Source organism: Pteronotus mesoamericanus, unplaced genomic scaffold, assembly GCF_021234165.1.
Source record: "Pteronotus mesoamericanus isolate MK-2021 breed Mesoamerican mustached bat unplaced genomic scaffold, CSHL_Meso_final scaffold_232, whole genome shotgun sequence".
Classification (NCBI taxonomy): Eukaryota; Metazoa; Chordata; class Mammalia; order Chiroptera; family Mormoopidae; genus Pteronotus; species Pteronotus mesoamericanus.
Window position 1 is genome coordinate 9,350,019 of NW_026555311.1, and position 144,179 is coordinate 9,494,197.

Below are 144,179 nucleotides of genomic sequence, written 5' to 3' on the forward strand. Positions count from 1 at the left end.
AGTACTGTCGTGTATAGCTATCAGTTTTGTTTTTTTTTTCCCTTCACCTTTTTTCACCCAGTCCTGCAACCCCCTCCCCTCTAAAGAGTCTGTATCTTTATTGTGCACGATGGTATTGCAGTGCCAAAGGAATGTTTGAAAACAGAAATGAGGCAAGGGTAACAACTGGACAGAGGCAAATGACTGAATGACTGAAGAGAGTAAAGTGCATAGGGACAAGGAGTTATTGATAATAAGATCGTTATGGTATAACTGAAAGCAACAGGATGTTCAAAAAAATTAAAATGAGATAATGATCAAAGCAAAGAGGTTCCTTTATAAAGAAGGCACCATATACAAGCCTAAATTCTGCAAGTGAAAGATTTTGCCCTCCAGTCACAGTGTTCCCTTCTTGCTCTAGGCTAGACTGCAGCCAGAAAGATAATGATGAACAATTGTGCTCATGATCTTTTCTTGTTAATACCTTGGAATACATTGTGTTTTAGTTCCCAGTGCAGTACTCAGGTTCTGTTTTAACACAGATGGTAGCTGAATGAATCTGGGAAGAGGAAGTAGGGTTGGTGGAGATGGTAGGAGGGGCAGGACCGGTGGGGGAGTGGAGAGGGAAGGAGACAGAATGGAGGAGGAAGCTGTGGACAAAGGGGAAGAGGAGGGAAGTGAGGACAGTCTCACAGGCAGTGAAGGAAGACAGATCAACTCAAAAGAAAAATAATAAATTGAGCCTAATTCCAGTTACTAGATGATTTAAATGGGAATTGTGGGTCAGTCAAAAATCTAAACACTCATTACAGCAATTATTCTCATCATTCTTAAATGTTTGTTGAATTAAAACAATTTAAATAAACTTTTGGATTATAAAGAGGGGAGAGGAAGGCAGGGCTGCTGGAAATAAAATAGCTACTGCAGGAAGAAGTGATAGAAACGATAAAATGTTATTGGTCTAAAATAGGGAAGCACATCGTTAGCAGGAGATGAGGTCAAAACAGGAACTATGGACGAATGTTAAGGCGCAGGAAGCTGCACCGCCTGTGTTGCCTGTTGCACTCACGATGCCACAGGGAAGTGCGCCAGCGGAAAGCCAATGCTTCTCTGTAGGAGGCCCCGCCCCACAACACCGCTGCCTCTGCTGTGATTTGAGTTCTTTTGAATGATATAGACTTGAGATGAGTAATTATTTGGGTGCTGTTTATTTTGGTATCTTTCTATGAGATTTAAAACTAATATCTAACTCTATCTCGGTTGAGTAAGATCAAGGTTGGCCATGATCTCAAAATATACACAAGTACATTTCTGACAGGATATGCACAAAATTGTTAATGACGGCAACTTGTGGGAGTGGGGTTGGTGATGAGCAATTCTTTCACCTTTCACATCACAAAGTTTTGTAATTTATGGTAAAGTTAATTTGCAAATATAACATTTTAAACATTTTTTCTCTTCCCTCTCCTACCCTTCCATACTTGAAGTTTTTCTTGAAATTACAAAATGAATACATACTTATTGTAATAAATTATGGTCATTTATTTAATCAATTTCTGTTGAGAAATTTTTAAGTTGTTTCTAACTTTTTGCAATGGCAAATACTGTTAAGATGATTATATTTGAATGGTCACATTTCTGTTTTAATATAGGATAAAATCTTAGAAGTAGCAGTACTGGGTCAAAGGAATTATGCACTTTTATTTTGAGAAATACTACTAAATAGCTTGCTGAAATGTTGGGATAATTTATAGTTCCACAAAAGTGCACGATTATGCTAATTTTTCCTTATATTCATCAACACTGGATATTATTATTCTTTTAAATCTTCGCTGTCTTATAAGTTAAATTAATTTTTCTTGTTTAAATTGGAATTGAACATTAGTAATGGGGACAGTTTCATATGCTTAGTGGTTGTTATTATTTGAAGAACAATTTGTAAGAGTGTTTTATATAAAGTGATATTTGCCCTCTATCATACATGTTAAAATATTTTCCTTCAGCTTGTAGTGTCTTTTACTTTTGTTTATAATATCTTTTCTCATAAAAGTATTGTGGTTTTATGTAGTCAAATGTGTCCATCTTTTTCTTTAGGGTTTCTGTGTTTTATATTATGATTAGAAAGAATTACAGAAATATTCTTATCTATAAAACTGCCATCATCCTGGTGAAGAAATGGACTCAAAATCTGGTTCTAAAATTTATAGGGCTATTTTACAGAGCTTTAGGTAATCAAATTGACAGAGTATGAGCCACCTTAAAGTTATTTTATAAATTATAGAACTGTTTTAATAAAAACCTAACTTTTGTGCATTATTTCCTATTTATCATTCATACCCTCTTTATCTTTCTTACAGCCTCTGGCAACAATCACATGCTACTCAGAAGCCTAAGAGAAAGTTAAAAGACATTTATTTCTATGACAAAACAAGGATAAATTTTCAGGTTGCAATTCCTGTTGTGAATAGAATACAAGGTACATTGTTTCTTTAGAGAAGAGGTCATGTTGTGCAGGCCGTTTACTGGCACATCAATTTGACCTCATGGAATTGGTCAGAGAAGATGGAGATGTGCATCTATGTCAGAGCTGCTGTGAATAGCAGCTCTTCATAGTATGTTCCTATATCTACCATCACCATAAAGGCATTGCTGGATATCACACTAATAATGAATAAGCCATGTTGTGCTTTTCTAAATAAGTATGAGATTGCCAAAACTTGAGGAGAGAAAAAAATACATAAATTGCTGTAAGTTACTAAATTTGGTCATTTATTCAGTTATGTCTGGCCATTTTCCTATCCCAACATGTATAAACCCTGCCTATCCTTTAAGGTTCAGCTCTTTCTCTATGTTTCTATATGTCTATTTTAATCTCCCTATCTAGGATTCATATATCAATTTTCTGAATTTTGATGCCCCTTTATGTGCCCAAGTCTTCCCCAAATATCGATTTCTATCTTGCTTTCTAGTTATTTAAACAGCCATGACTTATTCCTATTAGAATGTAAACTCAGTGTGGAAAAGACATTTGTCTACATGAACTTGACATTTCCTCACAGTGCTTACTATGATGGTATTATTCTTCAGAATAGGTAAAAACAATTAAACTGCATGAGAAAGAAGTACAAGGTCTGCCCAGAAGGTAAAAATGGTCATGTACTATGAAAAATAGAGACATTTACTGAAGAAGATAAAAGATACAAGAAACATTGTACACAGGATAATGACACCTCAGTCCCCTTCAAAGTGGGCACCTTGGGACTTCACACAGTTCTCCCAGTCACCATCAACTGCCCCATTGTATTTTCCTGAATCTCATCGATGGTCTGAAATCTCTTCCCTTTCAAAGGTGATTTTAGTTTTGGGAAAAGACAGAAGTCACAGGGCACCAAGTCTGGGCTGTAGGGGGCTGAGTCACCTGGGTGATTTGATGTTTCACCAAAAAAACTCTGCGTGAGATATGATGTATGAGCAGGCATGTTGTCGTGATGAAGCTGCCAATCACCAGTTGTCCATAGCTGTAGCTTTCTGAATCATCTGAATAGTTCCAAGAGTTTCTGAGGAGGAATGTTCAAGCTTAATGCAAAATTTGTTGCAGATTTGTTGCTCTACTCAGTCATTTTGAATGCAACAGCCACACAGTACCCATGTTCATTCAACAACACCTACTGCCCCACTTACTAGTACAGTGAAGTCATCATTGTTCATGCATGTGCATTCCAGTCCACTCTCTTTGGCTGCCAGGTTACATGGATGTTGTGGAAACCATTCCCATTATAGTATCAATGGCTGGATTTTTTCTATACATACATCATACAAAATTCAAAATTAGAACTTGGAAAAACAAGGGCCAGTAAAATTATTGAAAAGCTGATAGCTAACCTAGGCAATTCAGTTGGAATGGCTAGCAAACAGGAAAAGAAAAGCCTATACTTAGCTGTTGTTTTTTTTTTTACTTTTGTTCTGTGGATATCTGAAAAAAATAAGTATCTCATATTGTTATAACTCGTAGTGATCTGTTTTGGTCTCTAAGGCATTATTCAATAACCAAAATAATATAATTTTATTTTATAAATTAAATTTTAAGTCACAGTAAATACAGACACAAAAACAGTTCATTGAATTAGGAAGAAGAGAAAAGTAACATGTATAACGACTGATTTGTGTTTTAAAATTTATGATTAGTCTTTCCATCTGGATGATATTTGGTCATTTATGTTGCTGATTCAACAAGCCCACACTTCATATAAATACAACTAACCCTTTGGTTAAATTGGTTTTTTATTGTACTTTTCCCACTACAATTTACCCATCCTGTACCCTCTTCTATCTCCACTCAGTCTTCCCCTCGCCATCGCCACACTGTTGTCCTTGCCCATGAGTTCTTTACTCTTTTTTTGTCCTTTTTACTTGATCCCGCCACGTCCCACCCACCCTCTGCCAGAGCTCTCAGCTTGCCTTCTCTGACTCTGTCTCTATTTTGCGTGTTAGTTCTAACTTTCTTTGACGTAAGTTTTCAGTCTAATATAGTAACTATAGAGTAAAAAATATATTTTGTATTAAAACTGGATTTAATCTTCTCAAATAGGAGCAAAATGGTATGCTATGTTGTCATTTTATTTGAACCACAGGGGTTGGTTTGGGATTCTTTAAAACCTACAGTGCAGCCACACACACCTCCTAGTTGTGTTTGAGTCAAAGCAATGTGATTATCTTCAATGAAAAAAATAGCTAATTGAGTTGCTATCATTTCTCAGTCATCATCAACAGAGAATAACTGATAATTGATTTGAGATGGGAGGGAGAATCTTACATAAGCTGGCACTGATATTTAAAAAAATTTATTTTATTAAATCTGTCTCCTGATGATTAAAATAGAAATTCCTGTAGCAATTATGGACTCTCTTATAAATGACTGTTTCATAATTTACAGCTTGTCAGGACCATCTTCAACTGAAACATGTGTGTAACTCACTCTTCTGGCTCATCTCCATCCCATCCTCTCCCACTCTGTCACACATGCGAAGTGCTCTATGCTGAGAATATGTGTTCCCCTTTGACAGAGAAACTGACTTACCATACAGAGAATACTACAAAGGAATTTCATAGGTCAGGTGTCATATTTCATTTCTAATCACTGATTTCAGCATCCTGCCTCATCTGATGTTTTTTTATCCCTATCTTAATTTTTCTAAACTATCAAAGTTATAAAGACAAACAACTCAATGGATAAATTTGAATTTGAATTCCTTTTCTGTTTATTTTTTTTCTTCTTTACTAGGGATACCAATGATGTCTAAAATACTCAAAATGTGGGTATTAATAGATTAAAAAAAAAGAAGACAAAATGATTTGGACACATATCAGCCCCAAATCCCTCCCTGAAAAATAAACACTTAAACATAGGACAAAATTAAAAATTTTCCATCTGGTAAAAAATATGTAATTTGGCTGCAGTGTAGCTCTTATCTTTATTCGTAGTAACATTTACATTATTATTAAATAGGCACATATCTTTTCTATTGTACGTGGTAATGTGGGGCTGAAGAAGAGTATATAGCCATATTAATAGGTCTGGGCCTGTCTGGGGGTGGGTTACATTTCCAGGAGGATAATGTGTTTGCTAAAAATGTATTGCCAGGCTGTGACGCCCCCCCCCCCCCCCCCCCCCCCCCAATTTCAATGCACTGTGTTTCGCCAGGACTCCCAACATGCACTTGGGGTCAGGGCAAGGAATGAAGGTGGGGAAAGAGTACAATCAATTGACAAAACTGCAGGAGATATTGTATCACAAAGGCAAGCCAGAGAGCCATAAACATGGAACGACGGCAGAGACACGATGTTAAGGCAGCATTCAGGGCACATTTGATGGTTAGTCATCATGAATTGAAAGTGAAACTAGTCAAGGTCCGCTGCATTGTGGGTCTGGAGTAGGCATTGACTTGGATTTACTTACATTGTGATTGGCCAAGTCAGGCCTTCAAAGGGAACTAGATATGGGGGTATAGGAGGTTATAAAAGGGAATAGTTACAGTAATTGACTATGGAACTTAACCTTATTGGGGAAATATGAGGTAGTAGTGGGGGGTGAGAGAAAATGAAAATCTGATGATTTTCCGTTTTGTGAGTGACTGGTTAAAGTAAGACAGGGGACAAGGTCCCTGGAAGCGAGAAAGTCCATGAACAGTTTTTACATTGTATTAAAATTTTGTGTTTATGTGTCTGTTTCTACTGCTAGATTACAGTGTCTCAGCCTTGGCACTATTGCTGTTTTGGACTGCACAATTCTCTATCGTGTGTAGGGGGGCAAGGGGCTGTTCTGTTTAAACTGTAGGATGTTCAGCAACGTTTTTGACTTCTATCCACTTGATGTCAGTAGCACTTTCCCAGTGGTGACAAATCAAAATTATCCCCAGACACTGGCAAACGTCCCCTGGAAGATAAAATCAGTCTTGAGAAAGAAACATACCAATGAACCATGGGTTTCTTAACAGGGACGTACCCTTTTTGTTATTATAATACCAATGTTTAAAAAATACTTGTGCACATAGTGAAAACTCAATAGATGTGTGCTAAAGATTTTTAATAAAAGTCAATGGGTGCTGCGTTGAGGAACTCCAAGATCACTTCTGGGTTTGGTGATTTACGGAGGGCTCACAAGACCCAGCACAGACTCACATTCACAGCTGCAACTTATTATAGCAAAAGGCACAAAGTGAATCAGCCAAAGGAAAAGGCACATGAGGTTAAGTCTGGGGAAAATCAGGTGCAAGCTTCAGAGAACTCTCCTAGTGTCTAGCATGGTGCCCTTAATTAACAAATTGTGACAATGCATTGCTGGCTATTCCCAACCAAGGAAGCTTGTTTAAAAACTCAAATTATAGGATTTTTGGAGGCTGATCATGAAGGCCCTCTTTTCCTGACCCCCAAATTCCAGACCCCCAGAAGAAAAGCAGGTATTCAGGATAAACCATGTTTTATTTCCTACAGTTGAAGAAGAATGAACCATTTTTAACCATTATAGAAAAAATGGGAACCCTCCATCTCAAAACCCAAGTTCCCAGACACTAACTAGGCGTCAACTTTTGTTATCCAGGCCTTCAAAGGCTGGAAGTAAGGTCTTCTGTGTTAACTCTTTTTTGTACAGGGGACTCACATGCCATACCGCATAGTAAAAGAATACAGTTTCTACTTCATTCTTTTTCAAAACTCTTCATTCCTGCCTAAGTGCCTCATTTCCCATCTTTTTTTTTTCTATAATAATTTGAGAGAGAGAGAGAGAGAGAGAGAGACTAGCCAACATAACACGACTATGCTTAAAGCAGTTTAGGGATCATTTATTATATATAAGGAATAATGACAGGAATCTAAGACTCTCTACCTGTCACTCAAATGTGCCATAGAAACCAAAAAATTCTTCATGATAGTTCATACAGGAAGATAATAGGAAATTGGGGATTTTACTTGCCTACATTGTCATAGCTGCCTTAGGTCTAGAGCTCAATATACTTAATAGAATAAACTTATTCTCAAAAGTGGGGTTTTTTGCAGTGAATATATCAGCATTAATTACTTGATCTGTTGGCCAGACAAAAATTGTCTAGTTACTTAAAGCCCTGTCTCAAAAAACATATTCATAGATAAATAATGATTCTGATAATGATGAAGAGTTTATAGTAAAGACTACTCTCCACAGGCCACAGCAGAGAGCAGAGAAGCTGCAGGAAGGAGAAGTGCTGAGCTGTTTTCTGTAAGTCTACCTCTTGCTCAATAAGAAAATGCCCTCTAAGAAGCTCTAATAGTAATAAAAATGTGGGACTTCACACTAAAAGGCTGCTTTATAGCAAAGGAAATCCTCAACAAAATGAAAAGGCAACTTATCAAATGGTAGAAAATATTTGCAAATCACATATCTGATAAGGGGTTAATCTCCAAAATATATAAAGAATGCATACAATTCAATAACAAAAAACTGATTAAAAATGGGCAGAGGATCTGAATAGACATTTTTTTTTTTCCCACAGAAGATGTACAGAAGGTGAACAGGTAAATGAAAAATGTGCTCCAAATCACTAGTCATCAGGGAAATGCAAATCAAAACCACAATGAGATATCATCTCACAGAGTGACTATTATCAAAAAGACAGAAAATAACAAGTGTTGATGAGGATGTGGAAAAAAGGGAACCTTTGTGCACTGTTGGTAGGTCTGTAAACTCATGTAGCCACTGTGAAAACAGTAGAGAGGTTTCTCAAAAAATTAAAAGTAGAACTGCCATATGTTTCGGCAATTCCTCTTCTGAGTATTTATCTCAAGAAAATGAAAAGACTAATTCAAAAAGATATCTGCACCTCCATATTCATTGTAACATTACTTACAATACCCAAGACACGAAAACAACCTAAGTTCCTTTGATTAATGAATGAAGTGTGATGTGCATGCGTATTGACAACAAAATGTTATTCATCCATAAAAAGTTGAAAATCCTGCTATTTGCAATAATATGGAGGGACCTTGAGGGAATTATGACAAGTCAAGACAGACAAATAATGCATGATCCCACTTCTATGTGAAATCTAAAAAAAAAAAAAAGCAAAATTTCCCTACCCCCACAAAACCCAAGGCTCACAGATTGATATCAGGGGTTGCTGAAGGCAGGCAATGGGGGCTGGGTGAAACCGAAGAATGGGATCAAAAAGTACAAACTTTCAGTTATAAAATAAGTCATGGACATGTAATGTACAGCATGGTGACTATAGTTAATAATACTGTATTGAATATTTAAAAGTCGAGAGTAAATCTTAAAAGTTCTCAACACCAGGAAAAGAGCTGTAACTAGTCATGTTGATGACTGTTAACAAGACTCGTGATCATTTCACGGCATATACAAATAGTAAATCATTATGTTGTAAACTAATGCTATATGCCAATTATACCTCAGTAAAAATAAAAAGTGAAGACTAGAAAAAATATGCTGACATAGAATGCAAGTTAGTAACAAAGTACACTTGTTATTTTGAAAAAAAAATTGGGAAAATTTTGAAATATGTTCAAACTTTTATAAAGGTAATTCACTTGTTAGTTCCATGGTCATTAAGAGAATGGAATTAGATAGACCTTGGATCTAGATCCTTCATCTAGTAGGTCACAACTTCTGAGCAAGTAACAATGTCTCAAAGCTTCAATTCTCTCATCTATAAAATGGAGTTGTAATAAGACTACCTTCTTCCTAGGGATTAAGTAGCAAAAGAGACAATACACATAGGCATGTGGTCTGTCCTCATAACACTGGCCCATTGTATATTCTCAAATTTTAGCTCTCATTTTAGTGGCATGTTATTTGCTATTGCTATTAACTATCCATGTACTCATTCAAAAAACTTCTATTTGACACTAGACCCTGCTCTAGGTAGTAGAAACATAACAGTGAACAAGATTGCACTGTGAGGATAGTGGCCATGACTAAGAATCTAATGGGCAAGTAAGTATGTGATTAAACGAGTGATTACTATGGTAAACAAAAGTAACAAGATAATGAAAATATAACCCATAAGTTACTAGGACATATCAGTGTGTTAGATGTTAGCTTTAGGATCTTGTAAATTAGCATATAGGGCATATGGATCTATCCCATTTTATGAAAAGAAGTATCAGTAAAAATAATCCTATAAATGGCTAATTATGTATGTTGTCAACATGTGAAGGATGGATAACAATTTATTCACATTGCATTGATGGGAGGAAGAGCTGGTACTTTCTACATCTTTCCCTAGATTCACAGATTGGGGTACACATGTTACTTTTGACATTTTAAAGAAACTTCTAATTAAAAAAAAGTTTGAAATTTTTATTTCCATATAAGGAGGTTATTTCAAAAGTCCTCATAAGAAATGATGTATGTTTAACCAGGACATAAGGAGGAAGAGAAGAAACAATAAGAATTCTAAGTTAGCAATTATTGCTTGTGGCTGGAAATATGTAGACAGCAAGAAAGAGAAGGCGTCAAGGACCACCACGTTTCTGGCTGACATAACCAGGTACACTTAGCTAACCAGAGAGCACACGAGAGCAGAAGGGAGCTCAAAATAGAGGGATTATGATTTGGAGTTTGAGCATGGTAACATTAGGCACCTACAAGACATCAGAGAGGAGAAAGCTTTTTGAAAAGAGGATCTCCATCTCAGGAAAGACATCAAGATTGCAGATAGTATTGACTGTCAAGTCAGTCAGTTTATAATTTATTTATTCGGTGTCTGATCTGTGGCAGGCACTTGATAGGCTACCCCCTTCTCCTCTACTGATCTTGCTCTCTAGTCATTCTTCCACTTAGCCCCTGACTCCTATGCCCCTACCTTATGCCTTGTGATTACAAAGAACTTCAAGTGCTTCCACAATCTCCATTTTCAAGCTATCTGCTGAGCTCACCACTTGCTATCATCCTCATTTCCTCCATCTGGTACTCTGACTCCAAACATTCCTTTGTGTCACTGGAACCTACAATTCTTCAACCTTTCCATTGGCGATTCTTAACCCTCTCATGTTCTCACTTTGCTTCTTATCTAGTTTAAATTCCAACCGTTCTCCCTTGATGACTCCTGTGGAGCCTTATTTTCAGTCAGCTCCCCTGCAGTTAGGGGCTTTCATGTGATTCATTTCTGGCCCATAAACTGTTAGTAGAAACTTGGTGGGTTTATGAGCATGTGTGTGTCTGTATGTATGTCGAGGGGGGTGGTTTGGGGGAAGTTTTGATGTGTCTTCTTCCTCCTCACTTTGTCCTGTTTTAAATGAGGTCATGATGGCTAAATCCTTGGAAAACTTGTAGCCATGAGAACTGCCAGGATGTTGGCTGTGGTCTTGACACATTCGAGCAGCTGAACCAAAGGCAGCAGCTGCATTCCTCCGGGTATCTTTTCATGTAAATGCAACCCTTATTTGAGTCAGAAGGCATTCCTAAATAATATGTCCCACCAAAAATATTTTGCTGAATCTGTGTCCTTTAGAGTGTTTTGTGTTAGGATGAATGTTTTTTTCACCAACATTCTGCTATAAGCAATGGGAAAAGCTTATGTTTAACAAAAAAAAACAAAAAAAAACAAAACAGATTTAGATCTAGGTTTTAGAAAGAGCTCTCAGTTGGATGCATGGAAGATTGCAAAAACATCTTCTTTCTTCCTTTACATATCTCTTTCTCCCTCGTTCCACGTGGTCTTGGTGGGGGTTAGACATAGCCCCTGACTCCGTGGTTCTAATAACTACTCCAGGGAATGATATGTGTACCAAGTAGGGCCAATCAGAAGCTATCCTTAGGATTGTTCTAATCAGAGCCAGAGGGGAAGGTTCTGGCATCATGGAGCTACGGTGCTCTGAAGTCCTAGCATTTAGGCCATGCCACCCACAGTTTATGCTGGGTTCTCTGGAAGCAGAGATTGAGCTTGGGGCGCAGGTTTTTATTGGGGATCAACCCCTGTAAAAGAAAGGGAAAATATACATAGTGGATTGCACTGCAAGTTTGTCAAAGCCTCAACAACTTGTCAGGGAGCTCTGGAGTGAATAAAGCCCATTGGTGTTCTGCATGGATCTCAAGTGGCTGGTTAGCTTCAATCAGTCACCAGGTACATGCTACCATGAGACCTCAAGTGAGGTGGTACTCTGCAGATAAGGCATTGGACAGCTGGGGGCTATGGTCTCGCTGTATTATCTGGTGCTGGCTGCAGGTCCTTTCCAGAAGAGGGGTTTGGCCAGTGTGTCTCTGTATTTGCCATACCCACCGTGTGGAGAAAGTCTGCCTGCAGTAGGTGAGAATGGGTTCAATATATTGACAAAACCAGAGCAGAGGGAGGGAGAAACCTAAGAATAACCTTGAGTCTATAGACTCAGTTGCAATGGAGATCAGAACTACTCCTACCATCCTTTGTTACTTTAGCCATTACATTCCCTTATTGGGTTTAGCTATTTTGGTCATGTGAGTCAGAAATTTAAAAGTTCTGTTGAAGGCAATAATTGATTCAAAAGAGTAATAAGTGGTAGAGAGGGCTTTATAGTGTTTGGGGAGAACTGATGAAGAACTAAGATAGTAGCAATGGTGTTGAAAAATGTTACATGGGAGAATTGACAGGCCACAATGACCAGCTTAATGCAAAGGTCAAAGAGAGCAAGAATTCTCAGATAAGTTCCCAGCATTTGGTTGAGGTGATATGAGAGGATAGAGAAGCTATTTAAGTTGATAGGAAACAAATGAGCAGGTGGGAAAGTGGGAGGAATTTATGGGTTTAGATTTCTAACATACTATATTTCAAGTGCATGCTATGGACTTATTCAAAATCTAGAATGCTAGATGATAAATTTTCAATGAAAAATATCACTATTGAGTGATGGGAAAACCTGAAACAGTGGTTCAGTTGAGGAATCCTTTTGGTTAGAAGGGCCTTATTTGTGAAGGGCCTAAAATCAGAAATTTGCTTGCATCAGGATAAATTAAGTTAAATAATGCTGTTTAATCGTTGTGAAGCTATGCTAGCCATCTTTACTACAAGGATAGATCTACTGAGAACACTCGAATATTTTGTCATTTGTTTGGGATACTTGTGCCCTTGAATTTATAACAAAACTTGGGAGATATTTGAATCTTATTTACATAAATCTCCACTTATAGAAAATAGCACCAATAACCTTTTCCCTCATTTTAGTATACATCTTTCTCTAGTGTCAATTCCTGAATTTTACCACCCTTACAGGTACATGAGTAGGAGAGATGAGAGGAAGGCAAACATCAGGGAGGAGCCCTTAGTGGTCTAGTATTTGCTTTATTAGATTTTAAAACCTAGAAATGACGCTATCACATGCTATAGATAATTTTTAACACCCTCATTTTATCTCACATACAGAATTGGCAACTATCTATTTTGGAGGAATTAGTGACATATGCAACCCTAATATTGAAAATATTCAGTCACTTTATAATTGACATTATCATGAGCTAGCATGCTGCCCAAATTTTATACCTGTCCAGAAAAATATATAATCCAAATGTATAGGCAAAGAAAAAGTGTGTTGGATAATTGTGGGCACTTACCATAATTCTTCATACCTTGTATCAGATCTTCATTATAATAAATCTACCTCCTATTTTTCAACTTAATCCTCTCCCACTTAACTCTTAGCCCCTTATTTGTCATTGCCTCAGACTGTCTGAATGTACATTCTACCTCTCTAGGACCTCTAGTCACTTCTCACTTCCCACTACACCTAAAACATGAATTCTCAGTGGGAGAAGCATCACCCCCAGTGAGGCAAGCTATTAAATGCAGGCTGGCCCAGGGCATATTAGATTATTAGCATGTTTTATGATGCTCCAATGGGCAGACATCACAAATTGAAGATGGCGTCCTTTCCCATTGAGCTCAAGTGCAGCCTCAGAATACTTTTACATGTTATTTCAACTAATATAACTTCTCTTAAGACAGTGTTTTAGTTAACCACAATAAATTAATTAGAATTACCATAAGGGTTGAAAGCATTCAGCCATCCTTGTCTTTGTTCATCCCACCCTATCCCTTTTGGGAACATATTTTAAGGGAACATTATGGGTTTTAGACTAGGATATAAAATGATTCATGAGCATTAGAAGGCAAGCACCAAGAGCATACAGGTAAAGAGCAAATCCCCTGTGGTAAACAGACTTGGGGTGTAATCCACTTTTACTACTTGCCATCTGTACAATTTTGGACAACTCACCTACCTCCCTTGAGTCTTATTATACCCCCTTTCTTTTGTTAATTGAAATGATAATACCAGCTTTGCAGGGTAATTATAATAATTAAAAAAATATATGACATGTCATGCATTTGGCTCAGAGCCTGGCACACAGTAAGCATTCCAATTAAATCGTATCTATCATCTTGAGATAATTATATTATTAGGTAAGTGTTCAGTGTTTATATTCCTTGGCTTCCCGGCCGGCCTAACTTCTTAGATGAAAGAATTATGTGCTGTTTGCCATTTTTGTCCTTTCCAGAGGTTAGCAAAATTTTAAGCACAGGGCTGACCTTCAGTGACAACTGAATGAATGAATCAATGTACCTGTAAACTTATAATTGCTCTCATGATATTTAAAAGATAAATTTGCCTATTCAGGTCAAAATAGCTATTAAATGCAGGTTTAGCAAATTTCTATCACATCAGACCTCAGTCTGTGGCCTGCAGGTCAGGACAGGTTCAAAATTCTAAGATCTGTGTCAGTGCATCTTAGAGTTCATGCTACCACCAGTGTTTTAATTGGAGTTTAGGTCACAGGGAGAATAAAGCAACATGGTAAGGAGTTGGAGACAAAAGAGTTTTACAGAGGAATGACAGCAAATTAAAAGGTCTCAGTATCATAAAAAATAGGAGTTATTTAGGGAAAGGTCTGCAGTAGGTAAGAAATCTAGGTTCCAGTGGTGAGCATAGCATGGCATGATTGGAAGCACATGGTTAAAGCAATCAGTGGAGGGACAGCCAGACAACGAATTACTTTCAAGTATATTTGGTATCAGACAGTAGAAATCCAGCTATTGAGACTAATTTGGAGTAGGACCTGAACATTTAGAAAGGACTATGAGGGACCCAATTCTAAATGAAACTCAATAAGAGTCAGAAAATCCAGAGAAAGACTCACTGCTATATATTAAACTAGCATAATTTCTTAGTTGAATTATGGCAATAATCATCTACATGGCTCCTCCTCCTCCTGTTTTCCTCCTTTTCTTTTCCATTTTCCACATGACAGCCAAAGTAAAATTTCCAAAATGTAAAAATATTCCTACTATTTTCCTAATTTATACCCCTTAAAGGCTCCAAATTGCTCTTAAAGTACAAACTCTCTAACATGGCCTACTAGGTCCTGCAAAATCTACTCTTTAATTTTCTGACCTCAAATATTATATCATTTAAAATTTAGCCACACTGAACTCCTCCAGTTTCTCCAATAGGACAACTACCATGGTTTTTCTTACTTCCACATTTCTCATGGCTGTTTCTTCTGTCAGATACTTTTACCTCTTTTCTGTACCAGGATAACTCTTTTAGCATCCATTAGGTCTTGATTAAAAGGCATTTTTTTTTCTGGGAAACTCAAATTTGTCAAATTTGGATTAGTCGTCCCTTACTCCCTTCTACCCCCCTACACTCCCAATCTCTACCAGGGTAGGGATCATACATGTCCCCTTCAGTTATATCTGCAGGGTACAACACATGCATGGTGTTCAATAAATATTTGTTGAATAGGTAAGTATATTCTGGAAACTTGTTTATAAAGAAAAGGGCTGGTCCCTCGTTCTATGAAATAACACTAAAGGGCAAGTAGCTAGACTGGCCAGATGACAGAGAGTACAAGAAATCTCCTTGATTATATTCAGAAGTTGGGAAAAGGTAAATTAAGAGACCTATCGCTGAAGGTTGAAGACATATAGAGTGAAGAGCCAAGCAGAATTCTATAAACATTTTATATGTTCCAGTTGTAGTTAATATGGAATCCAGTGGTAGCCCATTCACGATTTTTTCCCCAAGCTACTAGTAGAATATTAATTATTTATTGTGAATTATGTTAACATTCAGCAATAATACTGAAAAATGGGGCTCATGATAATTTTATCTTAAAATTTTCATACAATCAATACATACCCCATTAATGAATGGTGATGGTCTTTCCTAATCTAGATTAGTTTGTAAAACATTAAATGAGTAAGTATTTTAGTCATTGATTGACAAATGCAATTAATGTGTGGGAACTATATAAGCACCATCTTTTCTTTCTTTTTTTTTAATCCTCAAAGCATATGTTTATTGGTTTTAGAGAGACAGGAAGGAAGGGAGAGGGAGAAAGAAGGGGGAGAGAGAAAGAGAGAGAGAGAGAGAGAGAGAGAGAGAGACACACATTGATTTAGGACAGAAACATCAATTGGTTGACTCTAATACATGCCCTCATGCCCTGACTGGAGACTGAACCCTCAACCTGGATATGTGCCCTGAGTGGGGATTGAACTTGCAAACTTTTGGTGTACAGGGATGATGCTCCAACCAACTGAGCCGCCCAGCCCAGGCAGTCCCATCTTTTCTTTACTAGAACTACCCAGAGCAATTATCTACTCAGCTTTACTTGATCTGTACCTAAAATTCCAATATTTACTTACATTACAAATTATATTTATAGCTAAATGTTTTTTTCATTTTACTGATGTTCCAAATCCTTGAATGATATAGCTAATATGAAGTATTTTGTCCTATTATATGAAAATAAAGTAGGGTTCACTGTCTCTGGAAGATATTTATTGTGACCTTGATAAACTGTGACCCCTCTTGTGATGTTATTGCATCATTAACATTCAGAGGCATTAACATTTAGTCATACACTTCCAAGGATTCTGCCAAATTCTTTCTACCAGTAATGTAGCATTGAGTTAATCTTGATTTTCTTTTTCCCTTTCTAACCCGATGGTGATGGTAGTCTACTCATCCCAACTCTTATTTTACCCCTCTTGAAAAAAGTCCTCTTGTTGGATAATCTCATAGCACCCTACAGATTTTCTTTAAAGTGCTTGTCAGAATATATGAACTTATTGGTTTATTATGTTTTATAATATGTTTTCACTGAGTTTATTACAAACAAGCACAATAAAGGCAGAAGTTTAAAGGCAACTGTATTCTTTATTATTTATTATAAGACCTGGTATATATCAGATTTTATCAGAAAACAGGAATCACTGTAGTATTTTGAGCAGGAAGAAAATTAATACAGAACATTGAAATTGCTGAAAGAGAGAAGGTCTGGAAGATTATTTTCCATCAAACTTAAAAGTGCAGGATTGCAGAAGAGCCACTATCAATGACCCTAGTTACGAGGAGTCCTGAAGTGGGTTCTTCTCAGGAGGATGGCTGGAGTCACTGGAAGCTTCAGCTGATGATCTCAGCTGCCCGCTTACAGCAGGTGATCCCTGGGAGAAGCACTGAAAGCCAAGGAGTGCTGCCAACAATGACCTCATCTGCCTGAAAGCAGCTGCTGCTGAGAAAAATGGCTTCTCTTCAGATCTTTGTGAATGCCTCATTGGCAGAAACTACCCCTGGGAGTGGAAAGGGATTGTGGGACATGTAGTTCTACAATATAAACAGAGATGAAAGTAAAGTTGATAAAAGGCAATTCAGCCCACTGACTCAGTAGAAGACAGCTCTTTTTTAGAGTAAAAATGAATTAGACTACAAGCTCCATGATGAGAGGGATACCCATTTTTAAAAAAAATTCAATCTACCCTTAGCACCTGGGTTCTTATGGCAGGGATGGTTAGCTGAGCAACACAGAATCACACCAGTCCTTGCTTCCATAGTGCATGCTTGTTTCTGGGAAATGGCTACCTAGCCACTTTTCCCAGCTTCTGTTACATCTAAGTGGGACCATTTACTCTAGGACAGAAGTGATGTATATCTATTGTAAGCTGAGGTGGCTCCGTATCAGGCACTCAGTTTTCTGAGGTTTCTTTCTGTTTGCCTCTTGCCTGGCTACAGATAGAATATACAGTGGAGGATTCTGAAGAGATCCTAGAACACAGCAGAGTCACTAATGAAACTAGCTGGGATTTTGTCATCACTTGAATGAAAGCTGCTGGTCAGATTTGAATATCTGATGGGATTTTATGTATGAGAACCAAATCATATAGTGTCAAACCAATAAAATTTCAGGGTTGCTTGTTACAGCAGCTGGTGACTCCTAAGTGCTTGAGAAATATCCAATGAATAAATTAATGCAATAGGAAGGCCTGCCATGCCCTTTGCAAAGTCTACTGGGATCATTGGTTAAAGATGAATGCCCCAACAGGCAAACTCCATTCTACTATGCTCTTCTGTGTGCTAGTCCCCTTAACACCTCACGCACTCCCCAAATGCTGCTCAGAGATATGACAAGGCTAGTTTGAAACTAATCAGAAAGGATGCCCCATTGTTAGACATTAAAAACTCTTAGTAATACAGCTTTCTGATCAAAATGTTTTAGAAAAACAATCATGAAGGTTAACCAGACGTGTCATTCCTTAATATAACCAAATTGCTTGACTAAAACCCAGGACTCCTCTTAAGTACCTCCCTAAGTCTAGCAATTCCTACTTAGAAACTGAGAATAAGTGAGGAGAGCAGAGACTCTGACATAACTCAAATGTCACTCAAATCTTCTGACTGCATCAGGTATTAGAAATTAGGCAGATTATTATTTTCTGATATGTCTTCAAATCCTTCTTCTAAATCACTTCAATCCTAGTAGCAGAGTTAAAAATGATAGATGGCAACAAAAAGTGATAGGCACTATATTAAGTGCTTTTTGTGTAGCACCAGCTAATAATCCTACGCATATAACAATAATATCATTATTATTATCTCAACTTTACTGATGAGGAAAATGCTGCTCAGAGAGATGAAGAAAAATTCCTAAGGTCATACAGCTATTTAATACTTTTCTTTGATTTAGAAAAATAATTTATGCATCTGTTAGCAATTTGCCTGAAACACTCACAACTGGTATGAAGTTTTCATACATCTTTTTGCCAGGTTGTGGTGGGTCATTATTTCAAGAATAGATTATTTCTTCACATATATGGAAAGAAGCTTCTCTGGACTGAGAATTTTTACCTTTTATAATAATTTCTTTACTTCTGCACACGGTATTGATTATAGAATTGATCTCTTTTTTTCTCACTGCTTTAAAAGTTAGAGACCATTTGATTAACCTTTAAGGACTAAAAAAAATTTGCTTAGGCCTTCTCATATTATCCTAGTATCTTAAAACCAGAAATTAAAGGGACTTTCTTAGATGAATTTTGTTTATAACTGTAAGTTTCAATTCCATACATATAGATATCATTTATGTCAAACTTTCACAAAATAAAACATTAATTGAATAAAATAAATTGAGAGCTTTTGATTTGGGATATAAGACAACTATTTCTCTGTTGTTACAGCCCAACAACAACAACAACTACTGCTGTTATGAATATGATGGCAATGATTATTCCTATTATTGCCAAGATTATTTGAGTGCCCATTATTTCCACCCACCATACTAGATACTGACATATAAGAACAGTAATCTTTAAAACAACACTGTGAGGTGGGTATTATTATCCCTATTTTACAGGTAAGTGCAGGTTCATGAAGTTTAGAAACTTATTTTCCATGGACATAGATGGGGCTAGACAGTAGAAGAGATGAAAGTTGAACCTCATTTCAAGCCCTGACATCTTTCATTATACTGTGTTGCCTCTCTTAATTCATTTATAAAGAGACATTTGAAACTGTCCCATTTGTTTACCTGGAATCAAAGAGAAATGCTGAGGTGCATATTCAAGTTCCAGTATAATAAATAGCATGAGCTTCCAAACATATGTTACCGTTTCCTACCTCCGTATTTTTTCCTCCCTATGAGCTTCCTTCTTAACGTTTTTCTTCTATCCAGATCCTTGTCAGCGGATAACACCCACACTACATTTTTACTGATCTGGTGATAGATAAATGTCAGCCAGGCAAATGCTTCTCTCATGAAGCCTTCCAAGATTACATCCTTGAACATGATCACTTAGTGAGTCTCAACAGGAGGTCTGGAAGAATGGAAAGAAGAACTAATGGATCAGGCAACCAGCTTAGTTAGCAGACAGATGAACAGAGCAAACATGTTATTGCAGCTCCATGGATTTACTGGAGACTGTTACAAGAAGGCATGACATCTCCCTCTAATGATGGCCAGCATTGATTCCAAAAGCGTTATTGCTTCAGCTCTACAATTTTATGAAACAGAAGCAGAGAGACAAAATCTGGAAGAGAAGGAAAAGCTGACTTGATAAAATTGAAGGCTTTATTTTAAATCTAAACTGTGTCTTTATTCCTTATTGGGTGGCTGTGTAATTTCACCCTTTAGTGCCCAAGAACTGCCCTCTCTCACACACACACAGCTGTTTCCCACACAGGAAGCTTGTATACCAGCTGATCACCCTTAGAGTCTGGGAGAGGGAAGAACATATGGCTTGTTAGAGCAGTGATTCTACACGTTGGAATCACCTGGGAAACCTTAACGATCCTCCCATCTGAGTTTCCTATTCAGAAATTCTGATTTAATTGGTCTGGGCATGGGGAATTTTAAAACCTCCCCAAGCATTTCTAATGTGGAGCCAAGACTGAGAGCTGGTGAGCAGCAAGGCTGGCTCTGGGAGCCAGAAGTAAATACAGTGTGCAGAAGTAAAGATGAAAATCCTTGGAATTTGTGAGGTAGTATAACATTGAGTAGCCATTCCTACTATTTTCTACTATCCCAGATAACAGCTTGGGAGCTTTCCCACAGGCCGTCATCTCCCTGACTCTGACTTCGTCTTGACTCACATAGATTTTCTGCTCTGTGAGTATGATTCCTTTACCTCAGAGATAACTTACCTCCTCCCATGACCTCCACCCCTGTGTTTCTTTGGCATTTCTCTATTTTCTTTTCTACTTTGGGACACCTACATTCCCCATCGAAGGTGCTCAGCTAGGTCTAGTTTACTCTGACAGTCTGCTTCACCCTAGGTCTAGGGAATGGGGAGTTCTACTGCCTTATCAGAGGTGAAGGAGGTGCACTGGGGTGGAGAGGTTTCTAGCAGTTCTGAAACCTGTATAGAAACATCTGGGAGTCTTCAAAACTACACAGTTTCATGGACTGTTATTTACATTAAATGAGAGTGTATAATGAAGAGAAGACTGAAGGAAGCAGATCAGGAAAGCAGATCTCATCTGAAGAGACTACCAACAATGATACTACTAAATGACTCTGATTACACTCATCTTTATTGGGGCACTGTGTAGAGCACTTCGCACACAGAAATTAGTAACTTGCTGAGGCCACAGTTTGTAAATGGCAGAAGTAAAACTAGGATCCAGCTCTGTCTTTGGACCCTGTGCATTCTTAACCACTCCACAAAATGGCCACGAAGGGGGTGAGCAACTGCTTTATTACTTTCTGAAAGTCTAGAATAAGAGGATGGGCACAGAGAGGAGTCAAAGTGTCTAACATCACTTCCTGCCACTGATTGGTGCTTAGAATCTGGAAGGAGGAAGATGGGAAAACAAAAACAAAAACAATTCAGGGTAGGGCTTGTACGAGTGTCCCCTCTATACCAGCACATCACACCACTTGGGAGCTTGTTAGAAATGCAAATTCTTAGCCCTCACCCCAGACCTGTCCATTAGAAACTCTGGGGGTGGACTTTGCAATCAATCCGAATGAGTCCTTCAGGACACTGGCCACCAATGTCTGAGAAGACTGTCGTAGACGTGTCTTAGAAGAAGGTTTAATTTTATAACCACTCTGAGTCCCTGATGCCATTTGTTACCCTTCTCCAAGTTTCACCTGGGACATTGTTCATTCTCTTGCTGTTCACCATCCTGCCTCCTGGAACTCAGGGTGGTGGGAGAGACAGACATAAAGAGACTGATAGAGCAGGCGTGTGCCTTCTCTGTGTTATCTGTGTTGGATATCTGTGTTACACAGATATGCATCTGTCAGACCTGAGATTTTAGGAGCAGTAGGAAGGGAGGTTTCCAGCAGGTAAATATTTAAACTGATTTGAAGAAGCTCTAGGCCTTAGGTGGGTGTAAAAAACAGGGATAAGGGTGAGTGTCCTTAGTAGACGGAGCAATGTTTGACAAACGCAAAGACTCAGGTGTGAGGAAAAAAATAAAGATGTTCTCCGTGAACTGCAGGCAACTCATTGAGCCAGAGTGAGTGTGGTAGGCTAAGGGGAATCCACAGTGGCCAAATTAAAAAATAAAAATAAAAGGGTGGAGAGCGTGCATTTTACGCATGTACTCTGAATAGAACTCAGGGTCCCACAAAGCCCAGTTTATTTTTTATGAGCTGAATCCTGTCACAAAAAGCCACTAAACAGTTCTGACCTTTATTTGTATTTTTCAAAAGACATAAAAATCCTCATTTCTGCCTCCAAATCCTATTTTCTATTTTTACTGTTTTCTGACACCCCAAGACTGTCCTATGCATCTGTCATTTTCCACTGCTTTCTTGGCACCCTGTGCTCATCTATCGCTTCTCTCCGCCCACTTCATCTTCTCTTTATAAGTTTACTTATTTTCTTTAACTCTTTCTCCTTCTCTGGTCCTTTCTTTGTCTAATTAACCTGATTCTAAATCTCAAAAGATCCAGAGCAGCCTGCCAGAACTTTCTTTAGAGGGCAGGAAAGAGAAACAAAATATGTCGAGTTTTAGGAATCCAGTGGCCAATTATACATAAAAACTTAGACTTCATCCTCAAGTTTTAGTCAGGGAGTGATATAGGTTTGCATTTTACATTGTTTACTTTCATAGAATTGTTGGGACTAAACAATTACCACAGTTATATAAACATAGTAAGTGCTTAGCACTTATTTATTAAATTTATGTATATCCTGATTCTATTCTAATACAGAATATAAGGAAACTTGCAGTTATGGATAACTTTAATCAACTTTGCTAAATATAAATAGAAAATTAGGACCAAGGGAAAAATATCTGTGCATAAATTAGTGCTATTAGGGTTTCTTAGATTCAACTTCAGACTTGTCTTAGAATTGCCATGCTTTCAAAGTATAAAGAGAAATCCAAGGGGAGAAGAAATCAGTTTCTCAGGAGAAGAAATATCTCTCAGACTTAAATCACATGGGAACTTTCTATGGCTAGAGCACTGGGAGATAGCGCTGTCAACATTAGCATGTTATATCAATTGTGGTAAAAGATTTCAAAGAAGATTTCTTAGGGGTGTTTTTGAGAAGTTGAGGACCAAACATTAAAATGCAATTTAATGTGAGGTTAGAAGCTCTAAGGACTAAATATAGTAATCTCCCTGTATCTGGAGGAGGGGCGGGGGATAGTTTCCAAAACCCCAGTAGATGCCTAAAACCATGGATAATGTCAAACTCAAAATGTACTGTTTTTACTCTATATATACATATCTATGATTAAGTTTAATTTATAAATTAGGCACAGTAAGAGATGAACAAATAATAATAAAATAGGACAATTATAACAATATACTGTAATAAAAGTTCTGTGAATGTTGTCTTTTTCTCTTAAAATATTTCCTCATACTGTGCTCACTCTTCTTGTGATGCTGTGAGGTGATACAATGCCTATGTGCTGAGATGAAGTGAGGCGAATGACGTAGGTAGCCATTGTGATGCAGTGGTAAGCTTCTACTGATCTTGTGACAATATATCAGAAGGATGATCATCTGCTTTGGGTGATTCTAAATAGTGGAACCATGATGATATCAGAGATTGGATATCAGGAGCAGACAATGTCAACAGTTGGGGATCCTTGGTAGCTGGAGGGTTTTTGAGTAGCTGGCAGGTAGCGTATACAGAGTGGGTACCCTGGACAAAGGGAAGATTCAGGTCCAGAGTGGAACAGAGCAGGATGGTGTGAGATTTCATCATGTAACTCAGAAGGGGTGCAATTTAAAACTTATGAATTGTTTATTTCTGATATTTTCTATGTAATATCTTCAGATTGTGGTTTTCCACAGGTACCTGAAACTGCAGGTAAGGGGAAACTACTGTGTACTGGTTTCTAGGGTATAAGATTCAGGCACATGAATTAGATTCCTACAGCATAAATAGTTTGCATAGTCATTAGTTTTCTTGTATCTTTTAATTCTCTCAGATTTTTGATAGGAGCCACTATCAAGAAGGCAGAAATTATTTTGGTCTGGAGGACTTTAAAGCCAATTTTTTAAATTCACTTTGACATAGGAAACTGAATCTCTACAGGACAGCTGGGAAATCCTGATTCTAAGTATCATGCTGTCAAGGCATGCTGATGCCATAATTTGTTTTTCTAGGTAATTGCTTTGCTCTTTGTTATGATCTTATCGTGACCCATCAAATTTTGAGAAATTTGGCTCATGGTGATGATTTCCAGTATATTGACCACTTCTTTCCTGCCGCAGATCAAGGCATCCTCCTGGTTTATAAAGGGGAGACTTGTTAGTAAGACATAACATTAAGACAATCGTTAAGGAGTGGCATCAAGTAGACAGGTGTGTGGATTAAATGAGATGTGTAGGAGGTACCTGCAAATTATCAACATGTAATATATGTGAACTCCTTTTCCTTCTCAAGAAGATACCAGCTACCATGCAATATTTGTGTTGTCATTAGGTCTGATTGCCATGATGAACTAAGAATATATCTAACATACTAGTGTAGCCTCTTTTCTACTTCCCTTTCTCATTGGCCATGGTTTTGTCATTCTAGCAAGATAGAGAGGGAAGAAAAGTAAGCTTGATGGTTGGAAAGTCTCATGGAAGATAAAATATTTGAAGGAAGGACAGTTAGGTTTAGAGAAGTAGGGAATAAATAATCAGGCCAAATAGAGGAAACATGAACAAAAGCTGAGATGTCATAATTGAGTTCCTGTAAGAAGAGGGAGCTCATCCTTTGTGGGTAAAAGAAGATCCTGAACTGAACTAAATTAATCAAACCTGCTTTTTTTGAAAGGTCTGTGGGGATACACAAGCTGCCAATCTCTGTAGTAAAGTAAAGGGCGGACAACTCTGACAGCAAAACTTAGTGATTCAGAAAACAATGATATGTTTCACACTTATTCATTAGGCTGAAAAAGTTTTGCTGTTTTTACATCACAATAACAGTTCCCCTTTTTACTGTGGTACAATGATAAAACATTTTTTAAAAACATATAGGTTAATATTTAGCATCAGCTAATTAGAAATTCCTTCAGTTTTGCACATGGAGGGAATGTTTCACAAGTATAAAAAGGAGAAATTAAAAAATATAGTTTTGATATAAGAAAATAAAATGCCTGGTTGTTTTTGTCCCCTTTAAAAGTGGGAATATTCTAAATTAAAATTTCTTTATCTTAGAATTTCAAATAGAAAACATTTATTTAAATTTAAATGGTTTAGAAAACTTAAAAACTTAATATAAATTCTACACCATCAGCTGTGTGGCAACAAAGGTATAATTTTCCTGAAAAATTATATTTTTAGCAGGAATATTTTTTATGTAAAGTATCTTATTTTTCTCTGAAAGTCATGTTTTTTTCCAGAAACCAGCGATTTCATTTCAGTATTTTAATCAGTAGTTTCCTTTCTTCCACAATCTGTTGATAGTAGTGGGAAACTTGAGCTTGAGACTCTGTTTAGCCATGCAGATCTTAAAATTAGTGTCTTTCTCAATGGGGACATCATTTGAATAGGGAATCAAAGTGTTGATTAGTTTAGAAACACTGAAGAAGCATTTCCCCATGACATCATAAAAATTCAAAATGAAAATTATAAGGAAGTCGCAAGGGAAGGAAGATGTCTTAAAGCTCAAACACTGCAGAAAGGTTTCAATAAAACTAGGCAGGTAATTTTTCACAGGTCTAGTAATGATTCCCTTTTGAGTTAAGCTTTAAACAAACAAAAAAAATTAAAAATAAGTAAAAAGCATTGCTATAACATCTTTAAATTTTCACTTACAAAGTTAAATAAATCAACTATAAGAGAAGTCAATAGAAAAATTTAAACATTTTTTAAAATTTCTCCAGATGATTCTTACATACTACCAAGGTTGAGAAATGGTGCTTTCTTCTTGATAGATGACCTCTTTGGCTTACTTAGCCAGGATTCCTGAAAGTAAAACATTTCTTAATTTTATATTAAACAGATATGAAACATGAGAAAAATTCTCCTAGGCAACAGAAGTTCTTACTTTCCATACCTTTGATTGTTCTATTCTACTCTAGCAATTTTCTGTGAATTGTTCCACTTCTTTTGTAAATCATCCTCTATTCTTCCTACTACCAATCCTTTCCTAACTCTTGACTTTGTAGCTTTATCATTTTGACAACTATTATTTTTTTTCTCACCTCAATTTGCTACTTGTCCTTCTTCTTCATCTTTACTTTTGGCCTCTTTTTCTACTTCAGTCATCCTCACTCTCTCCATTATGCGGCCCTGCTCCATCATAATCTCATAGGCTTTGTTCTGCACACTCATTCAGTTTGCACTGCCATTTGAGACCATAAAGCCTTGGTCCTTGCTTGGAGAAATGTCCACACTTTTCTATTTGTCCTGCCAAATCCCTGTCTCCCTGTAAAATGCAGTGTGAATTCTGCTTCTTGATGAACGAGATAAAAAAATGCCAGTCAGCCCTCCTCCCTGCTCATCAAAGGACACGTTTCTAGATAATACAGCCTGGTTTCATACATTTTGCAAGGGTACCCTATGATGACTTCAGAGATTCTCTATGGAGAGAGAAGAATCTTTTCAAAGTATTAAAATAATCATAGAAACTTTCCCATATATTTCTATAGGATGACACTGAGGCTTCAGTGTTGGTCAACGGCATTATATTTTCTTCAGTGAATTTTGTATAGAGCGTAGTTCCATGTGTTTTTTTTTTTCTTGCCATGTCTAGACAACTCTGACAATGAGTTAGAAAAGACTTTAATATTCATTAACGACTGTAAAAAGAAACAAGCAATTTATAAGCATCAGAGTGGGCCATGTGGTTTGGCCTCATCACCTGTGAGAAAGGCCTGAGGTTATTCACAGAGAGCGTTGGCAATGACTTTGGAGTGGGATTTAGATATGAAAAATCCCAATAGGAAAAGAGCATTAGTACAGATTGTATTAAACAAAAATGAAGCAGGAACTATTTTTCTCTCCCTAGTTTTGATTGAACTTAATGTGAAGTATTACATTTACTTATGCAGAGCACAGAGTTCAGAAAAAGATACAGAAATCCTTAGCATTTCAGGGGAGAGTCACCAGAGGAGCAGGTCTCCGTGAAGAACAGGTCAATGAGTGGGGCTGTTAAGCCTGCAAAAAAGAGAGTTTACCAGTGGGCCTGATCACTGTTCTCAGATATCTGAAGGCCTGGAGGAAGATTCACACAATTTGTTCTGTAGATACTAATAGGTGAGAGGTTATGAGGTTATGAACATAGAGTGTATTTGAAAGGGTGGGGAAAAAGAAGAAAACACATTTATGATATAAAAACCTTGATCTCCAAGGAAAAAAGTTTCTGATCTAGGATTTTCAACACTTTTCTACATGATGATTTCTTAGTGAATTTTCTCCCATTTCATTTAGAACTTAATAGTGAGCTATTTATTCCTTTTTTAGAACGAGGTATATAATCTTAGTTTATTTAACTTTTCTTAAATTCAGTTTTCTCATCTTACCACATAGTAAACTTTATGTCAATGTACTGTTGCCTAGCAAAAACATAAAGAAAGTGTTGAATCTTTAAAGTTGATTTACCGAGATTTAGAAAAGAATGCTTTTATCTACCTGAAATAAGTTATTCTAAAGGGCTATGAGTAAATGATGGGATTAATTTTGCAATATCACAGCTTTACCTGTACATATAGTATTTAGGATGAATTGCCTCTAACTATTCAAATTCACATGAGCCACAATATTTCAGATGAATATCAGGTGTCTTTACTCAGGACCATTGGGGGAACAAAGGCAATTATTCCCTTTGGGGGTCAGAGCTGGTTTTAGGATGGGCTTCTTCTCTTAGAAGTTTATTTTTTTTTATTTTTAATCTTCTAAAAGAAATTTAATTTTTTCCATCACCATTTATTCCCTCATACCCTCTTCCACCTCCTCTCACCCCGCCCCCTTGCAATCAGCACACCGCTCTGTCGGCGAGTGCTTTCTCTCTTTTTATTTTTTTGCTCAGTTCCTCCACCCCCACAGCTGTCACCCTGCTTTCTACCTATGATTGTCTCTATTTTTCTTGTTACAATAGCTTATTTTGTTTGATTCCACGTATGAGTGAAATTAGAGGGTACTTGTCTTTCTCTGACTGGCTTATTTCACTTAGCATAATGTTCTTCAGGTTCATCCATGCTGTCACAAAGGGTAAAATTTTCTTTTTTATGGCCAGGTGGTATTCCATTGTGTAAATATATCATAGCTGTTTTATCTACTCATCTACTGATGGGCACTTGGGCTGCTTCCAAATCTTGACTACTGTAAATAACTCCGCAATGAACATAGCGAAACTAACATAATTCTTTCAAATTAATGTTGCCAGTTTCTTTGGATAAATTCCCAGAAGTGGGATCTATGGGTCATAAGGTAGTTCCACCTAGAATTTTTTGAGGTTTCTCCATACTGCTTTCCACAGTGGCTGCACCAGTTTGCATTCCCACTGACAGTGCATGAGGGTTCCCCTTTCTCCACTTTCTTGCCAGCACTTGTTTGTTGATTTATGGAATTTTATTTCTTTCTTCTCCAATATGAAATAATCAAAAAAACTTTGAAAAATCTGAAATTCTTTAAATGTTTTTATTGTTTTTAAGTTTGATTTTAAAGCTTTGCAAATAATGACTAAAAGCAGGGTGGAACAAAAGTAAGTTTACAGTTATGAGTATGCAAAACGCAGTTAACTCTTATATTGTCATTAAGTGTTGTGTTATTTTCTATACAAATATATGTAAACCTACTTTCGCCCCATCCTATACTAAGATTCCCTAAGAGCATTTCTGAAAGCATTAAATATGGACAACATCCAAATAAGTATAAAGAAAACATTTTTTAAAATTAATTAATTTATTTTTCCGAATACATTTGACTCCGCCTTCCCTCCACTACTTTCCTCTGCCCCCTGCCTCCCTCTCCCTCCCTCAATCCTTCCCCACTTCGGTTTTGTCCATGAGTCCTTGCTATCTGTTCCTTGACTTGCCCCTTCCCTTCCTTTTGCCCCCGCCCACCCCTCCCTCCTTCCCTCTTGTCTCTGTTGGTTTCTTTTCCTTTCAGTGTTGCTGGTCTTATTTTTCTAGCATCTTTGTTTTGTTAGTTAGGTTCTGCTTATAGGTGAGATCATATGGTATTTGTCTTTCGCCCCCTGTCTTATTTCGTTTAGCATAATGCTCTCTAGTTCCATCCATGCTGTCATGAAGTATAGTAGTTCTTTTTTCTTTCTGCTGCGTAGTATTCCATTGTGTAAATGTACCATATTTTTTTTGATCCAATCATCTGCTGATGGGCACTTAGGTTGCTTCCAACACGTGGCTATTGTAAATTGTGCTGCTATGAACATTGGGGTGCATAGGTTCTTTTGAATTCACATTTTGGGATTCTTAGGGTATAGTCCCAGCAGGGGAATCACTGGATCAAAAGGCAGTTCCATTTTCAGCTTTTTGAGGAAATTCCACACTGCTTTCCACAGTGGCTGCACCAGTCTGCATTCCCACCAACACTGGACTAGTGTCCCCTTTTCTCCACAGCCTCGCCAGCACCTGCTGTTTGTTGATCTGTTTATGATGGCCATTCTGACCGGTGTGAGGTGGTACCTCATGGTGGTTTTGATCTGCATTTCTCTGTTGGCTAGTGATGCCAAGCATCCTTTCAAATGCCTCTGGGCCCTCTGTATCTCCTCCTTAGAAAAGCATCTGCCCAGGTCCTTCGCCCATTTTTTGATTGGATCATTTGTCTTCTTGGAGTAAAGTCGAGCGAGTTCTTTATATATCTTGGAGATCAAACCTCTATTTGATGTATCATTAGTGAATATAATTTCCCATACGGTTGGCTCCTTTTTTATTGTGCTGATGTTTTCTTTAGCCGTGCAGAAGCTTCTTATTTTGATGAGGTCCCACTTGTTTATTTTTTCCTTTATGGTTGTTGCTTTAGGAGACATATCGATGAAAAAACTGCTGCGTGGGATATCTGAGTTTCCTGCCAATGTTCTTCTCTAGGACTTTTATGGTGTTGTGACTTTTATTTAAATCTTTTATCCATCTTGAGTTTATTTTTGTGTATGGTGTCAGCTGATGGTCAAATTTCAATTTTTTGCAAGGAGCCATCCAGCTCTCCCAACACCATTTGTTGAAGAGGCTATTTTTAATCCACTTTATGCTTCTGCCCCCTTTGTCAAATATTAGTTGCCCATATAGACTTATTTCTGGACTTTCTGTTCTGTTCCACTGGTCTGGGTCTGTTCTTGTGCCAGCACCAGATAGTTTTGAGTATAGTGGCTTTGTAATATAGTTTGATGTCCGATATTGTGATCCCTCCTATTTTGTTTTTCTTTCTCAAAATTGCTGCTGCTATTCGGGGTCATTTATGGTTCCATATAAATTTTTGAAATGTCTGCTCTATTTCTGTGAAATATGTCATTGGTATTTTAATAGGGATTGTGTTGAATCTATAAATTGCTTTGGGTAGTATGGATATTTTGATGATGTTAATTATTCCGATGCATGGGCACAGCATATGCTTCCATTTATTTGTGTCTTCCTTAATTTCTTTCTTCAATGTTGTATAGTTTTCTGCGTACAGGTCTTTTACCTCCTTGGTTAAATTTATTCCTAGGTACTTTATTTTTCTTCTTGCTATATCGAATGGTATTTTTTTCTGATTTCTTCTTCTATTTCACTGCTGGTGTACAAAAATGCCTTTGACGATTTCTGAGTATTGACTTTGTGTCCTGCTGTTTTGCCAAATTCACTTATTGGATTCAGTAGTTTTTTGGTGGAGTCTACAGGGTTTTCTATGTACACTAACATGTCATCTGCAAACAATGATAGTTTTGCTTCCTCCTTTCCTATTTGGATGCCTTTTATTTCTTTTTCTTGTCTGACCACTGTGGCTAGGACTTTCAATACTATGTTAAATACAGGTGGTGAAAGTGGACATCCTTGTCGTGTTCCTGATCTTAGTGGGAAAGCTTTTAGTTTTTGCCCATTGAGTATGATATTAGCTGTAAGTTTTTCATATATGGATTTTATTACATGAGGAATGCCCCCTTTATTCCCATTTTGCTGAGTGTTTTGATCATAAATGGGTGCTGTACCTTATCAAATGCTTTTTCTGCATTTGTTGAGATGATCATGTGGTTTTTGTCTTTCCTTTTGTTTATGTGATGTATTACATTTATTGACTTGCGTATCTTGAACCATCCCTGCATCCCTGGTATGAATCCCACTTGATCATGGAGGATAATCTTTTTAAGGTAATGCTGTATGTGGTTTGCCAATATTTTGTTGAGGATTTTATCATCTATGTTTATCAGCGAAATTGGCTTGTAGTTTTCTTCCTTTGTAGGGTCTTTATCTGGTTTTGGGATCAGGGTGATGCTGGCCTCATTAAGAGTCTGGGAGTCTTCCCTCCTCTTGGATATTTTGGAATAGTCTGAGAAGGACAGGGGTTAGCTCTTCCTTAAATATTTTGTAAAATTCTCCTGGGAAACCGTCTGGTTCAGGGCTTTTGTGTGCTGGGAGTTTCTTGATGACTGCTTCAATTTCCCCAGCTGTTATCGGTCTGTTCAAGCTTTCTGTTTCTTCCTCCTTCAGTGTTGGAAGATTATACTTTTCTAGAAATTTGTCCATTTCATCTAGGTTTTCAAATTTCTTGGCATATAATTGTTCATAGTAGTTTCTGACTATCCTTTGTATTTCTGTGGTATCAGTTGTTATTTCTCCTCTTTCATTTCTGATATTATTAATTTGGGTCCTCTCCCTTTTTGTCTTGATGAGTCTGCTTAAAGGCTTGTCAATTTTATTTATCTTTTCAAAGAATCAGCTCTTGGATTGGTTGATCTTTTGAATTGTTCTTTTCATCTCTATGTAATTCAGTTCTGCTCTGATCTTGACTATTTCCTTCCTTCTACTTGCTCTGGGATTTATCTGTTGTTGTTTCTCCAGTTCTTGAAGTTGTAGTGTTAGGTCTTTTATTTGAAATGTTTCTGCCTTTTTTAGGTAAGCCTGTATTGCTATGAACTTCCCTCTGAGGACCGCCTTTGCTGTGTCCCATAGGTTTTGGACTGTTGTCTGTTCATTTTCATTTGTTTCCAGAAATTTTTTGATTTCTTCTCTTAGCTCATTATTGACCCATTCATTGTTTAATAGTGTACTGTTCAGTCTCCATGAGTTTGCAAGTTTTTGAAGTTTCTCTTTGAGGTTGATTTCCAGTTTCAGGCCCTTGTGGTCCAAGAAAAGACTTGGTATTATTTCAATTTTCCTGAATTTGCTGAGGCTTGCTTTGTGTCCTATCATGTGGTCTATCTTTGAAAAACTTCCATGTGCATTTGAAAAGAATGTGTATTTTGCTTCTTTGGGATGTAAGGTTCTATATATGTCAGTTAAGTCCATTTGATTCAGTGCATCGTTCAGCTCCACAATATTGTTGATGTTCCTTGTTGATGTTTTGTTTGGAAGGTCTGTCCATTTTTGACAGTGGGTGTTGAAATCCCCTGCTATCAGTGTATTGCTGTCTGTATCTTTTTTGAAGTCATCCAAGATTTTCCTTATATACTTATATGCACCCAACATAGGAGCACCCAAGTTTACAATGTTTATGTCTTCTTGAAGTGCCCCTCTGGGTCTCTTTTTATGGCCTTTGTTTTGAAATCTATTTTGTCTGATATAAGTATTGCACGCCCGCTTTCTTCTCTTCTTTTGCTTGCAATATTTTTTTCCATCCCTTTACTTTCAATCTGTGTAGGTCTTTTGTTCTGAGGTGGGTCTCTTGTAGGCAGCATATGTGTGGGTCATGTTTTCTTATCCATTCAGCTATTCTGTGTCTTTTGATTGGGGCATTTAGTCCATTTACATTGAGAGTTATTACTGATAGAAACTTATTCATTTCTTCTCTTTGTACCTGTGTTTTTCGCTTTCTCACTCTTTTCCTTCATCTTCTTAAACCAGTCCCTTTGGCATATCTTGTAGTGCTGGTTTGGTAGTGATATATTCTTTTAGCCTTCTTTTGTCTGGGAAACTCCTTATTTACCCTTCTATTTTAATTGAGAGCCTTGTTGGGTAGAGCAGCCTTGGTTTTAGGCCTATGCTTTTCATTACTTGGAATATTTCTTGCCATTTCCTTCTGGCTTGTAGTGTTTCTGTTGAGAAGGCAGATGCTAGCCATACTGGGGCTTGCTTGTATGTTACTACCTGTTTCTCCCTTACTGCCTTTAAGATTCTGTTTGTCTTTGATATTTGCCATTTTAATGATGATGTGTCTTGGAGTGGGCCTCATTGGGTTCCTCTTGAATGGGGTCTTCTGTGCTTCCTGGACTCATGAAACCTTTTCTCTCCTCAAATTGGGGAAGTTTTCCATCATTACTTTTTCGAGGAGGTTCTCTATCCCTTGCTTGTCTTCTCCTTCTGGTATCCCTATTATGCGGATATTATTGCGTTTCAGGTTGTCCTGCATTTCCTGAAATGCCTCTTCATTCTTTTTGAGTCTTTTTTCTATTTCTTGTTCTTTCTGGGAGCTTTTCTCTACCTTATCATCCAGCTCACTGATTCGATCCTCTGCTTCATCTAGCCTGCTTTTGATTCCTTCTACTGTGTTCTTCAATTCAGAAATGATATTCTTCACATCCTCTTGTGTCTTCTTGATAGTTTCTATGTCCTTTTCCAGGTTGATATAGTTTGCTGTAAGTTTCTGATAGTTTCTCTGCAGTTTCTCATAGTTATCTTTGAGCTCACTGAGCTCATTGAGCTGTCTTAGAACCATTGTTTTGAATTCAATATCTGATAGTTCCCTTGCCTCTATTTCTTTTAGCTCTCTCTGTGGGGGATTCCTTCTATCCCCTCAGTTGGGGGGACTTTCTTTTTCTTCCTATTTTTGTGAGAGTCTCCATATATAATTTTTTTGCTTCTGCTTCAGTTGATCCATCTAGATTTCCTGACTTTGTGGATTAAACTTCTATGGTTGTAGGCGGGTATATTTATTTATTTATTTATTTATTTATTTATTTATTCTTTCCTTTTCTTTCTGGGTCTGCCTCTGATGGTGTCAGTTGTTGACCCTATCTGACTTTGGGCCATTTATTTGAGCCTTCCAGGTATCTACTGTCTGTGTCTGTCTCCTGTGATTGTCAATCTGGTCACTCTGTCCTCATCTGTCAGGCTTAGGCACCACAGGGCGGAGCAGTGCCTCCCGATGGCGGAACTATGGTGCCCTTATCGGCTGCTGTCACTCAGGGGAGTAGTCCGCCAGAGCAAGATGTAGATCGTGGACTGGGGAAGAGTCAGCACTGGGACTCTCCAACACCTCTGTCTCCAGTCTCTCCTCAAGGGTCTCTGGGCAGCTCTGTGACCCCTTTGGCCATGGATCCACTATTTCTGCCCACCATGTTGTAATCACGCACATTCTGGCTTGCGCACCTGCTTCTGCCTCCTTGAGGGGCGTGGCCTGCATGTGCAAAATGGGGACTACGGAATGGGGAGGGAGTCTGCTCTGGGAATCTTGGATAATCCTCCAGTTTTTCCCCAACCCGCTTCTGTCTCCAGTTTCTCCTCAAGGGTCTCTCTGCACCTGTGTGTCCCCTTAGGCCAGGGATCCTCTATTTCTTCCAGCCAGTCTGCATTCGGCCCCTAGCCCACACACGCACAGGCTGTGTGCAGAGCGAGCAAAAGACAAGTTAATTGATTCTCTTATGCCTGAGTGAGATGGTAGCTGCAGAGTGGGAGGTGAGTTATGACCGGGGCTCTGCTGGGCACCGTCTCTGTTCTCTTCACAAAGTCTTCCTCACCAATCTTTTCCCAGGCACCAGCCCACTCTGCTGCCGTCTCTACCCAGAGATCAAGGCTGGCAGCTGCCACTGCACATTTTTGCGTTGGCCCTTTAAATGTCTCTTTGCATCTCCAACCGCCTGTCTCTGGCAGAGAGCGCCCCTAAGCTTTTTGGGGTTGTGTTTTGTCTGTGTGTTTTCCTATTTTCAGCTGCCCTAGTCTAGGCATCCCTGTTTATGATTCAGACCCTGTTCTTCTCAGGGGATCCAACTGGCCGTTTCAATGTCCCTCTGGTGCCAGTGCCCATGGGCACCCAGCCCACCCTCTCGAGCCTCCACCGCACTTCTCACCCGTTGGGATGTGTGAGAGTTGATTCCACTGCCTGTCTGTAGCTCCAAGGTTTCTCTCCCTCTATCATTCCATTGTTTTCCAGGTGATTTCTCCACTATTTAGTCGCAATTCCAGTTTGGTCTTGGGAGGAGGTCTGTATGACTCCCATTCACTCCTCTGCCATCTTTGGAAAAACCAAGAAAACGTTTTTTTAAATATACATGATAAAAGAAGAAATCTCATACTAGGCCCTACAATTTTAGAAGCATTGAAAATTGAGAAAAAGAAAACTTGCCAATGTGCACATAGATAAATATATTTTCTTATTAGATTGTCCAGACTAAATACCCTGAGAGATCCTCACAAATGAAACAACTAAAATTCTGAATAAAATGGAAAAAAACAAAAGGATGTAAAAAAATGGAGATTTCAGGGGAAAAAACCCAAATCCTACACAGATAAAATTATTATAATATATTAATGTACTTAATTTCATCTATTATCTCTAAGACAATGCTCTAGAAAATTGGGTTTCTTCTTGAAGTGCAGGATTAAGAGGCCTGGTTTAAAGTTTATTATATGTCTCAAATTTTCTATACTTTTCAGAATTTTAATTTGGTGGTAATATTAATGTTTCGGTCTCAGAGAGGCATAATTAATTGTGCTGGGGGTGGGATCCAGATCATGGTAATTTCTTTCTTTCTTTCTTTTTTTTTTTTTGGTCTATTCACTTTCTATTAATCTTCATTGCATTTTTTCCCCATTACCATTTAGTCATACCCTCCTCTCCCCAGCACAACGTTGTCCATGTCTACTCTGCCCAGGCTGAGAAACCTGCTCTAGAGCAGAGTTTTTGCTATTGATTAAGGGATTCTCCTACACTCTTTCGGCCTGGATATCTGAACAGAACTGTGTTTTGCTCTCCTTACTTTGTATCTTGGGTTAAATATGCGTTTGTTAACTATATCTGCCAAATCTCTGCTGCTGACTCTCAAATCACTATAATCTTGTCCTCTCATTCAGCCCTTGAACCATATTACTAAATGCTTATTGGATATTTCATTTGGATGTCTAATCCCCTTCCCATGTCACCTGTCAATGGCATTAGCAGTCACTCCTGTGAAAATGGAGATTATTATGCTAAGAGAATTAAGCCAGTCAGAGAAAGACAAACACTGTATGATCTCACATGTACATGGAATCTAATGAACAAAATAAACTGGTGAACAAAATAGAACCACAGGCATGGACACATGGAACACACCGTCAGTTGTGATAGGAGGGTGGAGGGGTGACCAGATGAAAGAAGGTGAGGGGACTGGCCAGAGAACATTCACACATGACCCACAGACACAGACAACAGTGTGGTGGTGGCCAGAAGGTGGAGGGGGGCAGGGCTGGGTGGAGGTGGGCCAAGGGCTGTGGGAAATGGGGACATCTGTCATAATGCCACCAATGAAAATAAAGTTTAAAAAAAACGCAGTCATTTTTAATGTCTCCTTCAGTTTTCTTCTCCTCTGTCTGCAGGTTCTTGTCTGTTTTTCCACCCTAACTGAGCCCCCCCCCCGCCCTCTTGAGTCTCTGAGTGTAGTCCTGACTCTCCCTGCCTTGCATGGCTATGGTTTCTAACAGACTTCTGGCCTTCTCACATCTAGGCTTCCTCACGTCCAGTGTATCCTGTTTGTGTTGAGTGGGTGAATTTTTTTAAGCATTGCTTCAACTGCATTCCCCAACGTTTATCACTCCATGCTTCCCCCCTCCCATATCAAAGTTCTGAATACTTTGCCCCGAGCCTTTCCACCTAACATTATTTAATGTTTTTTTTCTGGCAAGTCTGGCAGTCATGTTTCACAGCATTCTTTAATTTGATTATTCAGTGTTTCCCAAATCTATACTTCCCACTGATAATTTTTGGTGCTATAGGGGTAAATATCAAAAATGTTCAGTTATATATTTAAATTTAACATAAACTAGAAAGATATGCATGTTCTTCAAATTCATGATTTGACAGATTTTTATTTCTTAGACTGAGGCTAAAGTAAATATTAAAGTTTTAAAAAGTCAATATAAATGAAATACTACATATGTAACATGGAAGAATTGTGAAGGTGATATATGAACAGTTGACATCCATAAAAAGTCATTTACGTTATTTACTTCCTGGAAAAATGTGGGGCAGATTCTACTCATCCTTTCAGTCCTAATTTAACTTCAACATTCTGCATAATATCAACCTTGCCACAGTGACTGGTGAAAGGCAGGAAAACGAAGAAAGGAAAGAAGCAGCCACTGGTTTGACTGAGAACGCCGGGATGTGTGGATGCAAAGTTTTACTGAATGGTGAGAGTGGATGCTGATGTGGCAGCTCCTGAAATGGGCTGCACTTTTCAATGGTAAAGGGGAAAAAAAAAGCCGGGACCAGTACCAATGTGGATGTCTCAAGGGAACACCCAGGTGACTCTCAACCGCCATCCAGGCAGGCAGCTCCCTCTGAAATGTGGACAAGTGCAGACTGAGACACGCCAGAGCTCTAGTCCTGCCACCCTTCTGTCTTCTAATGCTGCCACCATTTCTACCTCTTCTGCTAACACGCTGCCCTGGTCTGTGTTCTCTTGACAGAAGCCAGGAGACAAGGAGCCAGGAGCTCATCTGGGATGAGAAGGCTCCAGGCACAGATATGGAGTGTGAGGCAATGTACCATGAGCTGTTGCAGCTTGTTGGGGCTCTTCTCTACACTTGAAAAACCAGTCCTAAGTACTCTGGGGAAGAAACCCAAAGTGGCAATTAATGATATTCACTCTCCTCTCACTCCAGAAATAGAGGCATTTCCCCATAGTTAAATCATGGCTAAATCATAGAATTTTTTTTCCCCTTTATTTTCTCCCTCAGAAATCTCCTGCACTCCTACAGCCCCATGAACATGCCTGACTGGGCGTTATTCTGGTAAGCAAGGGGACTTTGAGGCATCCTTGCCTCTCTCTCCCCGTGGAATTAAATCAGTCAACTATGAAACCAGTTTTTCACAACAATTTTTTAGTGGTTTCACTCTTTATCAAACAAGAAGAAGAATTTCAAGTGAAATCGAGGTGTGTGCATGTATGAGTGAAAACAGAACTAGGGGTTGGGTAGCAGGTTTACTTCAGGCTCTGCCTTTAACAAGCCGGGCAGTGCGGTGCGACTTGGTTTCCTTGTCGGGGTGGGACTAGAACACCTCTCCCAGTTCAATGAGAGTGAAGCAAGCCTTTCTCTTAAGTTTATTCTAGTGTTTCCCAGCATTTTCTTTTGCCTTCCATGGATCCACTGGCAGCAAGTGCATCAGCCAATTTAAAAGTTTCACTTAAAAGAGGCAGGTGGGTTAGGATTAATTTAACTGCTTACAGTATTCTGAGCATCAAGGGGAACCACATGACTGGTTTTGTCAGCTCCCCGTTTGAGTAAAAAATGGTGAATGTTTTGAACAGTTGGGACTTAGAAGGGGGTAAAAAAGATGTTTTGGAAAGTGAAGGTAGTCTGCTTGTTTACCGAAGTTACTGAAGAACAGTCATTCATAAATTGACTTTTGAGAAAATCTAAAAACAACCTATTGAACATGTCAAGCTGAGATCTGAAGCAATAGAGCAGTCTAGTCTTTCGCTTCAGGAAAACTTATTTCAGCATCTGAAGCTCCGCTTTCTGCTGAGGACTTCTGTTGTCAGAGAGCTCACAATGTTGTATGTCCAACTGTCCATTTCCAGACAGTGCTGATGTGCTTAACATGTGTCTGTTCTTTTCCAGGGAGTTGCAAAGCACATTGGTTATATACTATTAGTGTGTGCATGTACGTGTGTGTGATGGGGAAAGTTTGCAACTCTTTGTTTTCACTCCCACAGAAAGCTCAGCATTTAACAAAAGTATATTCTGGATGGTCGTTCCACCTGTGCTTCTCACAGGTTAGAATTATGCTATGAGAGTGTTAATATGTTATTAATTTCACCCTAAATTTTCAGTCTTGAGTTGAGATCCTTTATGACAAATCCTTATTTTCAGGAGCATAAAAGTTCTAAGAGCTCTAAGAAAGATCATGCCTAACAGACCTCTTTACTACAGGCTATGCCTGTGCTGATGCTCAGACCACACATCATTTTCCCAGGAACATGGCTCAAAAGGGTTTATTTGAAAACACAAATCATTGTTTAGCATTCTGGCTGAAAAAGTGGTTTGATCCTTCTGCATCATGTCCTCCATTTTTAAGGAAAACTTCTAAATTAATAATGCTTCTGAAGAAAAATAATCTTATAAACATACAAGATTATAATTATTCTTTTCAAGGGTTTTAGTGCTTCCTTAATGTAAAAACAAGTGTACATCACAAGATCTTTGTTTTATTCTTTATTTATACAAACAGCAGCAATAACAATAGATATTGTTTGTTGGGCAGCCACCGAACCCTAGGACTTTGGCTTACTACTCCATGGGGACCTCCACAAAAATTGACAGGATTGTATTCCTTGTGTTAGCTGCTAATGAAACAGAGACTCAGAGAGGTTAAGCATCCTGCCCAAGTAATACAGCTGATATGTGCTGACCTCCCTCAGTACAAAGCTTACATACCGTTCTTTATACTACATAATTAAAAAAATACTCTAATTTTTTCCATTAATAAAGAATGCTGCAGTTGTTTAAATAACCAAAAATACCTGCTTTCCAGTTCTCACTAAAAATGACTGGTATTAATTTAGGACATAGTCAGAACAAGCTACTTACATGCATCCATGGTTTGAAAAAAAACCAGAGATAGGTCTGGAATAATAATTTAGGTCCCAGTATGATCACCTCTTTGGTGTTGGAAGGGCCTTTAGAAGTTTCCTCAAAACCTGTGTGGCGGGGATCCCCTCTAATACTGCCCTTGGGGGAACTACTTGAGCTCATTTAGTGATGGGACATGCAGAACTTTTCAGGCAGAACTGTCTATATTTGGGCAGCTTGAATGATTAGTACAGTACTCCACATTGATGTACTCTTTGCAGTTGACATGTTACTCAACTCTTTCACACATCATGTTTCATTTATGAAAGCTTGTTCTTATTTTGAGCCCAAGTCTGTTCTTCCATTTACTTCAATTCATAAGAGCAAGGGAGACTTTTTCTGCATAGAATGTAAATGAGGTGGTGGGGGGGGAGTGTTGGAATGAATAACTTTTAATTTGGTATCCACAATGTGTTATCTTTTTGCTAAGGTTGTTTTGGTGAACACGCAGATTTGACAATGAGTATTTGCTTCCTCTTCCAAAGTTACAGGACCAAGCAAGAGCTTTGCTAATGGAGCTCTGTGCTTTCCTCTCCCTTTTTCTCAGGTGCAAAAAGCTGCAAAGCTGAAGGCCAGAGTGTTTCTGACCAGCAACAATAATTTGCCACCTTAGCAACAATGGGTCTGTGTGCTGAGAAAGAATTACAAAGTAAATCTTTGCTGGCTAAAACTTAGTTTTACTTTTAGAGATTGATATTTTGACTTTGGGTTTACTTGTCACTGACAATGTTGGTAAAACACACAAAATAACTCTGTATTACTACCCTTAAGTGCACCCTTTTGTATCTTTAAAAAGTGCATACTGAGGGCTTGAGGATTGGAACAAAACATAAGCTTTGTATTTCCCTTTTAATTTGGAAGATGCCATGTATTTTTAACTTGGGTTCTCTGTGTATAAATAAGATATATCCTTGTTTTTTCCCCCACTTTTCTCATTCTTGTATGAAAATTTAAGTGTGAACAAAGGAGTATGCCATCAGATACAGTTCAAGAAATGCATATGCAAGACACACACAGATAAAATCATGTAATTTCACTAGGCCAGTTCTAATCCCTGCATGACTTGAGTGTGTGGGACATGGTTATATATGTCCCTCAGGGAAGAAGGAATCAGCCACACTGTTGGTGCAGCTTTCCAATCAGGCTTATAGCCCTACAATTTTTATTTGATAGGTAAATTTTGCCTTTTGATTTGTGGGTTAGTGTGCTCCATGGTCATAATTTAAAGGCGTGCTCATCACTAATTTGACTTGACCCTTCACTTTTAGAAGATTAAAATAGGACTTTATTCAACTATGCTGGTTTCTTCTAAGAATCTTCTGAAAGGGATTTTCCTAATTATGTTTTCATTTAATACATCAGTGATTTAATATCCATGGATATTTCATTTTTCCCTAAGGTAGAGTAACATTGAATTAAACTCTTTTTCAGTTTTCTAGCCTTCCTCTAAAAGTTATGTTCTTTCTAAAATGGAGGCTAATGGCTGGTCTATGGTAGGTATTTTAAAAAGACTATACTAGGAATGAAAACACTTTGCTTGCATATATTTATGTACTGAATGTATGTGATAACCATAATTTATTGAGTGTTAAATATTAGTTACTGGGTTTTAATCCCCAAATCTGAGTTAAGTGGCAATAACCCCATTTTATACCTGAGAAGACTGAGAACTGGAGTGGTTAAGTAAGCTTCCTGGCATTATGAGTAAGAAAGCTGTGTTCAAGCAGTGAAAGTATATATTAAAGGAAAAGGGAAGGCTGGAGGGTATCCATTAGCATGAAGGGCAATGAGAAAGAAGAACTGGCCATATTTAATGTGAACCATATTGAGCTGGGGACATGTTCCATATCTCCAGTTCACTGAATACTGAGGATAAGACCTATGGTTATCTTTGTATAGTCCCAAAGTGAAGAAAAATGGTGAGGCATATTTTTGCTCAAATATAATGATATGGAGAAAATATCCTTCTAGGAAGCAGAATTCTACCTTCATCCCCACCCCACTCATAAAATGTACATCTGAGTTTCCTAAGGAGGGATGTGTCAGTTAGAAGTGTTATTAAGATGGATGGAATAGGGACATCTCAAATATGTCCTCTCAGAAAGTAATCAAATAGACACAGAACCAATTGTTGATGATGCTATAGTCTCTCTTCAGGTTGAACGAGTTGAACAATGTGGATACCACTGAGAAAAGACAAACACAGCCCTTTCCCTTTTAGTGCTTATACTGAGAGCAATGTTGGAAAAGCTAGAGGGTAGAAGGGGCAGAAAAGGAGAGAGTTATCAGGGAAGCTGCTCAGAAAAAGGACAGGGTAAGAGGACAGGAGCTAGGATGCTTCAGAAGTATGGCTGGCAAGTGACAGTTTTATCCAGGTTGTGCTGGGGCACAGTGGTGAATGACATGCCTTCCCCACCCACAAGTACCCTCCCTTCCATATGGGTGGCTCACACTTGAGAGGAGAAGAAGGAGCCCTGACTGGTCCTAGCGGGGACTCATCCCTTAAGATCTGATTCGTGTTTCCTGTGATCCCTGCAGTGCCTGCTGTTAGTGCTTTTGGTCTGTTCTTGTAAAAGTTGGGCGCTTGGGCTTGGGATGTGCGCTCGCTGTGGCACTTCTTAGGTAGGTCAGCCCTTCATTTTCTGTGAAAATAGTAAACCCCAGTCTTGGAGTAAATACTTCCCATAGAGAAACAACTGTGTCAGAGTCTCAGTAGCCACATTATTATTCAGTAGAAACAACAAACACATGTATGATAAATGTGACAGTCAGTTCATATATTTGCATTAGGAATGAACCTATTTTTAAAAAATAATTATAATGTCCAAAATGTAATTTGACCTCTTTTAAACATTTTCTACCTTTTTACTTATACACTAACTTAATTAAATATTTCCAGTCCTCCAAGATATGTGACAAATATCCAATGAAGCACAAAAGCAGTAAATTTCCCTTTATTACTGTTGTTATTTATTGTTGAGACATGGTTTATTAATCAATCCCTGTCTCATTACTGAAACGACTTAATAGGGTTTTGCACAACTAATGGTTTTCATCAGCATTCATCAGTGAATTGTCTTCCACCTAAGAAATGGTATTAGTGTTCCAAATACTGTCTGTGCTAGTGCAGGGCACCTTATTACTGAAAAGATACACAGTAGGATGTAGGAGGAAACTAATTTAAATCAATCTATAGAGTGATCTCGGTAGAGAGTTATGTGACAATTCTAATAACATACTATCTGTCATTTTATTTAAGAGGTTAAATACCTACTATTTTCTCTGCTACTGGCCAAGGCAGAAGGAAATACCGGCCAAGAAGAAGGAAATAACACTTAAGTTTTGGCACACCATGGTTAGAACAGGCGTTTCAGTGTAGGCAAGGAGACTGAGCTGACCTGGGAACAGTGAAGTCCAGCTGAGCTGTGCCACCTCCCTGGCCCTCAGTTGCCTCATCAGTGAAATAAAAGAAAGGCTGGCATTTGTTTTCTCTAAGTTTGCTTCAAATTCTAATGTTTTATGGCTATCACACTACCAACTTGCCATCACAAAACAGATGTTAAGGTAGAAATGAAGACGCGTTGAGAATGAACTCACCAAAAGAGCTCTAGAGGAAAATCTAGTAAAACAGAAAGAGAGCCCAGCTCAGAATGAGTATGCTCTTCCAGGTTTAGCTCTGTCAACAACCAGCTTTGTGACCTTGGGCAACATGTTTACTCCGTAGTTCCTGTAATTATTTTTTCTTCTGAGATTCTGTGAATTTGACGATGATGTAAAGGTCAGGATGAAGACATACAACTGTACCTGATATTACCAGGAAGTGAATTTTGGGCTTAGGGAGACAGGGAAACTGGGATTTGTGAAGCTTTTTGTTTTACTTTTTCTTTGGTAGATGTTAAATGGAACATTTTACAGCTTTTTAGGTTACCTTTGACAGGACTTTGCTGAAGGTTAAACAGGTGGAGAGTCATTACTTCTATCTCACAAACCCACTGGATATGGAACTAATTGAGAAATAGGCAGAACCAGAGAAATCAGGAACAAATGTTCAACTATTAAGACTGGGATTCTTCGATGTTTCCTTAGTTGTAGAAAATCTGGTTGTCTCTGACTGTTTTCCCCTAAGCATATACTTTGGGATGATCTACTAGAATTATGGAAAGAAACACTCTCAGAATTACTGCCTCACCTCTGCAGAACTCCAGCCGTTGACTCAGAGGGAGAAGGCGCATCAAAAAGAAATGCTGCGCCCTGCTCCATGCATATTCCCCACAGGAAGATTAGCATCTGGAGGAGGCCAGTGGCCAGGAGAGGAGTGGGGGGATGGTGGGCGGAGCCAGCACAAATACCTGGGGCTGCTAGTGGAAGAGGAGTGGGGGTCTGAATACGAAACCCCATAAAGATTTTTGTTAGTCTATGCTTTTTTGAGGACCCTCAAAATATTTTTCACCTGGGCCTGAACTGTTCTGTTGCCCTAATGAGAGCCCTCTGTCCTCTGTGGATCTGAAAGTGAGTGTGGAGGGGCTGAGCCACACTTACACAGTTCCTCGCTCTAATCTCCCCATCGCCTGTATCTTTCCTCCTTGTTTGGAAGACCCAGAGGGGCATGTGGGGAAGCTGGAGGAAGTGTAACTCTAGAAGCCCTTTCTTGGAAATACGCGCTTAGGACACTGACGGGTTTCCCTAACAGGCTTGCTATCTTTCTAATCGTGGTGGCAATTATTTATTGGAGCTGTACCCCCCTTATATAGTTTAATTAACACTAAGGCTGAATCTACACAGGCAAAAATCATTAGGCATTAGTTAGCCTGAAACCATCTCCTCCCCGGACTCTTTGTCTTGATCTAGGGCAAATACATGAATTCTTGTCCAGGAATTTCATATAAGTATTCTTCTGGTCTTCTTCTGAAGGATGCTTTGGAGGATGAGTTAATAGAAGATCTACTCATGGAGGTCAACCGGTTACACTTAAAGGTCTGAGATCTGTTCTCCAGGGGAAACTAACCTGAGAATCAGTTTTGCCCTGTGTTCTTCTCTACCAAGGCTTGGGACTGTAATGTCTGGTTTTATATTAGATCATGCTACATTAGTTTTTTTGGATATAGTGGAAATCCTTTGATGATGGTGGTGACGGAAATAGTAATTCCTTGATGTAAAGGGACTGAAATATGGTATAGCCTAGAAAACAGAGCAACTTGCATCCTCCCAAATGCCTCTCTTTGTGAATATACCTCATAGACAATCCCCTATGACTGAGTCTTCCCCCTTCTATATGTATTAGAAAAATGGGACTAGATTTGTGTCCAAGCTGGGCAACAATATGGATGCATATTTGTGGCCAAAAGGCAATGGAATAGAAGGATATCTAGAGATCGAAAGGCTTAAAATGAGAGCACTGAGTAAATTTTAAGTAAAACTAGGATTTGTGATAGCAGAGCAGACCACAAACTCAAGCACCAAATCTATGCCCACTGCATTTTGAGAACACTGTCAAGCTACACCGGTGGCCTTGTACCACGTTAAGTGGAGGCAAAGGAAAACCCTCAGGGCAGGTACTATTCCAGAAGCAGCGGAGGGGAGGTGGCTCCAAGAAGAAGACAGAGCCCGGGCTTACTGCTGCCTGGAGCCTGCATGCCCACTTAGAATCTCGGCTCATCATGTTATCTTGAGAAAATTGTTTCAGCACTCCATGCCTCAGGTTCATCATCTCTACAATGAGGTTTAAAATGGTCCTTCTGTTCCAAGAATGCACATGTTGGATGTGATCTGATAAAGCTGGTACAACCAAAGGAGGGAGGTTTGGAGAAAAAAATTATTTGCACACTGGTCCCAGAGAGGGGGTGCAAATACCACACAGAGCCATCACAGAAGCACCAGGTCTTGGTCAGGTGTCAGAGGACAGAAGTGAGGGGCAAGTCTAAGCCAGAGCCTTACTGGAGATTCTGAGGGAAAGGTCGGTCAGGGCAGGGTAAAAAGTTCAAGACTGGTCAGTTTAAATAATACCCATAGGCTTCAGGCTATAGAGGTGGTTTTTTGTTGCCTGGTGTCTGGCCTCGGGGTGATTTAGGGCAGGGGAAATATTGGTTTGGTGTGTGAGCATTAGATAAGGAGGTGGTTGGGGCTACAGACTCAGGATTGGTTGGTGGGTGTATTAGAGATGTGCTCCTGGCTAAGCCTTTTGCTAGAATTGGTTCCCCTGGGTGGGGCTTCTCTTCCTAAGCATATGAGGCCCCAAATGCCAAAGCATCAAACATACAAAAAAAATAGTTAATGTAATTGGTCCTATGATTCCTGGATGACAAACAGACACACACAGAGTCTGAGAAAACACAGAACACCAACTTACTGTGAGGTTTAATGATTTCCTATGTATATGATCTACCAGCCCAAACTGGTCTCAAGTACCTGTCTAACTGCATGGAGACTAAGGCACAGAGGTGAGTTCAGTTGCTTCTCTCTCAGCAGGACAGGGCCCACGACGAGTAAATCCTTGGAGAGTATATAGGGAGAGAGTTCGGCAAGCAACCGGAGCATTTAAACAATGCTCCACAGTGGGTAGCATGATGGGATTGTACAGAATATTTCAGATGACAATTTATATATGTACATGTTTTTCAAGCAGCTAATTAAATGTATAAAATGCAGGTCAAACTGTATGGAACGTCAGATGAACTAAAAGTTATTTACAGAAACTTAAACAGTTTAATTGTTCAGTTGGCATTTAGTTGATATTGAAGAAGAAGAAATACAATATAAAAGAAATACACTAAGAAGATAATGTTTTTTTCAACATAAAGATAGAGATTAGTAGTTGCTTTGGCTGATACATGTCTGAGGCAGCCGCAGTGTCTGCCCTGAGGGCGATGTGACCGTTTAGGATGCTGCGGGTGCCACACTGGGAGGGACAGGTTTGCTGTCTCCGCCACTGTGAATGAGAACCTGAGTTAAAGAATGGAAATGTTGGACTTGGACTTATAAAACCTAGTTGTGTCTCTCTCTTTGCCACTTCCTAGCTCTGTGACTTTGAGTCATTCCCACCTGCAAATGGGAGCAATGGCGATTTAATAGGATGGTGGTGGAGTTTCAGTGAGGTAGTGTTTTTTAAAGTATTTCAAGTGAGAGCTCATTTTTGCTATCCTCGTTTCTGTAACAAGTCAGATCGCTGTCCCATGGACATCCCCTGAGTTCTTGTAGAGTTCACTAAGAAGGGAGATCGTTCACCCCTGCCATTAATGGGAACTCCTTTTCATTGCATATGTAAACGATGAGAGTTCAGGCTTTGTACTCTCTCATACTCTATTTCTCTAATCCAATGATTTTCAACCTTTTTTTCATTTCATGGCAGATGTAAACTAACTACTAAATTCTGTGGCACATCAAAAAATATACTACATTTTTTCTGATTTGACCAAAAAAAGGTATAATTTTGATTCATTCAACCCAGATGGATATTGTTGTGTTGGCTGTTATCATTTTTTATTTGGCCATCTAAGGGAAAAGAGGTCAGTGCCCCAGACTAAATAGTCAATTATTTCATGTTTTCAAAATTCTTGTAGCACACCAGCTGAGAAATCACTGCCCTAAGCCTCAGATTTCTCATCATTAAAATAAGAATAATAATACCATCAACCTCATGGGTTGTCATGATAATTAAAGGAAATTACACCTGTAGACTACTTAGTTCAGTACCTGAAACATAATAATCACTCAGTAAATAGTTGCTGATATTAGTTTCATTTCAAGTGCAGATGAAGGAGTCAGATCTATACTTTTAGGATTGAGATACAAACTAATCTATGTCTCAGCACAATTAGCAAGAAAGTAGAGGGAGCTCACAAAAGGTATTGAATGATTATTGGTCAAAAGAGCTGCAATAAAAAGATAAATGAATCTTCTTTAACTTTCAACAAAACTTTTCTATAGCTCAAGGTGTTTCTTGGAGAAAATATAACACTAATAAAAACCTATTGATTCTTTGTAATTAAAAAAATCCCAAATTTCTTACATTTCTTGATTAATGATGAACTTTTATTGTTAATACTGGTGGTAACTTAAAGTAATGTTAATGATAATAAGAAAATATGTTTCACTTAAATGAAAATTATTTAAGAAACACTATGACTGTTCAGTCATGTAAGTAACAAGCACCTATTACTGAGCATTGGAGTAGGAAGTGTCTTAGGAGATATGAGTCAATAAGCAAAAAATCAAACAAGTGCTGGCAAGTATGTGGGGAAGAGGGGATCCTCGAGCACTGTTGGTGGGAATGCAGACTGGTGCAGCCACTGCAGAAAGCAGCATGAATTGTCCTCAAAAAATTAAAAATGGATCTATCTTTTGACCCAGCAGTTCTACTTCTGGGAATATATCCAAAGACACCCAAAACACTAATTTGAAAGAATATATGCAGTGCTGTTCATTGCAGTGCTGCTTACAGTAGTCAAGATTTAGAAGCAGCCCAAATGATAGATACAAAAGCTGTGGTACACTTTCGCAATGGAATGAAAAAAAAGTGCAAAATAGACAGAAATCTTACTTTTTGAGACAGTATGGATGGACCTGGAGAGTATCATGCTAAGTGAAATGAAACACTAAGAGAAAGACAAAAGCCATATGATTTCATTTATGTGTGGACTCTAATGAACCAAATAAACAAAATAGAAACAGAGTCATAGTTACAGAGAACAGACTGACAACTATCAGAGAGGAAGGGGGTTAGGGACCTGGGTGAAAACGGTAAAGGGATTAAGCAAAGGAAAAAAACCCTCAGAGACACAGAAGCCTGGGGACAACCACCACGAGGACAGGGGGTGGGGAGCGGCAGAGGAGGGTAATGAGGGGATAAATGGTGACTGAAGGAGACTTGACTTGGGGTGATAAACACACAGTACACTATATAGATAACATATTATATAATTAAACACCTTTAACCTATATAATTGTATTAACTAATGTCACCTCAATAAATTCAATGAATTTTTTTTTTAAACAGAAAATGCTGGAGTTTAGTTGACAGATCAGAAACTATGAGAAGATGCTTTAATGTATTTCAATCATTATCTAAACACAAAATCAGAGCCAAATTTATGTGCATTGTTAATCATATGTTGTGAAAATGGTAAAAGAAAATGTAACAGAAGCATCAGATGAGATATTTTTCCTTTTGTGATTTTTACATTGCAGTATTTGACTTTTGAGAATCACTGGAAAGAGTGGTTTCCTGGAACAATCCCTGTAAGGAATAGGCATGTGCCTGTTCATACTGCAGGAACAAAATGGGCTGTGGAGGAAGAGCTCTGAAAATGGCACTACTTTACAAAGCTCCTGACTTACTGCTCGTGCTAATACTTAAATTCTCAAAGAGGCATTCCCAGGCCAGATAATTTATTTATAAATATGTGTGTAAAGGTGTGTGTCTATAAATATTTTAAAACTGCAGTCACTTTTTTTTTATTTTAAATTACACAAATCACCTACTTGTTTCCTAAAGTGCTTGAAATCAATAGGTCTTCTTGGAAAATATATTGAAAAAGATGTATCTTACAGACTTATGAAAGCCTTTTCTTATTTTTAAGAAAATAAGGATATTCATTATGGTGAGCGGTTACAAAATAAAGAAATAAAATCAGTAGCTTTCTGATATACCACATTCTTAAAAAGAAAATATAAAGGATAAATATTCCATTTATCTTTACAACTAAATAGCATTAATATCTAGAATAGTCTTAAGGAATGTGCAGGAACTGGATGAATAAACTTAGAACATTCTACATAACAGTGTGACAAAAAGATCTGAGAACATGACAGCAGGTTAGAATCAATGGAGAGCTATACCTTGGAAAAATTAGACCTTTTTTTTAAAAGGTCAATTTGGTATAAATTTACTGTATGCTCAGTGTATTATGCATAAAAATCTGATTTGTTGTGGGGAAGGTGGTGAGGAACTTGACAACATGGTTCTAAATTTCACTTTGGAGGATAATATGCAAAGATAGTTCGTAGAATTCTGAAAAAGAAAAATACTAAGAAGGAGCTTTGACTAACCAGACATTAAAATGAATGATAAAATTGCTGAAACTAAAACGGTGTAGTACTAGCCGAGAAACAGACGGTTAAGAAACAAAATGTCCATTCTTAGACCAAAATATGTATAAAAATTTAGGATTTGAGAAAGTTAGGATCTTGAACCAGTGAGAAAAATATGCATTAGTGAATAAATGTTTCTCTGACAGGTAAGCATTGAAGAAAAATATTATTCCTACAGTGCTGTTTACATTATTTATACTTGTTAAGAAAGAAACTACAAATGTAACAAGAAAATATGAGCACATTTTAAGAATAATATTGCATTTGGAGAAATTCTTTTTAGAGTATTAACACAAAAACCAGAAATAATAAAAATAATTAAAAAATAAGATTGGTAAATTTAAGTATAAAACATTTAATACTTCTGTGTGAAATAAACATCCCAGGTAAAACTGAAAGACCAGTGGCCAGTAGGAAAAGATATTTTCCACATAGGAGAGGCCTGCTATCTTTAACATATAAAAATCTCTTACAAATTAATAAGAATGTACACCCCAGTGGAAAAATGGGCAAAGTATATAAATAACAGCATACAACAGAAACACTTTGGTTGTTCACAAAAACTAGTGGGACAGCAAAACCTGAAGGGGAGAACTGACGTTAAACTTAAGAGATAAAATATAAAACAGTATTCTTACTAGTGGAATGGTGTCTGTTATGATGCAAAGTATTTCATACTTTACTACACTGCTTACAGGAATATGATACTTTTATACTGGATGCGATTCTAATCTTCATTAAAGGTCTTTTTAAATTAAGCTTTAAAAACTCAAGCAAAAGGATATTTATTGGCTCACATAACTGGGAGGTCCCACGGGTACACTAGCTTCAGGCATGTCTGGAATTCAGGGCATAGACTTTGTTATCAGGACTCAAGTCCCCATCTTTTGGCTCTGCTCCCCTCTGCACTGGCTGCATTCTCTGCTGGCTCAGTGTAAAGGGCCCTGTTGTTCAAACTTTTTATCCTACAAAAGTGAGCATCCTCAATAAAAAAGAGCTTCTTTTCCTCCACAATTCAGTTGAGTATCACTGTGCCAACATGAATAACGTGACTATTCCTGAACGAGGGTTAAAGAGACTGGCTGTGCTGAATGATCAGGTCTGAATTATCCATAGACCCATGAAGCCCAAGGTTTAATTAGATCATCTGAACCACATGGACTGAAAATAAGAAGAGGTAGTTCTAAGAAATGTAGAAGTTTTTATAAGGAAATAGGAAGGATGCTGGGCAAAAATTAAACTTTTTAATTTTGAGATAACTGTAGATTCATATGCAGTTGAAAGATATAATACATAAAGATTCCTTGTTCAATTATCCACTGTTAGAAATCTTGCAAAACTATAGTACCATATCACAAGAAGTTGTCATATGGAATGGATAGAAGGATTCTGATTAAATGAAAGCTCAACATTTAAATTAACTGTAGTACCATGCCTTACACATCATAGTCAGTGAATAATTTTTGATTGGTTGATCTAGTCAGGGACCATTAATTTAAACTGCAAAGTTCACCAAGCAGTTCACATCATTCATTTTATGAAATTTATTAAGCACTTGCCATATGCAAAGCTAAGTGGAGAAAAGATATGAAGATAGGAAAGTATGAGATGATTGGGGCAGTGATAAATTGTCTGATGGGACTGCATCGCTGGCGTGAAGCAGAAGTTATCAGATAGCCTGCTTTTAGCCACAAGTAACAGAACATGTGACTAACAGTGCCTTTGTGCCAATTTTTTCTCAGGGAGCAAGAAGATAGGCAATTGCTGGCATTATTTGCTTTGCTCACACTTCTGTGAAGCGTATTGGCTCTTTTTAGCTTTCTATTCTGTCCTCATTTGCTGCTTGCTTTTCCTTGGCTGCCTAAGATCTATGTGTGTGTGTGTGTTTTGACCTGAGTATATATTTTTATTGATTTTAGAGAGAGGGAAATAGGGTGGGGAGAGGAGAGAGAGATGGATCGGTTGCCCCCAGTATGCACATTAACTGGGGATGAAACACACAGCCTAGGTTTATGTCCTGATGGGGAATTGAAACTTGAACCTGCAACCTCGTTGATGTATGGGACAGCACTCCAACCAATTGAGCCACCTGGCCAGGGCAAGTCCCATGGTTTTTAATATGGCTGTCACAACACCACATATCATGTCCATGTAAGAAAAAGAGGGAAGAGGAGGTTTCAACCACATTCGTTTCTTTTATCAGGAAATACAGTCACTTCTAGCTGCATAGGAGGATGGAAAAAGGCTATCTGGCAAAGGGTAATGACATGATTCTTGTGTTAGATCATAATTCACCCTCTGGGGATGAGCACCTACAGACTGAAGTTCTGATAGCAAAAATAGGGCCAATTGGCTGCTGGTGGGACACTTGGAGTATTCTACAGAGGAGGAGGAAAAGAAAGTTGATGGGAAAATCTTGGAGCCCATTTCGGAAAGCTTGGGGATTTAGGTTTTATCAACAAAGATGCAGTATTTAATGTCTCTAATGAGTAGATTGGGTGCTTGATTGTCATAAACCACGGCACACTTCTAGAGGTTTAGGTTGCACTGTGATCATGAAAATTTTCTTGGTATTTCAATTTTATGTCCTAGAAAAAAATACTTGCCAAGTAGGCCTTAGAGAGGGAAACATTTACAATCTATTTAGCAAAATAACCAGGAAAATATAAGAAAAGATAGACTTACTATTTATTCACCAGATGCCTGATTTATCCCAGAGCAGCCTCTCTGGCTTCAGAATTCCATGAAGATTTGAGGGAGAGAGATACAAGTGTCCCCCACACCTGGCAGAGCCAAGCGATGGTCAGGCTATGTGCTCTCCAACCCACGGACTACCTCCCCTGAAGAAGATTTGTAAATAGTGCAATACTCAGGGCCTCATGTCTAAATATGACACAAATAACAATGGTATTTTTCCGAATGCCAACTGTATACAAGAACTTGCCTATGTGTCACCATGTTATGCTTAAAGTGTTCATTGAAATAACTCTCCTAAAATTTATTTAACTGTTACCATTAAAATACTGATAACTTTTGACCTAATATGGCAGATACTGGGAAATCTAAAATACCATGATTTATAATATTTTTGGGAAAAATTCCTTTTAAGAAAAATGTTATAAAAACACTTAATTGTTTTACTTTGTCACCTAGTACCTAGAAGAATGTAGTATTGGAAAATTTACTGAGTCAAAAGTGGGAAGTCTTGATTGTGATTTCTAACTGTAAGTTAGAAAAGTGTTTTAAGAAAACACTTTCTTAAAGTGTTTCCCTATTTTGTGAATACACATGTGCATGGTGTGCATATGCTATTGGAATTACAGATTTTGTAGTGAGGTTTCATCTATCATTTTCAGTTATTGCTTGGTGTTAATTTTTAGTAGCTAAAGCTTTGACCTTTTAGAAGCAGGTTTCCTTGTTGTTGTTGTTGTTTATTTTAATAAGTTTGCAGTAAGTTCTAGAAACTTTGTAAGTTCTTTTTAAGAAATGTGACCAATATTGGCATTGTTTAAAAAAAAATTAAGTGAAGGTATATAAGGCTATACAAAGAGAAGATTCAGAGACTTGTTCAGGATAGAGGTGGGAGGAGATCATTATGTCTTAACTCTTTCTAATATACCATGTTCCTTTCTTGTTGGAAAATAAGAAAATGCTAAGACAGATTTAATCAGCAGAAACCAGGGCTTGAGGCAATGACAGATAAATAGATACAAGTATGGGTAACATTGTAATTTAAAACACCTGGTGATTTTTAACTGACTTTAGAGGCAAACCAAAAGCATTTTATCATGATTCCTATATTGCCATTCTCACACAGTCTATGCTACCATTTCATAAAGTGTTGTTCTGTTACATCCATTGGAAATTAGGAACTGCCATAGTTGGAGGCTAGCTTAGCAGCACAGGCCCAGAATGTACATTTTAGAGCAATCCAATACAAGGATCTGCCTATAAGGATTACAGTTCTAGATGAACTCTGTCAGTCACCTCAAAACCTCAGCATACATAAGTTGCATGTATGTTCACTTATTTCTTACTTTGAGATTTTTCTTTACTATTATACTTATGTATTTTTTAACCTATTGCTTGTGTGGTAAAGCAATCTCCAGGTTGCCTACTTCAATGTTCAGGGGATTGTTTAAATACAAATGTGTTTTGGCAAATAACGATGGCAGTAGTTGGGTTGTCAGAGAGCCACATGAGGATAAAATTGCAGGGTCTTCCTTTGGCCTTGCAGAGCAGGGCTCAAGTGAATTACCCCTTCTTTCCCCTTTCTTCCCTCCCTCCCTCCCTCCCTCCCTCCCTCCCTCCCCCCCTCCCTCCCTTCCTTCCTTCCTTCCTAGATAGTATGCATTCAGTCCTCATTGGGTGGACATTTTTAGTAATTGCTTAAGCCCCTAAAATTATACAGTATTTGCCAAAAGAGAAAACCAAACACTAAGAAACTCATACCAGTACAGTTAGAAATCACAATCAAGACTTCCCACTTTTGACTCAGTAAATTTTCCAATACTATATTCTTCTAGGTACTAGGTGACAAAGTAAAACAATACAACATTGTTTTACTGAGATATATAGTTTCAGAAAGTATTCAACTGACTTACAGAATATAATCAAAGAAATTAAGAATATTTCCTTTACAAAAGAACATTTACGTGTTTTTTTTTTGTTGTTGTTGTTGTCTTGTAACTGGTTTTAATGGGTCTATGCAGAGAATAGCTTCATTCAATGGTAATGTCTATTAAAAAGATAGGATTGTATTTTTGGCTAGGTTAAATAAGCTGCTTATGTTTTAAAGAGTACTGGAGTGCTTATGAAAGATGTTGGCCCATTAGGAGTAAAGAGCAAACATAAGAATTTTCAAATCACCTTTGTATTCAAGCAGGTAAATGTGTTAGAGGAACTTTGCTTTCTGGAGTCCATGTACTGTGCAAAGCAAAGAAAAGAAATACCTTCTTACTGACAGAAGAGTCTTGTATTAGGATTTCAGAACTTGAGAGAGGGGCACTAATGAACCCTCCACCTAGAAAAATGAATAGGAAGCGTACATACACAGAAAATAAATGACGCCAGTTAGGATTTTCTAGGTTGCTTGGCATGACATGTTCAACTCATACTTTAAGCTTGTCTGCGTCATGTATCTCTCAAATAGCAAATAGCAAATATACATATACACATACCTGTTTATTTTAGATGATTGGTTACAGGAATAGTGAATGCCACTTCCATCATTTTGTAAGTCTAATTTAGCAGGACTGAAACAATGTTTTTGTGTGTGTGTGTGAGATGGGATTAATACTTGGAGGCTCTGGGAGTTTTCTGAGAACAGCATTCTGTAGTTTATAGGACCTGTAGAACTTTCTCCTATCTGAGGGAGTCAGTCTTGATTTACGGTGGTAGGCGGGTCCAAAAAGGAAAATAAACATCAGATCAGATTCACTCTAGAACACAGCCTGCTAGCTAATATTGCGTTGGAGAATCTAGTTGTAAAGGACTGTGTGTGTATTTAAGGGTAGTTTTGGCTGTCATAGGGGTTATTTTGCTGGGCTTGTCCTGTTTATCAGGTTTCTTGAAAATCCTTTTTCTCAGTGCTATCCAAAATGCATTAGCCATTCTTCCCCTGTGTGTCAACACACCTTCTTTCTTGAGTAGAGCAAACAAGGCAGCCTCTCTTCAAATGTAATTCAACAGCTTAAAGGCAAATTTTTTTGCCATCATTTATGTGGGTAATTACAGGTACTCCTGCTATAATTTATAAAAGTATAGGAGATTTAGTTTTTCTTAGTTGTGGAATTCCATCACAAAGTTGTCTGACTAGTTCCAATGCTTTACTCTCAAATCTGTTGTAAAACATTAATTTTTGACTTTAAATTGCAGTTTTATTATTTTTCACCACCATGGAAGGGGTGGGTGGTTAGATGGGGCAGAAAAGTTTAAACTCAACAACAGAATGAGGGTCCTTCAGGTAATTCTGATTTTAATCTAGCTGAAGTGTTTTTTGATTGACTTATTTATTTTGCTACCTGACTATCAATTCACCAAAGGCCTTAAAAATATGCATTGTGAGAAATAAAGGTTAGGCTATTTATCTCTATTTGTTTCCAGTGTATTAGTTTATAAACAGAAGGTTTTATCCAAACACAATTAAAATATAAGTAATTAATAAGTGGAAAATTTTAATGACATGCTTTATTCCAGAAGTAAGATTTTCTGTAATCATAGTCACATTCATTTTCTTTCTCTGGAGTAATTACTATATTTTGTTACCAGAATGTCTTTTGCATAAAAGAAGTTAAAATAAATTATTGGATGGCTTTAAGGAAGTCTAAGTAAAATTGGGTGTACTAGTTGGAACATAGTCTAAATGCAAACTCTGCATGTATGCATGTGTTTAAATTTCCAATTGACTATTTCACATAAGAGTAATAAGAGTCTTTGGCAGTAAATATTTTGAGCAAAATAAAATATAGCCTCTCTTCAGGGAGAAAAAGTAAAGAGAAACTTGCACAGGTTTCACTTGGATTCTGGCAGGACCAACTAGTGAAGAGGATACAGAATAAAGTTGGCAAGAACATAATTTTCTTAAATAAATAAAAAAGAACCTTTCTTTGGCACAAATATAAATGAGAAATATTTCCAAAATGACCCACGGAAAGAGGAGAGAGGCTTTTGTTGTTATTATTTTTAATGTTCTCAGGAAGAAATCCTCAAAAATACTTTACACAGGATAAGTCATTTAATAAACAGAAAATATTTACATTCTTCCTGCCAGTGTCTTTCCTGTAGGAGACAAAGGAAAGCTATCTCTTCCTTGTATGTTCTAATAGCATCTCATCTCTTCTAGCACATTGAAGTCATACTTCCTATAGGATGTCTTTGTGGCCTGAAAGTATTGATATGTTTCTTTTCTCCAAACCAATAGTATATTATTGAATTACTAATTCATATTATTTGTCATGAATAATTTTAAGCTAGTAAAACCGATGGTCTCTCTTTGGATGACCACCACTCTTTGACACTGCAGGAGAGTCTTGCTGTTGCTGCTCTTGCTCCTGGCATGGACCCATGATGTATTCGCATGTTAACTTTAGTGTTAATTTCAATCCAAGTTACCTCTCCTTGGAGTCCAAAATGTATAGTTCTTTGTGCCCGCTAACTTGACTCCCCCATATCAATTTTGTTTTGGAAGGATTCTAGCCTCCAAAAGTCCTGGGATAAGGTTGGTCCGCTGCCTATGGCCTACAACTACATCTGTCTTTTCAAACCTGGGAGATTCCACTTATCCATCAGAGATCTTTCCTTAGCCTTTGAAGCACACATTGACTTTCTCATCTTCCTGTGTGATTCATCATCCATGGGTGACTCTCTGGTATTTGTTTCATAAGGGAATAGAAAAGCAAAACATAGATGGAATCATTATTGTGGCATCTGTCTGTTTAATCAAATAAAAATCACACAGTATCATTCATCCCACTGAGGGATAAGCACCATCAGAGTCATTACGCGAGACAACAGCGGGGTGTGCCCTTCTCGGTGGAGTCCACGTGACCAATTCATCTCAGAGCTGTGTACTACAGCCTTTGTGGTGCTGACCACTACCTAAATGGTATTCTTTCCTTTTAGTCTATTTCCATGCACATTTGTAAATATATATAACTTTGTAACAAGGCAATTTATACAGGTGCCTGCCCTGGATTCAGGCATCGAAGACAGAGACAGTTGAGTGACACATCTGGTACATCTCTTGGTGCACAGAGCTCAGATTCTGCCAGAGGAAATTTGGACAGCCTTTTCACATAAAAACTACATAGAAACAATGGCGCTTCCTAGGCAGAAACCTCTTCCTTAAAACACTTTTCCTTTTTAGTTTAAAAGTTACTAAAGCTTGTAGGATGAACTAGGGTGATGCTGACCAACTTCAGCTGTCAATAAAGTGCATAGAAATGACGATAAACAATACACTTAGAGGGTGTGGCTAAGTGTCTAACTTAAACTAGTGGATAAGAAAATGTATAAAGGTAAGACTGGCTCTGGTCTATAAGGAGTTTAACTCAGAGCCTTTTGGAACCTATTATCATTTTGGAATGGTAGTGGGTATGTGAGTGAATCCAAAGAGCTGCAACTTTGGGAGTTGAAACCAGATTTGATATAGGGTAGCCTCTCTCATAGTTATGAATGTTCTCTGAGGCTAAGGTCTGAGTTGGAAGTTCTGGCAAAGATCAGAGTAGGTATCTCAGTTCAAGTGCACCTCTGCGGGCTACCTTGACTCACTGCTACTCATAGTGATGAGGAAGGATGCCAGGGACACCCAGAGTGTGATCCAGTCAAGAGACATCTTCAGGTTGTATCTGGCATAACTACCAAATCTCCAACCTTAAAGATAAAACAATAGAGTAGGCAATTCTGGAATACTCAGCATCAAGAGAACAGTCATTATGGAGATCTCCATCTTAGAGGGAACATTTGGCTTTGGGTCTAGGGGCAAGATGAGAGCAAACAAAATAGATCCTTTGGGCAGAATGAGCACCATGAGACTAATTGGAGAGGCTGAGAAAAGCATTCAAAAACAGACCAGGAGACTTGGAGGTGTATTTTGAAGTTTTACTATAGAGTCATGTTGTTGTATCACAAACTGAGAAAAAGAAATAACAATTACATATTCAAACTCGTAGGATATATGCAAAACTTTATATTGTGCATATTTCCAAATTCATTAGAAGTTTTTTAGAATCATGAATGTAAATGACTTTATAATCCTAGGAATTTGAGGAGATACATTTTCTAAGGTGCTCATTATGAGATAAATGAGAAAAATAGCCTTAACATATGATCTAATACAAAAGGTACAACTTCAGTGTACATAGTGAACAGAATATTGGCACCTGAGTCTCAGAGACTTGTGTTCAAATCCTGGCTCTTCTCTTTTTCATTGTGTGATTTAGCTCAAATTATTTAAACTTTCAAAATTTTCAAACTAAATTGAGTCTCAATTTCTTCATCTGTACATTGGGGATAATTATATATGCTTTGCGGGGCGGCTGTAAGGGATAAAATGAGATAGTGTTTATTAACTTAAATAATAATAGGTAGCCAATACAAGGTAGCTATTATAATGTTTTCTATGTGGACAAATTAATTCAACTTATCATTTCAGTGGGGTTTAAATTTATACCATTGATGTAGCAGTAAAATAAGGCATGTTTTTTAGTGATATTTAAAAATCCTTCCTATTTATTAAAAAAAAAATGCCCAAAGGATAAAGAAAAAGTGAACACAAGCTTCTCATGTGATACCATTTCTCTCCAACTATTATGGTACAATTGTTGGTTTGCAGCACTGTGTTGGCTTAAAATTTAAATAGTGATGCAACGTGTTAAAGCACACATGCTAAGTAAACAAACTGCTTTTATAACTCTCAAAAGTCCATGTGGATAATAGCACCATTGAAAATTTTACAAGATAAGTAACACTTATTTTAATAATTTTGCTTTTTAAAATTTAAGATCAAGTTTACACATAAAGTATCTTTTAAGCTACATTTCCAAATCTGAAAGCAGAGAAGAAAATTAAAACATTTGAGAAGCAAACCTTTTAGGGTAAGGATATTATGGTTCTCAGAACTGAGATGGCTTTAGATTGGCATCTGTGAGCTAGTTCATGGCAGGAGAATGGCTTTTTTTGTTTAGGGTTTTTTTTTGTTTTTTTGTTTTTTTGACAATGGAATTAAGCATTTGAAATACAGAACAGTATATTTTTTATTAATTGAGATATATTAATATTTTTTCAAAAATTTACTTAATGCATTTTAAAAATTATTATAAAATTATGCTTCTGATAAAAAATCTAAAACATGTATATAAATAAAATGAAGAAAATAAAACCACCCATAGTCTCATTAGTCAGAGATAACTACTGGATATATCTGAGTCTTAAAAAATGTGTTTATACCTATCTTAGTTTGGGCTGCCATTCCTTAAGTGAAGCAGTCATATCTTAAATTACACAAGAAACTGAAAATTTATTTGACTTGGAGTTTCAAATGGTAGATCAAATTTATAATTTATGCCATTTAGAAAAGGGCTTGCTCAAACTCAAAACTCCATAAACTTACATTACCTCACATTATTCCTGTACTTTTCATCTAGAGATCAGGTAGGATTAAAAAGAATAACTGTAAATATTATGATTCATCATCAGAGTCCTAGAATGGTGAATAAAAAGGGACTTTAAAATTCTAGTCCGACAGCTAGTCAGTTCGCACAGAGGACGATGTTAACACTTGGTGAGACAGCTTGGAGTAATAGAAAAATCTATAGGCTTCAGAGTTAGAACCTGGGCTCAAATTCTAGTTCTGTTACTTATCAAATGTTACTTATCATCTCCAAGAGAGGTGATGCACTCACTCTCTTGGAGCTTTAGTTTTGCCATCTCTCATACACGGTTAATATTAATTGGCTTGCTAGACTATTGTGAAGTCAGTTCCCTCCTGTCCTTTAATGACGTATCCAAGGTCACTTAACTAGTTAATTAGAGCATACTATAGCCCTTACTCACTGATTATTCGTTATATGTTTTGTTCACTATAGCCTGGCTCCTTTTCTAGTTAAGTATTGTGAAGTATGACATCTTAAGGCACCTCATTTTAATTTTGAAAATTGACTAGAATGAAGAAAAGCTGTGGCAAATACTGCAGAATACCCAGTCTTCTCTGTCACTTTTTCCTGTTGGAGACCACCAGGAACGCACCTGTGACTGCACAAATTGGATTTATTACTGGGTGCAAAGGAGACCACACACCATGGGAAATGTGGGACATTTCAGTAGAAGGTGTCTGAAAAGATTATTATAAGATCAAGACTGAGGTGCTTTGGAGAGAAGGTTTGAGGAAGTGGCTTTGCTCTAGATTGGCTGCTCTTATGTATATGGTAGAAAAACTAAAGTGAGGCTAAAGCTATAATTGGGAAGGAGCAGCAGGTTCCCATGTCATCCGGGATATGGAAATGTTTGGAATTTTTGTGGTTTGCACAATGACCTTGTTTCGGTGCTTAGAGAAGATTATAGAGTTGGCTTGTTTTTCTCACTTCATCATGGTCACTGATGGGGATTCGGAAGCTTGTTTATGGTCACAGGAGAACACCAAGGTCTCTTGTGAGGGCCGCACCAGCTCCTGGCAACATTAAGGCCTAGCTGTGTTAGGACAGTTTCTCGGTGTCAGAAGCCACTTTTTGTTTTCTTTCCCATCTCTCTTCTGCCTTGCCACCATTAGGCCAACAGGGACTTAGGGAAAGATTCTGGCCAAAGAGACACAGCAAGCATTTTCTGGGAGCTTCCTGATTGTCATTTATTTTCAGATATTGGTACCACCTTTTCTTGCTATCTCATCCTTCTTCTTCCCAGTGGAAAGGAGATACAGCTGTTAGAAGCTACAGGAGCCTGTTTGTTAATTATTGGGGGAAAATTAAGGAAATTTCAGTTTTTGGCATGATTTATTTGCTGAACCAGTCCAACACAATTAACTTTGGGTGTATTACTTTGGGAAAAAAAATACCCCCCATTAAAAACAACAATGACAACAACAACAACAACAACAACAACAACTTTGGCTAGACTGTTTGTTACCTGTAGCTGAAAGCATTTCTAAAACATTAATTATTCGTGTTCATTATTTACTAAACTAGACAGTCTTCTGACAACCAAACGTTTTAATGGTGGCTCAGAACATAGTCCATTTGGAAATAGAACTTGACAATCCCCCGTTTTTTAAAGAAAATTCAGCTTATGTTAGGTGGATAAATTATTGTTCTTTCTGCTTCATAAGGTTTGTCATTATTCCTTCATTCAGATGAAATTGCTTCCTTGGTTTCTGAAACCTGCATAAAAATGAAAGCTTTAGAAACCTTCCAGATTAAGTTCAGCAAAAAGAAGTGTGGGTGCATTTTCATAGACTTGATTATTGAAAGGGTGAATACAGCTGTAAACTTAATTGCTCAATAATTGTGACTTCACCATTGCAATTTCTGTGCTCAGAGAAATGGGTCCCTTTAGCTATTGTGATTTGTTAAACTTAACAATGCGTTTGTTGGTTTTAATGCTTATTGACTCAAATAGAAAGAGCTGTGCTCCTGGGGGATAATTCCCTTGATGGACCACTGTGGTTAGCAGGTTAGGCTCCATGGTACAGAATCAATGCCCACTGGAAAACTGATAATGTGTGGGAGGTGAGGATGAGAACTATAGTTAATTACTATTAATATTTAGTGGGCAGGAAAACTAAACCACAGGGCCAGTAGGAATTCAACATCTGCAAGATGTAGGGTAAAAGTTCTTAAAGAATGATAACTAAAACGGTCAGGGAAACTTCATGTATTGACAGCTATATTTATTTGTATATTTAAAATTATGTGCTTATAACAAAATAACATTTTATTCTATCTACCTACTGGTAGTTACTCTACAGGTGTTTCTTTTCTTCTCTCTCCCTTCACCTTATGCATAGTAGATGCAAAATAGTTGTTGTTGAAAAGTGGTTGAAAATGTATTAAAATTTGTCTCTGCAGAATGGCTCTGCAATAGTAATAGTAAGAATTTATCAAAGTATTTTTTTAAACAATAAATTATTTAGCAGACAAAATTCATACATTACAAATATATTATTGAGTAAAATATATTAATCTTCACTGTGGTGAATTGCAAAATATCCAGGTGCAAGGAAATTTAATAACTGATGAGGGAGATTCTTGACCACCCAATTAAATAGAATGTGAATCTTGCATGGAGTGCTTGATCATATCAGGAAAATATGTCAGTGCATAAAACAGACTGGTATCTCTAATGTTCTAGGAAAATCTTAATAGGAAATTACTACAAAATAGTTTTACAAAAAAAGTTTAATGCTCTCCACTCAAAATATTTATTAAAAGACTGATTTTTTTTCTCCCCCTGGTCATATAGGCAGATGGCATAAATCCATCCAAATGAAATGATTCCTATAAACATTATCCTCTGGGGAGTTATCTGTTGCAATTATGTGTCAAATTTATAGGAACTCTATACCTTCACAGCTTTTTAGTAAATTGCAAATATATACTAAAAGAGGAACACGCAGAATCCTAGTTCTGTAGCAGCCATATTCAGTCTGATTGTCATCAAGGAGGATTCTCAGTTTCTCTCCATCTCCTACCTTTCAAGGAAGAGATGCACTTTGAAATGAATAGGAAACCCATACTGGGAAAGGTTTTGCAAAAGAAATTCAGAAGCTCATCTCTTTTTCTGATTTGGACGTTTTTATGGTAGTGTCGATATTCCTGCAGAATTAAGTTCTGGTGAAGTACACATTTTGATGAACTTATTTTAAGAGAATGAATGAATAAATGAACTCTCAGCCTTTACTTAAAAGTAAATTCATGAGGAACTTCTCTCCTACCTGTTAAAAGCCATAACTGGGTCAGAGAAAGGGGCAGTTGCAATTCAGTGATACAAGTACCAGATTGGATGTATAAACATTCCAATAAGAAATGGAAGAGGGAGTCTAGAAGGATATAACGTTACTGTTAAGGAAGAAGGAGGGGTTTTCCAGGTACACAAGGAATAGGGAGAGCAGAACCGTTTCATACTGCATCCAGGGATGTTCCCCAACTGGGCCACAAAATACTGTGAAATCTTAGAAGTTCAATGAGTCCATTATATCAAGACTCATAGGCTTTTTCCCTCTTTTTCTAGCAGGGAGAAATGTCAAGAAAAGAGGTTGTGCGGGTTGTTCGGAGTTACATCATGCAGGCACTGAATGACATGCGAAAGAGTTTAGATGGTGCCCCATAGGCATGACACCCTAAGCTTCATTGAAGCAGCAGCCCCGTCTGCCTCACTCAGTGCAGTGATCTGGCGACTGGGAGAGTGCCTGACACAGGTGCTTAATGTGCATTAACTGCGTGGATGAATTAATTAAGTGGATGAATGAGGAGTTCCTCCTTGTTTTGAGAAAAGGAGCAACCGATTAAGATTTAAATTTTGGGAACATTTGGTTAGGACACAGAAGAGAAGGGTGTGTTTATTTTCTTAAGATGCTGAAACAAATTACCAAAGATTTGGTGACTCAACACCACACTGATTTATTGTTTTACAATTCTTTGGGTCAGAAGTCCAATGTGGGTCTCAGCGGATTAAAATCAAGGTGTTGGAAGGCCTGTCTGCTTTGTGGAGGCTCCGGACGACAATGCACCTCCCAGCTCTGAGGCTGCCTGCATTCTGGGCTCATGGCCCCTTCCTCCACCTTCCTTGAGCCACGCTGTGTCTTGGGCCCTTCCTCCTTCTTCACGTCTCTTTTCCACTACAGTCCAGAAAGATTCTCCTTTTTTCAGGGGTTCACGTGATTAGGTTGAGCTCATTTGTATAATTTAAAATAATCTCCCCCTGTCAGGGTCCTTCACCTTAACCACACTTGCAGAAGTCCCTTTAGCCACGTAAAATAAAATAATCCTAAAACCTGGGGAACAGGAGGCCCTTATTAGGTCTACCACAGGGGCCCTGAAGGGACTTCACAGTACTCAACATACGAGGAAGGCTATTGTGACAGGAATAAATTCAGTTCACTAAAACGCTTTTGCTCTTCCTCTTTGGCAGACAGACACGTGACGGTTTTGCACCTTCTTTATACTTCGTTGCGATCACTGCGACTGAATTCTGGCCAATGGGAATGCTGTACGCCCTCTGCAGGCCCGGCCCTAAACCACCTCCCACCTCATCCTCCCCGCTGGCTGGCGGGCTGGGGAGCGAGCCCGCAGTGTTCGCTGAGGCCCTGAGGGAGGGCAGCATCTCTAGCTGGCAGCTGCTGGGTTCCTTTGTGGAGCAAACACCCCTACCGAAGCCCAGCGCACCATGATTTGCATAAGAAATAAAACTTAATTGTGTTAGCCTCTGAAATTTGAGAAGTGTTTGCCACAGGAGATAGCCCATCCTGACTAATACTGAAATTTGTACCTAGCAGCGGGGTGCTGCTGTAGCAACAACAACAAATACGGCTCTGGCAGTGTCTGGCCAGCGGGCAGTGAGGCGCCTAACATTCGGGGCTTGAAATAAAGTGACCCACGATATGAAGGGGGAAAAGCCCTGGGTAAATTATTGTCTGGAATAACTTGGAGGCAGGATTCGTGCCTAAAATTCTTACAGCTTTAGGACAGTGATTCTTCACCCTGGCTATGTAGAACATTCACTTGGAGAATTTTAAATACTGTCTTTGTTTTTAAAACATAGACAGTTTTAAAAACCGTTTAGATTTTTAAAAACTCAGATGCCACTCCCAGAGGTTCTGGCTGAATTACTCTGTAAGCATGTGTTGGGGGTGGTGGTGATGATTGCACTGATATTATTTTAACTGCTTTCCAGATGATTCTAATGTGCATCTAGGCTTGAGGACCAAAGCACTAGGTCAGAGGTCAGATAACTTTTTCTGTAAAGGGATAAATCGTATATATTTGGGGCTTTGGGACCAATACCATCTCTGCTACAAGTATTCAATTCTGCCGTTTAGCATAAAATCACCTATGACAATATGTAAGCAAATGGTTGTGTCTGTGTTCCAATAAAACTTTATTTACAAAACAGGTAAGTGGCTGGATATTACCTCTGGGCCATATGTAGCTGATCCCTTCACTAGGACAGGGATTCTCAAGATGTTTTCTTCTCAGCACTCCTTTACCCTTTAAAAATTTTTTAAGGATCACAAAAAACTTTTGTTTATGTGTTATACCTAGCAAGAATGATCACACTAAAATTAAAACTGAGAAGTTAAAATATTAATGTATTAAAATAATTATAAATCCCTTATGTTAACATAAGTAACATATTCTATAGTTGTATTTTCAAAAAATTAATAAAAATTTTATTAGTTGCTTTACATTTTTTTGCAGACCTCTATAGTGTATAGCCTAATGGAAGACAACTAGATTCTCGTCTGCTCATTGCTAACAACTCTGTTGTGAGACATTGTTCTAGGAAATGGATATGAAGAAAATCTGGCCTCACACAGATGTGTGGATAGTTCATGTTGGAAGACCAATCTTCTTTTGAAGGAGTATTTTAATAGCCTTTTCAGATAGTTGTGGACATTTTTGACACTACATCATTTTTTAAAAAGTCAATTGCAGTGTGGAATCTGAAACCATGTCAATGAACTTCCCATATGCTATTACATAAAAATCTGTTGGTTTACTTGCACTTTAATGGGATCTTTAATTTATGCATGACTTTGTAATATCCTACATTGGTTACTTTGAAAATATTGTGTCATTGAGTTATATCATTGGCACACTTCATTATATAACTTTAAAAAAAAATCACATTGTTAATATAAACACTGAGCTCTTCAGAAAAGTCTTTAAGAATTCAGAAGCTGTCAGGCTCATGGTGGTGGATGCAAATTTTCCCATGTTTTAATTTTCATTTGAAAACTAACATTATATCATTGGCAATAAATACTGTCAGGTTGTTTGCCTTCAGGTGACAGGCTCACATTTAAAAAAAAAAAGAAAGACTGCCAAATAACCAAGTGTGAAATTCATGTTTTGTTTTTTCTTTTTTTCTTTTTTTAGTTGAACTTATTAGAGTGACATTAGTTAATAAAACTATACAGATTTCAAGGATACAACTCAATAAAACATCATCTGTGCACTGCATCGTGCACCCATCACCCAAAGTCAAGTCTCAGTCCCCGTTTATTTCCTCCTTTGCCCACCTCCCCTTCCCCCGACCCCCTTTCCCTCCGTGGCTATCTCCACACTGTTGACACGGACAACAGAAAACCATATTTTTTTTATCACTTATTCTCTCAAGTAAAAATGGTGTTCCATAAAAGGTAGATGAATTCAGTTTCCAACTCAAATAATCATATATCTCTTTTTGCCAGACAACCATTGTATTTTGGTAGGCAGCAGAAATGTTTTGTGTTCTTTCCTTTAGGTTACATGGAGTATTTAAAAGACATGTACTCAAAAGGAAAAAGGACTCATGGACATGGACAACAGTGTGGTGGTTGTTGGCGGGGGGAGGGTATACGGGGACTAAATGGTAATGGAAGAAATAATAAAGATAAAAAAATAAAAGACATAGTAAAGGGTTGAATTTCATAAAGTAAATAATTTTTACTGTTTCATCAAGGGCATTCTTAAGTCAAACTGACTTTTTTTAAATGTAAGTATATGGCAGCAAATATGACACAATGTCCAATGATACAATGACACGGTTTGGTAATATTGCCTTGATTTGTGCTAAAGCACCCATAGGTTTACCTGCCATTGTTTTTTGTAGCATCAGTGCAAATGTTAATACAGGGGAAAAAAGGAAAATAACCTTATTATTATGAAAGTATTTTTGATCTTGTGGATTCACAAAACAAGTCTGAGATTCTCAGGGTTGTGCCAGCCACACTTTGAGAACTGTGGCTTTTGGGGAAGTATTTTAGAAGAATTAGAGTGTTAACATGTAATAGCTATTATTGACTTCCTTCAGTCAGTTGTTTCAAAAAAGAAACGTGCTCAGAAATACCTAGACAGCTTTCAAGCTGAGTAGAAAACAATAAGGAAAGTCCAAAAACTTAGGGAAAATATGGTTGGAAAGCCATCTCCTTCCAGATTACCAATAGAACCGCAAAAGGCCAGTAAAACTTCTTTGTTGGACATCCTGATTTTGTTCTACAGCAAAGATCAGATTATAAAAGTGTGGCCTTCTAAGCCTTCTAACAAGTAACAATGATTAACTAACCACAGTAACTTAGCTGCAGTTAAGGAGAAAAACAGGGAGGATGAAGGGAGAGGAAAGAGCTGAGAATTCTAATAAATGGAAACAAAGACAACAGCTGTCTACCAAGCTTTTGAAGGACTTGTATTGTCAAGAGTTCCAAAATAGACTAAAAAATCCTTTTGACCAAGCTGTGACATTACGTTCTGGCTTGCAAACTTTTGGTAACATCATTTCAGCTGTGTCCAAAAGGAATAAATAGTAAGAACTTCTAAGAGCTAAGGGCCAAGGAGGAAAGGGACAACAGAATTACTCCCAGAGAGCAGAATTAAAGTTTAATCAAATAACTCAGTCACTCCCAGGGTAGGGGACTCCATGAGGCCTGCCCAGCAGAATTTCAGAATTACAATGGACTAGTGAACACTATTTGTCTGCCATTATTAGCTCTTTTGAATGGAGGTTTTAATTGCATTTATTCTCCCCCTGTTCCCACTGTACACTGAGGTCTGTCTGGAAAAAGTCCAGCCACTATTATTATAACAAGAACAGTTTATGTGATATTGATATAACCTGGCAGCCAAGGAGAGTGGACTAGAATGCACAAGCGTGAACAATGACGACTTCACCGCACTAGTCAGTGGAGGCAGTTGACACCATTGAGTGAGCATGTGTACTGTGTGATCACATTCAAAACGACTGATCAAGTAGAGCAACAAATCTGCATCAAATTTTGCATTAAGCTTGAACATTCCTCTGCAGAAACTATTTGGATGATCCATAAGACCACAGCTATGGGCAACTGGTGATGGGCAGCTTCATTATGACAACATGCCTTGCCTGCTCATGCATCATGTTTCATGCAGTTTTTTGTGAAACATCAAATCACCCAGGTGACTCAGCCCTCCTCCAGCCCAGATTTGGTGCCCTGTGACGTCTGGCTTTTCTCAGAACTGAAATCACCTTTGAAAAGGAAGAGATTTCAGACCATTGATGAGATTCAGGAAAATACAATGACGGGGCAGCTGATGGTGACTGGGAGAACTGTGTGAGGGCCCAGGGTGCCTACTTTAGAGGGGATTGAGGTGTCATTGTTCCATGTATAATGTTTCTTATATCTTGTATCTTTGTAAATAAATGTCTCTTTTTTTCATATTACATGGCTGGATACCTTCTGGACAGACCTTGTAGAGACTAAGTGCATAACAGGACTCTACCTTCTCTCTGCTCTTACCTGCCTGCCAGTTATAAGGGTCTGGTAGAGGAGGTGGTATGGCTAATAGATGGAAGAAGCCTGGTTATCTGAGTGGAGCAGATCCTGCCTGACAACTTGTATGAGCAAGAAAAAAAAAATTTATTGTGCTAAATCACTGACATTTTTGTTACCACATTTGTTAAAAATGTTTTTGTTATGAAATTGCAACTATTCTGAATAACATGGAAGCTATTTCATTGCTCTAAAGATAAGGATTTAAACTAAGGCACTATTTAATAAGAGATACATAGCTTAGGGGAAGGACCAATAAGCTTTTATAGACTGGGGGGATGTGAGAGCGAAATAAGGGCAATTGAGGAGTCTGGGATGAGTTCTAGATTTCTACTCTGGTTGAAGGAGGTAGAAGTTTTGAATGGTACTAACAGAGTAATTCAGTGAAGTCCACTGTGCAGTAGCAGTGTGAGGGCTAAGAGCCTGAGACAGAGGTCTGGAAAGTAGGCACATACTTTCCAGGGTAATCTTTAGGGTAGGTATATACATATGGTGGTTGAAGCTATAGAAAGGTGGATGGAATTTGTTGGGAAGACACTTCAGAGGGAGAAGAACAAAGAGGGCATCTAATTAACAGTATAGAGACTAGAGTCTGCAAAAAAGAATAATAACAAACTCCAGAAAATAAGAAAAATGACAGAAAAGAGTAGGTCACAGAAACCAAGTAAGAAAACAGTTTGAAGAATTATGAAGTGGTAAACATTCAAATATTGCAAAGAGACCAAATATAATAAGAGCTAACTATGTATGAGATTTAAAAATTAAGGGGATATTGGTGACCTTCATGAAGAAAATTTAATGGGACATTTGATGTAAAATTCCTATCACTGTAGGATAAGTGCTTTAAGGTTTTATGGATTAAAAAACAAAACAAAACAGATTGAAGGTGTTAAGTCTTGACCAAGGTCCATGCTGGAGCTTGGCTTTGAAATCTTGCCTTTTCGACTCCACAACTCAGGCTCCTCCCCAATTCCACACTGAGTCTGGACAGTGCACTTCACTAAGATGCTGGGTGGTGACACCGCTGCCCAAGCAGGACAAAAAGCATATAGAAATCATAAAGATCAATATTTATTTTCAGAGAGAAAGGTGTAGAGAGGTTACTAATTTTCTAAAATATTTTCTGAGAGAAGGTTCTTGCTTCCTCATTTCTTCTTGCCCCACTTTTTGTTTCTTAAACTTATCCTACTCATTTTATTTGTGACTAGGAGTAAAATTTTATAATATGAATGGTTGTATCAGTGTTACATTTTTTCAAATATGGTTCTTTCGGTCTTAGAACACAAGGTATATCAATCTGCTAAGATAATGTTTAAGTAAGATGACAATTTTTTTTTCTCTAAAGTCTTAGAAAATTTAATAAGATCAAAGGCTCCAGGAGTTTAATAGCCACTTTCACATTTACCAGATGCCTTGGTCATAATTCAGTTTTAAAGTATAAGCCCTTAAACTAGACCAAAATAGAGCAAAATGTCTTTAGGAGATTTAACATGATTTTTTCTTTAATAAATATAATGAAAAACCCTAAATGCTGTCCTAGAGCACTATTGCAAAATAAGCTCTTCAGCAAAATAAACAAGACAAGAAGCAACTTGGAGAAGCATTTATTATTGAGAGCCAAGGTGACTCAATCTTGTGTAGGAAATCTCATTTTTTTTATTTTATAATAAGAAATTTTTGTATGAAATAAAGGAAAGTAATTAGCATCACTTGAATCTATTATTCATTAAATTTTACTATTCTTCTACAAAGGAAACTTTCTTGATGTGCACTGATTTCCTAACCTGGAATGCTGGCTAAAATATTTTCATTAAGATCCATTATTTTTTAGCAGTAAAGGATCTTCCAGTTTGAGACTCAGAACATTCAGCTTGGAGTATACATAATGTCAAGAATAAATGCAGCCAGCATGTCAGCATTAGGAAACATAAGCCTTGGTACTGCCCTTCTTCAGTTGCAGTTTTTGCTGCTATGATTCATTATTGTTTATCCCCTTTACACTTCTATGGCAACTATGTCTATGGAATTCATGCATTTGAATGAGTGCCCCAGTAGAAGAGAAAAGATGCATTTGTAATTTTTTGAAGGCTATATTGTAATGATGAGGAATTAAGAAATAATCTGCCTTTATGCAAAACAATTAAAAAATGTTTGCATACACACGTTAGTTGCATGTCCCACTTTAAAGACATTAAGCCCCATCTGATTCCCCATATTCCCTTAAAACAGAGTGGCAGATGATAATCTTCTCTTAAAAATTAGTTAATTAGCAGGAAACAATTGAAAAAGAAGAAACACCCCACTCCAACCTGAAAAATTTGTTATTTTTAAGTTGCACATGTGGATTTTTATAAGTTTAAATATATCTAGGAAACTGTAGCTATCATACATACATCACCCGTGTTACATAGGAGATAGGGGAGTGGATATGCTCTACAGTTTAAAGGGTACTATGTTGCAATGCATGTTGCCACATAAGAATTTAAAAACAAATGAAATTTATGAAAAATTAAAAGTAAGCTTATTTTTGTTTCCAACCTAAGTTTCTTAGCAACTTTAAAACATTTTGTCTGATCAAGACTTACATTTATCTTCTAGCGATTAGTTCAGAAGATTCCCTAACGTTTTGCTTATGAAATTGAATGTCTCACTTTAAGAGGAGTAGATTTCTAGTAAATATTTTTCAGGATCAGTTATATATTGGAAGGAGAGGATTGCAACTTCGCAACTTTTTTATCAGATACTGAGATGGTTTAACACACTTTTTAAAGATAATGAAAATAGAAAAATTTCATATTGATTTTAAGTTATGCATTTTTGAAATTTTAAAACAATAAATATGTTAATTTTGCTTGCCGGTAAAACAATAAGGCTAAAACTGGTTTTTAATATTAGAATAATTTTATTCTATGGTATTAGTTATATATAATAAAAGCAAATGAAAAAATATGTGGTAATTTTATAATACTATTTTTTTTTCATTCATTCATTGAACAGGTATGAATTACTTTACTCTGTGACAAGGTATTACACTTATATTCCTGGGTGCATAACAAAGTTTAGCCACCTAATTTCTTCTAGAATTTAAGAACTTATTCTTACTGTTACTCTGAAGTAAGACTGCTTGGTGTGCATACCGAGTAAAAGAAAAACAAACAAAACAAAAACAAGAAATGTATGCCAATGAATTACAGAAACTACTATTTAACTGGGTTGGGACCAAAGGTTGTTAGTGCTGTTGGCCACAACTATCTGAAAAAAGGCCCAAAATGTCAAGCTGACCTCTTAATGGGTACTGCATGAATACCAAAGTTCAATGGTTTGTTCTGGATGCAAAACATCAAAACACAGGAATGTTTGCCCAACACTCTTACTTAGAGCTCTTTCTTCTATTAACATAGTTTAGAAAAGTGATTAAAGTGGGACTTGCTCTGAATATTCCTGCTTCTGTTTTTATCATTATAGTAAACAAATGAAAATATGCCATATTTTGAATGTATTACCTTTTCTTAAGTTCACATGGGGCTAAAGCCGCATGACCTTAGTTACTTATGAATCATTTTTGGTAGCAGGAATACGAATATTGTAAATTCAGAACTCGAGAGACAGAAAATAAATATGATCATTATGGGCTGTGATGCACCTAGCTCTGGGAAAGACAGAAATGGGTGGTATGAACAACAGTGACCAGGCTGGAGGGGGGTGGGAACAAGACCCAAAGGACCCTTCTAAGGAAGTAACATATAAATTGTTGTACGAAGGATGAGGAATCATGCGAAGAAGCAGGGAAAGAGAACTAAAAGTGTAGTAACTGAAAGGGAAGTAATCTCGGGACAAAGGAACATATTAGTTAAGGACAGAGGAGAGGGTAGCTTAAATTTCCCAAGAAAGAACTTTTCTGATTTAGATTAGTTCATCTCCAAAGTACCCTGTGATCAAACGGGATAGCCTCAGTTATGCAACACTAATCAACAATACCCAGCCTGAGCCCCCTTAAACAACCAGATTTATTTCTCACTCACTCTATGTGTCCATTGCAGGCTGGCTAGATGTTCTGTTCTGTGTCCTCTTCATGCCCAGACCCACACTGACGGAGGAGTCTCTAACGGGAACCCGGAGGTCACAGTGGCAGAGTAAAAAGAGAAAGCATAGCATGTCGAGTTCAGGCTCTTGAACCTTCCACACACATCGCCTCCACTCGCATTCCATTGGCCAATGCAGTGACTAATCTCAAGTCAGCAAGGACGTGTAATTCTCCTGTGTGCCTGGAAGAGGAGAAAAACTGTAAGCAGTGATGAGTGGCAGTCATATCTCCTGTGGGGGTCGGTGACCAAGAACAACTTGGAATTGGAGGTGCAATTTGTGTGTGTGTATGTGCACACCTTTTCCATGTCTCCAGGGAAAAGGTCCATTGCTTTAATCAGATTCTCAAAGGGATCTGTGACACAACAATGATTAAAAACCACTGGACCAGTTGAAAACTGTCATGTAAACAGATAATTGCTCTACAAGGCAATTTACAGCATGAGTGAGAGGCTGAAATGATTAAAGAATTATCTGTGCGTGCATATGTGTGAGCAGGTGCGTGCTTGGTGATAAGGAAAAATTTGAGCAAATCTGAAGACCAAAGGATAGAAGCCAGAGGACAGAGCATGTTAGATTAAAGACATGGAGGTGAGAAAATGACCGATGTAGTGCGGTTGCAGAAGATGCCTAAGGAGATTGTGTTCAGTATTCTCCAGAAGTGGTAATGTTGGGAGCTAGAAGAGATAAATCTTCCCTGAGAGGAGGGAGGGAGGGAAAAAGTGGGTGTCCCCCTGGTCAGACTGCAGGCAGAAGGGAAGGACAGGACCTCTATGTCTCCTGGGATGTATGGACAAGGGCACCGATGTAGGACGAGGGGATCATCGAGCATGTTGATAGTTTGGAACAGCTGTAAGGGAAATCTGAAACAGAGCTAACTGGGGACAAACAGAAAGACTGCCAGTAGCACGGAGGGTCCAGCTGATGTTGAGAACATGGGTTTGTCACAGTGCCAGTAAACAGAGTTCGGAGATCGTTCCTTCTCCACGCTCAGCTGCCTGGAAGCTGGAGCCAAGACGGTAGCTGTTGGGCTCGCCTAGGGCTGGGGATTGGCAGAGCAGGTGCACCACCATGTCGTGCCGATAGTATAAAGTTCAAGAGTCTCTGAACAGGGAAAAGACACAATTTTGCCTTTAATTAAAAAAAAAAAGTCCTCAATAATGGTGAGAAGCAGCCTTACACCTATATTTCTCCTCTCTGAGTTGCAGTTCTTGCTCCCTGCACAGTTTGGCTTTGTCCTGAGCTCATAACTGGTAAAACCAATTCTATAGCCAGTATTGGAAGGGGTAAGTAGCATAGCTTATTTCTTATTGTTTAAGTAAAATTAATCATGCCAAGCCACCTATAATTTTATGTGTTTTTTAATACCCTCTTACTTTGCTGGTGAAATCTGACAGAACAAAGGTAAAAGAAAAAAAAACATTAAAGCTCGAAAAATATAATTACAATCTCAGAGACGGAATTGCTTAGCTAAGCATCTTGCTATTAATTAGTATGTCATAAATTGTACTGCCTTCAGGGATGCTAAGACATTGTACTTAGAAAAACCATTAAATGGAGAAAAAAGAAAAACATCTGTAGTGGTTTAGCTCAGTGCAGACTGCAGTCTGAAACAGCATTGCATTATGTTTCTCTTTTCCCAGTAGCCTGTCAAATCCCTGTATTTCCCTGATTTCAACGAGGTTACATCATAAGCATTTGGTAAAAATGGTGTTGCTGTTCAAGGCGGCATATGCATACTTAAGGCAAACACAGCCATAATAATAATAATCCTGGTTTCCTGAGCGACTTTTCTTGAAGCCTGTCATTTTATTTTCCATTTCCTCAGAATGGAGGTTTTATCTCTTAAGTATCTATTGATGACTGACAGGTGAGGTGAGTAAGCCAAGCTATTATTTAGAATTATGTTGGAGGCCAAAATTACATGTGACTTTCCACATCTTTTCCTCAACAGAAAGAAGTTAGCAGGAGGCTTGCTAGTTAAACAGAGATTGTTGCTGCAAATGGCTCATTCCCAGAAGCCCCTCTCTCGGAATTTCAGTTGTTGATAACTAGCAGGTTTTATCTCCAGGAACTAAGATAAGTTTTTCTTCACTTCTGGCCTGCCAACTTGCAGACTGTCTCCAGCTGAGGCAATGCTGCCAGAATGAATAACTGGAGAATGCACTCAACTCTCTATTTATTTGGAAGTATGATAATTTGAGGGAAAATTAAAACTGTCAGTTTTTCATTGCACCCTACAGCTCTCAGTGCTGGTTATCTCATCAGACCGCATGGATATACTGCTGCATAAAATTGTGTAAACGAATGGAAAAGCCAAGAAAGGAGAGGTGGAATTAATATCTTGCCAAAGGCCACACAACACAGTATGTTTAAGGCAGGACTGGGCACCTGAATCCCCCGGCTGATTTGACTGAGGTCTTCCTGCCCTAGCCCTGAACAGGGAGCACGTGGATGCTGAGGTTACAAAGTTATGCAAGGGGCAAGGACAATAAACTTTAAATATACAAACGCTGACCTGTGACAAGCTGTTCCAGAGGCCCAGGGACTGTGCGCACTTTGAGGACCAAGGGTGTCAGTTCATCTTTGTATTCCAGGCTCCAAGCTCTGTGCATGGCATATCAGTAGGCACCCAGTCAATGGTGAATAAATTGTGTTGAATAAACTCAGAGCTTTTAAAAATGTGACCAGATAATCCCATTTCTCTGCCTGAAGTGCTGCGATGGCTGATGGCTTCTCATTTACCTTAGAGTAAGAGTCCAAGCAATCTGGTCTTTGCTAATGATTGCATTTTCTGCTTTCCCATCCCCACCCTCTTCCCCACAAACCCTGCTTAGGCTCCTTCTCCACAGGAGGCGGCTCCCTCTGCACGGGCTGTTCCTGTTCCGTTTGCTGCCGGGACTCTGGCTCTACGTTCACAGGAGGCCATCTCCCTTACTACATTCAACGCATGGCCCAAATGTCACTTTTTATGGAGGCATATTCCCACGGTCCTTTAAAAAATTGCAGCCCTTTGCCCAGTGCCTCCCACCCATACTCCCGATCTCCCTTCGCCTGCTCTGTTTCCTTCATTAACATTGATCACCTTCTAACTCTAATTTACTGTTTTGTTTACTTACTTTTTACGTGGATGTTTCGTTGGCTGTCTTACTTTTGCTAGGATGTGAGCTTACACTGGTATCCTTAATGTTTCAACATATTGAGGATGCTTTGTAAATAATTTGAATGAATAAATTAATAAAACTGGATTAGGGAAGGAAGTGAGTGCATGGGTCAGAAAGCGCGAAGGGCCCACAGTTAAAGACAAGTGTAAAGGTGAATGGACCATAGGTCCTGGTAGGTTTATGGAGGCAAACACTTATTTTCATATTCTAAAAAGCTCCTGCAGTTCAAAGATAAACTTGGCCAACTATCAGAGTCGAAGCTGCAGACATTCAACCTGTTAATTGCCAAGCTCTCTTGTTAACAACGTAGTTCAATCCTTTATGAATTCAGGCAAACGGCACGTGTGTGAATTGGTTTGAGGTCCTCTGAATTAGGATTGCTTGGGAAGTGTTAAGGTTCCTACAACTTATCCAGATTGCTGAATAATCTTGAAGGATAAGGTCCCCAGGTGATTTGAATACATATTAAAATTTGAGAATTACTGGTGTATAGTAAATCTATAGAAAACAATGGGATTATAGTAGAACATAATCTCTCTGGTTGTAGTATAATTATTTCACAGGATGTTAATAAGATTGCAGTTTTTTAAAAAAGTGTTCCTTAAATTAATAGATTAGGATAACACTGAGTTAAATAGGTTTAAAAATATATATAACGGGAATTGTCAGAATAAACTGGGAATTTGATTAGCTGACATAATTGTGAATTCTCCACAGTAGGATACAGTATGTAGCATCCCAGATTTACTTTGTCATGGGTATCTCTTTTTTAGGCTCCTCTTATTAACCTCTGGGGGGAGAGGTTTATCTTTAAAGAAAAAGTCTGTGCATTTATGTTACAGGTAATATCTAAGATTCATTCTTGATTCTAACAGTCTATAATTGTTTATAATTCTCTTTTCTTTCTTGTTACCTCTCCTTTGTTTGTAATCTAACTGGGGCTTTCTACATCCTAGAGAAAGAGATATGAAATAGTTTATCTGTATTTTATGGTTCACAGGACTCACTTTCAAAAGTGAAAAAGACCTTTTGTATTTGTGTGTGTGTGTCTGTGTGTTTGTGTTTGTGAAAAAGAGAGAGAAGGAGAGAGGGGGGAGAGAGGAAGGAGAGATGGAGGGAAATAGAGAAAGAGAGGGGGAGAGGGGGAAGGGGGAGAGGAGATGGATGGGAGAGAGGCAGAGAGAGTAAAAGAGAGGAGAGAGAGGGGAGAGAGAGAGGGAGAACAGGAGGAATGCCAGTTCAGAGAGGGTACACAGAATAGCCTGTGTACATGAATAGGTGGGTTTGCTTGTCAAAGTCAAATTCAGTAAATTAGTAAGTGAGGGTTCTGTCCTTTGTGTGGGGCATTCTGTGTTAGTGGGATGCACACATAGAAACATCTCACTGGCTGTAAGTACACATCGGGTAGGTTCTCCCATATTGATCACTGCTAATCTATTCCTCATGTCACTTTCCATTCCTTTTGCATGGCCTCTGGAAACAAGATAGGTATGTGCCTGGAATAAATAGCCTTCTCCCTGTTTGAAAGGCATCTGAGGTCTACAGAACATTACATCCTTCTGTGTAATGGAAGTAACCACACATGGGCAATCGCTGTCTACAGACGTAATGAACCAAGTGGGAGGTAATGAGAAGTGACTGTCACGCCATCTCTAGGGCCCCGTTCTTCCCGCCACACAATTACACTGTGACCCTAGAGAAACTGCGAAGATGGTAACATTCTCTCGCTTCCTAATGGTCTTAAAATCAGCCCGAGCTTACCAGGGGGAGCCGAAAAGCAGCATGATTCATTTGACAGTCCAGAGGATGTCCAAGGAAATCTATGATAATAACATGGGAGGCAGTTCTCCACACAATCATACACTGTTTCCTCTGTGCCGACTTGGCCTCTTGCCTGAAAGATGCCACGGATTAAGACAGGCCTTTCCTGCTTTCCCATGGCATGTGTTTTGGGGTGAGAACTGTTACTTCTTTCATAACAGGAGAGTCTAGGGAGCAGACTGGTGGGCAGAGCTGCACTTCTGTTAGAGGGATATATGCTGAAGCTTTACCAAGAAAATGCTCTTTTAAATAATGATGATAAATTCAGTGATAACTACTGGATGTTATGTCTCACCAATCATATTTCAGAGTTCCATTTCACAGAGAGCATTGATTTTGGTGACCATTTCCACTGACTTATTCTTGTGCTGAAAGCAAGAGGGTTGGGCCACATAAAAGTTAGTGGGTTGCCCACTGAGTCAACTTTTAGAGAGAGAGCATACAGAAAGTGCAAAAAGGTGGATGCCTTTTAAAATTCTTATCATTGTCTTTATGTTGCTCTTATAGCTGAGGCTTGCCCATTCTCGGAGGGAAGTCTGCCAACCGCTTGCTGAATAGTGAATGGGAACACGCTAGGCTGCTGTGTTGCTTGGCAGAGAGAGAATCACAGTGCAGGCTGGCTGCTGGCTGCACGACACCATTTTCCACTCCTCTGCGCCTTGGCCTGCGGGCAGCCCCCGGGTGGCATTAGGGGGAATTAGCCCGTAAATCACAGGGCCTGCTAATTCCTCACCACTTCATTAGCTGACAGTTCAATGAAAGCCTTTCCTGCCAGTCACCTCACCTCTGTGGCACTGGCGCTTCTCATCAACAGGAGCAGAGTTCAGTCGTGCTGCTGTTGACATGCTTGTGACTTTTAGTTCCCCCCATCAGGGTGTGCTAGTTTGTTCTCTGACCCTGCTCCTAGCAGTTCCTTCCTTAGACATCCCTGCGACCTCCATCTGAAATCTCCTTTTGGCTCGACGTGGTTTTGTGTCATCAGGAAAAGGTGGAAATTGTTTCTGCTCCTCTCCAGGTCTTTATCAGAATGGGTTCAAAGATATGCCACAGAGGAAAGAAAAATAAACAGTACCCTATGTTTGAAAGGACTCTCGCTCACAACGTTACTAACAGCTCATATTTTTGAGTGCTTCCTAAGCGCCAGGTATTGTTCTAAACATTTTGTAGGTCACTATAGACTCTCATTTCTATTTTATGCAGGAGGAACCTGAGACACAGAGAGGTTGAGTTTGTTGCGTAGGACACACAGCATCTGAATATGGAAGTCTGGATCCAGAGCCTACACTCTAAGTACTAGGATATTTTGCTTTAATTAGTCAATTACTTAGTTAATTCCTATATTAATTCAATGAAAATTAATGAAACACTGACTAAGTATCCCTTAATATGCCAGAGTTTAGCATATTCAAGTTTAGCTGGCAGTCCTTTGGTTTTTATATCCATCAACCAGAAGGTAGTTGCTGAGCACCCACTCTGTCTCCAGGGTTGTGCGCATGTAGATACAGGAGAAATACAGGGTGTGACCCTGCCGTTGAGAAATGTACAGATATGTAGACCAGGCATTGATAGACTTTTCTGTGGAAACTCTAGATAGTAAATATTTTTGGCAATGAAGGTTACATGGTCTCTGTCCCAATATTCTTGGAGCAGCTCTAGCCACTATGTAAATGAATAAGCCTGTCTCTATTCTAATAAAACTACAAAAATAAGCCGCAGGCCCTATTTGGCTCATGGGCTTCCTGGTAGAGAGGAAAAGGAAGGCCTAAGAGAACCATATAGAACATTAAATAGTGAAAGTACGACCAAAAGCCGAGCTGTGTGGGACGGCCTGTGCTGGCATGTGAGGGGCACAGATGAAATAAAGTGTCAGGGAGCAAAGAGGCCAGTGTGTATTTTAGTGAAATATGCAGATGGTTTCTAGAGATGCAGCGTGACCCTCCTCTAAAGGATGGGAAGTATGTGATGCACAGCTGTGAAGTTGTAAGGTAGATGTCATAAACCAGTTCATAGTTCTTATCACTATGTGTAGCAACAGCTTGGCTGCATTATTTTCTTCGTCTCTTCCTAACTTGCTATAAGAACCCCAGATTTGTTTGGTATTGCTACATGTTCATCTTTAAGCAATGACACACCATTGATTAAAGTCAATCTTAGTAATTGTAATCTCTAAGTTCCCAGCTATATGACTCAATTCTGATCAATTAAAAGTAGAGATGCCTACTGGGTGGAGTGGGGTGGAACATTTGGGAAACTTTTGCTTTTCTCATCAAAGGGATAGAGAAAGCTAGTGCCACATACCACATGTTTTCCAGTCACAACGTGAACCTGAAGACAAGCTAGGGCGGCCATCTTGGGGTCGCCATGATGTGGACGGGAATGGGGCCCAGAGCAGGAGCCATGGAGCTGCTGCGTACCTGCTGGACTGCTCGCCTCTGGCCTCCTTGGTAAGAGGTAACTAAGTGTATATTTTTGTCTACATTATTTACAATAACTAAGTGTATTTAATGCTTCAAGTCACTTTTAGTTGAATAACAAGTGTTTTTTAAAAATATTCCAAGAGAACTAACTAGAGTTCACTTACTTCTAGAAGTTTCCCATTTTCTTAGATATTTCAGAAAACTGTTCTAAATCAGATGAGAATTACTTCTAATAGTTTATGTTTTCTTGGTAAACTCCTTCTCCACAATTGTAACTAGGGGGAGAAGAATATATTACTTAAGAGTATTAGCTCATTTTAACTTATTATCAAGTATTATGAACTTAAATATTAATGTATGTGTCTTAAAATACATAAAAGAAGAGGTCAATAGCAGTTGTGCCTCGTTATTGATCCTCTCTAGGTGTTAGAGTTAGGAGTGTGTTTTTTGTTTTGCTTTATTTTTCCGTTATAGAGAAAATACATAAACAGAAAAAAATTAAAATGGCACTAACAACAACTAAACTAACTTTATGTTAAGGCAAATTTCTTTTCTGGCTGACACTATTTTCTTTTCTTTGTTTCCCCTTTGGTTTTCTAAGTTTACCTCATCAATTTTCTTTCCCATTTTATTGTTTTTATTTGTTTTATGAACGTGGTCTTTCTGTACATTCTTTTTTGTGTGTGTTTTAATGTAGTCTGTAGTGTGACACTGCAAGTGTAAATTAAATCCTTGAAGTCGGAGTCATGTTACTGTTTCACCCACCTTCTTTCATGGTCCCTCTTTCATTTAATAAATGTCATGTGGCTGTTATGTGCCAGCCTCTGTTATGTGGGTGACAGAACGAGGAGGAACGAGCATTTGGAACTTTGTGCTCTTCTCTCTTACTCCTCTTTGCTTTGGACTGCCACACATAACTCATTCCAGAAGACCAATATAAATGTTATCTTCTCCATGAAACTTGAAGCGACCCACTCATCGAGCTATTAACTTGCTCTTCTACATTTCCATCACACTATTGTTTCTAGTGGTCTTTGCTTATTTTCAAATTGATGGCATATTATGTTTATTGGCACACATCTTTGACTGGGCTGTGATTCCTTTAGGGGAGCCTGGTGTGTCATTTTAACCTTCCCTAGTGTCCAGCCCTATGTTGGTTCTTTAAACATTCATACCTTTATCTACGGTAAGGGTGACAGGCCACATAAATTACATGCTCAGTCAGATACATGCTCTTTGCACACAATGTCCTGAACTTGACCTAAACCTTGTCACACCTTATTCTGTCAATTTTTCCAGATGCTAATAGATACCAGTGCCACTTATTCTTGTCTTTCTTATCTTTTCTCTACTCTTCAGGTATGCTTCTTCTGTTGTCTTTTCTAGACCTCTGCTGTGTCCCCTCCCCAACTTTCTTGTGGTGACAAGGAGGCTCGGGTCCTGGAGAGGGGCCTACAGAAGGGCTATAGTGTCCACTCAGCAAGCCCTTAATTAATAATATATTTAATAAATAGGTGGATGAGCAAGTGAATATTCATTAAAAAATGCATTTAAAAACTTGATGCTTCTAATAGTAAGTATGGAAGAAAAGAAAATCAGAATACCTTTGGCTGCTGGTGGTATTTACAGGAGTGTGAGGAGATGCCTATATGCAGGCCTGAGAACTCCATTGCGGCACACAAGGCCAGTGTTCTCCTGGGCACCCAGGCTGTCTGTACCACATTCTTGTAGGTGCAGTGGCCCACTTTAGACAAAGGGAAAAGTAAGAAAAACAACAACAACAAAAACCCCCCACAACTTTTTTTTTTCCCCAATTCAAGTTAGATAAGGAAATTGTGGCAATATTTGGAATGTCAAGAGTAAAAATAAAAAAGAAAGAATTAATCCTGTTAGCCCAAAATGGGAAGCTGTCACCACCAAAGCTGTAACTCTCTAAATGAATGTAACACCTCTGAAAACTCTCGCAACTGTGCCAAGTATTTACATGTTCTCCATGAATGTGGCATGGAACAGCAAGCCGTTTCGGTCGAGAAGCACACCATCTGTGTGATTACCCATCCCTTGCTAGAGTACTTTGAACTCAGCAGTTGTACAACAGATGCATCTAAATATACAGCATTCCTCCTTGCATGGTTCAGAATGGGTGTGAGGAACTGAGGGAAAACAACCAGCTTACTTGAAACTCAGACTTCATCTGACATCTTTCCAGACACCTTTCATAGCCATACTACATGCGATCCTGGAAGATAACCTTATCATACTAGATTTACAGAGTTAAACAGGTCATCTTGATCCAGAACATCAGCAGCTGCCTTCACAATCATTAATGTGTCACTCAGTCTGGAAAGAGAAACCAGATCACTGTTTGGTTTTTGTTTAAGCGAAAGGCTGTGTAGTTGTGGGAAAAACAAGTGTACAGAAGTCAGATTGTGTCTACTCCAGATAGAGGAATAAAAAAGATTTCATCACTACCATTTTAGATGTGTATCTTTGGAAGAATAACACTGAACAGTTTTGATGAAAGTACAAAACCAAGAAAGAAAGACTGCATTCCATCCTATCCTTTATATTTTATTTATTTAAATATTTCACAGGTATTCACCAAGGTATTTTATTGGGGGAGTAGTTCATTCTAGTTGTAGAAGTGAGATCTAAAGTTGCTTACTTATCAGAACGTGACGGCTGCTCACTCCTTCTGAACCATGTCCTCACTTGCCTCCAGTTGATGAGATGACATCACGTTCTTTCAGGCTGGCCATAAGCCATGCTGGACCAGGGATGAACATTCCTTACATAAGTGGGGCAGCTTCTTCAGTTTGCCCACAGTCCCCTCTCCTGTGTTCCCCGGAGGCACTGGTTTCTGGGAAGCAGGGGCATGGCCAGCGTTGAAACAGAGCATGCTCTAGGAATGAAGTGATATCAGCTAAAGAATTTAAGAGAAGAAATGGGTGAAAGATGTGTTATTCTACATTTATGTGATAAGATTAAAAACAGTAAATTAATATGATCAGAAAATGAGTTGTTCTTAATATTTTCCTTTAGACTCTGGGTAAGACTTGCATAGTGGCCATTGTCATGAAGCACAGTCACAGCCTTTGAGACAGTCACTGGAAACTAGTATTCATGGGCGGCCCCCTGGCTGAGGAAGCCTTGTTAGTAATATAACTAACATAATATAAATAATGTTGGAAAACTGCTGAGGCAAGAGGATCTATATTGTATCAATACAGATATACTCCAAAGATTTTTAGCATTGTGGACCATGACAGCAGTACTAATTTTTTTCTCTCAGTGGGAAAAATAAGAATTTTTACATTCAAATTCAGTCAGGAAGTGGCAACAATTTTTGAAATATCAAGGGTAAAAATAAGAATTGGAGAATTAGCTCTGTTAGCTCAAAAGAAAGTACCTCTGCCATCAAAGGTAATGACAATAAGGCTGTGGCTGGCGTGGCTAAGTGGATTGAGCACCGGACTGTGAACATATGGGTTGCTGGTGTGATTCCTAGTCAAAGCACATGCCTCGGTTGTAGTCCAGGTCCCCAGTAGGGGGCGCTCAAGAGGCAACCATACCTTGATGTTTCTCTCCCTCACTTGCTCCCTCCTTTCCTCTCTAATACATACATACATACATACATACATACATACATACATACATACCTGAACAGGAAGAGACAGAGCCTGGACACTCAGAATATTTCCTTGCCTTAAGTGGATAATAAAAAAGTTTACCTTCTCTATTTATGATTTTGAATCTTCATCAATAAATCACTGTACCTCACATGGGCCTATGTATTCTTAATGCATTTTAAATCACTGTGTATATAGACAGAGGCTCTGCAAGAAAATATTTGCTCAGGGCCGCATACACTTAAGAGGTTGCCCTGACCCGAAGAGCCAGACTGACTTTCAAATGTATTTGGTAGTTCATAGATAAATATGGAAAGTCTGTCTAACAATGTAACAACCAGATTTTATTCAGAATTGTAATATGCAAAGAGACCATGTAGGATGGAATCAGTGTCTGTGAAAGGAAAGATCATAGGTAGGTCTGGGAAGGTTAGGAGGCCAATGCAATTGTCTACATGAGGGCTGTCTCACAGTGCGAGTGGAGGGGCCTAGGTTTCAAACTTAGAGCAAATAAACATGCTTGTGTCATTAACAGAATTACTGGCATTTGAAGCAGAAACTTTTTTTTTTTTTTTGAGGGAAAAGAAATGCATTGAGAATGTTATGCTTTGGGACTTTGGTAATTTAATTTGAATTGTAAGAATGATGACACTAGTAGAAAGTCTAAATGATGCTTGCAGTGAAATCCAAAGGTCTTTTGGCTGCAATTTCTCAGAATCGTTACTTCAATCTTTGATTAATCAGGAAGCTTACTTAGACATTCAGCAGAGTTCTCTCACCCTGCCTTTATCTAAGCACTTCCAAATCAGTTAAATCAGTTTTCCAAAACAAGTAGGAGAGAAAGGGTCTGGCTTTTCTGTACTTAGAGCTACTTTCCTCCTCTTCTATCTACAGCACAACTTTGACAAACGACAGGAGACTCTTAGGGAAAAAACCCAGGCAGTTTGGATGTTGTTGGCTTGTTTCTGCTGAGGGATATGAAATTCAGACCACATCACCAAATGATTATTCAGATAACACTCTTTTACTCTTGTGCTTTCCCCAAATGGAAGCAGGCCAAATCAGTATTCACATGTGGATAAAGAAACATTGATAAGAGCGAAAGAAGGTATCTTGGGCTCTGTGTGTACGTGTGTGTGCGTGCGTGTGTGAGAGAGGGAGCATGCGTGCACAGTGTGCTCGACTCTCACCAAAGGGAAGGTGCTGACACTGGCAAAGAATTCGATCAAAAGCAAGGACATGGGGGATAAAAATGAGTATCAGTGGTTAGCAAAATGTGACTAATACTTATGCTATTGTGATAAAGGTCTCAGACAGTCTTGGTGGCTGAAATTCTCATATACTGCTTGTTTTCTTAACCACCACGGGGGTTTTCATATGTGATGACTAATTCAGCAAAAGTGTGTGAAGTACTGCAAGCTGATTAATATGACTTAGAAAAATGGCAGTAAAAGGCTTTTACTCAAAAAGAGTCATAATCTATTGCATTATTTTGTTTTTAAAAAATTTAGAGTAACAGACCAATGTGTTAAAATTTTAATGTTGCTTTGGGAAGAATTTATAATAATAAACTGTGTAAGTTTTTTTGGAAGTATATAAAACCTTTTTCCCAATACTTTACTCATTACACATCCATTATATATGGTTATTTGATGATAAGGAAACTGAAGCATGGAGTTTAAGAATTTTTATACAGTTATTTAATATCAAAGGCAGAATAATAAGTAAAGTCTCCAGAGCCTTTCCACTAGATCATATTTTTCTGTATTCACTTTGATTCTCAATTCAACTTAAAAAATTTTATATGTAGTAGACCATATTTAACAGAAAAAAAATCAAAATTAATTCTATGTAAATGTAGAGACCCTTGACAAAATTTAGTCATCCTACTATTTAAATTCTGTAATTTCTAAGAAAATACTTTGTGTTCATTTTTACTGTTTTTCTTTTACCCAAAGGAAAATATTCACTGAATAGGTTTAAAATAAAAATAATAAATAATTTAAAAGTCATTATACTATTGATTAACAGTTATGTAATGACAAGATGTATTGACTAGATAACAGAACTAATTCTAAACCTTTTCTCCCCTTATCTATTTAACTGTTTTAGGAAAGTTGCTTCTCCTTTATTTCCCTTCCTTCTTCCCCTGCTTTCTTTTGTTCCTCCCCCCTCCTTCTTTTTTTTTCATTGGCAATTCCATTGTTCTCCTCTGACAAAAGACTGGAGATAATTAGGCCTACCACATAACTGCCTTAAAGAGCTATTGGAACAATTTTAGGAGACATGCAAATAGTTCTACCCCTTTCTTCCTATCTTAGTGAATAATAGCATTCTCTAGCCAGCTCCTCAGGAAAATCTTCAGATTCTTCCTGGTTGTTTTTCTTCCTCCCCCAACCCCAGACCTACCCAGCTGCAAGTCCTTCACAGTGTCCTGCATGTGTACTGTTCCCTTTCTTTATCCTCTGCCACCATTCATTATGGCCCATCCAGACAACTGTAATAGCTTCTAGCTGGGCTCCCTGCTTGCTTTCTTGTACTCATTCAATGTCTTTTCTGGGTAGCAGCCAAAATGATCTTTAGAAAAACAAAAATTAAATCTTGTCATTTCCATATTTTAAAGCTTTCAGTGGCTTCCTATTATAGTCACAATAAAATTCAGAACACTTACCATGGCCTCTGTGGCAGCTTCAAGATGACCACAAGTTCTTTGACACTTCCCTTACAGAGGAGGTGCTGATTTTCCTCCTTTTGAACCTGGGCTGACTTTAGTGATTCGTTTGATTAACAAAAATTGCAGACATAACATGCTGAGACTAGCAAGAGAGACTCTCAGGAGGTTTAAAGGTTGGGTCAAGGATTGGTCTTGGGGGAGCTGGTCTTCTTGTAGAAGTCTGAGTACTATGAGACAACCATAAGGCCACTTTGTGAGAAGAACGAGCCCTGTGAGATGCCATGTAGAGAAGAAGACAGGCTAGGGAGTACTGAGGCCCAAGACAAAGAAATCCCCTGGGACATGGGAACTCCAGCTTTAGCTGCCTCAGATAATGCCACAGCAATCAGAGAAAATTGCCTGGAAGAAGCGTCCATATTCCTAATCTCCAAATTGTGCGCTAAATGTGATAGTTGTTTAAGCCACTAAGTTTTGGGAGGCCTTTCACAGACAAAGACAGCCCAACAGCTTCTAACAACCTAAAAATGAGGTTCCTGCCTCCATCTGTGAGTTCATCCGCTCCCCCTTTTCCCCTCCTTACTGTGCAAAAGCTCAGTGGCTTCTCTGAATGTCAAGCTTGTTCCTACGCCAGCACCGTGGCACTTGCTCCTCCCTCTGCTTGAACTCTAACCCCAAATCTAGTCATTGTCTCCTTTTTGGCATGGAGCTTGTGTCTCACAGTTTCAGGTAGGCCTTCCAGATCTTTCAGTTTAAATTAGCCTTCCCTCCCCACAGCATTCTAGTTTATCATTGTTCTTTATTTTGTATAGCACTTATAATATCTGAAGTGATTTTGTTCATTCATTTATTTCCTACTTACTGAATTTTTCTTGTGAACTAGAATGTTAACTTTTGAAGCCTGGGGTACTATCTGTGTTTTTCACAAAGGTGCCCCTAGTGCCTTTTATATTCAATGTATCTTTTTATTAATGCATGCAAACATGCTTCATACCTAAAGGGTTTCATTATTATTGTACAACAAGTAAATACCACAAGAAACCACTGAGTGCTAGACCAGGCAGCAAAAGACAAATACCATATAATCTCACCTATAATAGGACCTTAATGAACAACAACAACAACAACAACAACAACAACAACAAAAAGAGCACAATAGAGCCAGAGGCATGGAAACAAGGAATAAACTGACAGGGACCAGACGGGAGAGGGGAATAAGGGAGGAAAGAAGGAGAAGGGCCTAGTTAAAAAACAAGTATAAATGACTTACAGACATGGACAACACGGTGGGGATATACAGGGTGGGGCAGAAGAGAACAATGGGGGAACATTGGGACAATGGTAATAAAACAAAAATTTAAAAGAAAGAAACCACAGTGCTAGAAAAATACAGAGCAGAGTGTACTCAAACATAAACCGATGATACACCAATAAGATATGGAAAGTTGTAATTCTTTAGAATTGCAGAGAATTAAAATATCCCACAATATCAGAACCTTTAAGTTCACTTGAGTCTATCATGGAAGTACATTTCCATGTTAATATCTCACTTAGAAAGCTGACAGTTCCATTGTACTATTTTCCTATTCCCCCTTGACACTTGGCTCAATCTTAGGTTTTTCAGTATGTGTCTTTTAGTAATAAAATGAAAGGTATTTTTTTGTTTACTGGTCCATAAAATCATTGACCAAAGAGTCCACAAGAGTATCAAATGTGTTAATCATTTAATGAGGAGGCATTGCCCCTTTAGAAGAAGTAAGAATGATCTCACAATCCACTTCATGTGAATTTCTGTTTTACTTTGCATTTAATACCAAGCTATCACTTAGGGAGACGACCGTTGCTAATTAATAGTATTTAGGGTAACCAAAGGAGAGGAGACATAGAAAGCTTAACAAATTTGTAGAAAGAACATCTCTACGGGGGTTTAAAGACAAGGAGTTTGATTTGATTTGATTTGATTAAACTTATTGACTTGGTAAACTATGTCATTGTCAGCATGTATCAGGAGAGCAAGTTTAATATATATTACTATATTATACATTTTAATGTAGTGAGCTAGAGAAACTCACTGACTCACAAGGAATTGAAATGTCGAAATGGAAATCCAGGCTTTGAGATTCCTAGAATCTCGGAAACCATCTCACACCTTTCTCTCCATCTGCCTGTCAACATGACTTTCTGAAATAACTAATCTCAGAGGAATATTTTAGAAAAAAAATCATGTGGATGTGTTTTTCCCCCTCTGATAAATGCCAATCTTAGGCAGTGTTTTTGTCAGGAGTCTCTGTTCCAGCTTTAAAAGCCAAAAGAAAAAATGAAAATGAGTATACCAAAATGTAATTTAAAATGCAAATGCAGATTCTGCAGAAAAGCAGCAAGAGCTAATTGTAGTTTTTCTCTATGCTTGGCCCCGTAGACAAAGTGTGCTGTCACCTTCCTCCTGCTGGGAATGCCCAGACCACAGCTGCACAGCCACACTTTGACCTCTTCGATAAAATACATTAGACTTAAAAAAAAAAAAACAAGCCAGTGGCAGAAATCAATAGGCACTTAACCCTATCCAGTACGAGGTGAAAAGGCAAACATATGTGATGTGACAGTGTGCCTCTTAACTCATGAGCAATCCAGAACAGAAACAGTGGTTGCACGTTATAAAGAAAGTGCAGTGCTCACTGAGTATACGTTTTTCTTTTTTTAAAAAATTCAGCCCCAGAATGAAAGACACCGTTTGTTTATAACCTATCAAAGTTGCACATACATTTCATGGTTAGACTAACTTGGAGTCAATTCTAAAACAGGCAACTTTAGCTTCTTTTTGTTTTTATTCCTGTCGTAGCTAGATACTAGTGGGCTACACAGTATGCTGTGCTTGGATAAATATAGTAGTTATAGCAGAACTCTGTTCACTCTTTTAAATCTTAGGACTTGTTTATGAAAAAAGTACAATATCATTTGTGATCCCATTTTTTTACACTGTCCCCTTTTTCCTTGAGTGAATGGTGTTCTAATAAATTTAGTCAACATTTTGTCTCAAAATGCAAGTGACCTTGCACACATCCTTGGGAGAGCCCGATCCAAGGCAATATTTAGAGTCCAGAAGAATGAATGAATTTACCAAATCAAATAACTACTAGAGAAAGCTTGAAGGAGTCACACAATTAGAATTTTGAATTTTAAAAAATGACTCTGGGACTCACGTAGAGTCCATTCTCTGTCACGTATGTTAATTAGGACCACAGACTCCATGGACAAAACAAATGTTTGCTTAATCTTTATCCTTCTCCTATCAAAACTTAATAGAGTCAGTTAATAAGTTCTATTGGTTCTTCGTGCCCTTTCCTGCCCTGTACTGAGGGTGCCACTGCATTCGAAAATGGCCATAAACAAGAAGGAAGCTGTGAGGTGGAGAGTTCGAGTGGCCGCTTTGATGGAGCACTAGGGCATGACACGGTCCCAGGTGGCCAAACATGTGCCGCAGTCCAGAGGCGGTCGGCGCTGCTCGGTGGGAGGGGTGCCTTAGACAAAACAGGGGTTTGGGACCCACAGTGATTGAACTGTGTGGCTTGGTACCTACCTCTGGTTTTCCTTCCAAGCTTTATCCTCTGGCGTTATTCTTCCTGAAAGCGAATGGATCCTTTTAATCCTTTGTTCTATTCTATTAGATACCTTGTCCTGGGGATCACCGCTACCTATGTGCATGTCTGATGTGCTGGGTTTGGGGAGGAAAGCACGTAAAGAGGAGGAAAAGAAGTTGAAATTCCCTTCTGAACTTGATACCCGTTTACATGAACAACAGATTTTAAAGCAAGTTTTACTGTACAAGTCATATAGGTACCAATCTTAAAGTTTTACCAAAGGAGTCAAAATATGCTACAATTATTCATGAATAACTGCTTTCATTTTCACCATTTCAACCATTTCTTGCTTTTATTTCCAAAAAAATTTTTTTTATTCTATTTTTATCCTTTGGTGGGTTGGGGGGTGGGGCAGAAGTGAACCCCTCAGAGGCCTTATGCCTGAGTTTATGTATGTAAAAATAGAGGAAAGAAAACATTTTTATAAAACTACTCAGAATATTCTTTTAATTATTTTTGCATGAACTTTGCATTTTATTTTATAAGGAGAAGACTCTAGCTGTCCTTTATTGCCTGTCATGCTTAGAAGAGGGTAAATTCTAAGCTCATTAGCTTAACTTATTTTCTCTTTATGAAACATTATAAATGGGATACATATGACATCAAATTGAAAAAAAGAAATTTTAAATGAAGTGAGAATGGAAATCCAAATGCAGGAGGATAACAGGAGGTCAACCAGAAGTAGGAAAATGCTCAGGAAAATCCAGCCTCTGGTCAGGCTGCTGCAGTTTCATCTTGCTTGCTGGAGTTGCCCTGCGTGAGCAGTTCCTGCCTTTCCCAAATGCATGGGTGCGCCTCCCTTCCCCACCCAGCCCACAGGTTTATTCCCTCCTCCCCTCTTGTCCCCAGTTCCATGTTTCTAATGTCAGTTTCTAAGGAGAGCCTGGCAGTTTGAGTAAAAAGAAATGATCAATTATTTTGCTAAGCTCTACAATAGTTGAATAAAAGAAAGATTAATTTTCTTTACAGTCAGCTAAGGACAAATCTCTCTGCAAAATAAGTGATAAATCTGAGATCTTATTTGGTTTAGGGCCCATGTGATTCTCAAGTGCATTTCCACTTTCCATGATTCTCTGAGTTCCTTCTTTATAATATATTCCTTCTTTTTATAACATATAAACATATAAGTAATATGTTTATAACATATAACATGAATTCTTTATAACATATAACATACTAATTCCTCCTTCTTTATAACATATATCAGATTCTAACATATTCCCATATGTTAGAAAATTTGCTCCCTTCTGCTGCCTCTACAGAATGACTATAATAATATTAATACTAACAATACAACTACTAGTAATAATGAAAGCAAACACTATGGAATTTCTATGTGTTTGGCACTGTTTTAAGTGCTACATGCTTATTGATTTATCCTCTAAAAACCCTGTGGCATAGGTGCTTTATTATCTACACTTTACAGGTGAAGAAACTGGGGCACAGGTTGCATAACCTGGTGAAGATGACAGAGCCAGTAAGTTTGGTACTGTGATTCAAAATCAAGTGGTGTGATCCCGAATTAATGTTTATAACCACAGTGATAGGCCATTTCCCTATAATAATTGCTTAAACTTGCATATTCACCATCAACAATGTAAAACAATACACCTCCATCACTGTAACTGGTGGAGTAGTGCTCACTGTACCTGGTACTCGTGTAGCAGGCCTTGAAATCAAGGTGCAAGAAAAACACATTCATTCTTTTAAACCACTAGGAAATCTATAGGACTTCATGGCTGCTCAGGGTGCTTAATAGATCTCTGGATTTGAAGACATGACTACGTGCCAAAGAAGCTTTGTACAACCACCTGGGTCATTGTGAGGAGACCTGAAGAGGCACCTGTGCTGGCGTGCAGCCCTGGATTCAATTGCATGACCTCAGGCAGGTTGTCCAATCTCTTTATACCTCAGATCCTTCCTCTGTGAAAAAGAGATAATTCTGATTCAGAGGTTGTATTAGAAACTGAAAACCATCATTGTATGCCACATGAACAAAGGTTTTGTTAGAGTTTCAGAAGAGAAAAATAGTGGCAGAACCAAGCCATCCCTTTGGATATAAGAGTGTAAACAAGTAGAACTCAAAGTCACTTGCACTGTGGAGGAATTATAATTTTTTTCTAAAGATTTTATTTGTTTACTTTTAGAGAGAGGGGAAGGGAAGGAGAGAGGGAGAGAAACATCCATGTGTGGTTGCCTCTTGCGTGCCCCCTACTGGGGACCTGGCATGCAACCCAGGCCTGTGCCCTGACTGGGAATTGAACTAGTGACCCTTTGGGTCACAGGCTGGTGCTCAATCTACTGAGCCACACCAGCCAGGGCAGAAATTACATTGTAATTGACACTGTAAGTAGACATACTACATATAGGAAAAATACTCCTATATATCTCCTTTATTCACATGAGCAATATTTTGACACCACCTGTGTGTTTTTCCCCACCCAAACAATTCTGATTTACCAGCTGGGTGTCCTACAGTTTAATTCAGTTTTAACACTTTCTACCTAGAGTTAGCATAGCACCCTACAAATTAAGGCTCGGTCCCCACAAAACTGCCCCCACTTCAGACACCATCGTAAGTCCCATGTCCCTACTTCTTCTGGCTAAATGGCTATAAACTGGCGTTTCCATGACTCCTTCCTTGGGTCTGCTAATTTGTTAGAGTGGTTCACAGAACTCAGGGAAACACTTGTGTTTATCAGTTTATTTATAAAGGACACAGATGAATATCCAGATGAAGAGATTCACAGAGTGAGATCCAGAAGGGTCCCAAGCTCAGGGGTTTCTGTCTCCATGGAATTTCAGTGTGCTATTCTTGGGCACTTAGATGTGCTTGCCAACCTGACAGTCTCAAAATCCCATACTTTGTGGTTTTGAAAAAAATTATTTTTAAAAAATTACAGTTGACATTCAGTATTATATTAATTTCAGGTGCACAACATAGTGGTTAGACATTTATATAATTTATGAAATAATTCTTATACTTACCTGGCTCCATAGTTATTATAAAATTACTGACTATGTTCTCTATGCTGTACTTTAATTCCCACTTCTTTATACCTTCATGAGGATTAAGAACTATCCTTTTCCCCCAATCCCCCAACACCTCTCCCATCTGGCAACCATCAGTTTGCTCTTTCTGAGTCTGTTTCTGTTTTGTTTGTTTATTTTGGTTTTTAGATTCCACAAATAAGTAAAGTCATATGGTATTTGTCTTTATCTGACTTATTTCACTTAGCATAACACCCTCTAGGTCCATTCATGTTGTCATAAATGGCAAGATTTCATTCTTTTTATGGCTGAGTAATATTCCGTTAAATACAGGGTGGGGCAAAAGTAGGTTTACAGTTGTTGGTATGGAAAACAATACAATAATTAATAAATAATTATACAAGATTAAACTCTGTTTCACATACAACTGTAAACTTATTTTTTTTCCTATGTATACCAGTTCTTCTTTATCCAATCATTTACTGATGGGTACTTAAATTGTTTTCATATCTTGTCTATTGTAAATAAGGGTGCATATATCTTTTCAGCTTAGTGTTTTATATTTCTTCACATAAATACCAAGAAGTATAATTGTTGGGTAATAAAGGTAGTTCTATTTTTAAATATTTGCAGTACCTCTGAAAGAAATGATTAGGCAGGAATCATTTCATAAGTTATATAAATGTCTAACCACTATGCTATATATCTGAAACTACTATAATATTGAAAGTCAACTGTAATTTGAAAAATAATTAAAAAAATACTGTTTTCCATAGTGGTTGCACCAACCTGCATTCCAATTGCAATGCATGAAGGTTCCCTTTTTTCCACATTTTCACCAACACTTGCTATTTGTTGATGTATTGATGATAGCCATTCTGACAGATACGAGGTGATGTCTCACTGTAGTTCTAATTTTCGTTTTCCTGGTGATTAGTGATGTTGAGCATCTTTTCATATGTTTACTTGCCACCTGTACATTCTGTAGAGAAATATATAACCAGATCCTTTTTTTACTGGTGTGCTTTGCCTGTTTTTTATTGGATTGGTTTGTTTGTGTGTATCTGTTGAGTTATGGCTTCTTTTGGATATAAAGCCCTTGTTGGATATATCATCAGCAAATATCTTCTATTGTTCAGTAAGTTGCCTTTTAGTTTTATTGATGGTTTCCTTTTCTGTGCAAAAACTTTTTAGTTTGATGTCTTCCCATTTGTTTATTTTTACTTCTGTTTCCCTTGCCTGAGGAGATACACCAGAAAAAATATTGCTATGAGAAATGTCCAAGATTTTACAGCCTATGTTTTCTTCTAAGATTTTTATGGTTTCAAGTCTTATATTTGTCCTTAATCTATTTTGAATTTATTCCTGTGTATGCTGTAAGAAGGTGGTACAGTTTCATTTTTTCAGGGATCTAATTTTCTCAATACCATTTATTAAATAGACTGTCTTTACCCTATTTCATGTTCTTGCCTCATTTGTCAAATATTAATTAATAGACCATAAAGGTGTGGGATTATTTCTGTGCTCTCCTGTTCCATTGATCTATATGTCTGTTTTTATGCCAGTATCATGCTGTTTTGATTACTATGGTCTTACAGTATAGTTTGATATCAGTTAATATAATCCCTCCAACTTTGTTCTTCTTTCTTAAGATTGCTGTTGCTATCTGGTTGTTTGCAGTTCCATATGAGTTTTCAGAATATTTGTTCTAGTTATGTGAAGTACACCATTAGTATCTTGATAGGAATTTTGCTGAATCTATAGATTGCTTTGGGTAGTACGGACATTTTGATGATGATAATTCTTCCTATCCATGAAACTGTATGTGCTTCCACTTATTTATATCTTCTTCAATTTCCTTCTTCAATGTCTTAAAAATTTCTGAGTACAGGTTTTTTACTATCTTGGTTAAATTTATTCCTAGGTACCTTATTTTTCGTTGTCATTGTTACAGTTGTAAATGTGATTTTTTTAGTTCCTTTTTCTAATAGTTCATTATTGGTGTATAAAAATATAACCAATTTCTGGACATTTATTTCGTATCCTGCTACTATATTGAATTCTTTTTATGAGTTTTAGTAGTGTTTTGAAGGAATCTTTAGGGTTCTCTACATACAGTGTCATGTCATCTGAAAATAATGAGGGTTACTTCTCCCTTTCCAATTTGAATATATTTTACCAATATTTCTTCATCTTGTCTGACTACTGTGGTGAGGGCTTCCAGTACTATATTGACCAAGAATGGTAAAGAAGGCATCCTTGTTTTGTTCTTGATCTTAAGAGAAATGTTTCTAGTTTTTGCATCTTGAGTATGATGTTGACTTTGGGTTTGTCATATATGGCTTTTAGTATGATGAAGAATGTTCCCTCTATTCCCTATTTGCTCAGAGTCTTTATCATAAATCAGTCCTGGATTTTGTCAAATGCTTTTCTGCATCTATTGATATGATCATGTGATTTTTATCCTTCAATATTTTATATGGTGTATCGTGTTTATTGATTTATGGATATTGGAACATCCCAGGGATCAATCCCACTTGATCATGATATATGATCTTTATAATGTATTGTCGGATCCAGTTTGCTAATATTTTGTTAAGGATTTTAGCATCTATGTTCATTAAGGATATTGGCCTCTAATTTTCTTCTTCTCTAAGTGTCCTTATCTGGTTTCTGAATTAGGATAATATTCACCTCATAAAATGAGTTCGAAAGTTTTCCTTCCCCGTGGATTTTAAGGAATAGTTTGAGAAAGAGGTGTTAGTTCTTTGAATGTTTGGTAAAATTCTCTTGTGAAGCCATCCAGTCTAGGCCCTTGGCTTCTTGGGAGTTTTTTGATTACTAATTTAATCTATTAGTAATAATCACTCTATTTCTGTTTCTGTAGATTTTCTGTTTCTTCTTGATTCAGTATTGGAAGACTGTATGTTTCTAGAAATTTAGCCATTTCTTCCAGGTTGTTCAATTTGTTGGCATATAGTCATTTGCAGTATTTTCTTATAATCTTTTGTATTTTGTATGTCAGTTGTCACTTCTCCTTTTTTATTTTTGATTTTATTTATTTGGGTCCTCTTTCTTTTTTCCTTGGTGAATCTGGTTAAAGGTTTGTCAATTTTGTTTACTTTTCAGATCTAGATTTTGGTTTAATTGATTTTTTGCTACTGTTTTTTAGAGTTTATTTTGTTTATTTCTGCTCTGGTTTTTATATTTCCTTCTACTTTTTTTTTATTTATTTTTATTTTTTTTAATTAATTTATTTACTTTTTAAATACATTTGTCTCTGCCTTCCCCCCACCTCTTTCCCTTGCCCCCTCCCACCTTCCCTCCCTCAGCTCTTCCCCTTTGGTTTTGTCCATGAGTTCTTGCTATATGTTCCTTGACTTTTTAGGTGCAACACTAGATTGTTTATTTGAAATTGTTTTTGTTTCCTGAAATAGGACTCTATTGCTATGAATTTCTTTGTTAAGGCTGCTTTTGCGTGTTCAATAGATTTTTTTTTTTACCTTTTGAACAAATAAATTTGTATTTTAAACACTAATAATTTAATTTTTAGTTTCTTTTTTTATTTAATCTTTATTGTATTTTTTTTTCCATTGCCATTTAGTCCCCTTATACTCTCCTCCCCTAGCAGTCATCACACTGGGTGGTTCACGTCCATGAGTCCTTTTTCTGTTTTGCTCAACCCCTCCACCTCCTAAGATCAACCCGCACTAGCTGTCATCTGCTCTCCATCTATGAGTTTGTCTCTGTTTTGCTTGTTAAATCAACCAGTTTGTTCATTAGATTCCACATATGAGTGAAATCATATGATATTTGTCTTTCTCTGACAGGTCTATCCATACTGATGCAAAGGGTAAAATTTTCTTGTTTTTTGACTGAGGGTATTCCATTGTGTAAATGTCCCATAGTTGTTTTACCTACTCATCTACTGATGGACACTTGGGCTGCTTCCATATATTGGTGATTGTAAATAACACTGTAATGGACATAGGGGTGCTTATGTTCTTTCAAATTAGTGTTTTGGGTTCCTTGGGATATATTCTCAGAAGTAGGATCATTGGGTCAAAAAGCAGATCCATTTTTAATATTTTGAAGTATTTCCATAGTGTTTTCCGTGGTGGTTGCACCAGTCTGCATTCCCACCAGCAGTGCCAAAAGTTTCCCCTTTCTCCACATCCTCCCCAGCACTTGCTGTTTGTTGATTTATTGATGATGAGCCATTCTGACAGGTGTGAGATGGTATCTCATTGTGGTTTTAATTTTGAGTTGTTTTCACTTTCATTTGCCTCAGGGATCTTTTGATTTCTTCCCTTAATCTCATTGTTAACCCATTTATTGTTTAGTAGCATATTGCTTAGCCTCCATGTGTTTGTGTGTTTTTTAGTTTTTTTTTCTTGTAATTGAGTTCTAGTTTTGTAATATTGTGGTAAAAAAAGATACTTGGTATGATTTAAATCTTCTTGCATTTATTGAGACTTATTTTGTGGCCTAATATATGGTCTATCCTGAAAAATGTTCTATGTACACTTGAAAAGAATATATGTTCTGTTGCTTTGGAGTTAGATACTCTGAAAATAACAATTAAATCCATCTGGTCTAATGTGTCATTTAAGGTCACTGTTTCCTTTTTGGTTTTCTGCCTGGAATATCTATCCATTGATGTCAATGGAGTGTTAAATTCTTCTACTCTGTGTTATTGTCTATCTCTTGTTTTATGTTCTTTAATATTTGCTTTATGTATTTAGGTGATTCTATGTTGAGTACATAAACATTCATAAGGGTTATATAAAATGTCCTTTGTCTTTTATTTTAGCCTTAGTTTAAAGTCTATTTTATCTGCTGTAAGTATTGCTACCTCAGTTTTGTTTTCCACTTCCATTTGCAGGAAGTATCTTTTTCCATCCCTGTGTGTGTTGTTTGTTTTGAAGTGAGTCTCTTGCAAAGAGCATATGTATGCATCTGGTTTTCTTATCACTTCAACTATCCTACTGATTTTGATTGAATCATTTAATCCTTTTACATTTAAAGTAATTATTGATAAGTATGTAATTATTGCCATTTTGTTTTTCATATTCGTGCTCTTTCTTCTTCTTCATTTTCTATAAAAAGTCCCTTTAACATTTCTGTAATACTATTCTGTGTTGATGAACTCCTTTAGGTTTTTCTTGTCTGGGAAATCTTTAGCTCTCCTTCAATTTTAAAGGATAGGCTTGCTGGGTAGAGTAGTCTTGGTTGTAGGTCACTTTGGAAATTTTTATGGACACTATCATGTAGACATGATTGAGCTCTAGCTCAATCTCCTCTCTCTCTCTCCTTTTGGGAGAAGGAGAAGGTGTGGCTGAAAGTTCAAAATTTCTAATCATCTCTTTGTCCTTCTTGTGACCAGCCCCCGTCCAGAGGCTATCCAGGAACATACCAAGAGTAGACTTATTTGAACAAAAGATACTCCTGTCCCTTAGGAATTCCAAAAGACTTAGAAGTTCTTTGTCAAGAACCATAGTCAAAAGCCAAATATTAGAACAGAAGATTCTCTTAGTGCTCCTATCCCTTAGAAATTACAAGGGCTTCAGGAACTCTGTTATAGGAATGAAAATCAGAAACCTATATTTTCTATTATTTCACACATACTCAGTGGATGTCATTTTTGTGTGTACCAAATAGCAATAGTTTATTACTAGTAAATATGTTTCTGATTATGTTAAGAACTGTATTAGATTTTTAAAAATCCAGAGTTTAAGAACAATGTGTGACAAAGATTGATAGTTACCTGTCCTAACATCCATTTTCCTCTCTTATTTTAGAACAAACCCACACACATTGATTGCTACCTGGAAACCAAATTTGCAACTAGGTATGAACATTAGATTACAGGTTTCAACAAAATGAAAACATTGTGTTGAAATTACAGCAAGATTATTTAAAGGGAATCAACTTAAAATGGGAAGGAATTCTTTTGTTTTCCACATTTGCTCTCCCTTTTTCCTCAATGTGGAAATGATGGTTGGAATTCCAGCATGAGCTCCATGGGCTGTGGTGTCAACTAAAAAACATGCTTTAAGAAAATAGGGCAGAAGTATATATAGAAGCCTGGATTCCTGATGTCATCATAGCTTCCTGTGTCAGTCATGGGCTGCCTACTTCTAGACTTTTTTTATGATGAGAATATTAAAAGGAAAAAAACCCTAAAGATATTTAAACCAGTTTTTTTAGTTTTTTCTCTATTTCCATACTAATCTTGTATATCATAATACTAATCATTAATTAAACTAATTTTTTAGTTATTTATGTTGGTATATGAAAATAGATTGTTATAGCTTTGATTAAATGTTAAGTTCTGATTATCCTGAAGTAGCAAAAAAAATCTTTGTTATTAATTCCATTATGTGTTACATGATTAAGTTAAAAAGGAAGTTTTTCTACATATATACTACCGAATTTAACATATAGAAATAGCTAAAATTTAGAATCAGATGAGGGTATATCATCCACCATTTACAATAGCAACACTTTGGTTTCAGCAAAATAGCCACTATCACATTAAATTAACTTGATAACTTAATTTGATTACATCCATAATTTTAACTGTATCTAATGTATAGGTTTATCATATAATTAATTTTATTTTTCAAATATAAGAAGTTTATATTTAAGTAATATAAAAAATTAAGGCTCCATAATTATTGTTTTTCTTTAACAGAGAAGAATAAATTACTAAAGTTTGAAATGTAACACTTTCAAGTACAGTCAAACACTGCGTAATTATATTTTGGTTTATGATAGAGTGCATATATGACAGTGGTTCCATAAAATTACAATAGAGAGGAAAAATTACTATTGCTTGGTGACATCATAGGCATTGTGACATTGTGGTTCAATGCATTACTCATGCGTTTGTGGTGATGCTTGTGTAAACAAACCTATAGTGTTGTCAGTCATATAGAGTATAGCACTACAATTATATATACTACATAATACTTGATAACGGTGTCCTTGTCGGTGTGACTTGGTTGGAGCACCATCCCATAAACCAAAAGGTCATGAGTTTGATTCCTGGTTAGGGCACATGCCTAAGTTGTGCATACAAGAGGCAATTTCATGCCTACGTTCAGTCCCAGTTGGGGCGCTTACAAGAGGCGATTTCTCTCTCATACTGATATTTCTCCCTTCTCTCTTCCTCTATACCTCCCTTCCTCTCTCTCTAAAATCAATAAGCATGTCTTTGGGTGATGATAAAAAATGATAATGATAAAAAATGACTATGTTACTGGTTTATGTATTTACTATATTCCATTATTCATTGTTACTCTTTCTACTTATAAAAAAGTGTTTCATAACAATATTCCTATTATCCTGGCAGCAGTCTTATACCATGTCTCTTGATTGAATTATTTTCTCTTATGTTTGATTTAATCTCATGTTGTTTCATAAATTTAGTATAGGATAAACATACAGTGTTTATAAGGTTACAGTAATGTAATATCCTAGGCCTTCACATTTACTCACCACTCACTCACTGACTCACTCAGAGCAACTTCCAATCCTGCAAGTTTTATTCATGTAAGTGCCTTATACTGGGATACTTTTTTTTTAATCTTTTATACTGTATTTTTACTGAACCTTTTGTATGTTTAGATATTTTTAGATACACAAATATTTATGTTTGTTTTTGCAATTGTCTGCGCTATTTAGTACAGATTTGTAGCCTAGAAGAAATAGGATATACTTATTTCTGTGTAAGTGCATTCTAAGATATTTGTACAATGATGAAATCCTCTAATGATGCATTTCTCAGAATGTATCCCCAACATTAAGTGACACATGACTGTACAAAAGTTTACATTAATCTATTAGCTATAATTTAGTGTGAAGATAATAGGTAGAAAGAATAGAGACAGAATCTAACTCTGTCTTTACTAATTTCTGTAGTTATCTAAACCTCTGTGGATCTCTTCCTGTCTCAAATTCAGAGCTTCTTTTTTTCTGACTTACTAAGCAATACATATGGTCACTTTAATTTAAGCAACTTTAACTCTTGGATAATCTGAGAAATGTCTCCTTCACAGGTCTAATAACTTGTAAAATTATTCTTTACATCTTTATCTAACTGTCCTTCTTTTCTAATTATGCCTGGGCTTTTCCAGTCTTTGTTGTCCTGAATTCCAGAGCCATTTCTCTGGTAAGAAAAGAAAACACATTTTGATTAGTCATACATTATTATTATTATTGTTGTTGTTGCTGTTACTGTTATTATTACATTAGCAAACAAAACCATGTTAAAGTAACTAGGATTCAGAGTCAATGGTGGGAAAGAGTTGCTTGTTTCATTAAAGCAAGAGGTAACAGGAATGGAGGATACATGCTGACTCTTGGGGAAAGCTTAACAGCCTTTATAAATTTTCTAAAAGAAATAATATAAACCATAGTACAATAAACACTGGCTTTGGAGTTAGTTCTGTTTTTGAAGCTGTGCTCTGCTACCTAATACTGTATATCTGTTGGTGCATAGTTTTCCCTCTCTGAAGCTTAGATTTCTTGTGTGTAAAGTGGGAGTAATAACACTTAATTTAGAGGATTGTTGTGAGGATTATGTGTTTATATGGACTTATGTCAAAATGTTAAAACAGTATTTGGCACAAAATAGGTTGGCGTTCAAGTCATGGCTGGTATTACTACCAACCTCAATGTGACTCCTTTATATTTTGATGAGGATAAACAATGAGGGCCTCTAGGTCTCAAATGAAGACAAAAATAAAACATTAATAAACAGGAAGCAAAGTATTACAACAGGTGCTATTGTTTGAATGTTTGTGTTCCCTCAAAATTTGTATGTTAATGTCTGATGTGATAATATTAGAGAGTGAAGACTTTGAGAGGTACTTAGGTCATGGGGATGGAGCCCTCATGAATGGGATTAATACCTTTACATAAGGGGCCCCATAGAGCACCCTAGCCATCTGCTGCTGTGTGAGGACACAGCACAAAGATGGCCATCTATGAACCAGAAAGCTGGACAGACACCTTTTCAAACACCAAATCAGCTGGCACCTTGACTTTAGACTTCTCAGCTTCCAGAACTGTACAAAATAAGTATCTGTTGTCTATAAGCTCCCTAGTTTACGGTATTTTGTTATAGCAGCTTACATGGACTAAGACAACAGAGGATCAACTTATGTCCTTATTAAGTTCCTGCTATTAGTTTTCAAATGAGGATTCCTGCCCTTTTCTCCCCTCCCTGTATTCCAACCCATACCAATGTATTCACTAACATGGCCATTTATAACTGCGGTAGAGGAAGACATTTTACTCTACTCTTCTAGGTTCTTCCAGCCGATCTAATAATTAAATCAATGTGTGGTAGATTAACAAGAGAAAATAACCAAATTTAATTACATATGCCTGTATGGGAATATCACATACTTGAAAGATTCAGAAACTCCACATACATGAGACATTCAGGGAGAGAAAGTTAAAATGAGGTACACATGGGATTCTGAACTAAGTATGAAATCATGTGCCTTTGGGCTTCAGAGATGAAGAGGGTCTTTTGTAGGCTGATAAGAAGAGCAGATGTTCAGTAATTATAAATTTGCCCTGTCCTATAGATAGGTAATAAAAATTGTTTCTGGTGATAACTCTTCTCATGGATGAGGTCCCTAATTTAAATTCTTTAAAGACGAGGTAGAAGTTTCTCATGAGTATGTAAGGTCTTGATGCCCTCAGCTCAAAATAGTTCATATGTCAAAGCAGAACATTTTGGGGGAGCCTGTTTTGAACACAGCATTATGGTAGGAAAAACTGCTACAAACTTACTCTTAATTGATGCTTATAACCTGGAGTGATGTTAAAAATATTTAATAACCAACTAGCAAGGGCATCTGTATCTCATATTCCAACTGATAGTCCATATCAGCTTCCACTTCCTGCCATGAATAGTCAAAATGGACTCAGACTGTGACAATATGTACTTTCTAACTAATTAAGCAGATGTTTTTATGTACCAGGAAATGCATGAACAAGAAGGAAAGTGACTCCAATGGTGTGATTTTACTATTCAATGTAAACTGTTTGGAGAAATATACTAGGTGGAGTGTATACATTTTGATTGGTTTTCACTTTCTAATAATATTGGTTTTCTCCTGTCAACAAGGAAAAACTCTTAATTTCTTAACAAATGGGATTTTAAGTGATGTTTTAATGTTGTACCTCACTGAATAATAGCATAGTAATTGGGGCTTTCTCAGCATCTACACCAAATGTATTTTAAGATACTTGGCAACTTTTACTTTGGTAAATATTTAATTAAAAAAAATCACAGGAGACAAAGAGCATCCAAATACCATTTTAATTTAGTTTTAAGATCAGCAGTAATTTAAATAAATGTGAATGAGATAGCTTTCTCAGATGTAGACTTGTATCTAAAATTTTGGTTGGCGATGTTAAGTTGGTTTGAAAATTTTCTAAGAGTCCTTTCACCTTTGGGTTGAATGAATACTTTTAACTGACTCATACTGTCAGCACAGGAAAGGAAAAAAGTATAGGAAGAAAAATCCCATTTGCTGAGTAGCACCACACTGTTGGCATTTCTGAAGGCAAAATCATTTCTGTCCAAATCCCTTGGCTGGTAAGAATACTCATTGTTGACACTGTGTTCTTTGGAATATGTTTCTACATTGAAACCCAAAGAATGCTGGGAATCTAGGTTGGTTATGTATTTTAAACCTTTCAAGGGTTTTCAAATCACAAAAGAACAACTCAAAACTCCACAGATGGTGGCATTTTAGGAAGAGTCAGTGCTTGTATTGATGCTGTCTTGCCATTTCATATAGAGTGGCAAAAGTTTAAAGGTATTCAAAACCTCTGGCCTCACTGTCCATTTACTGCATCACAGCTGTAAAGCTCTTGGTAGGCCAGAGCCACTTTGCCCCTGGCAGTGCAGTGAATTAATCATGGTGTAATTGACAGAATTCAGCTCTGGGTCAGCCATCAGTAGAAAGTCTTCTGTCATGTCTATCAAGGCTTGTATGAACTGCCTATTTGCATATGTAGTAAATACTCTACATGGACAGCACTAAGTGGTATAAAAGGAGCTACACTTGTGCCAAGGAAATAGCTATACACACTGCAAACACCTTGGCTTTCTTCTGTTGCTTCTCAGGTGGTATGAGTTCTGGCAGGAGCCAAATTCCAGGATGAAGATTGGGCTGCTTGGCCCACCAGCTATGTTGGGCAGCTTCACAGGGCATGAGAAGCAGTTCCAATTGGCAAAGAGCCCCTTCCTTTTAATAAAGCCATTGGCATCTTCCTTTGGGGAAAAACAGAAGTGAGAAAAAGCTGAACTTCATTATGCATTGAAGATGTCAAAACTGCTATCTTTATTAAAATATCTTAAGTGCACTTATCTGAAAATATCAATATATTGCAAGAAAAAGGTCTAAAATTTTCTCATCATCATCATCATTGTCATCATCATCATCATCATCATCATTAAAGTACAGGGCAGAATTAATTAGAACCCTCAGGGCTCCTAGGCTCCCAGAGTGGAACCATTATGACTTGGCACCTGTATTGCTAGAACATCTTGTAAGCAGGTACAATGCCAAATGAGCACATGTGAACAAGAATAATCAGCAAGGAGGAAATGTTTATTTTATTAGTGAGTATCAAATTTAACTAGAAGGAGGAAAGAGCTGCTCCATCTGTTCTGTGGATAGAGCCATCATGCTGCAAGACAACAGATCACTACTGGTGTAGAAGTCATGGGGAAAAAGGAAAGAAGTGCATCTGGCCCTTTAGTGAAGCCTGTTATATAGCCATTTTCCAGTATATCACCACCTTTACCAGCCTACCCTCACAGAGGAGAAAAACAGAAATGAAATTTCCCATTTGGTACTCATCAAACATTGATTATTGTTCTTCTGGGTGAGTAGGAAGAGTGGCTAATTGGTTGCCTTTTACATGTATAAACGTATTATCCATGAAGACTGTTTATTTTGTTAGTTCATAAATTTGTAGATAATATGAAGGGGGAAATGAAGTGCAATGTGGGTCAAGAGCAGACAACTTGATTTATTTCTACCTATATGGTAGCCTAGCATTGCCTCTGGAAAGAGTTTTCCTTTCTTTTTTCTTTTTTTCTTTAAATAAAGATTTATTGAGATATAAGTGATATATATTAAACTGCACATACATAAAATGTACATTTGGTAAATTTATATGTTCATATGTATTCATGAAACTATCACTACAATTAAGGTAATGAACATATTTAGTACCTGAAGAGTTTTTTTGTATTCCCTTGTAATTCTTTTCCATTTGATCCTCCTGTTTCTCCCCACTCCAATCTCTTTTTCCCACTGATCTGCTTTTGTAACTACAGATTACTGAGCACTTCCTAGAATTTTATATAAATATAATTATATAATATGTACTATTTTTTGTTTAATTTATTTCACTCTTTATACTTGATATTCATGTACATTGTCATGTATCAATAGCTCATCATTTTGTGTTGCAGAGTGGTATTCTATAATATGGATAGAGAGCCATTTGTTTATCCATTCACATGTTGATGATATTTGGATTGTTTCTAATTTTTTAGCTGTTACAAATAAAGCTGTATGAACATTTGTGTACAAGTCTTATGTAGACATGCTGTCTATATAGATAGATGCTACCATCATCATCATCACTAAAGTTCATGGAAGAATTTCTCTTATGTAAATATGTAAGTGTGTAATGGCTGGATCACATGATATGTATAGAGAAATTTTAAGAAATTCCACACTGTTCTCCAAAGTGGCTATACTTCTTACATTTCCATAAGCCATGCATAACAGCTCAAGTTCTTCCAAATTCTTGAAGGCATTTGATATGTTAAGTATTTAACTTTTATTCATTTTAATAAGTGTGCAGTACATTCTCATTGTTATTTTAACTTAATTTCCTTAATGACTAATGATCTTAAACATCTTTTCTTCTGTTTATTTGCAATTGGCCTAACTTTTCTGGGGCGTGTATGTTTAGATTTTTGGCCTATTGAAGTTTTTATTATTATTGAGTTTTGAGAGTTCTTTATGAATTCTTCAAGCCATTCTTTCATCAAATATATGATTTAAAAATATTTTTTCCCAGTATGTACTGTCTTTTCACTCTCTTAATATTGTTTTTATTTTTTTAATCTTCACCTGAGGACATGCTTATTGATTTTAGAGAGAGGGAAAGGGAGGGAGAGATAGAAGGAGAGAAACATTGTTTAGTTGCTTCTTGTGTGTTCTCTGACAGGGGACTGAATCTGTAACCCAGGCATGTGCCCCAACAGGGAACCAAACCCATGAACTTTCAGTTTATGGGATGACAATCCAACCAACTAAGCCACACCAACCAGGGCTTAATAGTGTTTCAAAAGAGCAGGTTATTAATTTCAACAAACTCAAATTTATCAATTTATTATTTTATAGATCTTGCTTTAGGTGCAATATTTAAGTAGTCTTACCTAACCCAACATTGCAAAGATTTTCTCTTATGTTAGAGACAGGGGAAAAAGGCTTTGGGGAGAGAGCTGAGAGAGTAGACACCAGGATGCTGGAGCCAAGTTATCCCCACTACTGCAGCAGACATCATGCTCAGGTAGACCACTCCCCTCCCAGCAGCAGCAGCCTGAGGGGAAACCATAGCCCTGACCCCAGGAGGGATTCTTCCTTGCCCAATTGTGCTTAACCCTGACTGCTGAGTGCAGAGTGACTAGATTAAGGACTGAAGGAGAGAGCCACACACAGTAGATACCTAGAAGTCTCAAACATACTGCCTAAGGTCAGATGAGGTCAACATCTGACATCATCAGATGTGGATCCAGAAAGAAGAAACAGCAGTAAATACTAGAGGCTACTGAGACAGAATCCACTGTGGTCTTCCCGTGATTTGCAATATTTTCTTTACTACTTAGCTTTTTAACATTCATTTTGGATCCATCAAGTTTGTGCATATTAACTCATTAAATCTTATACTAATAGTATATTTCTTTTCTTTCTTATAATAATCTTAAATTCTTTACAGCCTTATTAATACTGGTTCATTTGCTATTGATAGTGGGATTTCAGGGAGAGTTATTTTTGTGGATGTGGGTTTGTGTCCTGGGCCATGTGGTTTTGTTTTGGCAGCACCTGCATAACAACACACAAGACGTGGTGGGCAGAGTGATCCTCAGTCAACCACTGGGAGGGAATGACCCACCAAAGAGTGATCGGACAACAATAAAAACCCAATTACTTTCAGACAGCCAACATAAATAGCATAAAAGGCATCCAAGAGTATTAAGTTCAGGAGATCAAGGAGACTGCACCACTGATTCTCACAGGTCTCCTACCATAGAAGTTCACACCACAAAGTTAGGGAGTCAAAACAGATCATTTTAAGAAGCAGAAGCAAAAAAGAGAGTCTCACAAATAATGGGAAGACAAAGAAACAAGGAACTTATTACAAATTATACCAGCATGAAAAAGGACATAGAAACAATCAACAAGAGCCAAAAGGAAATGAAGGACACAATTTCTGAATTGAAGAACACAGTAGAAGAAGTCAAAAACAGGCTAGAAGAAGCTGAGGATAGAATCAGCGAACTGGAAGACAAGGTGGAAAAAAGCTCCCAGGAAAAGCAAAAAAATGAAAAAAGACTAAAAAAGAACAAAGAGGGGTTAAGGGAAATGCAGGACAACATGAAACATAATAATATTCATATAATAAGGATACCAGAAGGAGAAGAAAAGGCTCAAGGGGTAGGAAACTTGTTTGGAAAAGTAATGATGAAAAACTTCCCTAATTTGAGAAAAGAAAAACTCAAACAAGTCCAGGAAGCACAGTGGATTGCAATCAAGAGAAACTCAAAAGGCCCACTCTAAGACCTCATAATTAAAATGGCAAATATCAGACAGAGAGAATCTTAAAGGCAGCAAGGGAGAAACAGCTATTAACATACAAGGGAGCCCCGATAAGGCTAGCAGGTGACTTCTCAACAGAAACACTACAAGTAGAAGGGAATGGCAAGAAATATTACAAGTCATGAAAAGCAAGGTTAGCAACCAAGACTACTTTACCCAGCAAGGCTCTTAATTAAAATGAAAGACAAAATAAGGAATTTCTCAGACAAAAGAAGGCTAAAAGAATATACCTCCACCAAACCAGTATTGCAAGATATGCTAAAGAGACTGCTTTAAGAAGATGAAGAAAAAGAGTGAGAGGGAGAGAGAGAGGAACACAGGTACAAAGGGAAAAGATGAATAACTACATATCAATAATAACTTTAAACATAAATGGATTAAATGCTCCAATCAAAAGGCACAGCCTTGCTGAATGGATAAGAAAACGTGATTCGCACATATGCTGCCTACAAAAGACCCAACTCAGAACAAAAGAGTTACACAGACAGAAAATAAAGGGTTGGAAAAAAATATTTCAAGCACATGGACAGGAAAAAAAAGCTAGGGTAGTTATATCAGACAAAATAGACTTCAAAACAAAGGCCATAAAAAAAGACACAGAAGGTCACTTCTTATGTACTCAAAGGAAGAATCCATCAAGAAGATATAAACATTGTAAACCTATATGCACCCGACATAGGAGCACCCAGATATACAGGGAAAATCTTGGAGAACTTCAAGAAAGATATAGACAGCAATATACTTATAGTAGGGGATTTTAACACCCCACTGTCAACAATGGATAGGTCTTCCAAACAAAATATCAACAAGGGTATTGTGGAATTGAATGCCACATTAAATCAAATGGACTTAACTGACATGTGTAGAAACTTTCATCCCAAAGAAACAATATACATATTCTTTTCAAGTGCACATGAGACATTTCCAAAGATAGACTACAAGATACACAAAACAAACCTCAACAAAGTCAAGAAAATTGAAATCATATCAAGCATTTACTCAGACCACAAGGCCTTGAAACTAGAAACCAACCTCAAGGTAAAAAATGCAAAAACATTGAAACTCATGGAGACTGAATAGCATGCTATTAAATAATGAATAGGTCAATAATGAAATCAAAGAAGAAATCATAAAGTTCCTGGAAACAAATGAAAATGAACACACAGCAGTCCAAAACCTTAAAAATATAGAAACATTTCAAATAAATCACCTAACCTACATCTACAAGAACTGGAGAAACAGAAAAAAAAAACAAAGCCCAGAGTGAGTAGAAGGAAGGAAATAATCAAGATCAGAGCAGAACTAAATGATATAAGATTAAAAGAACAATTCAAAAGATTAATAAATTCAGGAGCTGGGTCTTTGAAAAGATAAACAAAATTGATAAGCCTTTAAGCAGACTCATCAAGAAAAAAAGAGAGAGGACCCAGATAAATAATATCAGAAATAAAAGAGGAACAATTACAACAGATGCCACAGAAATACAAAATTTGTAAGAAATTACTACAAAGAGCTATATGTCAAATTTGAAAACCTCAATGAAATGGATAAATTTCTAGAAAAATATAATCTTCCAACACTGAAAGAAGAAGAAGCAGAAAACCTGAACAGACCGATTAACAACTGGTGAAATTGAAGCAGTAATCAAAAAACTCCTGGCACACAAATCCTCTGGACTGGGCAGTTTCACAGGAGAATGTTACAAAACGTATAGGAAGAGCTAACCCATGTCCTTCTCTGACTGTTCCAAAAATTCCTAGAAGAGGGGAAACTTCCAAACTCTTTTTATGAGGCCAGCATCATCCTAATCCCAAACCAGATAAAGACACAAGAAAGAAAGAAAACTACAAGGCCAATATCGCTGATGAACATAGATGCTAAATTCCTCAACAAAATATTGGTAAACCACTTCCAGTAATACATGAAAATGATCATCCACCATGATCAAGTGGGATTCATCCCAGGGATGCAAGGGTGGTTCAATATTTACAATTCAAGAAACGTAATACATCACATAAACAAAAAGAAAGGTAAAAAAATACATGATCAGATTAATAGATTTGGAAAAAGGATTTTATAAAGTATAGCACCCATTTTTTTGATAAAAACACTGAGCAAAGTGGGAGTAAAGGGAGCATACCTCAACAAAAAAAGGCCATATATGAAAATCCTACAGCCAACATCATACTTAATGGGCAAAAACTAAAATCTTTCCCACTAACATTGGGAACATGACAAGGATGTCCACTTACACTACTTTCTCTTCAACATAGTATTGAAAGTCCTAGCCACGCGATCAGACAAGAAAAAGAAATAAAAGGCATCCAAATTGGAAAGGAAGAAATAAAACTGGCATTGTTTGCAGATGACATGATAGTATACATAGTAAACCCTATAGACTCCACCAAAAAACTACTTGACCTAGTAAATCAATTTGGCAAAACAGCAGGAAACAAAGTCGTTATTCAGAAATCAAAGGCATTTTTGTACACTAACAATGAAGTATCAGAAACAGAAATCAGGGAAAAAATTCCAATCTGTTATAGCAACAAGAAAAATAAAGTACCTAGGAATAAACCCAACCAAGGAGGTAAAAGACCTGTACACAGAAAACTATACTACACTGAAGAAATAAATTAAGGAAGACACAAATAAATGGAAGCATAGACTGTATTCATGGATTGGAAGAATTAACATCATCAAAATGTCCACACTACCCAAAGCAATTTATAGATTCAATGTAATCCCTATTAAAATACCAATGACATATTTCACAGGTATAGAAAAAACATCTCAAAAATTTTAATGGAACCTTAAATGACCCCCAATAGTTGCAGTAATTTTGAGAAAGAACAAAGTAGGAGGGATCACAATACCTGACATCAAACTATATGACAAAGGCCACCATAATCAAAACACTCTGGCACTGATATAAGAACAGACACATAGATCAATGGAACAGAATAGAGAGCCCAGAAATAAACCCATGTCTCTATGGTCAATAAATACTTGACAAAAGTGGCAGAAACATAAAATGGAGTAAATATAGCCTCTTCAACAAATGGTGTTGGGAGAGAGACCTCTACTTGTGAAAAAATGAAACTCGATTACCAACTTACACCATAAACAAAAATAAACTCAAGATGGATAAAAGACTTAAATATAGGTTGTGACATCATAAAAGTCCTAGGGGAGAACATAGGCAGGAAAATCTCAGATATTCCATGCAGCAATATTTCCACTGATAAATCCCCTAGACCAAGGGATATAAAGAAAAGAGTAAACAAATGAGACTTCATCAAGATAAAAAACTGCTTCATGGCTAAGAAAAACATCAGCAAAATGAAAAGGATATGGAAAAACATATTGCCAATGATACCTCAGACAAGGGTTTGATCTCCAAAATATATAAAGAACTCACACAACTCCACTCCAGGAAGACAAACAATCCAATTAAGAAATGGGCAAGGATGTGAACAGACACTTCTCCGAGGAGAACATACAAGGGCCCAGAGACACATGAAAAAAAATGCTGAACAACGTTAGCTATTAGAGAGATGCAAATTAAAACCACAATGAGATACTACTTCATATTGGTCAGAAGGGCCATCTTAAACAAATCAACAAACAACAAGTGCTGGTGAGATTGTGGCCTAGTACACTGTTGGTGGGAATGCAGACTGGTGTAGCCACTGTGGAAGACAGTTTGGAATTTCCTCAAAAAGCTAAAAATGGAACTGCCTTTTGACCCAGCAATTGCACTGCTGGGATTATACCCTGAGAATCCTGAAATGCCAGTTCAAAAGAACCTATGTACCCCAATGTTCATAGCAGCACAGTTTACAATAGCCAAGTGCTGGAAGCAACCAAAGCGCCCAACAGGAAATGAGTGGATCAAAAAACTGGTGCATTTACACAATGGAATACTCTGCAGGAGAAAGAAAGAGTGAGCTACTGCCCTTTGCACAGCATGGATGGAACTGGAGAGCATTTTGCTGAGTGAAATAAGCCAGGGGGTGAAAGACAAATACCATATGATCTCACCTGTAAGTGGAACCTAATCAGCAAAACAAGCAAGCAAGCAAGCAAGCAAAAATATAACCAGAGACATTGAAATAAAGAACACACTGAGAGTAACGAGAGGGGAAGAGGGAGAGTGATAATGGGGAAAAGAGAGGAATAGTCATCAAGGAACATGTATAAAGGACCCGTGGACAATGCCAAAAGTGGGTAGGATTGAGGGTGGGAAGTCGGGGTAGGTGGGGCAGGGGAAAGTGGTGGCAGGAAAATGGAGACAACTGTACTTGAACAACAATAAAAAAAAAGATTTTATCCTGTGTTTTTCTCTTTCTCTTTCTTTTCAATATTGTTGCCAGGAGAAGTGGTGGAGCTGGTTTCTAGATGTCAGGAGACTCCTGTTTTCCTCATTGAGCAGCTCTGTGCCATCTGGCCACTTGCCGTTTGGAGTTGGAGCATTAGAAACAAGGTGGGAGCAGTGGCCTTGAAAACTTGCTGTGAAACCTCATATTCCAACAAAGAAAAAAGCCACTAATTGCTTTTATAGTACTTGTCACAAAGATTTCAGATGTATGCAGTAGGTTTTTCCAAGAAAAAATAAAAGCAATTTTATACAGTATTTTGAAATGTTAACCAGTAGCATTTATTATTTAGCAAAACTGGGAAATGGGAAGAACTTTCTTGGCCTTTTAATCTTCAAGTGTAAATAAAACATTCTTTCTTTCAATTTGTGCTATTGTCATTAATTTGGATTTTATACTTTTAGACAGTGAGATTAGCTAATAGCTCAAAATAATGTAGGTGCTAAATGAAGAGCTCTAAGGACTTCCAGTGATAAGAATTCAAGCTTCAATGTTCCATTTGGTCACGATTTTTAAAAATATTTCCATGAATTATAAATTTGGCTTGAGCTCTAATTGCTGAAATTGCCTTTATTCAAGGCAGATTTTATATAATATTTTTCTATCAAGTTTAGTGTTTTAAGTCACCAAATATAGAAATGAAATCCCTTGTTGAAGTCACCCACTTTAAAATAAACCTCATACCTGCAAAAAACAAAAGTATTTGAAAAGTTTCCATTTAATTTTAATTCTTATAGAGCAGCTAATATAAAAGTTGTTTCGTTATTATCATGTGATCCTTTTACTGAAAATCTATTGTTCATTTCTTTTAGGACTTTTGAGGTCACTTTGCAGAAGACGTGGTTGTTTTGCATTCTGAAGTTTAGATTTAAACTCTGCACTGAGGAGGGTGTGTACTGCTAAAGCTGGTTAAAATCGTTTAAAATGCCATTAGAAATGTTATTTTGCATTTGGCACTATAAAAGCTAGCTGAAGGGTTTGAAAATGCTGGTACAGGAGGGAGGAAGAGGGATTTGAATTTCTTGCCATGGGCCACCACTAGAGCAACTGTTAACAATTTAAACAAGGATTATTTTTTAAAGCAAAACTGCACAAGTATCGTTTCTTTCCTTTAGGCAGGCAAAGGACATGGCTGGGCTCATACATTTTTAGCAGCTGACATGTTAATGAGACCATTTCCATTGAAATGAACTAAATACTATTACGATTTGTGGACTTCCCACTGATTTCTAGAACATTAATTGAACTTCAAAAAGTGCTTCCAGAATCAATTAAAATAAATTTTTAGATTGAACATATATGCATCCACAAACAGTCAACATTTGTATTTATTTAACTTGGCTCATGTCATGTTCAATTTCCTTTAAAGAATTGGTGTTTTGGTGGCAAAACAATGATACAAATGTAATCTAGTGGAAGTTGTAATTCAGATCAGTGAACTTTTCAAAATTTTAATCTTCCTATTTTTGGATAAAACATCCACTGACAAAAAGCCATTTGTTTATAATAGCTTACATGTTTCTCATTTTCCAAACTACTTTTATATAAAATACCTTATTGATCTCTCACAACAAATATTACTATGCACGTGAGAGAAACTAGAAACACAGAAAAGTTAAATGTTTTGCTCTAGTAGTATTGCCAAATCAGAGAAACCAGAATGAGAATACTGGCTTTCTTTAATAGCTTTTTCTCTGGAAATTGGTGCCCCCCTTTTTTAAGCACCTCTTTTATTCAACAGTATATCCAACTATACCTAAATCTGCTTGTTAATATCTGTCAATAGATAAGAGTTAAAAATGAATGTCAGTGAACTTGGTGACAGAAGAATCAAACCACTCAGGGAGTCCTGCATGTTACTCACACACCCAGTTTCTTATTTTCAGAAAACAAGGCTGTTCTGCATCCTGAGGTTTAGGTTTAAGACTCAGACACTGCATGAGGAGTGTGTCTCTCACTAGAGCTCCTTTCAAGTGCTCTTTTCAAGAGGTTCCTCTGACAGGAGGCCGATCTGTGACCAGTCTACTGTTTGATGCACACACCTCAGGATCTGCTTCTGGCCAACAGGTGCCTTTAGGGCTCTATCCCTTTTGTAAATGGGGAACTCAGTTCTGATTAAAGATAAAACTAAGCACCTATGACAAGTGGAGAGTGGCCCACACAGGAGCGGAGGGGGAAATGGAGCTGTTGTCTGCTGAAATGGATTCTGTCTGTGCTGCAGTGGGCAGTGCCATGTGATTTCTGTTAGGCTTCTGAGAACAAGAGGCAACAGAAAGATGCTCATTACTCCTCAGGAAAAGGAGTATAGCTCTTTACTTATTCTCATGAGACCTGGCCTACAAATAATATATTAATTTGACCCAGAAATTTCCTCATCCATGATAAAACTATTAAAAGGAATATCATGTCTTTTAGTACAAAATGCCTTTTTGAGCTTTCGATCTGTTTTACACGAAAAAAAAAAAATGGCCCTGATTTTAGCCAGCAACATATTTTAAGGAAAGGCTAACTTATGAGGGCATTGTTTTAATAAAATACCAATTTTTCTAGAAGACAAGATAGCTCAAAGCCTACCCTGGTTTTATTCAATGTGTTACCACATTTTTAGTGAAAAAATTTATTTCTGACACAACAAATCCAGTGACTCTTACATTTGGTTCCAGGTTATATTGGATATTTATTGTTTTGAACTCTCCCTTTTCTTTTTTGGCAGCTGCACCTCGATTTCACTCTGGTACATTACCTTCTCCCCACGTGTATTACCTTCTCCCCATGATGCCAAGAATGTATATCAATGTGCCTTTCTCTAGCTAAGTGATCATCATGTGACTCAAATCAGGCCAATCAGGTTCTTTCCTGGGACTTTGAATCATGGGATAGTGACAAAAGAGTGAAAAGTAAGCTTTGTATAAATTTGTTCCAGTGGTAGCATCCTGATAATAGCATTAGGACATTCTGCTATTAGACTTCAGAGTGCCTTTGTTTCTCAGTCTTTAATCAATTCTGTAACATTTACCAAATACTGTTAGTAAATCTCTTTTCTGTGTAAGGGTTCATGTTGGAGGAACTCTTGAGTAAATTTTGGAGATATCTGGGAGAGATTTCTGAAAGAGGTGATATATAAGCTGAGTCTTGAAGGACTAGGATAACCTATTCAGGTAGAGAAGAGTGGATTTTTTTTTTTTTTTTTAAGATAGAGCAGTATCTAGAAAGGATAAAATACATGAAAGAACAGATAGTGTATTTAGGAAAAGACATTTTTCATGTGACTTGGGAGAGATGTTGAGACTGGGCACATGGTCAAGAGTGAGATAATTCAGGAAATTCTTTGCCATGCTAAGGGATTTATATTTTATCCTAAGACTACAGGAGTGGGCAAAAGTAGGTTTACAGTTATGAGTATGTGAAATAGTTTATTCTTGTATTATTTATTTATTAATTATTGTATTATTTCTATACTCTTCTTATTGTTATTATTTCATATCCTTAGTACTGCTATATCTTTTAGGTAATGATGGCTACCAATTTAACCTGCTTTTGTTCACCCCTGCACCAGAAACCATGGGAGGGTTTTCCACAGGCAATGCCATGAGCAGTGTTGCATTTAAAATGGCTAAGCGAAATAAGCCAGGGGGCGAAAGACAAATACCATATGATCTCACCTATAAGCGGAACCTAACCAACAATGCAAAGATGCAAGGAAAATAAGACCAGCAACACTGAAAGGAAAAAAATCAACAGAGACAAGAGGGAAGGGGGGGGCAGGGAAAGGGAAGGGAAGGGGAAAGTCAAGGAACATATAGCAAGGACTCATGGACAAAACCAAAGGGGAAGGATTCAGGGAGGGAGGGGGAAGGGGGCAAGGGAAAGTGGTGGGGGGTAGGCAGAGACAAATGTATTTGAAAAAATAAATTAAAATAAAATTTAAAAAAAATGGCGTGCTGGAAACTGGGAGGGGGCAATGGAGCGGGGAGGTTGAGGAATGTATGGGGGAGGCTAATGTTGCATTCTTGCTGAGAGATGATAGTGATGTGGAGAGTGGCAGTAGGGATAGGGAGAAGTAGAGGAATTTGAAAGGCATAAGGAGGTAAAATTCACAAAATTTTATAAAGGATTTTATAAAAAAGAATAATGAGAGGGAGGAAGAATCATTGTTAATTCCTGGGTCTACCTTTGGCAAATAAGTTCCTGGAGGTCTCTAGAGCTGAAACTAATGACACAGCAGAAAGATCTTTTTTTTTCTTTTTTCTTTTTTCTTTTTTTGTGGGAGAAGATTCATTTCATTTTGGATATAACAAATTTGATAGGCTTATGTGATATTTAACTGGAGATGTTCCATTAGCTGTTGTAAACGTGGCCTGGTCTCAGGAGTGAGATCAGAGATGGAGTTACATATATCTAAGTAGAGAGAGCATCTCCTTTGCAGGTAACCACCCAGCTTCTCCCTGAGAGGGTGTTGTTAAAGTTTCTTCTCTGGGGATTCCTTATGTCTCATGTTACTACAAAAACTCCCTGGACTAAATATTTCTTACTTTTGGCTTAAGTTACTACATACAAATTGATTAAAAACAAGGTAAAACTCCCAAATCTAACCTCATATTTTTTTTCTGACATTTCTACCCAACTGTAGTCTAAACATTTTCATCTGGTTGTCTTTACTGATGTCTTCACTCTTAAGAAATTGAAATTGGACTTAACTCTCTTTTCTGGAATACCTGTCCTGAATAACAAATGACAGAACTCCCCTTCCTTCTATTTTCTCTACCTTAAGTAATGTTACCACCATTTGACATTCAAGCGATCATCCAGTGATGAAGCTCTCACTCCCAGTATTAGTTTCCCATTGCTCCTTTAGCAAACCACCACAAACTTAATGGCTTAAACAATACAAACTTATTATCTTCTAGTTTTACCACAGGTCTTGCTTGGCTAAAATCAAAGTATCTGTAGGGCTGCATTCCTTCCTGGAGGCTCCAGGGGAGAACTCATTTCCTTGCCACATTCTGCTTCTAGAGGCCGCCCACATTCTTTCAGGGCCTTTCCTCTATATTCAACATCAGTAGCATCAAGTCCCTCCCAGAGGGCTCTCTCTTGCTCTCTGTCTCTTTTTTTAATTTCCTTTTTTCACTTTTAAGACCCTTGAGATTACATTAGACTTATCCAGAAAATCCAAGGTAATCTCTTTATTTTGCAGTCAGCTATTAGTCTCCTTAGTTCCACGTATAAACTTAATTCCCTTTTGTCATGTAACATGACATATTTACTTACAGGTTCTGGATTTAAAACTTGGACATGTATGGCAGACCATTTATTATGCTGCTCACCACCCTTTCCCCCCTTCCACATTCCATGTACCCATACCATCAGCATACATTATTATGCTTTATTTTTTACCATTATATTTATTATTACCTAATATGTTATTATAGATTTACTTGTTTATTTTCTGTTTCCCCTACTGGAATGCATCATAAAGCACCATAAGGCAAAGACTTTGTCTTCTCCATTGCTGCATCTAGAGCCATGCCCAAAGCATAGTAGGTGTTCAATAAATATTCTTTGAATGAATAAAACTCTAATTTGTCACTGACGATTGTCAATTTGACCTTGATAACATATTTCACATGTCCATTCCTTTTTATTTATACTCACTGTCATTTGTGTTATTTCTGTTCATTCACACTTTTTATTGAAACGTTTCACTAGTCCAGTAAATTGCTAACTAGTGCGTGCACCTTGAGTTTCTGTATCCTATTTGTAAACCACAAGTTGTTCATGTTAATCCTCTACTTAAAAATTTTCAGTGGCTCTTTGGCAAAATTTACAAGATTTTGAATAACTGATTCCTGCCCATCATTCAGCACATTTCTGTCTGCTCTTCATAGTTTACGTTCCAGAGGTTCTGGAATGCTTGTCCTTGCTGTTTCCTCATCCTAAAATATCTTCCCTCCTTTTACTACCTAGAAAATACTCCCTCTCATCAAAGATCTACATAAAGATAATCATTCTCCATGAAGTCTTTAAAGGGAAAATCTGAACAAAGTAAATTGCTTCCTCATCTGAAGCTGATGTCAGGAACAACACAGTGGGGAGACTGCTAAGAGGGACCAGTGAGTCCCAAACTGTGAACACATGTAAGAAACAGTTTGGGTATCCTAGACCCTAAAAGAAAGATGTAGAGACTAGGCTCTCATGCATCTGTTGCTATAATTTAACCAGGTCATTATTATGTTATTACTACTATTATCACTTTTTTAAAAAACCACTACGATTCTCTCCCAACCCCCGCCTTCAAACACATACACAATGTACTCAGATCTTTCAGGTTTGTGAGGCTTATTGGATTTCAGATTATGCTATTAATATTTGTTATTCATCTTTTTAGTGCACTAGGCATCATTTTACAGATATGTATTTTGTAAATCATACATATCTTTATGTGATATTTTTCATACTTTCTTGTGCTCTGGAGTAGATTTTTCTGGATTCATATTTTAGCTGCATCACCTACTAGCCATATAACCTTGAGCAAGTGTCTTAAGCTATTTTAGTCTTAGTTTTATCATCTGAAAAATGGAAACAGTATTTCTATTTTATAAATTTATTGGAGGATTAAATTAATATAACACTTAAAATGGTGCTAAGCATAGGTGTCTGACAAATGTTGTTATTATTATTATTGCTATTATTATTCTAGATGCTGAGTTTTTCTGAGGGAAAGTACTGTTTACCATTTATCTTTGTACCTCCAGGACCAGACACAAGTTTCATACATAGCAAGTGATTAAGAAATATTTTTGAGCCATGAACACATATCAGCTATGCTCAGAATGTCAGGACATAATTAATGTGTAGAACACTAATCTAGAAATAAGTCGTGTTGTGATATATTTTGGAAATTTGGGCCATTTACCTCCTTCCCTTTTTTTACCCCCCTCACTCTGTGAGTTAGAATTTTGACATGGCAGATTGAATGCACTTAGTATATAATTAGATGGTGTTAATTAACTTGGAATTTAATAAAGAAGAACTAATTTGCTGAAAATTATTTCATTCAGTAAGCAAATAATTATGGAGGGTCTAATGTGGGGCATCCTTCTTCTAGAACTAAAATGTTTCATTCCTCATCATTGGAACCAGGCACAGATCTCTGTCTATACTTAAGTAAATGACAGAGGTAGCAGGGGCCTAGTACCAGCTGGTTTCCTCTTCACTACACATTCAGGAACAGCTTTTCACCAGAGCAATAAGGGAACAACCTAAGTCTGCTTTTTCCTGCCAGGACTCATGAGGATGTTGCTGGGACAAACGCTTTTAACCTTATAGTCTGTTTCATCTGAGCTTCCCACTCAGCCTTGAGAGCCTTAGTCGCTGTAGCACTGGGTGTCCTCTCTTCCCCGTCTTCTGGTTCTTACCTCTGTTAGACTTCCTTTTCCTCTCCAACAGAAAATCCCCTGAACAGACATGATCCAAAGTGACTCTGGGAATTCTCCTAATTTTCAGCCTTTTTCATAAAGTTTTAGAGAGATTTTGGTTCTTGAACCGCTATTCCAGAAAGTAGTGCAGCTCTTGACGGGCTAGGTCTCTTACTGCATCCACTTAGAGATCGCTGGCATATAATTAGCATTCATAAGTGAAAGCTGACTTAAATGAGCCTAAATTCATCTATAAGTACTGTCTCCCCGGATCTGTAGGATTGAGTGTATCACTATATTTCTATTTGAGAATTCTATAGTATTCTTTCGTTGTACAGTTGTAATCTAGCCAAAGCTTAGGGTAAGAAATCTGATTATATTCTTTATCCCTTTTGGGAATAATTCATCTTATTACAATCTTCTCATCAGCACCATTGGTGTAATAATTCCTATAATATTTGAGTATGAAAGGCTAATCTCAGAAATGTCATGTACTGGAACTTTTACTGTTTGAGCAATCCTCTCTTTGATTAATAATGTTCAGCATCTCAGCTATCAATCCCAGATGTACCTTTCTTTGCCTCAGTTTCCTCATATTTAAAATGGGGGGTAGTTTTAAGTATTCCTAATGTAGTCCTTTATATAATTGGGATATTACAGATTAAGTAAAAATGTAATTTTAAAATAGTTTAGACTTACAGAAAAGGTACAAAATAGTATAGAGAGCTTACAGCCAGTCTCCTCATTTTTAACATCTATCTTCCCCTTCTATGGTACTTTCCTTACAACTAAAACATTGACCCATTACTACTAATTAAACTTTATTCAGATGCATGAGTTTTTCTCTAATGTCTTTTTGTTGTTTTAGGATCTCATCCAGGGTACGATGTTACACTTAATCATCATGCCTCTTTAGTCCCCTCATTGCTATGACGATGTCTCAGGCTTTCCTTGTTTTTGATGACCTGGAGAGTTTTTTGCATAGCTGGTTGGGTATTTTGTAGAATGCCCCATCTTTGGTATTTGTTTAATGTATTTTTCATGATTAGACTGAAGATAGGTGTTTTTGAGAGGAAGACCGTAGAGGTGAATTGACCTTCACATCACGACATGTTAAATGTACACACTATCAAGGTGATTTATCATTGTTGTTGTTGGCCTTGGCCATCTGGCAGAGCTAGTGTTTGTCAAGTTTTTAAGCTGTAAAGTTACTTTTATTCATCTTCTGATATTCTATTTTTTAAAATGAAGTCGATAAATTTAACAGACACTCAAGGAATGGGAAGCTCAGGTCTTCTTATTTGTAGGGTAGTATCTATATAAATTATTCAGTTCTTCCATACAAGAGATTTATCTTTTTTTAAAAAATTTATTTATTCATTCATATCATCGTGAAATCATGGGTATTTATTTTATAGTGTGGGTTATAATCTAATACATTATTAGTTCTTTGCTTAGAATTTTCCACGGTTTCAGAACATTGGGAGCTCTTTCCATTTGGGTCCCCTGTCCCTTTGACATGGCCAGTCCCTTTGTTTTCTGAGATTCCCTTACCTTCCAGCATTGCAAATTGCTCTGGCTTGCCCTGTGCATTCCCTGCCCCAGTCCTACAATCAGCTGTTTCTCCATGGAACACTGACTCCTTTTTTTGGAGAGTATATTAGAAAACAAAATCTGGTTTCTGAGGGTAGGTTAGCATTAATACGTTTTTCTTTCTTTCTTTCTTTTCTTTTCCTTTTTCTTTTTTTTGACTAATGGCAGTGGGCATTTAGTTTATTTTTATAGCAGTCAATGGTTTTATACTATCTCTCGCAAACTGTCAGAAAATTTTTTTTTATTTTCAACACTTTCGCCTCAACACAACTTAATAGACACAACTTAATAGATGCTTTATATTGTTTAGAATAGTTCAAGTCTATTCTATTTCCTTTTGTTTGGGAACCCCAATAATTTTTATGTAATACCACAGAATCTATCTCTTTTTCTCCTCTCACCTCAATTCTACTCTCCCAAAAAGTAGCAATTGTAGTCAATTATTTCACAACCCACCTGCAGTGTGCCACTGTGCAGTTAAAGTGCACAAATATTTATAAAAAGGCCCTTAATTTTGATGCCAGTTCTAGGAATTTAATGTACAAATTGGAGCCATAATAAATGTGGTGGACACATTATAAATAAAAGATATATCCTGACACTTAAAAAGTCCCCAAATTTTAAGCACCCATTAACAAGATATACTCTGTAAGCAATTACTAATGGAAAGCAATAAAGCTATTGAGAGATTGTGATTGGCTAAGTGACTTGTTGAAGACTTAGGTTCAAAATTCAGGAAAACTATTATAGCAATGAGCATACATTGTAAACCTCTAAGGTATGTGCTAAGTTTTAATAATTTTTCAAAAATTTTCCATTACAGTTGATGTAAAATATTATATTAGTTTCAGGCATACACTATTGGGATTAGACATTCAAAATTGTTTTTTATTGTTGTTCAGTTACAGTTGTCCCCATTTACCCCCATTACTCTCCCCTGCCTTACCCCACCACTGCCTCCCACATTCAATCCTCTCCCCACTGCCCCCCGACCCCATTGTCTTTGTCCATGGGTCCTTTATACATGTTTCTTGATGACCCTTCCCCTTTCTTGCCCCATTGTCCCCTTCCCCTCTCCCCTCTGGTTCCTGTCAGTTTGTTCTTTATTTCCATGTCTCTGGTTCTATTTTGCTCACTTTTTTTTTTGTTGATTAGGTTCCACTTACAGGTGAAATCATATGGTATCTGTCTTTCACCGCCTGACTTAAGTGCCCATCAGTAAATGAGTGGGTCAAAAAACTGTGGCACATTTACACAGTGGAATACTACACATCAGAAATAAAGAAGGAACTCCTACCCTTCATGACAGCATGGATACAACAGGATTAGACATTCATGTAACTCACGAAGTGCTCACTCCATAAATCTGTAGTGCCTACCTGACACCATACATAGTTACCACAATATTATTGACCGTATTCCCTGAGTTTTACTTTACACCCCCATGACCATTCTGTAACTACCAATTTTTACTTCTTAATCCCTTCACTTTTTTCATTCAGCCCCAACCCCCATCCCTTCTGGCAACCATCAGTTGGTACTAGTTTTTTAAATCTCACATATCAGATCTAAGAATGCCAAGGGCTTAATCTAATATAGAAGCAGAAGCTTACATTTCATTTGGAATATACTCCCTGAGTCCTATCAGAACCAGCTGTTGTGATGAAACGACAGAAAATGGGTCACTTCATTACGTTGCCTCCACCTTGATTCTGTCCCATTTCCCACAGTTGTCTGGAAAGCCAGAGAGAAGGTGAAGTTGGTAGGGATGGAAATTAAACAATGGAGCAGATATTGTTGGGGGATATAAGTGCATAAGGATATAAATTGTGCAGCTGTCAATGAAGAAAGAGTGACTGAAAAGAAAATAGAATACTATAAATGAGGGGGACCTGAAGGACAAAGTTATGGGTTGAGACTTGAGTGAAATGAAAGCTTTGTGTGGAATGAGGGGAACAATATTCCAGGTACACGAAACAAAGAGTGCAAAGGCCTAGAAGCTTTGTTGATGTGTTCTAGGAATGATAAAAATGTATCGTAATTGCCAATGATTTCTAGATATTTTTAAGGAACTTCTAGTTACAGACTCTGTCTAATAAATTTAGCCTCATAATGGAGTCTGTGGAATCATGAAGATGATCTTGAACCAGGATATTGCCAGATTTTCTTGATTTTGAATAGGTAAACTCATTTTTTATTTTCTTTAAAATTTTTTCAAATAAATGTCTTCAGAAGTGCTGGAAAAAAATACAGCAAGATTTAACCTCATTGCTTATGCCTGGAAATTATTTAACTACTTAGAATAATTTGGGTGATTTTCCTCTAAAATATACAGCTCTCTGAAATGTTTCATCAATTCCCACTAGTGAGGTAGTTCTTGCCACCTCCATGTCCAGGGAAATTTGCTTTAAAGCCTATTTATTTGTAAACAGGTGGTAGAATTTGACACTTGGTTTGAGTCATCCATTTTTTGGAGACTGTAAAATAAGAAAGCATCTGAAATATGCATAAACTTTTTATGCAGAAAAATACTTACAGATATATGGATAGAATAAAGAGAAAGATTTCAATAAAACTCTCCTTTTTACTTTAGGTTTGAAAAGTCTTGGTACTTTTCTTATGGTTCTCAGCCAGCTGATTTTAGTCCAAAAGGCTGAGAAGAATATAATAAGAAACCTGTTCTTGTAAAATGTTCAGTCTGTCTGAAACAAGTTTGAGCAGGAAGTGTTCGCGAGAAGCCTGTTCTCTCAGCTTTTTCCTGCTGCTTCTTCATTCCAGGAAGCTTCCTCCACACCCAAATGAGTATCTGAAATTTTAGTGATTATTTTCCATTTATTACTAAGCCTATTAAATGGAAAATAGGCAAATGGGTCCAACATGTCAATACAGCCTAGTGACACAGCATTTCTCATTTGCTTCTGATGATACTGTCTGGATCAACTACACATGGCTTTGCCATTCTTTAGAGCTGAACGCTGATCCTTAAAGCTTAGGGAAACTGCAAGCAGTCCATGATCTTCTACCACTGCAGAGTGTCTGCACCACACTATGCTGTGAGGTGGGGGAGCTGGACCACATTCTGCCTTGTTCCCTCCAGAATCCACAGGACCTCTCCCCCGCGAATGTCTATCATATGGAATATGTTTGGTGAAAATGGATTAAAAATCTGAATGATCAGCATGCAACACATGCCTGTCCACGGCATCCAGTTTTGGGGACGCAAAACCAAAAGCAGATGCTAGCAACTCTGTACCCAGAATTTACCATTACCAAGTGGGATTTCATCAAAATAAGAAGCTTCTGGATGGTGAAAGAAAATATCAGCAAACTGAAAAGAGAACCAACTGCATGGGAAAATATATTTGCCAATGATACCTCAGATAGGGGTTTGATCTCCAAAATATATAAAGAACTCACACGTCTCCACTCCAGGAAGACAGACAATCCAATGAAAAAATGGGCAAAAGACCTGAACAGACACCTCTCTAAGGAGGACATACACAGGGTCCAGAGACATATTAAAGGGTGCTCAGCATCACTAGCCATCAGAGAAATGCCAATTAAAACCACAATGAAATATCACTTCACACTAGTCAGGATGACCATCATAACAAATCAACAAACAACAGGTGCTGGCGAGGTTGTGGAGAAAAGGAACCCTAGTACCCTGTTGGTGGGAAGGCAGAATGGTGCAGCCACTGTGGAAAACAGTGTGGAATTTCCTCAAAAAGCTGAAAATGGAGCTGCCTTTTGACCCAGCAATTCCACTGTTGGGATTATACCCTAAGAATCCCAAACACCAATTCAAGAGAACCTATGCACTCCAATGTTCATAGCAGCACAATTTACAATAGCCAAGTGCTGGAAGCAACCTAAGTGCCCACGAGTAAATGAGTGAATCAAAAAACTATGATACATTTACACAATGGAATACTATGCAGCAGAGGGAAAGAATGAGCCACTACTCTTCGTGGCAGCACAGATGGATCTGGAGAGCATTACACCAAGTGAAATAAGCCAGGGGGTGAAAAACAAATACCATATGATCTCACCTATAAGTAGAACCTAATCAACAAAGCAAACAAGCAAGAAAAATATAACCAGCAACATTGCAAGAAAAAAGAAACCATCAGTAACAAGAGGGAAGGAGGGAGGCGGGTAATGGGGAAAGGAAGGGGGAAGGGTCAAATCAAGGAACATGTATAAAGGATCCATGGACAAAGCCAAAGTGGGGAAGGATTGAGAGTGAGAGGTGGGGGTAGGTGGGGCAGGGGACAGCGGTGGCATGAAAGTGGTGACAAATGTATTTGAACAATTAAAAAATAAATGAATAAATACATACATACATAAATGGAAAAAAAATTTAAAAAAAGAATAACTAGGCCACACTCTAAAATTCATGGAAATTTTGCTCTTGGGTTCTAAATCTTCCGAGATACAAATATATATATTAAGTGTTCTTTGAGGTTTGCAATTTTACTTTTTGTTTTTTGGGGAAAAATGCTTGACACAAATATGACTGAAAGTTTGGTGTTATTCTGTTTTTAATTTAACTTAAGGGAGGAACAAGTAGCTATTCAATATCTATTTTCTGTGCCTGCTCTGTTACTCAACTTCAATGTTAACTTATAAATATCTGTCTAATTAATAATTAGTAACGATTACTAATATAATAAAAGAGGTCATCTTGCCATGCATGCTTAAATTTAAAGAAACATAGTACACATAATGGGTAGAAGAGCTCTGAGAGTTAGTTATTAAATATGCCACATATCTGAGGTAAAAATGATTCTAACATTAAGAAGGATTCTGTGCCTTTTTTTTTAAACATCTGTAAAGTCCAGTAAGTGTAGAGAGTCAAGAACAAAATGTTATGTTACTGGTGAACACATAGTCCAGAAGTGACATGTATTCTTAAGTTTATTTCTATCCCATCCCAAGAAACCACACACTAGCCAGTGTGTGCAACACATGCTTGTTGTTTAGCACCTACAAAGAATACCAAAATGTATTACACAATATTATTAAATTAAATCAGGGTACTAGAAGAGGTGTAGACTCAACGATAGAATATTTGCATCAAAACATGTTTTCTAGTATAAATATGGTCTGTTCCTTGGATGAACCTTTGCATTCACTCTTTTCTCCTTCTGGCATGGAGCTACTCTTTTTCTCTTCGCACCTCTCTCTAATGATGGATTTCTTTATGCCACCACAGGTCTCTTCTCATTCATTATCTATTACCAAGGAAATAGCTAGACATTTATTTAAATTTTTTTTTGTTATTTGGTAAATTAAGAAGTTCTTTTAAATATTTATTTCCACTTATATATTGTAAAATATACAAAAATGCTCACTGCAGATAAATACAGAAATCTATGACTTATGGCTTATACCGTCACTTAGATCCATTACTTCTTGAATATTATTACAGAACTTTGGTAGCATTTTACATGATTGTAAATGCACATCCCTGTTGTTTCTTAGAATTTGTCTGCATCTAATCACCATACTTTAAAAAAAACCTTCATTTTATTCTTTGCCTAGAATAGTCCATCTTGCCTTTTCTCTGATTTTCTTTTCAGTTCAATCATCCTCATGCTTCTCTGACAAAGAGAAGGTAGGCAAGAAGTATCCTCATGAATTGAACACTTTATTACAAATAGAAGGTTTGTCCAGAAAAAGTCCAGCCATTATTAATATGAGAATGGTTTGTGCAACATCACTGTAACCTGGCAACCATGGAGAGTGGACTGGAATGTGCGTATGTGATCAATGATGACTTCACTGTACCAGTCAGTGGGGGTGGTAGATGCCATTGAGTAGGTGGACATGTGTTCTCTGTGGCTATCCCATTAAAAGTTACTGAGTTCTTAAAGCAATGAAGCTGCATCAAATTTTGCATTAAGCTTGAATATTCCTCTGTAGAAACTATTCAGATGATGAAGACTGCAGCTATGCACAAACGGTGATTGGCAGCTTCTTCACTACAACACAGCCACTCATGCATCATGTCTCGTGCAGAGATTTTTGGTGAAACATCAAATCACCCAGATGAGTCAGCCCCCCTGCAGCCCAGATTTGGTGCCCCATGACTTCTGGCTTTTCCCAAAATTAAAATCACCTTTGAAAGGGGGGACCTTTTAGGCCGTTAATGAGATTCAGAAAAATACAATTCAGGAAAATATGATGAGGCAAGCTGGTGGCAATTGGGAGAATTGCGTGAGGTCATAAGGTGCCTACTTTGAAGGCGACAGAGGTGTCATTATCCTATGTACAATGTGTCTTGTATCTTCTATCTTTTTCAGTAAATGTCTCTATTTTTCACATTGCATGACTGCATAACTTCTGGACAGAACTTGTATATTCACTTTCTCTAAAATATTTTTAAAATTTAAATTCTTGAATATGAAAGATGCAATAATAAAATGAAGAAGTAGAAATATCATCTTTGGCAATGATAGAAACAGAAAATAACTTTAGGAGTCCCCACTGACAAAGATCTAACTTGAAACAAGAAATATCCCCATAAGGTAGAGTTATCTAGTGAATGTTTTGAGTTATTCTGTTCATGATTATGGCAGCCACAACTTTCTTCTCAACACAAAGAGCATTTTATATGGGGTGGGAGTTGGGTAAAGTGGAGTTGTAAGGGGTGAGGAAGAGGTTATGGGAACTCAAACAATTTCATAAGCAATTTAAAAGTAATTCATGATAACAATGTGGAGTGTCTTACTTTAACATATATTAAATGCTGAGGTTGTCAAATGTTGCATTTTTTCAAGCCTTTATGATGAAGATCCTTCTACTTCTTTTTTATATATATAAAGCTAATCTTATCACACTAAGAACCATTAATCTACAAATGAAATCATATTATATTTTCTTAAACTTTTGCATATTATACAGATATAAAATGGTATAAAATGGTAATTTTGATGTTGTTATTACTATTAGCTAACCAGGAGCCTCAAATCATATATTAGAAAAGTAAAGTTTTGGGGGTCAAAAAGTATAAACTTCCAGTTGTAAAATAAGTCATGAGAATGTAATGTACATCCTGGAGACTATAATTAATAATATTGCATTGTATATCTGAAAGTTGCTAAGAGAGTAGAACTTAACAGTTCACATCATTGGAAAAAAATTGTGCCCATGTTAAATAGACTTACGTAGTCATCATTTCACAAAATGTAAAAGTATTGCATCATTATGATATACACCTGAAACTATCATAATGTTATGTAGCCATTATATCCCAATAAAGATTATTTTAAAAGAAAGTAAAGATTTATCTTTTTAACATAGTTAGTTATATTCTATCTATCTTTATAAAAATATATCCTTTCAGAGCAGCCCATATAGATTCAAATTCATTTTCTGTAGTTAAATGCTCCCAGTGTGAATTACATTTTCTTTTGGACATACTCTTTCATTGGTTTTGGTAAACCGGGTTATAGTTACTTTCTTAAATTTTTTTAATTGTTCAAATACATTTGTCACCACTTTCATGCCACCGCTGTCCCCTGCCCCACCCACCCCCACCTCTCACTCTCAATCCGTCCCCACTTTGGCTTTGTCCATGGATCCTTTATACATGTTCCTTGATTTGACCCTTCCCCCTTCCTTTCCCCATTACCGGCCTCCCTCCTTCCCTCTTGTTACTGATGGTTTCTTATTTCCTTGCAATGTTGCTGGTTATATTTTTCTTGCTTGTTTGCTTTGTTGATTAGGTTCTACTTATAGGTGAGATCATATGGTATTTGTTTTTCACCCCCTGGCTTATTTCACTTGGTGTAATGCTCTCCAGATCCATCTGTGCTGCCACGAAGAGTAGTGGCTCATTCTTTCTCTCTGCTGCATAGTATTCCATTGTGTAAATGTATCATAGTTTTTTGATTCACTCATTTACTCGTGGGCACTTAGGTTGCTTCCAGCACTTGGCTATTGTAAATTGTGCTGCTATGAACATTGGAGTGCATAGGTTCTCTTGAATTGGTGTTTGGGATTCTTAGGGTATAATCCCAACAGTGGAATTGCTGGGTCAAAAGGCAGCTCCATTTTCAGCTTTTTGAGGAAATTCCACACTGTTTTCCACAGTGGCTGCACCATTCTGCCTTCCCACCAACAGGGTACTAGGGTTCCTTTTCTCCACAACCTCGCCAGCACCTGTTGTTTGTTGATTTGTTATGATGGTCATCCTGACTAGTGTGAAGTGATATTTCATTGTGGTTTTAATTGGCATTTCTCTGATGGCTAGTGATGCTGAGCACCCTTTAACATGTCTCTGGACCCTGTGTATGTCCTCCTTAGAGAGGTGTCTGTTCAGGTCTTTTGCCCATTTTTTCATTGGATTGTCTGTCTTCCTGGAGTGGAGACGTGTGAGTTCTTTATATATTTTGGAGATCAAATCTGTCTGAGGCAAATATATTTTCCCATGCAGTTGTTTCCCTTTTCATTTTGCTGATGTTTGTTTAGCCCTGTGGAAGTTTCTTATTTTGATGAAGTCCCATTTGTCTATTCTCTCTTTTATGTCCCTTACTCTAGGGGAAATATCATTGAAAATATTACTGTGTAGAGTATCTGAGAGTTTCCTGCCTATGTTCTCTTGGACTTTTATGGTGTCACAACCTATATTTAAGTCTTTTATCTATCTTGAGTTTATTTTTGTGTATGGTGAAATTTGGTGGTCGAATTTCCATTTTTCGCATGTAGCTGTACAGCTTTCCAAACACCATTTGTTGAAGAGGCTATTTTTACTCCATTTTATTCTTCTGCCTCCTTTACTGAATATTAATTGACCATATAGACATAGGTTTATTTCTGGGCTCTCTATTCTGTTTCATTGACCTGTGTGTCTGTTCTTATGCTAGTACCAGACTGTTTTGATTACAGTGTCCTTGTAATATAGTTTGATGTCAGGTATTGTGATCCTTCCTACTTTGTTCTTCTTTCTCAAAATTGCTGTGGCTAATCAGGGTCATTTATGGTTCCATATAAATTTTTGAAATGTTTGTTCTATGTCTGTGAAATACATCATTGGTATATTAATAAGGATTGTGTTGAATCTATAAACTGCTTTGGGTAGTATGGACATTTTGAGGATGTTAATTCTTCCAATCCATGAACACAGTATATGCTTCCATTTATTTGTGTCTTCCTTAATTTCTTTCTTCAGTATTGTATAGTTTTCTGCGTACAGGTCTTTCACCTCCTTGGTTAGGTTTATTCCTAGGTACTTTATTTTTCTTATTGCTATAGCAAATGGGTTTTTCCCCCTGATTTCTATTTCTGATATTTCATTGTTAGTGTACAAAAATGCCTTTGATTTCTGAATATTGACTTATATCCTGTGTTTTGCCCATTTATTAGATTGAGTAGTTTTTTGGTGGAGTCTATGGGGTTTTCCATGGACACTATCATGTCATCTGCAAACAATGCCAGTTTTATTTCCTCCTTTCCAATTTGGATGCCTTTTATTTCTTTTCCTTTTCTGATCGCCGTGGCTAGGACTTCCAATACTATGTTGAAGAGAAGTAGTGTAAGTGGACATCCTTGTCATGTTCTCGATCTTAGTGGGAAAGCTTTTAGTTTTTACCCATTGAGTATGATGTTGGCTGTAGGTTTTTCATATATGGCCTTTTTTTGTTGAGGTATGCTCCCTTTACTCCCTCTTTGCTCAGTGTTGTTATCATAAAATGGGTGCTGTACCCTATCAAATGTTTTTTCTGAATCTAATGAGATGATCATGTGGTTTTTGTCTTTTTTTTATGTGATGTATTATGTTTATTGATTTGTGACCATTGAACCATCCTTCCATCCCTGGGGTGGAATGCCACTTGATCATGGTGGATGATCTTTTTCATGTATTGCTGAATGGGGTTTGCCAATATTTTGTTGAAGATTTTAGTGTCTATGTTCATCAATGATACTGGACTGTAGTTTTCTTTCTTTCTTGTGTCTTTTTCTGGTTTTAGGATTAGGATGATACTGGCCTCATGAAAAGAGTTTGGGAGTCTTCCCTCTTCTTAGATTTTTTGGAATAGTCTGAGCAGGACAGAGGTTAGCTCTTCCTTAAATGTTTAGTAAAATTATCCCGTGAAACTGTCTGGTCCAGGGCATTTGTGTGCCAGGAGTTTTTTGATTACTGCTTCAATTTCACCAGTTGTTATTGGTCTGTTCAGGCTTTCTGCTTCTTCTCCATTCAGTGTTGGAAAGTTATATTTTTCTAGAAATTTGTTAGTTTCAATGAGGTTTTCAAATTTTTTGGCATATAGCTCTTTATAGTAATTTCTTACAAACCTTTGTATTTCTGTGGTATCAGTTGTTATTTCTTCTCTTTCATTTCTGATATTATTAATTTGGGTCCTCTCACTTTTTTTCTTGATTAGTCTGCTTAAAGGCTTGTCGATTTAGTTTATCTTTTCAAAGACCCAGCTCCTGGATTTATTGATCCTTTGAATTGTTCTTTTAGTACCTCTGTCTTTCAATTCTGCTCTTATCTTGATTATTTCCGTCTTTCTACTTGCTCTGGGCTTTGTTTGTTGTTGGGCCTAGTTACTCTTATCTGTCAAAAATACTTTATAGTAAGACTTCACAGGTTTGGTGGTGGATGGGTCAAGATTAGGTAACCTGAATTCATTAAAATTCATTCATTCAAAACATATTCCATGAGAATATTGTAGTTCCAGACCTTTTTGCTAAGTCATGGTGATAGAATGACAATCAAAGCCACATTTTACCCCTGCCCTCTTGAAGTTTGCAGTCTATAAAGAAAGAGAGCATTAGTTTATCAACAAACATGTGGAATGTCAACTGTGAGAAGTGCCCTGGGGTTGAGATCTTTGGAGACCCCATGTGAAAGGATTTGAAATATTTGGTGTTTTGGGAGAAGCTTCCTCAAGAAGATGCCTAACCAAGTATCTGCAAGTTGAGTAAGCAAATAGGTGAGCAGTGGAAACAGGAGAGAATGCACAGTGAATTGGATACCAACATCACTGGGGGGAACAGAGGCTTGGAAGGTCAGTAGGATGCCCATTGAACAGGTGTATGTAGGCCATGCACAGAATTCATCTTTATCCTAAGAACACTGAGAAGCCATTGAAAGGCGTATAGCAGGTAGGTGGCTGAATTGGACTTTCACCTTGCAATTTGGAAGATCTCAGGCTTCCTTGTGGAGAATCGGTTAGAGCTGGTAAAGATTTAGATGAGAGCAGGGTAGTCTCAGCAAGAAATTATTAGGGAAGTCTAGGGGAAAAATAGAAGTCACCTATACCTGCGTAGTGGTAAGCACAGTAAAAGGAAAGGGATTTCAATGACCTATAGGAGATAAAACTAATATGGCCTGATAACAGAGTAGAAATAAAGTCTCTCTCTTCACCCCTCCCCCACCAATATATTTATACAGGCACACTTCAGAGATATTGTGGGTTTGATTCCAGACCACCACAATAAACTGTATATTGCAGTAAAGCAAGTCACACAAATTTTATTGGTTTTCCAGTACATATAAAAGTTATATTTACACTATACTACTGTCTATTGAGTGTGCAATAGTATTACGTCTCAAAACAATGCACATGTCTTAATTAAAAATACTTTATCACTAAAGAATGCTAACCATCATCTGAGCCTTTAGTGAGTTGTAATATCTTTGCTGGCTCAGGGCCTTGCCTTGATGCTGATGGCTGCTGACTGAACAGAATGGTCATTGTTGAAGCTTGGTGTGGCTTTGGGAATTTCTGACAATAAGACATCAGTGAGGTTTGCTGCATCAATGGACTCTTCCTTGCATTAATGATTTCAATGTAGCAAGTGAGGTGGTTCAATAGCATTTTATTCACAGTAGAACTTTTTTTCATAATTGGAGTCAAACCTCTCAAACTCTGCCACTGCTTTATAAATTGTGTGTTATATTTTAAATCCTTGGTGGTTATTTTAAAAATCTTCATAGCATCTTCAGCAGGAGCAGAAACCATCTCAAGAAACTGCTTTCTTTACTCATCCATAAGAAGCAATTCCTCATCCATCACAGTTTGATCATGTGATAGATTGTAGCAATTGAGTTGCATCTAGAGCCTCCACTTCTAATTCTAGTCCTCTTGCTCTTTCCACCGCATCTACAGTTACTTCCTCCACTGATGTCTTGAATCCCTCAAAGTCATCCATGAGAGTTGGAAGCAACTGCTTCCAAACTCCTGTTACTATTGATACTTTGACCCCTTATCATGAATCATGAATGTGCATAATAGTATCTAGAATAGTGAATCATTTCCATTAATAATTCTGGTTTATAATTTCCGTTAAAGGGATTATTATCTGTATAGCACCTATAGCCTTTTGAAAAGAATCATTTGTTCTGAGCAGCAGGTTTCAACAGTGATTAAAATATTCAGTAAACCACATGATAAGTGAATGTGCTGTCACCATGTCTTTTCTGTTTCATTTGTTAATTACAGGCAGAGTAGATTTCGCCTAATTCCTAAGGACTTTATGATTTTTGGAATGGTAAATGAGCATGGGCTTCCACTTCAGGTCACCAGCCGCATTAGCCCTTAAGAAGAGAGTCAACTTGTTTAGCTTTGAATTCAGGCATTGCCTTCTCTTCTCTAGCTATGAAAGTCCTAGATACCATCTTTTTAAAATAGAAGGCTGTTTGCTGTGCATTAAAAATCTGTTGTTTGGTGTAGTCACCTTCATTAATTATCTTAGATTTTCCGGGTAACTTGCTGCAGCTTCTACATCAACACTTGATGCCCCATCTTGCACTTCTATGTCATGAAGACAGCTTCTTTCCTTAAGCCTCATGGATCAGTCTCTGTGAGCTTCAAACTTTTCTTCTTCGACCTTTGTAAAACTGAAGAGAGTTAGGGTCTTGCTCTGGATTAGGCTTTGACTTGAGAGAATGCTCTGGCTGGTTTGGTCTTCTGTCCAAACCACTAGAATGTTCTCCCTTTTTTATCATTTGCATATTCAGTGAAGTAGCATTTTTAATGTCCTTTAAGAACTTTTGCTTTGCATTCACAACTTGGCTAACTGGTGCAAAAGACCTAGCTTTCAGCTCATTTCAGCTTTTGACATGCTTTCCTAGCTAAGCTTACTTGTTTTAGCTTTTGACTTCAAGTGAGATACATGGGACTCTTCCTTTTACCTATCACTTAAAGGCCTAATTTCAATATTGTTCTGTCTCATGGAATAGGAAGGCTAAAAGAGAGAGAAAGAGGCAGGGGAAGGGCTAGTCATGGAGCAGTGGAAACACATATATCTCAATTAAGTTCATCATCTTTTATGGGCACAATTTGTGATGTTCCCAAACAATGACAATAATAATATCAAAGATCACTGATTACAGACCACCTTAATGAATATAATAATAATGAAAAAGTTTGGAATATTGCAAGAATTACTAAAATGTGACACAGTGACATGAAATAAGTGACTGCTGTTGGAAAAATTGCACTCATAGACTTAACACAGGGTTGCCACGAACCTTTAATTTGTAAAAAATGTAGTATCTGCAAGGTGCAATAAAGTCAAATGTAATAAAATGCGGTATGCCTGTGTGTGTGTGTGTGTGTGTGTGTGTGTGAGAGTGTGTGAGTGTGTGTATTTGAAAGTTAGGCTTATAAAAATCCTCAAGTATAGCAATTTTTTATGGTTAATTTCATAAAACAAATTTTCATTCTTATTTCACCTACCAGGCAGGATTGTCAGGATTTTTATGTAAACAGAGAATATGAGATAATTAAGTAAAAATGAAAGGGGAAATTTCCTTTTTATTGAAATTATTTTGACCATCAGTTTAAGATAATTACAGAAAATGCATGACACTTTTTAAAAACTAAATTATGTCAAGATTACCAAAACCACTGATTAAAGAAGTCACTTAAATCATGACTAGATTATAATAAAGTACAGTTAATGTGACAATAAAGAAGAGTTAAAAGTGAAGAATGCAGAATAATGCTTAAGTGTCATTATCCAGGTGAAACATGAATGACTTAAGGTCAGCCTGAGGAATGATGTTGAAAAAGTGACTGGGTTCAGGAATCAAGGCTTAGAGCTACTGGATTTCTTTAGTTTATTGTGGGTGTTTTTTTTTCTATCATGATCACACCATTATTTTTGATGAATTTTGCAAATTTTTTGACTCTAACTTGTGGGATAGTTTTTTAAAAGTATATTATAATGAAAATGTCTACATGCTTTTCACCCTGTCTCATGAGTATTATTCATCTAGCAGGTAAGTGATTATCCTGTAAGTATAACTTTAATGGCCTTGTCACCTGTTTGGTGTCTCTACTAAACATTTTATCTAAGGAAGACATTTTGAGGATTTATATTTCTGTAAGAAGGGGGTTGTATCTATAGGAGGTGGCCAATGAATATGACACATAAACATTTAGAATTTTTGAATAACAATTAGATATAAATTAAATTTCCTTTTGGAAATAAGGAGCAAAGGGAAATTCCGTATATTTTAAAGAATGAACTAAGTTGCCACACTGCACTAAGAAATGTTAAGATTTTATGGAATTATCATTAGGATTTTGAGGCCAGATCTTGTCACCAATCCTGCAAGGGTCCCAGCAGTTTTACAGAGGTGTTCCCCAAAATCTGTGACTGAGGTTCCAAGACTCACATGAAACCGATATACTGTGGATTATTGCATTACTGCAACCTGCTCAGAGCAGAGGGAGAACTATAAAACATATTACAAGAGCTCTCCCACTCAGTCTTTCATATTTCACATCTTTTTTCTTTTTAAGTGATATGTCTATCCTTGATGATGAGCTACAGGAAATCTCATGGCAACCTAGAGAGCATCTGTGAAATATTTCTATTTGACTTTAAGCCTATACAATATTTCTGATAATATAAATACACATTTAGTTGATGTTTTTTATTTTAAATGATAAATATAGCTTGGAATGTCTTTCCATATGTTACAGTTAAATATTTTTTTGGAAGAAATATGAAATGAAAATGTCACGGAAGGGACTTTTTAAAATGGTTGCCCTGTAACTCCCAGTCATTTTAGCGTAGGCTTCCTATTTGTGTTATCTTCCTGACAGCAATAGTTCTTTCTGCCTTTCTGACAGCATTATTTCTGGGAAATGAAACTAATTTCTAGTTTTTTTTCTTTTGTTGAAAGGATTACTCATACTCCTTCCCCACTCTCTGTGTCTTTGTCTCTGATTACCACAATCTATATTAATAATCTGTGTGACTTCTTTGAAATTGTGTTTTTTAAACAAATGCTATCTAGTATTTTTTTCTAATTTAACTCCATATATTGATGTTTGGTTCAGAGTCCATCACCTTTATGAACCATTTTGTCAAATTCTTTTTTTACTTTGGAATTGTTCTTGACTCCAAGAAAAGGAACACTTATTCAAGACTTTTCTTATAAAGCAACTTGTGTTATATTTTTAAATTCATAACATATCATTATAAACTTAATCTCATTTTATTTTCTTAAGATGGTAGATGTAATTTTCTTCATCTTATAACTGAAGAAATCAGGATTTAGAGAAATTAAGTAAGTAATTTACCCATAGTTATATTTTTGGAAAATAGAAAAGTCAGGACATAAACTGGATAATATTATTATTTTAAAAATATATGGTTTGTAAATTTATAAATGCCTTATTAGATATAAGGCAACATTCTTGGTGTTAGAGATAGGGTAAGGAATAAAAATATACTGCTTTCATAAAGCTCACATTCCATAATTGGGTATTTTGACTCATTTTTTTCACTGTAAATACAAAACCAAGATGACATTATTTACATAATCAATGGGGCTCCTTTTATTTTTTTCTTTTTCAAGTTAAGGGTTGGTCATACCATATGACCTTCAAACTGATGTTTGCCAGAAGGGAGTGGGGACTGGCCAAAAAAGGTGAAAGGGTTAAGAAGTACAAATTGATAGTCACAACATAGTCATGGGAATATAAAGTACAGCACAGGGAATATAGTCAACAATATTGTAATAATTATGTATGGTGCTAGGTGAGCACTTGAAATATTAGTGGGACCACTTTTGAAAGTATATAATTGTCTAACCACTGTGATGTACACCTGAAACTAATACAAAATAATATTGAATGCAAACTGTAATTGAAAAAATAAAATTAAAAAATAGTTCTGGCAGACACCTGAATTCGTTTTTATTTTGCTAATTTTAAAGCTGAGGTTGACCATCTATAGACTGCGGACCAATCCTACCTGACACCCGTTTTTGTAAATAAAGTTTTATTCGTAAATAGCCAAAAAAAATTCTCATATGAAACTAAAATGGAGCTTGCAGTCTTTTCCATTTGACTGATAGGGTGCATTTTCAGAACGGTTGGTTGAGCTGAGGGGTGCTGTGACAACCCTTCGCTGGGGCCAGGCTAAATTATCTGAAGACAGGATGACTTCCAGGTCTTGGCTAAGCATTGAACCTCAGGAGCAGACCAGCTAATAGAACTTGCCAAGAGCTCTATTGTCTGCGTGTTGTTGTAAGGTTTGTACCACCTAATCTGACCTTCATATGATTGTTCTGTTAATTTATTCAAGAAATCCATCTTTTTCTAATCCCCAACTCAGAGCAAGAATTTTTTTTTGTATATATCTAACCTATCTCCCTGGACGGACACACACACACACACACACACACAAATATTATTATTAATGACACTATTACAGATGTCCTCATTTTTCCCACCACTTTGCCCACCTCCACCCAGTCCCTACCCGCTTCTCTCAGGTTACAGAACAAGAATTCTAATAATATCTATGTTATTTTAAAATATTCTACAAAAAGACAAATCATGTGTTTTGTGAATTAGCTGTTCCATGTCCAGTAATCACTTAACTGGAAAACAATTTAGTGATCCCAAATATGCTGCTGAATTCTTTTGCCCTGAGTTCTTCTTTAAGAAGTCTTAAGAGGCAAAGTTTTTCAGTAATATTATACTATAATACAGGTTTATGACCCTTATTCATATGTAAAATAGCTTAGAAGGAAATTTTCACCAAGATTCAAACTCAGGGATAATGTTCATAGTGCAATGCACAAAGTATTATAATTGCTCAAAATTTTAGTGTATTTCCAAATTTTAAGTTTCTTTAAAACACTATATTTTGGGGAAAGTGAGTCTATGGGATGTCTAAGAAATAATAGGGAGAGTCCAAATTTGATGCCAGTTGGCTGCTGCTCAAAATTTGAACAAAAGTGATAGAAGTGTCACATAAAAAATATAAGGCTATTGGGAGCTTTAATTTTCTTGGATTCATGGAATATTCTGAAGCAATCTTTGCAATTAAAAACATTTTAACATTGGCATTTTGACATAGAGCATTATTTAAAATAAACAAATAAGCAAGCACTGCCTCTTATGTTTGGCACACGCAAATAATAAAGAATGCTGTCCTTGCAGGTAAAATTTGGCAAAGGGGAAAAGACTGCAGTTCTACATACTTCCAGCAGGGGTCAATATGTTCTCATCATTACATATTGAATGTTGGAGAGCCAGCAGCATAACTGTTGATCCTAATTGGAGCAGACACAAGGATCTTCTATAATCCTCTGACATCCTTTTCAAATAATAATTCTTGGGTGGGTGGTGGGCTGGTGACTGCAATGCCAGTGCAGGCTTTCCTACAATGAAACCTAACCATTGTCAATTATTTTTGATGTATGCTAGCTTAACTTAAGTCTCCTTCTTACTGGTTTTCCCAACCCACAGAAGGGTATTGCGTCTCCTAATTATTGAGACACAGTGCCCAGGATGGTCAGGACAAGCGTGTTATTTTGTCTTAATGTGCTCTCTAAAACCCATTCCCTTCTTTTTCAGCTGCCCTGTGCTCTTCCTACTCAGCACAAAGAGCAAGCATATACTTTCAGTCAAAAACCCTCAGAATATTTTACTTATAACCATAATTGCTGTAGTCATTTGTCTTTAACTCATTAAATGCCAGCACTTGGAGTGAACTAGAGATATAATAATGAGCATATGTGATTATGGTTGCATGTATATATCTCTGAATAGGTTATAAATCAGACCGAACCCTCCCCCACCCCACTCACTTTCTAATAATTTGTTCAGGGGTTCAGTCAGTCAGTGGTATTCAGGGAACAAACTGTCATCCTTCACGTGCATTTTAAAGAATGGTGGTTGCCTGAGTTTCAAACTCCCACATAGACACTTAAGTTCTCTGAGTCAAAGAACAAAAAGAAAAATACAAGTCCTTGCCCCCCATTTGTAAGCTCATTTATTCCTCTCCTTGGCTCTGACTTCAGTCCTTTCTGTTGAGCAAGAGAGTGAATTGTCTCCATGTAGAGACATTTTCAGAAATCCAGTTCTGGAGAGCTGAGGAGTTTGCCGCAGGAAAGTGTTACCGGGACACTTAGACATGCCTGAGTGCTACTGCCTACACTGGAGAGGAGGGAGGGACAACACGGGTGGCGAAAATGAAGTCAGAGTTAACGAAGCAAAATCAGGGAGGCTGAGCATGGTCTAGGTTCATGGAGGCTGGGACCCTCTTCCACCTATGGTACAGAGCTTGAGAGATGCCTAAAATTAAATACTCTCCCACAGCCTGAAGCTTCACTATCAGATATCTAGGAATGTATTTATTCATATATGTAGGCACCTTTTAAATATTCTCTCCAAAAATGTGTGGAAATTTCATTTTCTTTCTAAGATCACCAGTACCTTTGAATGCATCGATAATAAAAACAAATCAAGTCATTTCATTATTTTTGGTAAACCTTTCTTTTAAGCTCATATTGTCATGTTTAAGCAGAATAGGTGATAAAATTATTTGATGAGGCTACTCTTCATCTCTTTCATTTTAATGCCATATTTATTTAGAAAACAAAACGTACCTTCTTCAAACTCAGGAGAAGGTATGAGGCATAAATGCTGTAAGTTGATGAAGAGAACAGCAGCGATTCCAGCTTGGATCTGATAGCCACCTGACAGATGAGGCTTATGTCTCTGAAGGGTGGTCAGGAGAAGGTGGGAAGAATTTTGAGCTCCTCCTAGGCTATTGCCAGACAGATTAATTTTTTATTTTTTAAAAGGTCAAGGTTTAACATGAATGGGGGACTGGTTTAGATGCATAGTAGTGCATTTTCTCAAAAGAAGTATATATATATATAAATATATATATATATATATATATATATATATATATATGTGTGTGTGTGTGTGTGTGTGTGTGTGTGTGTGTGTGTGTGTGTATCTGTATTTGAGGAATGTTTATTGAGTACCTATTAATGCCAGAGACTAATATAAGTACTGGGATTATATTGAGGAATAAGATAGGCAAAGGATGTGTTCTCACGGTGCTTACTTTCTTGTTAAAATATACATACTTTGAAAGTATATATGTTCTAAAAAAAACTCAGTGTATTTTTATTTTATCACTTCACATATTTGCTTTTTCATATTTAAAATGTAAGCTGAAACATTCCTTGTATTCTTTGAAGGTGAAAAAATATTTATATCTGCAAGGTGAACTACAGAATCCAGTGACTGTAGAATTGCTTCAAAACCTAAACTGTGAACAGAGTAAATGCAAAATGGTTTACAAATAATTAGCTGATTAGGATGCTTTTTAGTTAGTGCATTCATTCATAAAAGTGAGCAAAAGGCATCTGGAGCAGCTGACACCAGAGTTCAAGGTTGCCCATCTCCCCGGCGGGAGGTTGTGACAACTATACATGACCATTTCTTGTTCTCACAGCACGGCTTCAGGAAAACCAAATGGTCTCTGCCCTAGAAATGCTGATCTCATGAATTGGGATAAATGAGCGGAAATGGTTCCCAAATTATGTTTTAAAACGAGCAAGGATTTCTAACTCTCTCCATAGAATTTATTATTAGGCACCAAAGGAGCCTTGAGAAAGACTAAATAAGTATCTGTTTCATTTATTTATTAAAATATAGCTTTATGTTCAAAGAATGACCTTTTATATCTAGTGATTAAAAAAAACCACAAAATTTTGAAACCATAATTAAAATCCATAATTTGAAGCTATACTATATTTTTGCCTATTATTAGGGTGGTACATTTTTCAAGTTACCTGGGTAGCAGTACTTTGGGCATTTACTCTAGACTCTATATAATGGGCTTGCAGCTTTTACAAACTCAGCTTGAAGCCTTTACCATCCACTCATCTGACAAGAAAACTCCAGGACCAAAAATGAGACCGAGTCGCTTCCCTTCCCCATGGCCTTAGTTCTGACATTCATCACTCTTTACTTTTCCCTCCAATATATGTGATGGCCAATGTCTTCTTGTCCACATTCATCTTGAATTAATGAATAATGATAAACCCCAGGCCTTCTTGTTTTGCTGACTTCTTGAGTACCAGAAATACCCCCAAATTTCAAAGCAAATGTTTAAATTTTCTTTTGAGAAGTATCAGATAATCCAAATACTCTATTGATTTTGAGAATTCTCAATTCTTAAGAGGCTACTATTTTCCTAAAGCAGATTTTCTGTTCCAGACTTACTTATAATTCCATGTTAGATAATACATTCGTCAGAATAAATAGAGAACATACCAATACAGAAAAAATGTTATTGCTTCTCTTTAGAGTCCTCTCTCTCTTTCTCAAGTTGCCTCAATGTTTGGGTATTTATTATATATGAGTATTTCTCTGTCTCTTACATGATTGTGATTTTTTTGTTCCTGTAAAGGTATTAAAAGTTATAAATATATTTTAAAATAAAGCAGTTGTGTATGTTAGAGTCCTTCAGAACCTGCCCAGGCTGATATTTTTTTCCTCAGGATGCCAATATAAATGTTTAAGGGAATAATTATTGCAGAAAATTATCATGGTAGGCAAGTTTAAGATTTTTTTTGTCTGTTTTGGTCATCAGCTTGGAGCAGGTATTTTTCTTTTCTTTTTAAGAAAACTGCCATTTGTCATAGTGAATTCTTTCTTTTTCTACTATGTGTAAGGTAAAAGTGTTATATGTATTTTGGGTACCCTATTAATGCCCATTTAACTGAGGCCATGGGAAATAACTCAGAAGTTTAGGTGATATCCTAAAAATTCAGTATCTACGAGTTCAAATTCCTCTCATATTAAATTCTTCTTTTGATCATGAAAAAAATTTTATGTTGATTCTTAATACCAGGTGACTTGTTTTTTTCTTTATGTGCTAAGCAACTCAGATTTGGGGACTGACTATAGCAATGACATATATCTTTAGGGATGCATTTTGTGTCTTAACTTTAGTAACTCTATTTTATTTTTTAACTTTTTTTCCTTTCTGACTACACTTTTTTCTGTTGAATTGTATATATTTGCATAAGTCATCTCAAATAATTTTGGAAGCAAGTTAGATAATGAAATAAGTAAAATTACAGCTTACATTTATTAATTGCCCATTACGTGTTACACCCTCAGCTAAGCATTTTACACACACTGCCCCACATGATGTTCGAACAACCCTATGACGTAGTAGTTATCAGTTAGGAGTGCATTCAGCTGCAAGTAACTAAATACTTGATGAATAAATATATAGGGGAGTGTTTATTTTAACATAATAAGAAGTCTAAAGAAAAGCAGCTCTTGACATTGGTTTGGGAGTGTCCTGGTGTGAGAACTGGCATCACTGCAATTCCCTTGTTTTTCCCTCATAGACTTAAAATGGCTGCAGCAGCTCTTACTATCATGTCTGAATTTAGCTCAGGAATAAGGTGGGAGAGCTAGGCCTGACATGTTTGACACTTTCATTAGGAAGCAAAGTTTCTCCGGAAACCTTCAGTCAGCTTCTGTTCACCCTCCTAGATATAAAAGATGGATGTTGGCAAAAGATAATGGGTTTGATGATGGAGTTTGAAAGAGTAAATTTAAAAATATTTAACATCTGTTTCTGCACAGGCACTGATAAATTAGAATGGGAACTGTCTGTAAATAATTGTAGGACCTTAACAGTGAGTATCTACAAAATATTACCCCTTAGTGCAGAGTTAACCTACATATAAGTAGGTAGTTTACTATCTCCATGCTATACATAAGCTAAGATTAAATTATTTTTTTGCATTTTTAAATTTTATTTTTCAACTAAGATTTACTTTAGTATTATTTTGTGTTAGTTTTAGGCATACAGGGCAGTGGTTAAACAATCATACACTTCACAATGTGATCCCTCCCTCCAATATTTTTTGTACCTACCTGGAGCCTTACATAGCAATTGCAAATTGACTCTCTTTCCTATGTTGTACTTTACATCACTATTGACTGTTTTGTATCTACCAACTTACACGTCTCAATCCCTTCACCTTTTTTCAGTCCCTCAATTCCCCCCCACCCCATTCTGGCAATCATCAATCTGTTCTCTGCATAAGATTTAGAAAATTTTAGTACTAACAAAATTGGGCTTCCAGAATCAACTCTGGTCTTGCTTGTTGCTTACTGAATTGAGCATACACAATAGTCCCAAAATGTATTAAGGGAGTTCAGCCTCTGGTAATAACAGAGTAGCTTGTATTAAACTAGCCCTCCAATAGGCAATAATAATAAACTCTTGACAAAAAAAAATCTTACAACAACAATAACAACAAATATGTGAAGGCCAAAACCAGAGGAAAGTCAAAATCTTAAAGATAAGATGCTGCATTGGGTGTTATCTCATTTTATATAGCATTTGGTCTAAGATTACTCTCTAGCCTGTGGGGCATAAAAAAAAAATAAAAACTAAAACGTAAGCAATAAACCACAGTGTTGATGGTTTGAGCATCAGAGGATAGAAT

At 37.3% G+C, this 144,179-nt stretch overlaps 1 long non-coding RNA gene across 2 annotated transcripts; it reads right to left on the reverse strand.

Annotated features, from left to right (window-relative positions):
• Positions 1-3,253: 3,253 nt before the first annotated feature.
• Positions 3,254-72,851, reverse strand: LOC129085314 (uncharacterized). 2 transcript variants are annotated; one of them, XR_008530687.1, is made up of 5 exons: positions 72,703-72,851; positions 34,836-34,999; positions 25,569-25,639; positions 3,661-3,779; positions 3,254-3,536 (listed from the first exon to the last, which is right to left on the reverse strand). It is a non-coding gene; the product is annotated as an uncharacterized LOC129085314 (long non-coding RNA). The 2 variants fall into 2 exon arrangements; XR_008530686.1 differs by lacking the exons at positions 3,254-3,536; positions 3,661-3,779 and having other exon boundaries at positions 24,954-25,639; positions 72,703-72,840.
• Between the last annotated feature and the right edge of the window lie 71,328 nt (positions 72,852-144,179).